Source organism: Crotalus tigris, unplaced genomic scaffold, assembly GCF_016545835.1.
Source record: "Crotalus tigris isolate CLP2741 ecotype Arizona unplaced genomic scaffold, ASM1654583v1 scf7180000018081.1164505, whole genome shotgun sequence".
Lineage (NCBI taxonomy): Eukaryota > Metazoa > Chordata > Lepidosauria > Squamata > Viperidae > Crotalus > Crotalus tigris.
The window spans coordinates 710,665-854,843 of NW_024096813.1; the positions used below are offsets into that span (position 1 = coordinate 710,665).

General features: G+C 38.2%; 2 protein-coding genes and 1 long non-coding RNA gene across 5 annotated transcripts in view; 2 read left to right on the forward strand and 1 right to left on the reverse strand.

Moving 5' to 3' along the window:
- Window positions 1-844: 844 nt before the first annotated feature.
- EPAS1 (endothelial PAS domain protein 1) lies at window positions 845-108,290 on the forward strand. Of its 3 annotated transcripts, XM_039347474.1 has the most exons (17): window positions 846-1,414; window positions 4,449-4,497; window positions 53,283-53,473; window positions 71,500-71,651; window positions 73,783-73,867; window positions 75,681-75,799; window positions 75,901-76,103; window positions 86,731-86,837; window positions 93,585-93,732; window positions 94,279-94,487; window positions 94,991-95,178; window positions 96,856-96,966; window positions 97,558-98,045; window positions 99,652-99,775; window positions 99,889-100,012; window positions 101,542-101,727; window positions 103,480-108,290. In XM_039347474.1, exons 3-17 carry the CDS (start codon window positions 53,425-53,427, stop codon window positions 103,629-103,631), a joined length of 2,445 nt encoding a protein of 814 aa, XP_039203408.1. In that variant the 5' UTR covers window positions 846-1,414; window positions 4,449-4,497; window positions 53,283-53,424; the 3' UTR covers window positions 103,632-108,290. The 3 variants fall into 3 exon arrangements, with proteins under 3 accessions (XP_039203407.1, XP_039203408.1, XP_039203406.1); XM_039347473.1 differs by lacking the exon at window positions 4,449-4,497 and having other exon boundaries at window positions 845-1,414; XM_039347472.1 differs by lacking the exons at window positions 846-1,414; window positions 4,449-4,497 and adding an exon at window positions 24,099-24,249.
- LOC120309859 lies at window positions 60,219-70,243 on the forward strand. Its single transcript, XR_005557212.1, has 2 exons — window positions 60,219-64,971; window positions 65,861-70,243. It is a non-coding gene; the product is annotated as an uncharacterized LOC120309859 (long non-coding RNA).
- A 35,242-nt stretch (window positions 108,291-143,532) lies between the features above and the next one.
- LOC120309862 (transmembrane protein 247-like) overlaps window positions 143,533-144,179 on the reverse strand; it is a 5,424-nt gene continuing 4,777 nt past the window's right edge. The window contains exon 4 of the mRNA XM_039347476.1: window positions 143,533-143,963. Coding sequence (XP_039203410.1) covers window positions 143,736-143,963 — 228 coding nt within the window. The 3' untranslated portion in view covers window positions 143,533-143,735. The remainder of the gene's footprint in view (window positions 143,964-144,179) is intronic.

Genomic DNA, 144,179 nt, shown 5'->3' on the forward strand with positions numbered 1-144,179 from the left:
CAAGCTTTTGGACTGGAGCAACATTATGCTGGGACATGCCTATTCGCCTTAATTTTTGGAAAAAGTATTTTGCCAACTTTAACATTAACCTTCATTAGGCCAGGCCTAGAGTGAATGGCAAGGAGAAGGAAGGGGGCAAGCCAGCCCCTCTACAGTCTGATTAAAGCGAGGCAACATGGCTTTGGATTTTCAGGTAGACATGCTAATGTGTAACAATAAAAGGGAAATATCCGAGCTTTCCGGACTCGTACTGGAGCCCATCTCCAGGGAACTTCTCTCTGGCTAGCCGGGCTCGAGAGAAGTTCCCCGAGAATGAGCCCGGCACGAATCCGAAAGCTCGGAAGACAAAACCTCTGGTCCCGGTCACCGACCCAGGTTGGATCCAGGTTGGATCGTGCAACATTATCCCAGGACGTGGTATATTCGCCTTAATTCAGAAAATATCCTTCCAGCATTAAAGGGGGGGGGGGAGGATACTGTCAGACACAAGCAGAACTGCTGGAGAGAAAACGGGATAATAAGAGTAATTCTTGCGTCTGGAATGCAAGAGGACGAATCGGTGACGAGGCTAAGCCGTGGGCTTTAATAAACGGAGCCACCTGTGGCTCTTCGCCTGCTCGGCGCGCGCGGGTTCGCTTATCCGCGGCCCCTCGCGCCGCCGCCGCCCCCAAGCCGCTCCGTTGACCTCCGCTCAACAAGTCCTGGAAAGTTGCAGGACAGGCGGAGAGGAGGGGAGAGGAGGCGGGCCTAGAGCCTAGCGCCTCGTTTGCCCATTGGAGGACACTCGGTCGGCCGCTCCAGCTGGAGCCGGAGTCCGGGCCTCAGGAGTCTGAGGCGGCCGCCCCCCCGGAGCACCCAGCCAAGGCTTGACGTTTTAAAGGGAGCCCTGAGCGCGTCGCTGCTTCCTCAGATTTACGGAGCCCGAGAAAGGGAGAAGCGCCCAAGAGTCGCGGCGGGCGCTCGCTGCCCTTTCTCTTCCCTGAGCGGACTGTACAATCCTCGGCAGTGTCCTGAGACTGTATGGTCAGCACAGGGACGGCTCGGTTCGGATAGCAGCCAACTTGGGCGACCTTCGTTCTTCTGCTCGCGTCTGAATCTGCGCGGAGAGAGCGCCTAGCCAGGGGCCCTGGGCGGCAGGGAGTCTAAGCCGCCTGAAGGAGCGCGGGGGAAGGCAGAAGCGGCGAAAAGGGCGAGCGAAGCAACCCAGCCCAGCGCCTATCAAAGGCCTTCAGGGACCTTCCCACCCACTGAAGCCAGGCTCCCGCCTGGATCTCTGGGCGCCCAGGTTGCTCTCGCCTAGCGGGACGCCCACGGGAGAGCCTTCGCCTTCCTTTCCTCGCGCTTGGGTTAAGCAGCAAGCCGGCAAAGAGCGAAGGGGAGCAGCCGGGATGACAGCTGAGAAGGAAAAGAAGAGGTAAGGGGAGGGGGCGGGGAGGAGACGGGGGCCAAGAGAGTCCGCCGAAGGATGGAGGCTTCTGGACAACTCAAGAGAAGTCTAGCTTCTCTCTCCCGCCCAGTAAAACGCTGAGAGGCCGTCGCTGCCGCACGAGATAAAAACAGCAGATGTAGTGCAGTAATAACAATAACAACAACAATTAAAAAAAAAGAGCCGTCTCTAGAGTGCCGTTGATTGGCAGGGCAAGGTCCCAGGGACGATCCTCTAGTAGTCTATACAGTGGCTGACATCTGTCTTCTGGAAGGCGGCCCCTTTAAAATAGTTTTGGCTAGTAGTTCCCTTGCGCGCGTGAGGTTTCGAAATTGAAAAGACTATCCCGATTGGAAAGACACGGGCTTCGCCAGTTAACCTTTTAAACGTTTCGGTAGGTCTCCAAGCAGTCGAAGCTCGGGAAGTGTTAGGAGCCTTTGCTTGAAGGCGAAGGCTAAGCGGCTGTTGAATGTAACACAACTGAACGGACCGAAAGCTGGGTCTAAACACCCGCGAATATGCAGGCTTCGTTTGGTTTGATTTAGAAAACAAACGAACAAACAAACAAGGCGGCTTCGGAAATCCCATCGATATCAAAGGGAACGGAGGCGAGGGGCCTGGTTAAGTCTTCCTTTGCGATCCATGGGGTTTCTAGGAGCTCCGCGCTGGGTGTGCCTGAATGCCGCTTCGCATTTCTTTTAATCGCCGAGTCCGAAGCATAAATGGCGTCGGAGGGGGGGGGAAGGGGTTGCCCCCTGCGAGGTGCGCGATCTCGACCTCCAGTTATTGGACTAGTTTGGCAGAGGCGGAGAAGATGCTTCCAGCCTTACCTGCCTGCCTGCCTGCCTGTCTGTCGCGAAAGTTAAGGGACGGCTCTGATCCACAGTTGGGGACCACGCGCTGAAAGTATTTGCATTTTCGGGGGCGGAGGGAGATTGCCAGGATGTGCGCCTTTGGAAACAAAACCGCTTTTAGGAAGGAGGCACGGTTATCTAACAGTCTCTCCGGAGATGAGGGAGAGAGAACAGCAAGCCCCCAGTTTTCTCAATAAGTGCTTTATTCTAACCTTGCAGGGTCTGGGCGAGGTCTCTAAAGAGCATCTGGTCCACCCCCTTCCCCTGAGTCTTAGGTGATTTAATTTGGCCCTTACTTGAAAAAGCAGAAATGATTTTTATTTTATTGCTGGAGGAGGAAAGGTTTATTCCTGGTGCAAAATTATTACAAGGAGTCACCGCTGCTCCAGAAATTGCTATCAATTTTTAAATGGTCCCCATCCTGGGAGAAGCTAGATATGCATCCAAAGGTCCTGAAATTAGGGTTTACTCCTTCATAAATCTATTACTCAACCCCCCCCCATTTCTTAATTTTGTGCCACCCAAAAGGAGGAAAAACATGATGCCTTTATGTGTTTCTTTGCTGTCTATTCAGCCATACTAAGCCTGCCATCAATGGTTATGACTTGCCCTAGAGTAAAAAAGGTGGTTCAAAAATTTTGTGAGGGTTTCTTGGCCAAAAAAGGTTTCTGGACTAGGTTCATTGGAAGAGCATTGCCCTTTCAAAGAGCAAAGATCGTTGTGAGTATCTCCAAATTGCACTCAGATAGTTCAGCGGGACAAGGAGAGTTCAAGGAAAGGTTGGTTGGGTAAAGGTCCAACCTGTCACCAGTTGCTTTGTATTTTATGTGGATTGGTGTTTGGATCAGCTGACCACCACTAGGGTCTGCATGGCAGCCAACAGGGTGTTTCATGCTCACTGAAGTCTGATGGCATTCACTGAAGGCAACTTTCTCTAACTTGGTATCTTCCATTCTATTGGATTGCAACTCTCAAGACTCTGAACTATGATCAACATCCTGGAGGTTACGGCTTGCAGAAGGCAGCCTCAGAATGCTACAGTTTGTTTTTTGGTGCAACAAATTAAGCCATTTCTGAAAATCTGATGGATTTGGGGTTTGGGGTAAAGGCATAATAGCCTCCAGAAAAATTACAGTTAAAGGGTTTGCAATTAGGATTACGCAACATTCCTCCTTCCCAAAGTCCATGTACATCAGATTACCTCCCATTCTTCCAAATTCCATTTATGTCCATCTTTATTGCAAGTTATTGACTGTGCAAAGGAGGAATTTCAACAGCTTGTCTTCTTTAAAAAGCATTGTCTGTAAAGGCACCCTTCCACACTACCATGGATTTTATTCCCAAACTCTCCAAAGCAGTTTTGAATTGGTTTAAACTTGCCCTTCCCTTGCTAATCTCAAAACATGGAGAATTAATTGATTAATAGGAGGTACTATAGTTCAACCAGTGTTCCTCTCCATTGGTGGTCTGGTTTGTCCTGTATAACATGTAAGCATTCAAAATCAGAAGCTGTAAAACCACCAAGGTACAAGCTACCATTCTTCTGTTTGTTTTACTAACAATGCAGAGAAATGAGAGCATGAAGCCACAGTGGCTTAATTTGTGTAAGGAGGAAGAATAGCTAAGAAACCAGGTGGCAGAGAAAGAACCTTTCCTTGTAGCTGTTTTGTGCCATCCATGTTTGTTGAGTTGGCTGAAAACTCTATTACCAGACAGTCCTGCCAGCATGAAATCTGCTACCCCATTGCTGATCTTTATCCTGCCTCTGTTCTGATTAACCATGAAATAAGACTGTCCTGATTTTGTGCAAGCAGTAGATAAGATGAGCTTCTGCATACAACTAGGTGGTAGGGAAAAGTCACTCTAGGAAAAATGGGCAGGGTTTGAGCAGAATAAAGTATAATTAGTTGAAGTTAGAAAAGGAACTGAATCACAAGCAGTGTGATAAATAAAGATTTAAATAAAACATTTAAGGTTTTTTTTTCTTTTGCGTTTTGCTCATAAAGTAATGGAAGACTATCCTATCATTTCAGTGTTATGCTGTATTAGCCTGTTATGTTATTTCTGTGCACTGTTGCACCATTTTGCTATTTCACTGCTGTTCTGTTTCAAAACCCAACAAGTAGTTTTGTTTACACTTCATGGCTGCTATATCTGACTCTTTTTAGAGATGGAGCAATAGAGGTCCAGCAGATAACCCTAATCAGGAACCAAAAGGTGAGGGACTGGCCTGCATGTTTCTGTATCTGCCTGCCCTTCTGATCCCATTGGCAACTGCTTACGACTTCATGTATGACATAATGGAGGGTGAAGTGGAGCAGATTCTGCACACATTGGAGCTATGACTGAATGTTTATGGAGCAAAACACTGTTTTTACATTGGCACACCTAAGTAAGATTTAAATCTGCCTCTTTTGTGAACTGGGAATGAGGTGAAAGCACTCATTACAGGAAAAAAAATGATGTTGCTTGACAGTTTTCTGCTTGGGTCGCTTTTAGGAAGGAGGCATGGTTATCTAACAGTCTCTCCGGAGATGAGGGGGAGAAGCCCTGAAAGGGGATTCTTGCCCAGCTAGAAATTAACTCACTCCACTATTTCTGGAAAACTGGACTCAATTTGTTTTGTACCGAGTTATAGTTGATTTAGACGTTAGCTGAGCTGAAACTATCCAAAATATCAGCAAATCATTTGTGTATGGAGCCAATCCTGGAGCATAGCTAAGCTACCATGCATACAGGTCAGTTGTCCAAACACAGTCCCAGTATCGGTTTCTTTTAAACATTCTATTTTCTGCCCCTTTGAAATATTGAATTTAAAAGGAATATATTTGTCTACCCACTTCATTTCCAAAGTCTGCATTGAAATATCTCTATATTAAATTTTCAGATTTTTTTTTTTTTTTTTTTTTTTTTTTTTTTGATACAGTTACTTACTCTTGGTGGTCCTTTCTATACTTCTGACTTGTTTTGGGTATTTTTGTCTAGATTTTACAGATGTGAACTTATGTTAATGGCAGAGATAATTATGAACCAGGCATGTCCTGGTTCACTGTTTAAGCTAGATCATCCACACTGAATGGAGCTGGATTTGATATATTTTAACTGAATACATACCTAACTCCACATCAACCACTGCGTCATGGATTTTTTATTTTATATAGTGGATTTTCATTTTTTTTTTTCATTTTATTTCAGGACATGATCTCTTGAAAGCTAAGCACTTTGTAAATCTGCTAAGACAGATTGTACTCTAATGGCAAAGTTAAGTTTGTGCAGGGCAGTCATAATTATCATTTAATTGGAAATAAATATTGCTGCTTTTAGTGGTACTTATTCCCATCTGTTGAAGAGGATGATAACACTATCTCCTGAGCCTGAAAACAGTTTTTTTTCTCTTTAGCTTTAGTAAAAGCTTGTTCTTTTTTAATTTTAATTTTATTCAGTCTGATGCTATTTCATTACCTTATACCAATATAGCAAGATGTATATTTTTCCATTCAGTCATGTCCCAATTCTCAGAGACTGCATTGACAAGTCCCTGCTGTTTTCTTGGCAAGTTTTTTTTTTTTTAGAAATGGTTTACCATTGCCTCCTTCCTAGGGTTGAGAGAAAATGACTGGCTCAAGGTCATCCAGCTGCTATGGCTTGGATTTGGATTAAATTACAGTTGATGTAAATTGATTGAAAGTAGCCCTTTATTTCGGTGTGCCTCTATCCAGTGATGGCGAACCTTTTAGAGACCAAGTGCCCAAACTGCAACCCAAAACCCACTTATTTATCACCAGGTGCCAGGTGGGTGTGGCCCACTGGGTGGGCGTGGCTGTGGTGGTCATGGAAGACTGGGTGGGTGTGGCCAAGGTGGGTGTGATCACCTCAATGTTGCTCGTGGGGATGGGTGCCTGTGGGGATCGGGCAAGGTCGGTTGAGATCTGGGGAGTCTCTTGCAGGTGAGGCAGTGGGCAAGAGGCTCGTCCTGAAGGGAGAGGTGAGTCAAGGCGAGGCAGGGCGGGGATGCCATTGTCACAGGGCAAGGTGAGGCAGGCCGGGGCGGCTACTGCCTGACACCATCAGCCCCTGCACACAGAGGCCAGCGAGCACATGGGTGCTGGGATGCATCCAGCCATGTGGGACCTTGGCAAGTTAGCGAGTGGCTGGTTGAAGAGGGATGGTTGCCATCTCTGGGGCATGGCGCACATGCCCACAGAGAGGGCTCTGAGTGCCGCCTCTGGCACGCGTGCCATAGGTTCGCCACCACTGCTCTATTCTATCATTATTTACTTATTTTTAAACATTTCCCTGAAACAAAATTTACTTAATTTTAGTATATTATTTTGAATACTTCTCTATTTATTTTAAATATTCTGTGAAACAGTGTATCATGGTAGCTTATGTTGCAACAATTTTAAGACAATAACATGTAAAAGAAAACATTGAAAATAAAAGCAATTAGAATGTAAAGTAAAAAATGTTTTAATTAATTTAACTTCTCTGTCAATTGTTTGCCTGTCATCTTTGATATTCTGAGAGACCCTGAGGTTCTCTGGCTCCCATTAAGTTCTAGTTGTTCTGATTATTATTCTTACAAGATTTGGGGTGGTAGAATGAACCAGCTTTAGTGTAGTTACTGATATACTATGTACCAGCACTTTACATCAAATAAAGTAAAAAAAAAAACATGTGGCTCCTTATTTGGAAAGGAAGTAGGCTAAATGAATATATCGTCATTGTATAATAAATATGTGATTAATACTTTTGAGAAGAGGGAGATTTCCCCCAGATAATTGCTAATGGATACAATAAGTCAAGACAAAGCACTTTTGAGTTATACAAATTCCAAAAAGAGACTTAAAATTGTCACATATTCATTCTTTTTGAAATTAAGATAGGTTAGATATGCTTGTGCTAGACTAGGAACAATCGTTTTAACAATAATTTCACATAAGCAAAAGTGAAATTGCAAATGATCTCTTCTTTGATGTCTTGTCTTTTTATATAATTTGATATAACTATTATTTAGTTATATTATAACTATATGACTATAAATATTATAACTGTAATAATAATAGTTTTTTATTATAATACAATGATTCCTTTTTAATATTGTATATATATTTAAATTAATGTATTCCTTTCCTTTTTTTGGCTTTTCAATAGACAGTATTAGATTTGCTTGCCATATTTTAAATAGACTATTACAATCAAGCTGTATGTATTTACTTAAATTATCTTAGATTTTATTTTTTTATTTGTCTACCTGATTCATGGTGACTCCAGGCAGCTTACAAAAATACACAAAGATCACAAATACAAAAAAAAACCCCAATGATTCAGTGAAGATTATTGCCACACAGATATAAAATTATAGTCATATATTGCAGTTCTATGTCTTTTTATTCAGAAAACAAACTTAGTTTATTCCTAGATACTTGTATTTTACCTTTATCTCAACAGACATGAGAAGTCCTTTGTTAAAAGAACACAATTAAATTTCTACAGAAAAATCTTTTAAAAATTCTTTTAGGAGTCAATGAGCTTCAGAACCTGGGTATAAATATTTTGCAGAAGTCTTGTTATATAAGATACACAAAAAAATCATATGTTGTATTACTTAATTCGCTTTCATTGACAATAGCTTTTAATTTAAAATGACATATTGGAAGCTGCCTTAATTATAAATAGAAAAACAGCTATAATGTTTTATTTTTATTATAAACATGTTTTTTTTTCATTGTTTTATTCTTTTTAACATTGTAAGCCACCCAGAGTCACTTCATAGTGAAATGGGCAGCATACAAATTTAACAAGTAAATAAAAATAAAAAATAAATATATGGAGAATTTTTGATCTGGCATTTTATGTATATGCATAAATTTAAATAGGCAACATCATTTTATTTTTTTCATTAGTATGGAATGTTCTATACATGGTAGAAAAAGAATGTTCATACAGTTTATACTATTCTTATGAATTTATGAATTACATATATATGTAGAATGTGGAAAAAAGTATTTTGATGTTGGTGCAGCACAAGTAAGGCCTCAAAATGAAGAAAGGGACCATTGCTAATCTAAAATACTTTATGCTAATGTAGAGCAACAAATGTCCCAGTTAGTATGTGCATGGCCTTATTATTTTGCTATCTGTCCATAAAAAATCATAAACCATAATTAACTGAAGTAACATTTCCTAGCTTTTCATGTGCCTAAAATCAGTTGCCTAATGCAATTGTCCAGTGCCCAATAATAGGGCCAATTCCATGCCAAGAAATACAAATATCTTCAGAGATACTGTTAGGAAATCAGCAAACCTGAAATCAAGGCTCTTCTACACTCTACAGGCCTGAGATTTTAACATTTATTGCTGCAGTACTATCATCTATTTTTAAGCTGATTGTTTCAAGTGGATAAGAGTGATCATTGTATAGAACATGTCTATACATGGTTCAGAGATATTTTACCCTCTTACTGAACAGTTAATTTTATTTATTTATTTATTTATGAGGCTTATATACCGCTTTAGGTGCAAGCACTCTCTAAGCGGTGTACACCAGTAAGCAATGTATATATATATATATTTACATTGCCCCCAACAATCTGGGTCCTCATTTTACCTACCCCGGAAGGATGGAAGGCTGAGTCAACCTTGAGCCGGTGAGATTTGAACCGCTGACCTGCTGAACACAGTCAGCTAAAGTGGCCTGCAGTACTGCACTCTAACTGCTGCGCCACCTCGGTTCATTTTATATCTTTGTGATGATAATTGAAAAATTATAAACATGTAAAATTATAAATTATGTAAAATGCTTTCAAATGATAGATGTGACAGATATCCCATGTATCAAAATGAGTGAATGTTTCTGGTGGTCTACCCTCATTGTGTGTGTGAGACAGAGTTCCATTTGTTTATTAGATAATTTAATACATATTAAAGAAAGGGAGCAGAAGGAATATTAATCATTGAATGCCCAAAACTGTAGGTATCATGTTGCCTTAATTTACTTAAACTCACTAGTTTAACAACAGTAAGCATATGGATTTGTTAATTTTGTAGTATTCCTTTTTTAAAAATCATACCTCCAGAGAGTTTCTTCTATTGACTTTGAGTTATTTGTAAGATCTGAATCAATACAAAGATCTTTATAATTGTCATAAAACTTCTGTATGTAGTCATATACCTAAAGCTAAACCATATTCCTCATTATATAATCCTTCCTTCCTTCCTTCCTTCCCATATTATATAAACAGTATATGTCTAGTGAAGGATATAGGATACAATTTTTAAAGATTTATTTACTTATTTATTTGTAATGTTTTAAAGAAAAGAATGAAAAAAGAAAAAGGTACATGTACATAGATAAGGTGACCAACCATCCTCCTTTTGGGAGGACAGTCCTCCTTTTGGGAGTTCTGTCCTCCCTCGAAAATGTCCTCCTAAATGTCCTGTTTTTCTATATTTGAAGACTTATCTGCAGGGCTTTTTTTTCGTCATAGAACGTCCAGAAGGCATTCCGGGACCTTTTTTTTTGATGGTTTTTTTCAACTTTTGCCTGAGCTGTGCTACTCCTCCTATTGGCTTTTGAAAGCCAATAGGAATTGCTGCTGAGCGCACCAAAATACCCAGGCAGCAAACTTTGCATGTGCAAGTTGCAGGAACTTTGCACCCCTCACTGCTATCCAACTACACCATCTCTTACTTAGTTTCGCAGATAGCTGGAGGAGACTGGAGCGGTAAGTTTCTCTTGATCTTCTCTGTTCGGTTCTACACGGGGATGCACAGGGTAGGCGGTGGTGCTGGGGGGTGGCTGCAGGGTCGGAGCCAGCGCGGCTGGTGCTTTGCGAGCCACGGGGCCAGCTCTATGGGGATGCGCAGGGTGGGCAGTGGTGCTGGGGGGCGGCTGGGGGGACAGCTGCAGGGCTGGAGCCGGAGCAGCTGGTGCTTTGCCTTTGCGAGTCATGGGGCCGGCTCTATGGGAATGCGCAGGGTGGCGGTGGTGCTGGGGGGCAGCTGGGGGGATGGCTGCAGGGCCGGAGCTGGCGCGGCTGGTGCTTTGCCTTTGCGAGCTGTGGGGCCAGCTCTATGGGGATGCGCTGGGTGAGCGGTGGTGCTGGGGGGCGGCTCAGGGCCGGAGCTGGCTCGGCTGGTGCTTTGCGAGCCGTGGGCCAGCTCTCCACGGCAGGGCAGTGGTGCTGGCGGGGCGGCTGTGGGCGGGGGCGTGGCGGGCAGTTGACCTTCCATAGGCCGCGCCAGCTGGTGGTCTATGCAGTGCTGACCTGCGCTGCCACCACCTCACCCTGCGCATCTACGTGGCCATCCTGAAGCGCCTGGCTCACAACACCTGCCTCCGCCGCCCACCCCCGCGCAGTCCAGCCATGTAGAGTTTTGGACAAGTGAGAAATCGAGATTGAATGTTGATACTCTAGCTGCAGCACTTGCCGTAAAATTCAATATGAAGGATATTTCTTGTTCAGATATTTCCAATATATTGTTAGAAGATGATACATTGACAAAAAATATTCATTCAATGGAAAAGTACTCATTTAAATAATTAATAGGCATGTAAGCATAATTACAATATAAAATGTTATTGTTACAAATATTTTTTATTATGCATTGATCATATTATAGTGTATTCTGTATTATTGTTGCAATAAATACAATGTTTCTTTTATTTACAATATTTTTTTCTTCAATTTATTCGTGTCCTCCTTTTTGTTGTAAAAAAGTTGGTCACTTTAACATAGAGATAGAAAATGAGAGAGGGATTTACACACACAAATCCACATTTCATACATTAATCAAGTGTCAAACAAATTTCTAAGTCTACATTAGGATAAAAATAATGATTGGCAGGGTACTGTGTGAATCAAAAAATAAATCAAGCATAATGCATTAGAGGTGGCAGTGCCCCAAAACTGTTGCACTGCCTAATCTAAATATGAAACCTTGCCTCTTGCAGGTTGTGGTGGTTGGAGTGCCTGATAAAAAAATTTCTTTAAAAAAAGTGAAAGGGTTGTAGTTGTGTCACTCTGTGGAAACTCTGGTCTTTCGCAATCTTCAGAGGGTTCTGAAAGAATGGCTTTTGTTTCTGATTAAGTTGTGTCATGGCAGAATAAAGAGTTTGCTATTCTACAAAGTTCTAGAAATGGAAGGCAAATTAAAACCATTAAAGCTGAAAACCCTATACAGGCTTACTCAGGAGTAAGTCCTATCCAGCACAATGGGGGTTAATTCCACTCACGCATGAGATTTGTAATATTCAGTGCTGTCTCTGTTGCTGTGCCTCAGATTAGAATGACCAGATGTCCACTTCTTGTTGGGTCAGATTTCCTGTTTTCTTTTTTAAACGCAATGTTCCAGTATTCTGAGAACATTTCAAGCTGAATTCTTGAAAGGTCTTGGTTTTTTTTCATTTAATCAGAGCCTCTTTATTCTCCTGAAAATGTAATTAAACATTTATTGTTGCTGTTGCCGAAGGCATTTACAAGGCCAAGTAGATCTTGTTGTTTTGTCTACAAGAAGCAAATGTTAATTTGGATTACCAAATGCAAAATGTAGCAAATGGTGGCTGGAGTGAAAAGTTGAATGACCTTCCATGTTATCACTTCTACTCATTTTTGTTGTTGTTTTTTACTAATTCATAGAGATTGACAGTGCTTCATCCATAAGACAAATATCAGATCCTAATTGTAGCATCACGTCACGATGATATTGGCAAAATTTACTTCTCTCCAAGATCCTAAATCTAGCAGTATGATCCAATAAATACTCAGATGTAAAAACAAAATTGTAACACTATCAGATAATTTGAAAAAGAACTATGAATTAAACTTATATGCAGTTTAGACAAAAGAATTTAGATGAATGTCTTGAACCTTTGTGAATAACATGGGAATGGAAACAACTAAAAACAATTCTCATTTGCTCCTCCCTCCAGTTTCTTTATTATAATAGCAAAAGAGAATAACCAGCTTCCATATCAAATACTGCAAAATAATCTGATGAGTACAAGTACTGCAGTATTTACCATTTGGTGAAATGGCTTAAGCAAAAGACTTGGATCTTTGTCTCAAGGCATTTATACATAGTCCAAATACTGGAAAAGTATGGGAAAGGTCAGGATGAAGTTATGACATATTCCCAAAATTTGGGAAGAAAATTATTTGTATGCCACTCATAGGATACTGCTGTGGACAGGAGGCTTGAAAATGAGGTATCTTGGTGATAGAACATGCTTTTTCATGCAGGTGATTTCAGATTCACTTATTGATATCTCCAGTCAGAAAAAATATTTGAAAGAATGTGTGAAAAAGATCATCATGAGATTTTGAACAATTATCACCAGTAGAGTAGCCATTTTAGATTAGATCAATTAATATTCTGACATGGTATAAAATAACTGAACCTCTGAATTTAACTTCCATAATGCTCAACTAATACAGCCAGTGATCTGAATGGGAATTCCAGGAGTTGTACTGTAGTCCCAATATACTTGGAAATCAATGTAACATAACTGCTTTATTTTATGAGAGTAAAAGCATGCAAATCATTATCCTGGGAAAATAATTCATTATACCTTGGTAAAGCAGAGGACCAAGGCTTTATTATTATACTTAAAGTATTGGGCTGTGCAGTTTCAATTTGTTTAAAGTTTACAGAAATTAGGCTAGTATAAAAATAGTTTCTGTTCTCTACTGCAACAAATTCATTATTGTATTCTGTTTAGATCATGATTTTTATATTTTATATTATATTATATTATATTATATTATATTATATTATATTATATTGTATATTTTAGGACATTATTTTTATATATATTTTTTTGACACAAAGCAAAATGTCAAAGGCTGTTTTTCCAGAACACTGGTCTTTTATTCTTTTCTCTGATCATGAATGTAATGCAATCAGTCACACTCTTTGACTAGGAAAATATGCTAGTTTATTACTTGGTTGCTAGACATTAAGAATCAAGTTGAGAAATAAATTGATGTGTATGCAGCCATGCTGGGCCTATTCACAAAAAGATATAACATGAACTGACCCTAAACATCATTAGGTGCCAGATTATTAGATGCCAATCAAAGAATTGCATAGTCTGAAGAAGTAACACATTGTAGGCATCTGTATGCATATGTACTTCTCAAATTCTTCTAGTTTTGACAATATGGTTTTTTAATTGGATATTTCTCAAAGAGAACAGATTGTGTTAATTATTTAACTACTTCTTCAGACCATGCATTTCTTTAATTGGCATCTAATAATTGGCACCTAATAATGTTTAGGGTCCATTCACAATATATCTTTTTCTGAGTAGGCCCAGCATGGCTGCATACACATCAATTTATTTCTTAACTCTTAACTCTTGATGGTTACCAACCAAATAGGTAACCTATATTACCAGGTTACATTAGTGAAACCAGCTTCCTATACAATGGTGGGATTCAAATATGTGAACAACCGGTTCTCTGTATGGATGCCACTTCCGGAAGTCCATTCTGGGCCTGGGCAACAAAACATTAGCTACCAGTTCTGCCGAAGTGGTGTGAACCGGCTGAATCCTATATCTTGTTAGAGGCTATAGTATATTAAGTGCCTTCTGGTAAAGTTTTTCATTAGAGGTTATGTTTAGTTAAGTTCTATTGTGGGACATTGCTTGTTCAAGACCCAGGTCACTTAGAACCAAAGAAGACTTATTCACTTCTCTACAGGACCTTAAGTTGGGGAAATCCACAAGAGAAAGCATGTGTCTGTTATTCCATCATTTACAAATGTTCTCATGTCACTAAAAGCTGTGATGTGGTTAATTTGTTTGGTTGTATGCCATAGTTTTTAAATATGGCAATACTATAACCCCTTAAAATATCACATGAATTTGTGTGAAATCCATCCACTACATTAAGTAAAACAAATAAAACAATAATTCACTTTGAATTGTTGAATTTTTATTTATCACAGGGCCCCTGAAGCTGGTACTAAGTGCTCATAGTGGTCTTGCATAGGCACAATGGGAAACAAAGCTTCAAGAGAGTTTTGAGAAACTGCCACTATGCTTGCAAAGCATGGACTTTTTTTTTAAAGTGGCATTCCCTAACTTGCCCACAATTCCTTGAGAGATCACTGTTCATGATTTGACAACCCTTGGTTTAATGAATTTTGTGAATTAAAGCTGGTGGTTTATGGCTTAATGCAGTGTGTGAACTCAGCTACTTTTGGCTTTTTCAGCAAACCAGGACTTAGGCCAAATAAATTCTCAGGGCTATGCCAATATTCTCTCTCTCCCCATTTTGACTGGGATTGTGTTAACATGTCATTGTTTATTTGGGGGCCATAGCAGATTATGCAAACATACTAACTGCATTCTTTTAAATGAATTAAGTCAGACAATGATTCTTTTTACCTGCTATAACGGTTACTATGGCTCTCCATTGTACAGTAATTGGATTTATATTGCTAATCTCTTCTTGGATTTTAAGGAATTAATGTGTATTGTTTAAACAAGAAGTTTGGATTCCAGAGGGTTTTTATTTGTTGTATATCATGAAACTTAGCCAGTGCATGACTCACCTGGGTGTGGTTTAAGGTATTCCAGACCTGGCATGCTGAAATGTGTGGTAATACTAAAGAAAAGTCTTTTAGACATTCCTGTAGCTAGTAAACTCTGAGCATTGACTGGAACACAGCATAACCCTAACAAGCTATTTCTAAGTTGAGAAAAGAACAGCCAGGTGATGTGATCTGCTATTCCACAACCATTTGCAGGATAGAGAGCCCTGAAATTTTAGCACAATGGTTTTCATCCACATTGTCCGATAGGGTAACATGGAAAGAAACCATGGTCAAGATGAGCATAGCTTACTAGTAAAGGGGAGAAAGCTAATGCTAATAGCTTTTAAAGCTACAGTCAGTGAAGTACAAAATGTTGCTAAAAGCTATTCCCAGCCACTTTGTGGGAAAAGACTGTAATAGAAGTGGACAGAATGTTTGTCTTGACTGAGCCACTTGGTCACTATTAATTCAAAATATCTTTGCTCTGCTCATTCCATCTCTTAGCTTGACCTAATTCACAGCATTTTTGGAGTGGGTAAAAAAGGAAAATTCTGGGTATGATGGCCAGAGTTGGTTGGCAAGGACACAGATTTTTAAAATAGAAGAGGAAGGAGACATAATTTTAGTTTGCTGAGGGTTGAAGGGGGGAACATTTGGCTCAGATCATTTTTGAATGTCTTTCATTGCTACTCTGTTCCATTTTATGATAGTTAGTGCTGGCCACTGGGCAAATGGATGGCAAAACTGAGTGCCTTAAAACTGAGTGGCTTAGAAACTTTCATAGATAGGACACCCAGGGCAAGAATATGGGCTTCATCTGTAAAACATGATTTAAAATTCTGAGTAGTTTTGGAGCCAGTTTTCATAATTTCCAAACTGGATAATTACTTCCATGCTTTATTTAGACATAATTAAAAGAAGGCAGTTTGTTGCAAATTAAGTAATGATCATTCAAAACCATACAAATCATACTTTGACCAAACTATATTTTAAGAAACATGAAACCTTATTCATATATCATATTAAACCATGTGTTTTCTTTGTGCACTGTGTAGCACAATAGAGTTTGACACTGTTTATGTGAACTCAATCAAATTGTGGATTACTTAATAAAGAATTAAGGATACAGTTGGTGAGTCTGGCATTGCTGTTGCTTTCTCTCTTTTTTTTCCTCTATAATGTATCAAGTTTCTCAGGTAGGACCTTAGCTACAGGACCACCTGAAGCTAAGATCCTTGGCTTACAACAGTTCATTTAGTGACTGTTCAAAGTTACAATGGCACTGAAAAAAGTGACTTATATCAATTTTTCACATTTATGAACTTGCAGCACCCCATGGTCACATGATCAAAATTCAGACTTTTGGCAACTGACTCATATTTATGATGGTTACAGTGTCCTGGAGTCATGTGATCACCTTTTGTCTGGGTCAATGGGGGAAGCCAGATTCGCTTAACTGTGGCAAGAAAGGTCATAAATTCAAAATTCACTTAACAACTGTCTTGCTTAGCAACATAAATTTTGGGCTGAATTGTGGTTGTATGTCAAGGACTACCTGCAGTTGGACCAAACCAGATGACCAATTACATTTATCACAGACTGCTGCTTGAAACTTTAAAACTATGGTTTCAGTCACTAAAGTGTGAACCCCAATCTACAGAAATCATGATTTGTGTGCATTTTGATGCACAAGCTCCTCATCACTTTTCGTGAATGTAGACATAAAAGACCACCCAGCTGAATATTTTTTTAGATTTAATAACACTTCATCCATTTTACATGTTCTAGAATTTTTAGTTTGGGCACTTGGAAGATTCAGCAAATACTTGTTACCAGGGACAATAGGAAGTCTGAAGGCTATATTTTGAAGCAGCTTCCAAAAATGTAATTTTGTGACCAGCTGAACAAGAAAAAGATTGCATTTGATTTTATCACTGATTATGTTAGCCGTGCATAATGACAACAAATGGTGTGCAATCATTATACTTTTAATTTTAGAATAACATACTTGTTATTCTCATTTTTGTCTTTTTATGGAAAGTTACAGCCTGATGCTTGAAAAATTCCAGATAATATCAAGAAATCTTCTGGACATTCACAATTAACTTACCCTCCATATAAACAAACACCTAATACCACTAATTAGTTTTTGCAGTGTTCTGAAGATATTGGGGATGGGGTATGTATTTTAAAAATTTACTTTTGTTTACACCCTCTTTAAAAATGATAAACAGCTCCTTTTTTAGTGAGAAAAATCACACATTTCTGTCTTTGATGCCATGAAAAATGCTGGAATACAGGTATTGTACAGAATGGGAACAAAAAAGAAGGGAGGTTTCCTGTTATAATATATACTCACAAAAAGGAATGGAAAACTAAGGAGTACATTATGGAAATAGTAACCCATGCCATAAAAGTTAAGACTTATATTTGTACAATCTGATTGATCAATGCTAAAATATTAGAAAACTCAGATAAAAACCTATTAAATCTATGTAACTAATTAGCACTTAGCAATAGCACTTAGACTTATATATTGCTTCACAGTGCTTTACAGCCCTCTCTAAGCAGTTTACAAAGTCAGCATATTGGCCCCAACAATCTGGGTCCTCATTTTACCGACCTCAGAAGGATGGAAGGGTGGGAATCAAACTGCCAAACTGCAGGCAGCCAGAAGTCAGCAGAAATAGCCTACTAATTAAATAGTTAAATACACATGCATGTTTAAAGATATGCACAAATTTATCTAATTAAAAGTATGATGTTTGGAAACAAGATCTAAATATTAGCAATAGACTAAATTTTAAGAGTTGAAGACTGGGCTTGGTATCTACATAGCCACAATGTAATATCCTTGGCTCTAGGTTGATCCTTTTCCCTGAGTAGCAAGCCAAGATCTATATTCCAGAAGTATAAGAGATTTGGTCCCTTTTGCAATATTCATATACAGGTAGCCCTTAATTTACGACCACAGTTGGGACTAGGACTTCCATCTCCAAGCAATGCAGTCTTTAAGTGAGTCATGCCTGATTTTTTTTTTTTAAGCAAATCTGGCTTTGCTTGTTGGAAGCTCCCTGGGAAGATTGTAAATGGTGAGCCCATGACCCCGGAATGTTGCAATTGTCATAAATACATACCAGTTATCAAGTGTCCAAAGGTTGATCACATGACCACAGGGACACAATGTTCATAAGTTCAAGTCATGGTCATAAGTCACTTTTTCAGCAAGAAAAGCAGAGAAATCAAAGTAGCGGGGAAGCTGTTTTGGAAGGATTGGGGAAGAAATAAAGGAAAATATGGGGATGGTACAATAATAGAGAAATCCGGAGGCATACAGGTATGCCTGTTGGACTTTTAGGTCTGCTTGGAATATGACAGTTATAATTGCATAATACCTACTTGTAGATTAAATGCCATTGGGAGGATTTGGCTCAAGGTTGACTCAGCCTTCCATCCTTCCGAGATCGGTAAAATGAAGACCCAGATTGTTGGGTGGGCAATATGCTGACCCTGTCAACTGCTTAGAGAGGGCTGTAAAGTACGGTGAAACGATATATAAGTCTAAGTGCTATTGCTATAGTATTTGGCTTGGTAAATAATGAGTATGATCTTGGACAGGAAAGATGTATTTTAGTGACTGTAGATGTTTGTAAACTGATACCATGTTGAATGTATAAAATCTATAGAATATGATGTACAGAATAGATAAAATTATATTGTATCTTACTTCATCAAAGCATTTTGTACTTAGAAGGACAGTATTTTTTTCTGATTTGATTTAACAGATACTGAATGCACTTGGACTCTTGAAAGTCACCTAGTCATGTTTGAAGGAGAAAGTACCATTTTGACAAGGAGTGCTAAAAGTCCAGTTATTTTTCAAGGTAGTTGAGGGCAAATTTTCACCATGCCATGGACTCATTGAAATGTACTCATGTCATTGTTTGCCTATAAGATTCCAATTTCTGTGACAAGAATAGTCATATTTTGCAAAATTTATGCTAGAAATTTGTGTGTATGTATGTGTATGTTTATGTAACATGGGAAGGGCAGTAGATATTTTTTAAATCTCCTTGTTGACTTTTTTCCAGGCTTCATAAGGAGAAGCGATTCCTTTCTTGTGCATTGTATTTTCAAAAATTGAAGGAAAACAGTACAAAAAAGGCTAAAAGTAAAGCTCCATAATTTCTAAAAATAGACTAATATAAGAGATACATTCTGTGCTTAAGTGCAGCAGTGTTACAGAATTGTATATCTTTATTTTTGTGCAGTTTGCCTACTTTGTGTTGATGAAATCACTTAATGAATGTGGTTTAGATAGGCTTTGTTGAATCTTAGAGAGGACAAAATACTTATTCCATTTCTTGTTTTGAAAGTGGAAAGAGTGAAACCCTGTATCATAATGATATCCAACAGTTGTTTGAACCTCAGGTGCTACATCCTATTCCTTAAAGGTCTTTAGGAAATTGGGGAAAAATCTTCTCTCCTGTAATCAAACATAAGTTAATAGTTTTTATGAATTTATGTACTTTCTTCAGCTTAAAGTAAAGCATATACAAATGTTTCATGAAGTATGCTTGTTTTTATAAGCAGCACCTGGGAGCCAGCTTATAATTTATGTGCAACCAGCCAAATTCTTTTAGAGTTTTCCCCTCTAGCAAACATTTTATTCTTACTAGAAGAATAAAAGGCCAAGATTTGGGTTGCATTCACATACATATCATATTAAGCCATATTTTGTTTTAACTATAGTTTGTTTAGAAACTTTACTATCTTGCTTTATTCTTTACACTATGCCAGAAATAAACAGCTCACACTGTATTTTACAATGCAGTGTATAATCCAGTTCTCACTTAATGCCAAACTGGGAATTTTTTTTTCTGTACTTGTTTCATTATATAGTTCTGAGGTGTGATATATGGGTTTAAACATGTAATAAATCAACATCTAGCAAATCATGTTATTGCCCAGATTCATGATTCTTAAAAGTTTATTTTAATCTATATCTAATGTTTACATTTGCTTAATAATCCCTGTTAAAAATACTTCTTGTCAGTAACATGAGTGTTGTACTCATATTAAACATAATAAATACATTTTATTAGAGAAAGCGTATCTATGTTCAATCCACATGAAAAGGCATAAACCATAGTGAAAACCAAATAATGATATGAGAACCAAATCAAAGCATATTTATTCACACTGTTAATTAGAGGAATTTTGATTCCGAAAAGAGGGCTCAGGTCCACCCTGCAACTTCTCACTGTCACTCTTTAGGCATCAGAGGCATATCTCTACTTTCCATAATCATCATAGTTTTATTCATAATCATCATACTGCTTTAGTTGTTTTCCCCCACAAGATGAGATACCCTTAGAAAGCATAGATGGAGATTCACTAGAAATGAAAATCATAGGTTCTTTTTTCTACAAGCAATGATATTAAGAAATATAGACAGGCACCAAAGCAGTTCTATGTGATGTAATTCCTATTAAGCTTGCATAGAACTTTATAGATTATTCTCTTTTGCATGAATCCAGAACCAATGCTTCTGTGTTAAGGTTACGTTGTTTTTCTGTCCTTCTCCTCTTAAAATATATTTGAAATAGCATGTGCATCTTTTCCCAACATAATCTCACATAATCAAGAGCAGCATCAAATCCAAGCTTCTTTTGAAGAGCAAATGCTAATTTCAGTGGCTGGTTCTCCTAATTTATAGAATCCAAAAATGTATTTTGTTTGGCTTTGGCTTAGCCTGACAGCTGACATCAGCCATTGTGGGTTATAAACACTAATCGATAATAAAGTGTTGTATATAAATCCTGTAACTGTGACTTACTCAACAATTCATGTTATTATAAACTATGGTGTAGCACAATGCTGTAAATCTAACTACAGAGTGTGTGGCTCTGTGCAACTAAGTTTGGGCAGCAGTCTTCTCAGTGTGGTTCTCTAAAGAAACCAGGTATTGACTTGTGGGTCTCTAGAAAATAATACACCTGTGCAAGCAATCCTGGTCTCAAAATATCCCAAATATTGCTGCAATAGCCAAGAAATTAAAAAGAAAGATATTTATAAAGTGGGTTTGCTTTAGCAGAGAATTTGGTAGAGCAGTGGAACAAAGGTTCAAGGAAGGTAAACATAGTCTGCCAAAAATGGCTTATTTATTTTCTGTTTTGTAAAATTATTAACCACCATTAAAGGGAGAAGTTTTAATTAGCCAATACATTATTAGTGCAATGAATGTGTAAAGATCCATGGGTCTGTCTTTACTCCTCATAATTACATAGATACATCCCTGCTGTTTTTTTGCTAACAAAAAAAAGGTGTTTTGCTATTTCCTTTTCTAGCTTGTAAATCTAGGATTTCCTGTTGGTCTCCCATCCAACCTCTAAAGAGGCCTAATGAGTCTTAATTTATTGAGGTTGATCTAATCTAGCTAAGTGCTGCTACCTAGTGGGATGCTAAATGAATTTGTCCATTCTTACAAAAACTAAATGAATCACTTGCACTTTCTTCCCCTCCTTCCCTCCCAGTTGGGAGTGAGGGAGATTGAAAAGAGAGACCTGAGTATATCTGATTTTTGTCAGGTACACAGCGTTCTGGAGCACAGCCCACTGGCAAAAACATGTGGTGTTTTATCCACAGTAGCATTAGAAATGTTCTTTCTTAGTTTGGCGCCAATGATCGAAGTCTGTTGTTAACAGGAGTTCACACAGAAGTCTTGCCAGGTCTGCCCAGAATACTGTCTCCTGTGACTTCCTGTGGTCTTGCATAATATTTCCTTGCTGTTTGTTATACTTTGTACATTTGCTGGAGCTGTCTGTGATGCTAACAGAGCACATTAGGGCTCAGGCTCTTAACCAAAAGATCTGATCCCTTGTGGAACTGCCGTGGGTCACTTCAGGTGACATAATTAAGTTGCACTGCTCATGTAGGTGACTGCTGTTTGAGGTTCTGAGGCTGATGAAGTCTTCCCCAACCTGGTACCCTTCTAGTATATCTGACTTTGGTCCCATAAATAACAATGAGCCTATCACCTTTTGAATTGGTAGATGGAGACCGTATCCTAAAGATACCATTTTAAGGAAAGTGGACGTAGGCCATAGAGGTAGCTATAGAACCACACTTCAATCCAGAGTTGAATCCATCAGCTGTCAGATGCTAACTAGAAAAGGCGTCAGATGTACATAATTTATGATAGAGCTAACCTCTCATGTATCTAAGATGAGATACTGACAGCTATTTCTAGGAAATACTACAGCACTATCAAACCAGAATCCATCCACATTGTCACGCTAACCAGAGTGGTAAAAAGTGTGGCTCTGGGGAAGATACCAGCACTCTTTTCTGTCTCTTAGGATGGATGGGGCCAATTGCTTTGACCTTTTTCTATTGAGAATATGTGGGATGGGTTGAAGGAGCAGAATGGTTGCCATAAGAACCCCAGATGGATTGCAGATATTTAAAACACTGATTTTATCACTTAAAACTCCTGACACTCCCTTAAAATGAGTTCAGCTAGGGAGTACAGCCACAACATGCCATGCAAAGCATAAAAGATTTTACAGGTAGTTCTCTACTTACAGCCACAATTGGGAACTGATTTTCCATTGTAATTTTCTGTGGCCATAATGTGACTCATCATGTGACTGGACACAATTTTAGGAACATTTTTACTGTGGTCATTAAGTTGATCGCCATGGTCATTACTTAAGTTGCATGGTTGTTAAGTGAATCACATGGTCATTAAGCAAATCCAGCTTTTTCAATGGAAGTCAGTTGAGAAGGTTGCAAACTACAACATGTGACTGTAACATGCTGCAGCTGTCATAAATACAAACTGGTTACCTTGTATCTGAATTGCACTCCTGTGACTACAGGAGTGATGATCTTGAGGACGGGTTGTAAATCTGAGGATTTTGTAATTTTAAACCATTATTAAGCAAACTGTTGTAAATCAAGGACTAACTGTAGGTACTGTGTCTGGGTTTATAGTTAATTGAATCATTTTTTATTAAATAAATTAGAGCAAATTGGGTTCACACATTAAAAAAAAAATGAACCCTGGTTTACAGGTATCAAAGGTTCAGCTCACATAATACTAGAAGCCAAAAGAACATAAAGAATGGTCCACCAAATCGAATCAATAACATAATGTTTAGAGATTTATACTATCATAATAAAAAGGAAAAAAGAAAAAATAGATATATTCTATGTACAAAATTCTGTTGAACTCAGCTGCATGGCGATGACGAATACCAAGCAACACATTAATACAGTAATATATCTCTCTACTTTGGTTTTCTGTTAGGTGATAGGAAGGCAGTCTCATCTCTTAAAAGTTGCTACACATTACAATAATTTGTAGTTATATTCCTTTGAAGTTTCCTTGAAGAATCTTGTCCATCAAGTCCTGTTTTATTGATTGATTCATTCATTTTTGAACCGCCCATCTCCCTCAAAGAGTTATATTTTATATATTTATATATTGAGTGTTCTTGGATAGTTACCTCTACAGCTATCATATTTGCACCACAAAATTCAGATGACCACTGGATGGCAGCAAGTAGGCCTTCTTTGTTGCCACCCAGTTATCATTTGAATTTTTAAAATTTCAATTCTGGTGGCATTTATTAATTTATTAATTAATGATTGACTCTAGGAGATGTACAATAAACCAAAAGCAGAAGATTCAATTCAATTAAATTAAAATTTAATCAAACTAACATCCATGCCATACTCTGGACAGGGATTCCAATATTCACAGCCCCCTACCCCAACACCTCCCTCCCCCAGTTATTGGCAGGCATGTCCCAATTCCAGAATTCAGGGTGCTATTTCATTTTGAATACATTTGTTTGAAACTTTGAGGTGCCAGCTTTCCTAGACTGAGAGCTTCCATGGTCTTGAATGGCCTTCTGCAAAGAACGGTAGCAACTGCTGTTCTGCCGGATTGTGCTGGCAAGGTGGAAGGGAAGGTGGGGTCACATTGATATTACAGAAATCACTAGGGTTGTTTCAGTGTGCTTAATTAGCTTCATGTTTCTGTGAGTGATACATAGTCTAAACATGCAATGGAGGGGTGGGGGTTATATTCATTTATTTATTTAGGTTGAGAGCTGGGGCTGCTTTTACTTCTCATCACTTTTGCCACTCAGCTGCTTTTGGGAGCAAATGGCAGAGATGAGAGGCTGCTGCTGGCCCATATCACCCTCTGAGTACCCGTGGACCAGAGCCAAGTTTCAGTCCAATCCCAGATAATGTCAAGAAGCAGAGGGGAGTGAGTTAGCAAGCAGGCATGGCTTCTGCAGATCTTCCTTAACATTGTTGAAGTTTCCTCATCAAGTCTGGCCAGAGGGAGAAAATGGCTGAGCAACTGGGCAGGAAGAAGAAAGGAAAACAATTGAGACTGGGGCACAGGTGAGATCCTCTAGCCTATTCTTTTCAAAATTCACCTCTTCCACAAGGCCTTTAATCCCCTCTTGTAATTCTCTTGTAAAGTAAATACTTATATAGCTGTAGTTGTGCATGTTCTTCCCATGTTTCTTCCTTTCCTCATTTTCCATTATGGTTTTCCCTGCTTGAAAGATTCATACTACAATTCTCAGTTTGCAAAGTAGCAAAGTTCACAATGCTGAATAAATGCTAACAGTGATAATAATGATTCTTTTTTTAAGAAAAAAAGAAAAACAAATGTTAAGAAAAATCAGGTGTATAAAAAAGAAACCCCAATAAAATATATCTAGTTTTGTTTTGTTTTTATTAAAGTTCACAGGGAGGGAAGGATGCATATTGCCTTTAAAGCACTGATTGATTAAAAGCAAACTACATAATCTATATGTCTGTCAGTTAAATATCAAGCGACATTCTAAAGCTTATGTGAAATTTGATGTATATGTGATGGCAAATTCAGCTTTTTTTCTTTACTTCCCCAAATTCTAAAATCATAACTGAATCTATTGCTTTAAGGCAGTAATTAGCAACATTATGATAGCCAGAGATGCCTTAGTGGTTGGGGAGGAATTCTGTAATGAATACAAGAGGTATTTTAAATTCTTTGGAATTGTTACGGTGTACTGCATTTGAACCAATGGTTAACTGGTTTAATAGGAAGAACAAATGACTATTTTTAAAGTTCTGACAAAATGCTCAGATTTGTACTATGAGAGAGGCTGTTTTTTAAATTTTAGTTCTATGTGATCTGTTTTTAGATTAATGCATAGCTAGTCAAAGTAATCAGCTCTCACGTATGGGGAAACACCCATTCTTCTTATGTAACAGTAGTACTGTATTGCACTTTATGCCAGTTCCAGTTAGTGCAAGTGTCAGGTCTCAGAAACAAGAGGCATTGGGAAGGATATCTTGATTGGAGCTTCATGTCTCCATCCCTCTGTTGCAGCCAGGTCACAAAGATAGTGCCTCCCACCAAAGACAGGCTGTAGCAGATAAGTCTGTCAGAACGTGTTTGAGCTTAAAGATAAAAGGGGTGGGTTGCTAAATGCTGGATGTTTTCTGCTTTGTGGACTGCTGTCTTCTCAGTGCTTAAATTCTTTATATCTTCAGTGTGGCTTTCAGAAGCAAAGCTTAAAACGACTAACAGGTTTTTGTTGGTATAACAGAGTTGAACTTTGATTGAAATCACCCTGGAGTTTAGCCACATTCTCCTCTATTTGGAGTCTAGGCATTGAATAACTGACATTATATTAATGGCAAGTAGACTTCTAAAGTTGAGCATAATACTGGCTAACTTTGACTACTTCTAAAGATCACAAGAAGGATTTTCAGGCAAAATGATATAGCATGACAGGCAGAACAGCTCTTGGTTTATGTATTTATTAGAATCACTTGTACTTTCTATATAATTCTCAGACTTGTCACTTAGGCAACTACCTGTGATATGATGTTCCTTTTATCACAAAGCTATTTTTGTTCAGATTTTGCATTGTTCAAAAGAAAAATAGCCTTCTTCTCACAAGTAAATATGTTTTCTGTTGATAGGATAAAAGATTTTTTCTAATTGCAGTAAGACAATTGCCACCATAATTTTTATAGCAGCTCTCTTTCATATAAAGGATTAGAGAGGTAAGATATCACCCAGGAAGACAATCACTCCATGATAAATAATGGGTGCTTTATGGATTGATGGATGGGACTACAAATTTAGAGGGGACAAAAACCCTGAAATTTGTTCTTTGCTTCATTTCTGTTTCATCAACCCCAATGATCACACATACAGGCATATGCCCATCATGCTATTCTCTTTTGGGGAAAGCAATGTCATTTAATACATAAAATACACCAGGGGTTTTCATAAAGAACTTCCAGCAGTGGCACCTATTCTATGAAATAACCTTATCAGACAAATGTGCCAGATCGCTTCACTGAATTCATTAGACTCTAGATACAAATCTGGGTTTTGTGGTAGCTTTTAGTTGTCTTGTCACATTCTTCTTAAGTAGGACCACTTAAGTAGTACTATTTGTACAGTACAGTACTTTTAAAATAATAATAATGAGGACCCTATAGACAGATAAAAATGCCAAATACAAACGAAACATCTGGCTGACTATGCTGCCAATCATAATAGTAATATTTTCCCCTCAATGGAGCACTACCTTGACGTGAATGTGAGGTTTGCATGTTCTGACAAAGAGCTATACCAGAGAGTCAACAACACTGGACAGATCTCATCAGAGGAACCAGACAGAGTGTCTCTCCCATAAACAATATGGTGAGACTTAACTTACAGAAATCTATACCAGAGTAGTTGTCACCTGGGTCAACGAGGGGTGTGTTAGGGTTTGGAGTTCCTGGATATCTAGTGGCAAGTGGACTCAGAACTGCTGGCTGAATAACCAGAGCCAACTGCTGTGGGATTATATAGTACTGGAATAAAAGTTGATTATCCATCTCAAAGGTACAAAGACTGAAAACAAAGAATGATTTGCTATTACAAATCAAGTCCAATACGAAGAGGATATATCTGAAAAGAATGCAACAGTTCTGGAAAGAACAACATCCAGAATCAGAAATAACAAAAACTAGCAGATCAATGTTGATTTATAATACAAAATAAAGTATTTACAACTGGTCACATACCTTTTATTTTAACAGTTTATTGAAGTGTCCTGACATTTTTTTCAAAAGTCCATGTATAACACATTTGCTCAGAAACATTGGGGATTCCTGGGCTAGCAAGCCTTTTGTGTTTCATACCAATTCTTTTTTTCAGTATTAGGTGTGCATGGTTTTTGTTTTTCTATTTAAAAATAACTATATTTTTTGTTACAGCTTTATATTAAGCTAGGGCTATTTCCCAAACAATTAGCAAGTACAGTAAACCTATATTTCTGTTGCTCTTAATTTTGTAGATTGTGAGGTATATCTTTAATATATGCAGTTTATTTGAGGAAATTTCAATTCTTTTCCAGAATTTTTTAAAAATTTTGTGAGGTTTTTTAGTTTCATAATGCCTTGTTTATAAAAAGAAAGATCAGTTTTCTAGATCTTGGAGTTTCTGATCTTGAATGTCTTTGTGTGGTACAAATATATTTCAGGATGACTTTATTAGTAGAGGTGATCATTAGTCACCATAAGGTATCTTCTATTAATTAACCAGTTACATCGTCTTCTGAAAGAATTCGTCCTTCTCAAATTCCACTCTAAATCATAATGTTCAATTAAGTATGTTATATAAAGATAAAGATAGGTCTCCCCTATCCAGTCATGTCTGACTGTAGGGGGCAGTGCTTATCTCCGTTTCTTAGCCGAAGGAGCCAGCATTGTTTCCGTGGCCATGTGGCTGGCATGACTATATGCTGAGGCACACAGAACACTATTACCTTCTCACCAAAGTGTACCTATTTATTTACTCACATTTACATGCTTTTGAACTTCTAAGTTGGCAGGAGCCGGAGAAGTTCACTCCATCACAGGGTGCTTGGATCTCAAACTGCCAGCCTTCTAGTTGGCAAGCCCAGCTTAACCGCTAGGCCACTGTGTCCCCTAAATACATTATATAATTCACCTTTAACAGAACTGTCCTCATCTTCTCTTTCTGGTGTTTTATTTTTTGTTACGTTATGTTTTTTTGTTATTTGCCACTCCTTTTTCTAATCTCTATATAGATCAGTGTTTCTCAACCTTGACAATTTTAAGGCATGTGGACTTCAACTCCCAGAATTCCACAGCCAGCAATGCTGGCTGTGGAATTCTGGGAGCTGAAGTCCACAGGCCTTAAAATTGTCGAGGTTGAAAAACACTGATATAGATCATAGCAGAAAAATTTCCCTTTGCTTTACAGCACAGGAAGGAGAGGCAGAAGTCTTCTAAAGTTATAGTCTTTTCAGTGGTATAGTGGTTCAACAGGATTCATTTAAAAAAAAAATGTTAAAGGCAAATGTTGCAGTCCAAATTCTTCTGTCTAGCTCAAAGAACTCTGCTTTAGCTAGTATGTGCTTAAATGCTAAATGAATAATGCATACAATATTCAACAGTGGAATTTAGAGGCATACATAGGATAATGCTGAAATATTTCCACCAAGTAGTTGGAATCTCAGTTATTGCATATGGCTTACATCCAAACTTTTGTTGAGAGGGCTTTGGTCTACCACTTTTCCCTCCTTTTTCTTGAAGTATCTGTCCTTCCTCTAGATTTGTTCTACAGCAAACCAAGAGTAATTTGGGTGTAGCCTGAGTATAATGGAGCAATTTGTAATAGTGCTTGTTTGTGAGTCAAGGATCAAGTTTGGGAGTGTAGTTGCTCAGTCGCTTGTGTAAAATAATAGAGCTAGTTATTTTGTTGGGGTAATGACATTATTTCAGACTGGTAAAAGGGATAGTTGAACCCTTTAGTTTGAAAATGACTTCTAGAGAGCACCACCTTAGTAGTGTAGTGACTATAGTTCCCATAATCCCTATTCCTGGCTAGAAACTCCAATAGTTATAATCCCAACACTTTGGAGGGTCTAAGTGATCCTGCATGGCTTAAACAATAATATCGTTGTTTGAAATTGCGTAATTGATCATCACCTTTTCACAATCTCGCAACTTATGCAACTGAGCGAACCGGTCTTGGAAAAGAATTTGCTGTTTTTTTTCCTTTGCTTTGAAGAATCCAAGACCTAGAGCTAAGGAATTAAAATAAAATTAGAGGTTTTATTTTCCTCACTCAATCCCCCAGTTATATTTATGAGCCTCACATATATTTATGGCTCCTGACATGATTTAATTGTCTATTACTAATAGAGCATTGTATTTTGACAAACCAGAAAATAGGCTAGGCAGCGCTTTTCATGCTGCTAATAACACAGCACCATTGGATTTTGTTTTCTACTAACTGAATGCTAAGGAAACTCTGATTAACTAATTCTTCCACCCGTCATTCAGCCACCAGTGTATGGATTATTAATTTGACAATTCCATCCAGCAAAATGGGGGGGGACCGAAAATAGGCACGCCTGGGATGTCTATCTGGCATGAACTGTGTACTTATCTTCCTCTTACAGACATTGGTAATGCCTGTACTTCAGCTGGATTATGCTGTACACATCCACAGCTAAATTGAAATAATGTTTTTAGATGTTTTGAGATTTGTTTAGTTCTCACATCCTACACCCAGGAAAAGAGGACCATATTGCTGAATTTTATAAAATATTATCTACCATTCTTTGTGGAAAATGTATGTCCCTCTCATGATACTGTAGAACAAAGTCTCTAACCATGGCAACTTTAACATCTGGGACTTCAACTCCTAGAATTCCTCAGCCAACATGAAGTTGCTAAGATTGAGACACTCTGCTGTGGAGGATGCAAATTACTGAGATATTTTAGTTCTGGGTTGACAAGCAATCTAATAAAGAAAAATGTATTACTGCCATTCCTAAAGCATGCTGAACAATCAGCCTAAAATGGATGGACAACTATGGCAACTTGGTGACCTGTGAACTTGAACTCCCAGAATTCTGTCATAAGGATGCCATAATTGTCTACCTCTGGTCAGAAAATGTCAGGTTCAATGGTTTGGGGTGAGGGGCATAAAATAAAAAGTGATACTGTGCAGACTTTTATGTATTCTGATTAATGCGTTTTTATTAATTAGAAAAACAACTAGAAAGTCTCTATCTGAAAGTTTTCCTAATGCTACATATATTTTTGCAATATACAATATGTAACCTATGAGGCATTACTGAAGTTTTCTACATGAAAAAACTGTTGGAAAATTTCACTGGGAAATTTTATGAAATCTCCCAAATTCATTGCCCTCATATATAATACTCTAATACTTTTGCAAATCCAGTTGTGCCTAGATCTACCCTTTGGGAAAGATGGTCCTCAGAGATCATGAAACCATCATCTCTGAACAGAAATGTTTTGTCTTTTTATCTAATCTGAAGAATTCTGAAGACCATAGTGCTTATATACTGCTTTGTAACTATTAAATTAGCCTAAATGAAAGTATTTTATTGCTATGGATTTTACATAATTTCTTATGGCTAGCTCAATAGAAAACAGCTTGGGTGATCTGAAGTTTTATTCCTATTTAACAAGTCAGGCAAAAACTAATATATTAAAGTCTTTGTTAAGAGAAATTCTAATTTTGGACATGGCTTGAATCCATTTGTATAGTTGATGAATGGCTTCCAAATTGAAATAAAATTCTATACCAAACTTAAAGTATTTTTTTAAACATTAGTGAAATCAGTAACATAGATGCATATTTCCAAAGTTCAGTTTGTTATTCTTTTAAAGAAGAAATTGTATTGATTTGTGATAAAAGGCATAAGTATGCTGACTGCTGGTATCATACACAGAGACAATTCTATGTGCTTATAGGAATATAATTTTTATTGATACTGAATAGAAAAATGCCTGGTAGAAGAGAGAATTTAGAAGGTGATTTTATGTGCTTAAATCCCAATACAGATGGGTTTAAGTTTTCTGAATGTTTTTTTTTTTCTAAGAGTTACTAAGATTTGATTTCTGAGATCTGTATATTCTTTCTAAAGACTTGATGAAGAACTCAGTTTTGGCTCCTATTGATAAAAATATATTTGTTCATCTAACAAACTGATCCATTTGTCTCTATTTCTATCAAGAATCTTGTGTGTCTTATCTGAAGATGGAGCAAAGTGTCAGCCATTCTTTGTTTCACCCCAACAGGCTTAAGAACAATTCTTGGTCCTGAAACTGTCTCCTGAAAGCAGATCATAAAATGGTGTAGGACTTGGTCAGAAGCATTTGAAAATCTATAGTCTCCTTCCACATTTCATCAGATTGGAACTTGAAGCAGAGTCCACAATTTCAGCTCCAGCACTCGTTTTCCTTCTCCATTTCTTCTTTATTTCCTTTCTTAATGAAGTATTGAGAACATGAAACTATATGGTATTCTATGATTATTTTAAATGGGACAAATCTTAAAAATATGTGCCTTAAGTAGGAGCTTTTGTTATAAAATAATAAAATCACAAGGGCAAAAATGTTTCAACATTTCAATGTGTTATTGACTTTTTGTGGTTTTGTATTGAATCAGTTTAATCCTAGGAAATTTAGGGAACAACTTCATAGATTCATAACTATATACTATAATTAATAGTATTAGGTTAAATGGTCGTTTTTTACTTTCTCTTTGCATTGTGAAGTGTATAGGGATATGTGTATTATGTTGGCCCTCTTGTTTTCATGATCAGGAAAGTAGTATCTCTGTTCCTTGGCGGGACAAAAAATTTAAAAAAATGCTCTCAGTGATGTTGCATTATTTGATGTAATGGGAAAAAATAACAGTCTTTCCTCTTTTCTGGATTTTACATCAGTTTTTATACTGTATCTTAATCTGAAATAAGAGGACTCTGCATTCTTTAAAACCAGTGAGACTTTTGTGATAGTGGGAGGTCATATAACAGTTTGGTTTTCTAGGCCCTCTACAGTGACAGTGAACTCAGAAGGACTTGCTCTCATGGGATTGTCAGAAAGGAAGAGAGTTTGTTCTCTTCTATACAGCTACATGTTGGGAGCTCTGAAGGGACAACATGTACGCCAGGCATCCTGACTCTTTGGGAAAGCTTTGACTTTTGATCTCAATGGATAATGAAAAGGATGGGGAGGAGAGGAACTTAATTTAGCTCCAACTACAGTATGCAATCCCAGCTATAAGCAGTGCAGTTTCTCTTTCTTCTTCAGCCAAGCTTTTTGAGTTGCGGTAATCATATTTTTAGTTACTTTTGCTGAATTTTAATTGTTTATAATTTATTTATTTTATTATGAGCTACCATCTGTACCCCATTGGTTAAATGGGTAAAATGGAGAGATATCCATTGAAACTATTTTTTTCTTAAACAGAGCTTTTTAATATTTTATTTATTTATTTTCCACCTTTATTATTTTTTACAAATAACTCAAGGTGACAATCATGTATAATACTCCTTCCCTCTCCTATGTTTCCCACAACAACAATACTATGAAGAAGATTGGTCTGAGAGAAAGGTGACTGGCCCAAGATCACCCAGCCTACTATAACTCATAGTCTCCTGCTTTCTAGACCAGTATCTTAAGTACTAGACCAAACTAGCTTTCTTAAAAGTACAAGGAGTAAGTCTGAATGCAACATACAAAACAAGATTTAGAGAGTGTGGATGCATATGGAATTGGAACACCTTAAAGCAGCTTCGTATTTTCCTGATAATGGGAAAGGAAAAACCAATACAACTGTCTGTCCTCTTTCAACTGCAAATGTGTGTGTATTTGTGTTCATTTTAATAGCTCTTCATGTATCAGATCGGGAGCAGAGTAGAACTGGATTAACAACAAGGATTAATGTAGCTCTTTTAAAACTTTATAATATTGAATATGGGTTCTTTGAAATAATTGGTTTGGAATTGAAGTGAGCAATAACGGAAGAGGAATGGTGTTAAAATGAAAGTAGGGCCATGTGAAATTCAGGTCCCTTTCCCCTGAAGTGGGCAATATGCATTGCCATTTGTTCCTAAATGCAATGATAGGAAAGTGGTGCAATGTGCATTGCAATGAAAGTTCCATACTTGTCTATTTTCATCCAAATGTCTCATGAAAGAATGTAACAAGTAGGATTTGTATCACAATGTCATAGAGCATGTTTGCATCCCTTCTTCCCATCTATATTGTTAAAAATATGTGTATCTTACATCACCCTGTTACTATGAAATAAATCTATTTAGAATATAATGGCACACATATATGTTCAGAAGTAAAAATCACATATCAATAAAATTTCTACTTATTGAAAATATTTCCACATTAGGCTTCTGCACCATTTTGAAAGCAGCTACAGTCCTCAGTGTTCACTATAATATCATCATGCTCAAGACATTGATTCCTGTCTTAGCATTGGTGCATTTGAAACTATAACAAAGCTAGCCATATTAAATTTATGGGCTATTTCCTCATTTTCAAGGACTTTTGTTTTACTCCAGCTCTTGAATTCTGATCCTAATAGATGTTCGAAGGGGAAAGAAGGCTTGATTTCATTTGTGCTTCCCTAATAGGTATTGGTCAGATATCTAGTTGTTGTTGTCCATCTGAACAAATTCACTGAACATAAAATAGGGACTGGGGGTACAGTAAAGTAAAATCTTTTGAGCACAGTGAGGCAAGGGAATTTTAAATTGATATGCTTTGCTCCTTGTTCTTGGTAGTATGATGTCAGCAGAAATTAACATGCCTATGAATCATCTTAAGACTGCTTTTGAGGGAATCTGAAGAAAAATAAATAACTGCAGCAATGGACTTGTTATACTTTAAGGAACTACATACATCTCACTGGTTTTATGTTTAATGTAACTTTTTTGCTCAAGAGCCAGATTCTCTGCCTTCATTCTCATATGCAGCTCTTTCTTATTCCTTTAATGTGTGTGATGTATTATAGATGCAAATTTTGTGTCCAACCTAGAGTGGACACAGAAGAATGTCAACATCTATACTAATAGTTTTTGCAAAACATTAAGGCTGAAGGACTTCTTACAACAGGTTGAAAAAGCATTTTAGTTAGTACAAAAATAGAGTAAAGTTCTTCATAGTTGGCAAGTTGTGTGTACATATACAGAGTATGATGTTTTGGCAATACATTTGCACATTAGCAGTCAGTAACATATTTATTCTGTGCTTTATTGTACTGCCAAGTTTGGGAAAATCAAAGAAAGTTTATTCTGCCCAGCATCCCCACTCTCCTAGTAGTCTATTATATATATATCTCAGGGAAACCTATCAGCAAAACTCAATTATCTTTAATTAGTTTGGATTTTTAAAATTAAATCTATAGGTCCATTTTTAAGTAACATTTATTGATTGTATTTATTTATTGTAAGAATAAATAAATAGAAGATGACTATTTTAGGAAAGTCTTGGACTGATGCAGCACTCTAAATTAAACTCACCTTCTTTTCTTCTTTAACTTTGCATTTTTAAGATGCTACGTGATATATAATATAGTAATAAATTTTAGTAAACTACCTAGAGTTAAATAACACTTGAATATTTATTAAGATGCATTCTTATAATATAGAAATCTGAATATGCATAAATCCCACACATTAAATCCCACTGCTTTCAAACCTGTTTTAATTAGGACCAATATAATACAGCCGGTGTTACTACTCAAAATATTTTGGTGGGAAGTATACCACATGTATTTAGCATATTGCAAATAAAACAAACCATACATCTCTCTGTGAGTATGACGGTGTTACTGATATTCTAGGTTTCTTCAGTGCCGGCAAGTTGTATGTATGGGTTTGTTAGACAATATTTTATCCAGTCACTGAAAGGTTTCTGGTCAGACATGAAAACTTTAATGACAGTTTGTTGAATTAGACACACAGTTGAATTAACTAACTAAACCATAATCTGTAGTGTGCATGACAAACTGATTGTGTTCATATAACACTGCAAGCTGAATCTCATCTAAATTTGTTTTGTTGTTTGGGGTGAGTCCACTAAATCTACTTAGCTTCCTCAAAGTTGCTGTATCTAACTTATTCACCTTGGACAATTTCCAGTGAAGCTGAGGAAATATTAAAAATCCAAGGGCAGTCTTCCCCATTTATTTGACAAGGCATCCTAATTCCATTCAAGTAGAGTCTTTGCAGATATGACATCTAGACTTTGAGATATTTTTCACGAAGAGGCTGTCCAAGCTGTTTTAAATTGCTGTAAACTGAGAAGTTATGTTCTGCTGATAGACTATTTTTTATTCAGGTGTATTAACTCTGACCTTTTGCACGTTTTTCTTATATGCCATTCCAATATTCTATGATTTGTGGATTCATTATTTGTATGAACAAGTTCTGTTTTGTTCAAGGATCATCTTTAAATACAAGATTAAATCAATTCATGAACTAATTATCCATCTTCCCTTGAGCAAAATTGGCTAGACTTTGTAGTCTTCTAACCGGAGCCTGTAATTTACAATCTAGAGTTATTTCCAGTATTTACTTTAGCCATTAATGAAAAGGTATAGTTTGTTGTCTTGATACTGGCATCATAGGGCTTGTATTTTACTACTCATCAGAAAAAATGCCTATCTCACAGAGAGTTTTTTTTTTTTCTCATAAGTTCCATGGAAACCTAAATACATTTGAATTTGCATCTGCAGGACCACAGCAGATGTATTAATTCCACTTTCTTATGAGTAGCCATAAAAGGTTTGTCTTGTAATGGGCTTTTAAAGCTATGGCATAACATTCATTCCAAGGGCTTTTCCCAGAGAATTTGTTAGGCTGTGGTGTATCTAACCCAACCTCCTTGCCTGCCTACAAGAAGTTCCTATAAATCAGTTCTGTGGCTTAAAACTCCATTGCCTAAGGAGGTGATTCATACTTAAGGTATATTGTATGAAAACAGAGGAAATTGGCACTGTAAGCAGTGGTGTCAAATCTTAATTTGTCTTCAATAAAAACACATACAGCTATTATAGACAATGGGGTAAGAATTAAAAAAAACATGAACGTGTTTTGAAAGTTATAATAAAATGTTTTTCTGCAATACCCACAATTTTTTGTGGCCAATTTATCTTACAGCAAAAGTGAGTAAGCGTTATGAAAGGTGAACATATATCTGGAGAATACCAGATTGGAGATAACTCACATAGATCAGAAAACAATCTCTCTTTCTCCTCTCCCTCTCTCCCTCTCTCCCTCTCTCCCTCTCCCTCTCCCTCTCCCTCTCCCTCTCTCTCTCTCTCTTTCTCTCTCTCTCTCTCTCTCTCTCTCTCTCTCTCTCTCTCTCACACACACACACACACACACACACACACAAGCTAAGATTTTGTTGCTATAGTTTCTATAGCAACCTTACTGCACCATTCTGGGTTCAATGGTGTTGTTGAGAAGTCATATATCTGTGTCATAATAATCAGTCTCAAAAGTTCCAGGGTATGGTTTACAACAAACATCTTTCTGTCCAGAAGATTATTTATGTTTGCAGTTTTCAGAAGAGTTAACTTTAAAGCAATATGCTTTATATTGTCCATCTGAATATTTTCCACATATAAAAGGCACATAAAACATAACTGCATTAATTATATTATTACAAAAACACATAAAAACAATAATTCGTCTGGTATATCATCATCATCATCTTAATATAAAAAGAAAAATGACCTCCTGAAAACCAACAAGCAGAAGAAGGGGAAAGCACCCACCAACTCACCTACTTGATGACCTTCCCACTATAGTCACCAAGCTCTCCCAAAATAGTAAAGAGGACAAAGCTGCAGTCACTAGAAAGCTGTCCACTCAAGGTGTACAGTGCTGCAAAAATACATAAACTTCCCCAAACCTGAGAAGATGCACAAGACTTTAGCAACTTTGACAGCACTGTATGCTGCTCAGAAAACACTCCAAAACAAATATATTTTGAAAATGTGACAAAAGCTTTAATTGGCTTTGAGTTGTCTGTGTTAATGGACAGCACAAGTGCTGTAGCCCGTGTAAAACAAATTTGTTGTTTCTTTTGTCTGCTGTGTTAGATAATGAAATAAAAAGCTAAATTATTTCCAATTAAATATAATTGGCAAATGAGCAATGATAAAATACAACAGAACCTACCATTAGCAACTAAAATTGATCATCCTTTCTGTGTATGTAGTTAACGCTTATCCTCTGCCTTTTTTTTCTTTGTTTTACTCTTTTTTTTCCAGCATAGGTTTGATACAGTAAAGCATTGTTGTTTTCTCTCTTTTTAAAGCTTGAACAAACTTCCTGTGTTTCTCGTCTATTCTTAGCCTTTTGTTATCTTTTTCCATCAGTTTGTATTGAGTTTGCCTTATCAAGGGGTGTGATCAGTCTGAGGTAATGAAATATGTTCATAATTAGTCATAAGACATAATTAAGCCTAATATGTAATATGTATGTAAATGATGCAAATATTACTTATTGGGGAGGGAAAAGACGGGTTTATGGGGAAAAGAATTATTTATTTTTTTCCAGGGCTTTGTTGCTTCTTCTCTCATTTTTACTAACAGATAATGCTTTCATTAACAAACGTTAAAAAAAAATAACAGCTTCATTGAAATATAAACATTGTGTATTTTAATTTACAGCTATAAAAGTTAAGCTTGAAGATTTCTTTTGTATTCCCTGGTTTGCTTTGAGCTGGGATAGCCTGCCAACTAACATCCTGTGCTTGCCAGTTTCCAAATGTCAAGGGCAGTTTGTGTTGCATTTTATTGAGGTCTGCAGAGGAAGAATCATTGTGCTTTGCTACTTTCCCAGCTCCTGTTTGCCTCCCCCACTCCAGTACAATTTCATAATATACTTATATGCAGATACCAGGATATCCAATCACAATCACTGGTAGTGTCAGTGTAAATCCAGTTGCTTTCTTTTATTGGAGTAAAAGGCTGCGCTTCACTTTGGTAGGTAACACGAATGAATAAAATACAGCTACTCTGTTGCAGATTGCCAACATTTAAAGATCGCACTAGCTTCCTGGCAGACTGAGGCACATAGCTCTACCTCCTTTGAGGTCTAAATGTATTCATTTTTAAAAAGATCCTTTGATGTTTTTAAAATGTGGGAAGGTAAAATGCTGTAGTAGAAATAATCTATTTAGTTTAGTTTTATTCCCCCCCCCAAATATGTCCCCACCCATCTTTAGTTTTTCTACTAAAGTTAAAATAGTAATTAGTTATAGTTGACATTTGAAAAAAAAACCTCTATTGTAGTCCTCTCCATTCAGTTTGCCTTTGGTTTCCCCAGCTCACATGTCTTTGAAAATCTGATGTTCAGCATAGCTGGAGGACACCAAAGTGGAGAAGGCTGTCATAATGTACTGTACCCCTAGAGATAAAGAAAGCCTATCAAACAGCCTACAAAGAGGGTGTGAGAAATCTAGTTGTCAACATACAATACTCCAGCTTCTAATAATAAACAGGGTGAAATTGTTTGTAAGCTGATTGTGAAAGGACAAATACAAACGTGCCCTTATGAACAACAGCAAATCTTTTGGTTCCAAACATGAAGAATTGGGCTCAGGACTTTCCTTTTTATTTTATTTTATTTTTGTCAAAATGTAAAAAAATGTGTGTGGGGAGGAAGGGAATCTTTTTAAACTTTAAAAAATATGAAAAAATATGCATAGCTATTTATATGTCTAAATATAAATGGGGTTATATATGTCTTAAATAGTGAAATAGGATAGGGAGCAATATATTAAGTAGAAAATCTGAATTGATATCTTAAAGTAAAAAAACAGCCAAGAACAAAATTGTGTTGTTAAATAATAAAAAAGTTAGGAGTGACTCAATAAGTAAGACTCAGACTTATTGTCTTTGTAAGGGTATGAAGCAAGATAAAAAAAACACCCCAAAATTAGAGAATGGGATGCTTCCAGGAGGTGTGAATTAGTTAAAGATTCAATACTCATTGGAACACAAAACAGAACCAATCTATTTAACAAAGGCTTGTGTGCTTGAGGGCCAGGTCTCAGTGGGTTTGCATATCCCTGAATCTGTGCATGGACTGTCAAACCAGATTAATATTATGAAATTATTTTGGATTATTCTTTTGGTTTTTATTGCTGCAATGAGATAGTATGCAGATATAAAAAGGGTCTTGTAATCAAAATCTAGGGAAACAAATCCAGTGCCAGGCCCAATTGCCCTCTGATAGCTCTGGTTACATTGATGGTCCTCTCAGTCCACTTGGCAGTAATGGCAACAGCCGCATTCCCTTGGACTTTGAAAGGCTTCTATTTAAATTTTTCAATTTCTTGCAATGTCTTGAAATGCCTGAGTTACTGTCACTCCAGTCTTTCCACCTAAATCAGACATGTCAAACACAAGGCCTAGGGGCCAGATGCGGCCTGCGAAGTGGTTTCATGTGGCCCGCGAAGCCATCCTGGAAACAGTGAGGCCAGCCGGGAGCAATGTACAATTTTGTGGTGGCCATCTATGCTGAAACGCATTCAGTCTTAACTCCATAAGCCCCCCCCCCCTGCATGGCCTGAGAGGAACAGTGAGGCTCCTCCAGTGAACCATGCCTTGGCACTTGCCCTGGTTCCACTCTACTTCTGCCAGAGACCTTCAGATCTGTCCCACTCCTGCCCAGGCCCCCACAGGCACCCTTGACATGAAAAATGTAGAGTTGGCCATGCCCACCCAGTAGGCCACACCCACTCCATCCACGCCCACCTAGTAGGCTGCAGCCACCCTGGCCACACCCACCCAGCTCCCTGAGGGCAACCAAAATGGTGATGCAGCTCTCAATGAAATTGAGTTTGACATCCCTGACCTAAACTGATAAATCTGATAGTTTCTCATTCTCTCACACAGTTACATTTCATATTAGCCATGTGGTATGTATGGACAATGATTATAATAATCATTTGTGGATTTGTCAACAGAGTCATTAAAGTTGAACTCAGGTCGACATCCGGTTCTGGATCGCGGCACTTGCAGCTGTGCGAGGAGACTGCTCTCTTCGCCAGCTGATTCTCCGCTGCCGGTAGAGCCTTAATCGGGTCGAAAAGCCGCCTTGGAGGGGTGGCTACTGATGAGGAGGTCCTCGTCATCCTTGGGAGAGCAGCAGCTTCTTCCAAGGACCGAGATTGCTCCTTTGGGCCGACAGTGGAAAAAACCGCCAGTAAAATGGCCGTTCACCTTGCTGCTGTAACCAGAAGTCAGAAGAACATCTAAGCGCAGGAACCACCATGGCTGAGCCGGGTGAGACTTTTTCCCTTTCCTCTCTTGGTTCTCCTTTTTTTGTGCCTGTAAAAAGCAATTTTGAAATCATTTCCCTGCTCTGAGAAGGCGGCGTTGGCAAGTGTGGGAAAAAGAAGCTTATGGATTGAATTAATTTAAAGTGACTTTTTTTCTCTATATTTTTTTTCTTCACTTTGGGGTCTTGGAAAACTTTTTAATAGTGAATCTGCTATTGGACTTGAATTCTCCTTTTTTTCCCCTATGTTTCCTGATCTTGTTTATGAGATTCCTGGTCTATGGGAGAAGATTTTACATTGTACTGAGGACACCTTGTGGAAAAAGTCAAAATTGCAACTTTCTCTTTTTTTCTGATGATCAGACTGACCTTGACTTTCAGATTACCATAAAAGGGAAAATAAAAAGAAAATTAACAGCTGTACTGGTGGGGGTGGACATTGATTAAATGTTTTCTGAACATAGCCTCTATTAAATGATACAGACTGTTTCTAATTATTTTTGAAATGGAGCAACTCTTGGTTCAACTTGACTATAAACTTATACTGGAAAAACTTTACGAAGCTACTGATGAAATATGTTCGCAAATAAAAGAATTTACTATGGAAATAAAAAACAGAAATTCTGCTTTGAATCTACAAACTGACTCCCAGATCTTATCTGAGCACTCTATAGACCAAAAAACAACAGAAGCGGGGTTAACTAAAGGTAAAGATCTCTGAGGAACTAGAAAGGATTGCAATCAAACCACTTACAACCTTAAAACCAACAGAAATGGACAGACAAGCCCAACAAACTGAGAACTATGGTAGCTTGGATAAACAACTATCATCTACAAAGTTGGTCATAATTGAGCCGGCTATTCAACAGTTTCAAATGTGGAGATTTGACTTTTCAAAACAACAAGGGATTACTTACAAAGGAGCTAGGTCTCTAAAACAGAAAAGAGGACGTCTTTGTTTGATTCAAAGGATACTGCAAGGCATAAAGAGTGACTTGTTCATTGATATAGAGGCCTTGTTATGGAAACCGGTTTGGCATAAAAGGAAAGCTAGAATAAGATTTAAGAATGTGACTTAAGGTTTTATGTAATGGGTTTAAAAGGCTTATTAGATATGGATTGATTTATGGCTTAAGAAAGTTAAATAAGAGGTTAGATTGAATAAAAATTAATTAAAGGTTTGAACTTAATAACAAGTTGTTTTGTCTATGTATTAATATGTTTTGGATACAGTAACTTTGGGAGGATGTTAAAGAAACTTGATACAGATATTGAGGGATTGATTGTTAGATTATAAAGAATAATAGAAATAGAAAGGTATTTTTTCTCTTTTCTTTTCTTTTTTTTTTTGCTTTGTTTCTGTTTTTTCTTCTTTGTTCTTTTTTTTCCTTTCTGATTTGAACTAATATTTTCTTTTCTTATTAGAACTGATAGTCATTTTGTAATGGAAGAGGAATAGGAAAAAAGAAGAAATGATATTAATAAATGTTTATTGATTATGTTAAGGAAAAAGGTTATGGGGAGACTCCCGAAGTGTTAACTAGGTATTTAGATTAGAAATATGGAACATAGCAAGTGAAATAGTCAAATTTAACACAGGATCTGGATTTGTGGATTTATTTAGATGAAAGATTATTGAGGATTGTTATGATTGATTTAGTTGTATTGAAATATATCAATTTGAATATAATATGTCATTAGAGAGAAAAGAGAGGAGGTTTTTAATTACTTAATCTGAACTTTATGAGTATGACTTTGTTTTGTGGACAATTGATTGTCCAGCCACCACGTTGTTTCTTAAGCACTTGTTTGTAAAATGAAAAAACCAACAAAACTTGTTTTGTTTTGTTTTTTTAAAAAAGTTGAACTCAGATCATGTAATTTATGAAAGAAAGTGCAGATCTCCTACATCTATATTCCTACCAATTCTTGCAGGACAAATATAAGTGCTGGGGGTTGCATCAAAGCATACTGGCATCCAGCCTGCAGGCAGTTCCTCCTTGGAACTGTAAAAAAAAAAAAACAGGCAGGGTGAGATCTGCCAAGATGGTACCCAATCAGGTTGCTTTTTTTGATTACCAACAACATTTTCTTTATTTTGTATAATCAGGTGATATTGCCTCCCTCCATCCCTCCCTCCCTTTCTTCCTTCCTTCCATAATTTTTATTAAGGATTTTGATTACAGTAATAAAAACCAGTGTTTTTTGTAAAAAAAAAAAAAGGTGCCAGAACTCACACATGTCATACAACCCGCCTTGCCTACCCTACAAGGTTCTATCCAAAAAAGGAACTCCGTTCTGGGCATTCTGTGACAAAAAAAGCTCTGATAAAAACTAATACAACTCAAAGAAAAAGTATAGAAAGAAAGAATAAAAGAGAAAGAGAAAATAAAGAATATAATAAAGAAAAAATATATAAATAAATGACTTCCAACCTTCAAATATAATTTAGTAACTCTTCACCAGATTAAACATATCTTTTCATCCCACATTCCATCATTTATCTATAAGTAGAACCATAAAATATCATCTTTTCAATTTTCGTGTTAGCAAAAAGTCCATTAAGGGTTGCCACAACTTTACAAACAAAAATTCTGTTTAATCTTGGTTGGATAAACCAAGTTATATTCTTTCCTTTTACTTCTAACAATCCAAATCTTTAATTCATTCAAATATTATCATCAGATTTGAGTTTTCTTCAGTTCTTCTTTATTTCAGCCCTCTGATTTCTTCAAGGTTTTAACAAGACTCTTTTGTATATTCAATAAGAAAACATTTTTCAAGTCATTCTCTTGATTTGTCATTTGTATTTTCCCTTTAGTTTTTAAAAGTTCACCCATCTTCTTTTGTATCTCCCCCAAAAATATTTTTCCAAATCATTCTCAGCCTGTCATTTGTAGTTCCATCTTATCTTTGTCCTGTCATTCCTTCATTAACATCTTTTAGACATAGTCCAGTGGTGGTGAACCTATGGCACGCGTGCCAGAGGCGGCACTCAGAGCCTTCTCTGTGGGCACGCATGCCATGCCCTGGAGATGGCAATTGTCCCTCTTCAACCAGCCACCCGCTAACTCGCCAAGGTCCCACATGGCCGGATACATCCCAGCATGGCTGGTTTCCCTCCCCTTGTCCCATCCCTCCTGGCCTCGCATGCTCTCCTTTTCCTGGGCATGACCTACTGCATCTATGCTTCTCTGAACTGCTGGCAGCAGCTGCGGAGCCCCAGAGTGCGCTGGTCGAGGGGCCGGCAGGCTGTGGCTGCTGACGAACACCATCAGCCCCCATGAGCTCATGGCCTCTGTGTGCAGGGGCTGATGGTGTCAGGCAGCAGCCGCCCCGGCCCCTGCCCCACCTTGCCCTGCAGCAATGGCACCCCTGCCCTGCCTTGCCTTGCCTTGCCTCACCCTGCAGGATGAGCCTCCTGCCCACTGCCCCACCTGCCAGAGACCCCCTGGATCTCCCCCAACCCTGCCCGGCCCCCACAGGCATCCCTCCCCATGAGCAACATCGAGGTGACCACACCCACCTTGGTCACACCCACCCAGTCTGCCATGACCACCGCAGCCACACCCATCCAGTGGGCCATGCCCACCTGGCACCCGGCAATAAATAAGTGGGTTTTGGGTTGCAGTTTGGGCATTCGGTCTCTAAAAGGTTCGCCATCACTGACATAGTCTATCCGTAGAGTCAGGCATCATTACTGGCCCTGTTGATATTTTAGGTAATAATTTCTGTCTCCATTCTTCAAAACTCTTCTTTAATATTTCCACTATTAGGACATTTTTGTGTCCCAGTATTAACTGACATCAAGAACACACTGGTATTTTCTTTTCCTTCTGCTTAGAATCTTTCTATTCCCCTCACGATGCAGTTTCTAAAATCATAAAGTCACTTATTTTTATGAAATTAAGATAGCTAAAAATAAATTTAGTTTCGATGAGAAGCTAGTTATATAGTTGACTGGACCTTGTTGAAACCTTGTTTAGCTTTTTTCTGTTTGTTTTTAAGTTTATAATTAATTTTCATTTTGTTCAGTGTAAGCTAAACTCATCGGGGACTTTTCAAACTTGCTGTTCTGAAGTTCTCTAATTATTGCCTAAATTAATAGACACGACTTCGCAATTAACAACAACAAAAGTGATAAGAAAGTGAGTCTTAGAAATTTAGTGTACTTTAAAAGTTTCTGCTGGGATTGCAAACAAGATGGATAATCCCTTTGTCTCCTGGTGCTCAAACCCATGGACAATTGCTATCCTGAAGCCTCTTTAGTTAACAGCTACTCTGGAGTAGCTATCCAGAGCACATGTGGGTAATCTCCTATCCTGTCCTTATCTAGAAATGTTCCAGAGCACTGGTCTGCTCACCAGTTCTTTGGTCTTTGCCATGGTCATTGCCTTTGATTTCATGGAGAGGTCTTCAGTTCACCATGCCTCCACCAGAGGTCAAGGTCATATGTTTCAAAAACTCTGGGTAGTTCTGGGGACAATTGTAGTTTTATATTAATAATCCTAGCTTTTGACATTGCAATTTATAGAGCCAGGAAAAACTGCTGTTGGATTGATAGAATTGATAGAAAAGGGATGGGAATTTCTATGATAAAAGGTGTTTATATTCTCTCTTTCAGTCTAGAAACTAATGCAAAATATCTTAGTGTCTCAGAGAAATCAATTAGTTGTTACCACTGTGACCATTCTGCCAAAATTAAGTTTTCAGTGTGTGTGAATTTGAATTGGAGTTAAGTAACAAGGGACTAATAGGGTTTAACAGATTGCTGCCTGTTTTTCAAAGCCCATTCCCAGCCACACTTTCTGGGAATTCTGAGATATTGATAGCTTGGGGAAGGCTGCCATAATATGTGTGCAAACTTGCAGTGATGAGATATGTTGTGTCCTGAGCCTGCTAGAGCAGAAAGCAGGCTAAGAATTGTTGTAAACAGTCCCGGGCAAATCAAAAGCTGCCTGGGACCAGACAGAGTGGTGCCAGAATTGTGTGCATACACAAGGCGCGAAAATGGTCAGTTCCTATTGGTTCACACTGTCTGGGTCTCAGGCCCTATAAAAGGCCTGCGTGCCTTTTGCTTTTGCTTGGTTGTAGCAGAAGAGTAATAAAGAGCTTGTTGTTTCACCATGTGTCTTCATCAATTGCCAACGAACGGAAAACACAAGATATAAGGTCTATTATTCCAACCAAAATTTGCTAATTTTGGTGGGGATGACATTACCTAGCTACTTCTGCTTGAAAAGTAAAGAGAGTTGCCAAAAACTTGAGAAGGAAAATGTCGTGCTATAGAAAATAAATGTGATAGTATTTTGAAAATCTTGAAAAGACTTTGAAATTATTTATCAGAAAATGAATGAACAGTTTTCTTTGGCATTACTTAATTCACTTCTGCTTGGAAAGTAAAGAGGTTCATCAACAACTTAAGAAGGAAAATGTTGTGTTAGTGTCTTTGAAGGTATTTACCACAAAATGAATGAAATTGTGAACAGGCCCTCCTAAATGTAATCTTAGCTTCCTGAAGGCCAACATTGTTAGGTTCATAATACTGTACAAATGTCTTCCACCATTTTATCTATCTCAATATTGCAAGATTCAGTCATTCTGACACTGCTATAATAGATTCTATAATAGGATGCAGTTAACGTTACCAGATAGGCAAAGGAAGATACAGACAATTGGAAAGAAGGACAAATGAGGGGAAGGGAGACATATTTTTAACTTTCTTTCTTGCAGTGAAAAACTGAAAAATAATTTAGATAAACATGTATATGAAATTAGCTTTTCCAAATGGATGGAATAGTTAGGAGGCAAAAGCCTTTGATATGTAACTGATTAAGGTCTTTTCCATTTCAAGCAGCAGCAAAAACCCTGGGAGGTTACTTGTAAGCCCCCCCCCCCCAGAGTTACCTTGAGGTAAGATGGGAGGCCTATAAATTTTATAAATTAAAAAAAATGAAATCACAGAGCTGAGCTTTTAACTTGTCATTGGTACTTACTAGGGAATTGCTACACTGCCTAGAAAAACTGTTTAGGAAGGGATACCCAAAAAGCCTGACAATATTTGATTTTAAGGTTATGCAAGCCAGAAGTAGTAGGATTTGAGGACAAAAAGATGACATTTTACCGAGGGTCTGATAACCCTACGTGGAATAGATTGGGAGGAAGAGTGTGGTTGTAATGCATGAGAAGAGGAAGGGTAAACCTAGCAATGAGAATAAGGGGAAGTTCATTGGGGCGGTAAGGTCTGATTAAGCCTTTAATACTTTGATCTTTTTATGAGTCCCAGAGTAGATGACCTGTTTGATATTTCCTGTTTCTTATAAGTACTTCACATTCAAACAGCTATTTTGGTTTCTAGTAACCATCTGTACCATACACTTGCGTATTATTGTCTAATAACATCCTAACCTTAATCCAGCCTCAGAAAAAAAAATTAAAACCTGTATTTACAGTTATGACCATTGCAAATTGCACCACCCCATGGTCGCATGACTGCAGTTCCAGTGCTTGGCAATAGGCTCACATTTACAATCAGTTTGCAGCATCCTGCAGTCACGTGATCATGATTAGCAATTTTTTGCTAGTTTGCAGCAAAAAATGGCAAAAGATGTCCATTGAAAAGCTGGATTTGCTTAATGATCACATGATTCGCTTAACAACTGTAGTGACTTGCTTTGTGACCATTGTAAAATGATTATAAAATCAGATCTGGTCATATGGTAACTCACTTAAACACCACCCTAACTTACTATTAAAATTCCAATCTCAGTTGTGGTTGTAAATTGAGGACTAGCTTGTATAGGGAGTTAAAAAAGTAGGGAGTCCTTTCACCCTTAGCATACAGTGTTCCTTTTCACATCAGTCTTCTTGTCATGGTTCTTGCAATGATGTTTAAGATGAGATACCAATTTATACTAAATAGCTATTTGAAAGCATAGATTTGTCATTTCTGATTCAGAATATGTACAGCAATTATAAGAGCTCATTGAAATGGTCATTTTCAAGAGGCATATTAATGGAAAATGAACCTGATCTATAGTTATATTTCTTTTTCTTTTTTTTGAAAAAAAAATTTATTTTCATTTTTCAATACATTTAATACTTTCAATACATTATATAAAAAGAATAAAAAAGAAAAATACCTTTAAAATAAGACCTTAGGTGTCGCTCGTCTATCTCTCCCCAACTGCGTCCGCCTTCTCAACCTTCCTTCCTTACTTCCCTACTCCCTCTCTCCTCTCATCTCCTCTCTCCCCTCATCCCTTCCTCCCATCCTACTTCCTTCCATCCCTTCCTATTTCAAAGTGAAACGTTATCAGTTACAAATGGGAAAACTCAAGCTGTAAGTAAGGAGTATTTTTGAGTAAATGTATGCAGGTTCATATTGATATCTTTCTGATAGTGATTGAGGGAGATGCAAGTTAAAACTTCAGCTTAAGAGACCTTTGTACTGCACATTGGCTACCGTTATGTTATTTTTTGCAGAAAAGACAAAACTTAGCTTTTGGTATGCAGTTTTTACATTATGTAAATAGTTGACTTATCTATAGGCAGATCTCAGCAATGCAGGTTTAGCTTCTGGGTAATCATGTTTTTGCAAACCTGTAGATAGCCTGTCAAAAATAAATGATTGATGGATACAGTGAAAGACTAGTCTAAGATTAAAATCTTGAGGCTTTCCATACACAAATGAATGATAAAGATCCTCTGTACTCTATATTATTTGTACCTCTCCAGCGTCATTGTGACTCACATTTTAATTCTATAAATACATTAATATAAATGCAGAAGAAGTAAAGGGGAGAGGTAGGGAGACAGTGATTATATGGAAGGAAGTGTGCAAGTATGCTTTCTGATAACTAAATTGATAATATAGTTGAGGAGGGATTCATTCCTTCAAGGGTAACATGACAGCAGTGATTAATAGACATTACAATCTACTTCAGAATAGATAGTTATAAGAAAAAAATGATATTTGTTTATTTGTTTATTCATTTGTACATTGCCATTCAGGAGTTTCTTTTTCTTTTAAGTGTGTTTGTGGGTGTGTGGGTGTGTATGGTGTGTGTGGGTGTGTGCAACATGTTATATTTTCTCAAAATGTTAAAATGTAAATGTTGCACATGTCAAACAGTTGCATTGTGATTAATTGAATGTTGATTAATTATTGATTGTTTCTGTGGCATCAAGTTGGTGTCAACTCTTAGCAAGCTCTTAGATTTTCTCCAGGAGATGAGCTGTATTCTGTCCGATGAGCAAATTAGCATATATTTTCTTGAATGTACACTTGGTGGCAAATATGAAATAAGCCTGAGTTAAATTTGTGAAAAACTAATTACATAATGAAGTATACCCTAGAAGAAAAAAATGTGTTACACAAAAAGAGGATAAATTCAGAATTTGGTTTCTATAAAATTTGCATTTGTCAATGTAACAATATTGGACGTCATTTAGCAATATTGACTACATTTAAATTAAAAAAATAAGCAACTCTCTTCCTTGGTAGATGAAATTGTGACCAGATAACTTAAGTACCACCTCGGTTTAGAGTCCAGCATTAAATACTGATGAGTCATTAGAAGTTTTCAGAAATTCAGAGTTCTCTCTCTAGCTCTCTTAAATATTTTGCAATAGACAAAAGAAAATGGATTTCAACATAATGTTGAAAATACCTTTAAGTGTTCAGTTTCTCAACTTGTCCACTCAGTTCGGTCAGCAGTTTTCATGTGTACTGTACATAAAGCTAAACATACTTACCTTTATCTTTTGGTAGCATTAAAACATGCTATTCTTGTTCTGCAAGTTAACATTTGAAGCTGGACTAGCAGCATTTGTATTTGACAGCTTAATTAACTGTGGATTCTTGACCTTTGAGATGTAGGAATCCAGTAGTGAATTTATACATGAAGGGTGAAGAAATACATTACATATATAGGAAACTATAAAAGCTAAGGAACATTGCCTTGAAATAATACAAAAGGATCTCTATATTAAATGATGGAAGAGTCTGTATAGGAAAAAGGAGATGTTCCTTCTTGTAAAACATTGGTAAATACTGTAATCAAATAAAACAAAATATGGCAATGGTCACCATTATCCTTTAAAATGGTGTTCAACAGATCCACATGTTTACCATATTCAACTGAAGTTAATTTTCTTGTAACTTTAACCCATCTGATCTAATCTTGCCCTCTAGGGAAGAGGTTTTTAACTGGTCCTTTAGGTATTTGAGGAGCGCTTTTATGTCTCTGCTCAATCTTTTCTTCTCCAGGCTAAATATGTACCATAATTCACCTGGGATTTGCATTTACAAACTGCTCCCAGGGGTAAAATCTCAGGGAGCAACAGCGGTGATCACAGGTGCTTTCTCAGAGATTGAAGCAGTTCGCGCACACATTGTATCACTAGTACAGCTACCAAATATTGGCTTTAAAAATATAAATGACTGCTAAATAACAGTAAAGCATTATTTTGTGTGTGACAGAAAATCTCTTTGCCTCTATGTAATGATTAACCAAACCACTACACATTGAGACTGATTGTTACATCCGATTGCCACTCCATATCTATCCATCTTGCTGCCCTAAACAAATGTTTCTGCACTTGCCGGCCCTGCAGAAGGTTACAACCTGGTTTAAATTTCTGAAGACCTAACCAGACATCTCTATGCTTGTAGAGCCTCCAAGATGACTGCTGCTCGATTTTTACAATATTCATGCCACAAGCTAGAAACTGTAGTTTAGCAACATTTCAAAAGCTGCAGATTCTTCCCCACTAGTTCATTTATTTACTGATTAACAGTTAACTAAAGCAGAACTATAGAACTTGAGGCATCCATATGTCTGTGCCTAAAATTTCCTTTACCAATAGTTAGCACAATGTGTGCTCACAGATTTTGAGAGTTAATATTCCAGAAACATTTGGAAGGCCACTAATTGTTTAGTTCTAAACTAAGCTTATACATAAATCATGTCCTTTACATTTCATTTTCTTAATTCAAGGTGCTTTTCTTTTCCGTTTCATTAAATTACTTAGTAATTGAGATGTTTTATATAGAGTTATATCCTGTACATGTTATGTGTGGCTGAATTAAGGTTAAACTTTTGTGGTGTACATGGCTCTGGAACTAAATAAAAATAAGCCATTGTTTGTCATTGACTTTTAACAGCATTCTTCTGTAAGCTTATAATATCATTGAAGATGCTTCCTTTGATTAAAATAACCCCATAAAGCTGATACATAGGAAAGGTGCATGTAGATGGAAATGGAAAACTTATATCCCACAAGTTACATCCAACTTTCACTATACACAATTTATAGTTCCATCATCTTAAAAAGCTTGGTGCTAAAATTGGTTGACAAAATGCTCAGATTGTGGTGATACAATTTTTCATAGTTTTTTAATTGCTATCTATAAAATATGGAAAAGACCAAATGTTGGCCCTATCTCCTCTGCCAATGTCAAAATAGAGTATCAGAAAAACCACATTCACATAAAAGTTTGGGAGACTTTCAAAGGTTGCTCATCTCATTTTCGAAGATGTGTTTTTGTGCATCATAGATTTCTGTGTCACAATAAGGATTAGTAGAACAAAGATAAGGAATACTCTAATTTTTATGCTGTTGTCCAGCTCAAGCTGTTATATGAAGAGTCTTCTGGGTGTGCATGGAGCCATATCACTTTCCCTTTGTAATGGGATCAAGTAAATTTCTATTTCATCCTAATGAGAAAGCTTTGTTTACAAGTTTCCAATAAGAATATTAAAAAGTTTCAAATCATGAGTATATAACCTAATTTGAATGGGAAATTATAATTAAAAAGGTTTTAAATGAAATTTTTCATCTTGAAAGAGGAAGAAAAAGTACTATATGCTCATATACTGTTCATATGAAGCTAAGGTACAATAGTTTAAATACAATCTGTCTAATATGAAGGTCATTATTTCTATTATTTAGAAATAGAAAATGTTTATGTGTCCTAGAAATTTCTTATATTTCTTATGCCTTATGCAAGGCATAATAATACATTTGGGCTTCTGATTTCCAATAGCTTAACAGTTGTAAGCAAATGTAAATGCTGTGTGTGTTTGTGTAATTAGAATTCTCAAGAAACTTGCTGCTTCCAAGTATATGCCAGTATGGGTATGTTTTATATATATAAATTGTATTCATCTTGAGCATAACTAATTTAACTTGGAAAAGTGGGGCTTTCAAAATATACCTTTGCACTGGGAAACAGTTGTATTATCTGAGATGATGAAAGTTGCATTTCTGGTATTTCAGGTTTGTTTGTTTTTTTGAATGCTCAAATTTAAAAGCAGTTTTAGGTGTGTGTCCACTGAGCCGTATGCTTTTCTTCCTAGGTCAGCATGGCAGATTCCAGCCTACTACTGTACTCACAAGTTTATAATTTTCTGCACAAACACCTTCAGCAGGTGCATATCATGGACCACTAGCCACATGTCCATGGTGAGACAGTGGTTAGAATGCAGTATTGCAGGCAAATTCTGCTGACTGCCAGCAGTTCAATTCTCACTGGCTCAGGGTTGACTCACCTTTCCATCCTTCTGAGGTCGGTAAAATGAGGACCCAGATTGTTGGGGGCAATATGTTGACTCTGTAAACCACTTAGAGAGAGCTGTAAAGCATTGTGAAGTGGTATATAAGTCTGCTATTGCTATTGCCATTTGAAATTTTAAATATTGGATAGTGATATTTATTTTGGAGGTCTTATCAAGTTCTGTTGCACAAGTGCATGGAACTACAGGCAAATGTTCAGTAACTGTTGCAGCAAAACTGGTGAATACTAGTGCACAATACTGCTATTTCTGGTTTACATGGCCAATTAAATCTTTTCATTGTTTGCAAAGTTTTAATTCCCTAGAAGCATTTTAACTGTAATATAGTTATGATGCCTTTTTTGAGCAAAGAAAGATTGAATGACTTTGCTGTAAGTCATTGGATTTGTGGGCCAGTGAAAAATTTAAACACAAATAATGATAATAAACAGAGTGATTTGCAGTGATGAAATGTGGCCTTTATAATTAAGCAAAAATAGCTGAGATAAGAACTGGTTTAGCTACAAAATAGTATTGCTTAATGTATCCTTTTAGCAGCCAATGTTTTCCCTGTGTTGTTATCTTTCATGTTTGTAAGTTCAAACATACATTCATATCTTAAGCCTGCTTCGAATCATTGAAAAGAACAGACTTTTTTAAAAAAAATAGTTATTTCTGAATAAAGACAGAATGTTAATGTACCACTTACTTAGTTGCATTGAGAGTTGTATAGCTTGATGACATAGAACATGTTTTGTTCAGAAAACTCCCCATAAGGTTCTTAGTATTATCAGTTCTCAGGGGTAGACATTCAGCTGTTTATTTCAACCCCCATCCAACTGAGTGATGCTGCCAAAGTTTTGTTCCTGCCTTTGGAAGCCATTTAGGTTTGGATGGGGAAGAACAGACTTAATCTCATCCCTAGCAAGACCAAGTGGCTATGAGTACATGGACTTTCCAGATTAAGGAACTTTAATTTCTAGTTCTACATAGGATGGCAGTTCCCCAGGTAGAACTGATATACAAGACTGGACTGTCAACCTGTGTTTCAAGACTGGGTGGGAGCTGTGACGAGGAAGGCATTTGCACAGATTTACCAGTTACGTCCAGTCCTTGAAAGGAAAACCCTTCTCACAGTGACTGATGTTAGTGTTGTGTCATATGTAGATCATTGCAATATGCTCTGTTTGACAACAACAATGGTGACTCACTTAATAACCATTGTAAAAATGGTTTAAAATTGAATCCAATCACAGGCTGACTTGACTTTCAACTGCAATGACTTACCACCAAAATTCTGGATTCAACTGTGGTTGTAATAGCAGTATTCCAGTATTTGAGGAGCTGCCACAAAGAAGAGAGGGTCAATTTATTTCCCAAAGCACCAGAAGGCAAGACAAGAAACAATGGATGGAAACTAATCAAGGAGAGAAGCAACCTGGAATTAAGGAGAAACTTCCTAACAGCGAGGGCAGCCAATGGAATAGCTTGCCTTCAGAAGTTGTAGGTGCTTCATTACTGTAGGTTTTTAAGTAAACACTGGACGGTCTGAAATGGTATAGGGTCTCCTGATTGTGCAGTGGGTTTGACTAGAAGACCTCCAAGGTTCCTTCCAGCTTTATTTTGATTGATTGATTGATTGATTCAAGGACTACCTATATATAAATGTGAATATAACCTGCTTCTCTTTTTTCCTTTCTTGTCATAGGAGCAGTTCTGAAAGAAGGAAAGAGAAATCAAGGGATGCAGCAAGGTGTAGAAGAAGCAAAGAAACTGAAGTATTCTATGAGTTGGCCCATGAGCTACCATTGCCACACAACATTAGCTCACATCTGGACAAAGCATCTATTATGAGGCTTGCAATCAGTTTCCTACGGACACACAAGCTGTTATCTTCAGGTAAGAAAAAAAAATCTTTCAACCATGATCAATTCCATTGTATTATCTGATGACCCAGCAGCTCATCTTGTTTTCCATTTAAAGAGGATAGCCTGATCCTAGGAAATTCCAATTTAATAAACTTAACTCATTTTCTCCTGCATGAGCTACAAGCTCATCAAAGAGTTTTCTGAAGTCATTATTTCCCATTGCAATCATTTTCACAGAAGCTTCAGATAGGTAGCTTTACTTTTTACTCTCCTAAGAAATATAAAATGTTACTTTCTATTGTGAATAACAGAAGATGTCCCATAACATGATTGCTGAGGTACTTTTTGTGATGGAAACATTTTGCTCAATTGAGTTTTTCCTCCTAAAAGCCCTTTGTCTGTGCCTCTGCTTTGTAGAACATTGTAGGAAGAAAGCTGTGCTGGTTTACAGTAGCCAAAAATAAGGGATCTGGTGGCAGCTTTTCAGACTAAAAGGCTTAATAAAAAAAAATTAGTATGAAAAGGTACCAGCAGATTTCTGCTGATTTTTGTCATGCGCAAGTGAAATTAGATTTCCTCAATCCAGTTTTCCAGATGTTTTACACCAAAATTTTAATCAAGCAGGAGCAATATAAGCAATCTGTGCAGCATGTAAATTTGGTCTTTAATTCAAATCTTCATTTAGCCAATTTGGCTGGATAGATTTTGACAAATATTCCTATTCAGATCAATTTAGATACCATTTTAAATATATCTTTGAATCCACTCTTTTCTTCCTTTCATCAAACAAGCTGGGGAATTAAGAAGGGATGTGTCTAGTAATTTGTTCCTTGCTATTTTTTTGCTTAAACACCATCTTCTCTGTGCTACTTATATCGAAACTAGCTATAGTGTGGGTAGCTATGGATCCACCATAATGTGGATGGCTTGTCAATAGAAAACAGTAGAGGAAAAGGATTAATTTGATATTTTCATTATTGTCTGATGTTCAAATTGGGAAATCTTTAGACTAGGGTTTAAGATTCATTTAAAACAACTGCCCTTCTTGTTTCCCTAAGGAAAACTGAAGTATTGTCAGTGAATTACTGTCTACATAAGTCCCAAGCTCTTTGGAAGAAAAAAAAGGGGGTCATAAATGTGATAAATAAAATAAGCATATTGTCTAAGTTGGGTAAGCAAATCAATTCATTATTTTACCACACAAGTAAGGAGTAAATATGTAAAATGAAACCTGAAAATTTTAAATTAAAATGATTTTGAGCCTTCAGAGTTTCTAATCCTAATTAAAACACTAGAGATTATATATTACAACAGTTCAGTAAAGGAATAAAGATACTTCAATTGGATGTGGAAAAATTATTCTACATAATTATATTTATAAGCAGCTATAGTAATTCAAATGCTTCATTTAAATGGGATACATATATACAATAATATAATGATACAATAATACAACAATAAACATTCTGTCTCTCATGGACTATTTTAATAACTATTGGTCATTATAACTCTGGTCTGGACAAAATGTATGACTGCTTGCGTGAGAGGATTTTTTTATCTTTCCCTTCACTAGCTGGAATGCTAAATAGGGAAAAAAACTGTTTTCAGTTCAACAAAGTTCTGTGAACTGAAATATATATTTTCATAGAAAGAATACAGTAGTGTATCCATTTTTCTTTTAACAATTCAATTTTGAAATTTAATGTTCACATTATGTTTGAATGATGCTTTTATATGTGTACCATAAATGCCGGCGTAGAAGGCGACCCAGCGTATAAGACGACCCCCGTCTTTATAGCCGGGCCGCATTCCTAGAATGTCATCTTATACACCGGAAACTACCAGTATTTCCGGCGTATAAGACGACTCGGCGTATAAGACGACCCCCGTCTTTGGCGCCGATTTCAGAGCTCGCGGAAGTCGCCTTATACGCCGGCATTTACGGTATTTATAATATTTATATATTTATCGTATTTATTTTTTTATTTGCTTGTCTCAAACTATATCACTCAATATGGCCTCAATGCTCTGTGCCATAACATCTGGCCTAACTGTGTTATATATAATGGATTTAAGATGAAAAAAATAAAATAAACGGGGACCAGTTACAGGGAGAGATAGTGAGCTTCCATTCACTGGATATATTTAGCAAAGCTAGTCACAATCTGTTCAGAATGGTTTCATTTGAATTTTTGCTCTGAATAGACATTGGACTTGATGGTGTGAATAACTCTTTCCAACTCTCTGATTATATGAAAATACTTGAAACAGAAAAGTGGACCTTAATAAATCAGATTGTTTGATTATGTAAGCAAATAACAGTATTGTTCTAAGTAGCATCCTTTCACTGGAACAATTTGCTGTATCTCACAACTATCCATGTGTAATAAAAATCTGGTTGTGTGCTTGCTTTTCCCCAGGGGTTTGAATCGTTCCTTAAAGGTAGAGCCCTTACTTTTGTGTAGAAGATCCTGGGAAATTCATCAGGGACTGACATCTGTAATAGGAAAAGGCCCTTGTTTAAAGACTTGGTGAGCTATTCCAAGTTAGGGAAGATAACATTTTAAGCTAAAGTATAGAGGCCAAGAGCCATTATAAAACAAATTTCTTTTTCTTCCTGGCTATCTAGGAAGGAAATGGAGCCCAATACCATTATTTTGTTTTTGAACTGTTGCTTTGATAATGCTGGTCAGAAGAGGAAAGCACACTGGAACTTAGTAAGGCTACTGAACTTCCTCAGCCTGGATGGCTCTAGCTCTGTTGGGTTTCAGCTCCCAAAATTCTTAGCTATTGCCCATGCTGGCTGAGAATTCTAGGGCTTGAAATTTAGTATTTCTGAAGGGCACTAGCTTGGAGAAGGTGGTTTTAGACTGCAAATGTAAAAGACTCCATACTGGAGTTGCCCCAGATAAAACTCAAAAATCAAAATTCATGAGCTAGCCATTATGCATAAGGTATTTTATGGAACAGAAAGTAAAAAAATAGTCTACTGATTAAATCTTCGTGAGTTCCTCCTTGCTGCTAGTGTGGTCTGCAGAGATAGCTGTGTTGCATATCTGGAGTTAAAAATCTGTGATTTCTATTGAATGTCAGCATTTAACAAACAAGGTTGAATTCTATATTTTTCATTTCCTCCATTCTTGAAAGAATCATTTATGCCAGGTACTTAAAAGGAAAACTCCTAATTGTCGGAAGTAGTGTTCTTTGCCTTGAATTTAAATGGGTTAACATTTTGAATCAAAGGATTGTATCATTGTTTTGGCAAAGTGCTCTCATGTATCAAGTAGAGGGGGGAGGGGAAGTTAAACAGTTTGGATTACAACAATAACGAGGAGGGGAAGTTAAACAGTTTGGATTACAACAATAACGAAATGAGTGCTGCATACTTTCCTTTTCTTCTGGGGCATGTTCTTTTTCAAAGTTTGTCCTTTGCTCATTCTCAGTTAAGCGTCTCAGTTATATTTTCCAGCACAAACTGTGTTTACAACTTGGATAATAACACTTCAGAATTTGTAATCTTATTTTTAACAAAAAAATAAAAAAGATAGTTCTCCTATCAGTAGAACATAACGTTTCTATCAGTGCAACATAATATTTTATTCATTAAAGAGGTGAAGGCCATTACTATGTCCAGAGTTTAATTTCTCTTTAAGTGTCACATATTATGACCACTTATCTAAATCAGAGATTGGTAACATAGGATCCTCTATATACTTAATATTCTAAGAAATAAATAGACCTAAACACGTATCACTTGATACAATGTTTTTATGGACATAAAGATGTATTCATTAACTAATGAAGAATATCAACTGTTAATGGGAAAAATGGCTGTCTAAATGCTATTATGAAAGAATATCATTAAATGTTAATAGAAGGTACTGGAAATTACTGAACCAATTAAAATAAATGAGAGACGTCAGTCTTTTCTTAGACTTGGTGTTTTCATTAGTAAGTAAATCTTTCATTAAAAAAAAATCCCAAAGTTTAAGAAACAGAAACTTTAAAAAAAAAAGGCTTTAGGCTAAAGAAGTGAATAAAATGATTTTAACAGACTAACAGAGTTGGAAGGGACCTTGGAGGTCTTCTAGTCCAAAGGAAACCCTACCATTTCAAACACATGGCTGTCCAATCTCTTCTTAAAAACTTCCAGTGTTGGAATATTCACAATTTCCGGAGGCAGGTTCCGCTGATTAATTGTTCTAACTGTCAGAAAATTTCTACTTATTTCAAGGTTGCTTCTCTTTTTGATTAGTTTCCATCCATTGCTTTTTGTCCTCAGGTGCTTTGGAGAATAGGTTGACTCCCTCATCTTTGTGGCAGTCCCTCAGATACTGGAACACTGATATCATGTCACCCCCTAGTCCTTCTCTTCATTAGACTAGACATTCCCAATTCCAGCAACCGTTTTTTATATGTTTTAGCCTCCAGTTCCCTAATAACCTTTGTTGCTCTCCTCTCCATTCTTTCTTAAATGATTAAATAATATCAGGACATTCTTTTAGTGTTTATAAAGGATATGGTTAGAATACTTGTGTTTGGGTGTGAATGGAGAGTTAGCCACATAGCGCAATAAAGGTGATTTGGCATTTATAATTGTTGGGGGGGGTATGATCCACCATGCTAGCAATCTGCTACAAATTAACTTGAAGAAATAATGCTTTCTTTCAAAATGAAAGAATTGCAAAACTGTCTCTGGTTTCCCTTCTCTTCAATAAGATTAGTGGATAATAACATACCCCTCCTCCCCAATTGCTCTTAAATTGGTCAGGATGATTCTTTGAGACTGTAATTAAAAATACTGTGAAATCCAGAAGGATTGCAGTTGGTACGGAGCTGGATTGCTATTATTCCATTCATCCCATTATCTAGCATTTTTGATGCCAGAGAGCTTGTTGAGTTTGAGTTCTTACATGTTAAAATGCTCTTTCTGCTTCATTTTTTTTCTCCTGGTAACTTTCAGTACTATTTATTTAGTAACACCATGAGTTTGTCATTTGAAGAATATGAGGAAAGGCAGAGTTTGAATCAAAGCGTGTATAAACCAAAATGAATGGTTAATGTTTCCTTCTTTCCTCCCTCCCTCCCTCCCTATGAGCAAAAAATACAAAACCATAGAATTTGCAGAAATTGTAGGAATTTAGAAATAGATTAAATTAATTTTCGTAATGGATCGAATCAAGGGGAATTCGTTTCTCAGACTTTTTGAATGTGAATCCCAGCATGTGAAATGTGAATATGATGGTAGCAATCTCTGACTCCACTTTGCTCTGGGTAAACTTAACAAAAATCTGGCTGTCAAATTATGAAGAGACTGATTGCTAAGCTGTAAACCCTAACCCTTGAAATTATGGAAACAGTGATTTAAATACATATTGGCCTTTTGTACAAAGGCCTCTATCCTAATAATAGTAAAAAAAAAAAAAAACACCTCATTCACTAAGTAATTAAAATGGCATCATCCCTATTCAATAGCAGGCAGGGGAGAAGAGGAAATTTAAATGCATCATCCTGTAAAAGATCTTTGCTCACTAGAATGTGGAACATAATGTCCCTTCACAATCTTTTACATGAAATAAGGAAGAGTTTTCAAGCTTAAACTTTAGCTTGTAATAAAGATTTGGAGGTTTAGAAGTATAACTATATTATACATAGAACTTTATTTCAGGAAAAAAATAAATGTAATTACAGTATTATTGGAAAATCTGCTATATCAGATATTAATTCCTTAGAAATAATTATATTAAAAAAGATAGTTTGCTTCTTCTCTGATCAAAATGAACATCAGGAAATCATTTCATATATATTGCTAACAACAACAACAATGATTAATTCTGAAATCCTCACGTTGTTTTTTTTTATTGAAAATTTTTTTAAAAGTTTTACAAATCAACCCTCACCCAATCCCTCCCAAACCCACCCCCCTCCCCCCTCCCCAAACTTCCCAGAACTGAATATAGGCTTATTTAAAATTTTAAAAAACCTTTTACAACTTATGAGATAATTAATAATAAGATATACATAACATAAACATTAAGAAAAAAAGTACTTAAAAAGAAATAAAAAAGAAAGGAAAGAGAGAAAGAAAAAGAAAAAGAAAGAAAGATAAAAAAATAAAAGAAAGAAAGAAAAAAAAGAAAAAAGAAAACAAAAGACGGAAAAAGAAAAGAGAAAACAATCTATACAAACTATGAAAAAGCTAAATGATATTTTTCCATATCCAAATTATGTTGTATAAAATTTGTCCATTTTTCCCATATAACAAAAAATTTCTCTTGAGATTGCTCCTTTAAGACAGCCGAAATCTTTGCCATTTCCGCCAAGTAAGAAACTTTATAGAACCACTCTTGTAAAGTAGGCAAAGATTCCTTCTTCCAATATTGTCCTACTAACAGCCTTGCGGCTGTAATCAAATTTAACATCAATATAACTTCCTTAGCATCACAATCAGTAACAATATCTAATAAAAATAATTGTGGGGTAAATTTAACCCTCCTTCTAAAGATTCTTTGGATATTCCACCATATCTTAATCCAAAAAGCTTTTATATTTTTACACGACCACCAAATATGGTAATAAGTAGCATCCAGACAACCACATCTCCAACATTTAGGCTGTAGATCAGGGTACATAATAGACATTTTTTGTGGATCAAGGTGCCATCTATAAAATATTTTGTAAAAATTCTCTCTTAAATTCTGCGCTTGTGTAAATTTAACATTCCTCACCCAGATAAGTTCCCAGGTATCCAATGGGATTGGTTCACCAATATTTTGTGCCCATTTAATCATACAATCTTTGATTAATTCAGATTCTGAATCCATTTCAACTAAAACCCCATAAACCCTCTTAATATGAGTTGGTCTTTGATCCCTTCGAAATCCTCACGTTTTTAAGAATACTAAAATGTATGCTTCACTAAAGCCACCTAAAGGTCTGAGTATGATCTTTTGTATCATTTCATAATAGGAAATGTTATTCCCATGTCTTAGAGTTCAAAAGAGTGCAGTATACCAAACCTTGCTTTATTCTGGTTCCTTCTTTACTTAGTAACCCATTTCCCTTTGATTTTTCACAGTAGGCAGCTGAACAAGAATGCTGGGAAGGAAACCTTCAGACTGGGGGTCTGGTGCCCCGGCTGAGATTACTATTGCAGGAAGCTAACTAAACAATAGCTGTAGAATATTGTTCCTATTTTCTTCTTGGTGTTCTTGGCTTGACTGGTATTCCTCCCTGAAATTCTTTATAGAGGTATCGCTCATTTAATCATGCAGTAACTGCCAGAAATCCAATAGATGCAGGCATTGAATTAGGCTACATGATTTACTTTATAGGACAATCCTTTCTTTGAAGATATCTTCTGTTCATCCAGCTACCTAATTCAAGTCTGGTTTAAACATAAATAATAAAGTGTAATTTGTGCATGAAGAAATTGCCAGTTCTTTAAATTTCATCACCAACACTTAGCATCTCAATGGAAGATTTAAGCAGAGAGGGAATATTATAGTGTGATGTACCATATTTTTGCTTATATTGTAATTATATCTACTTTTAAACAATCATGCCTTTTAATCTATTGTTTTAGTTATCAATTTGCTCTATTATGGGTGGTTAATTGGTAGCCATCTAAAGTAGCATGAACCTCTGGAGTTGTGGGCAAGGGTTTGTTCTTTAATGTATGAAGACCGAAAGTCCCAGTTGTAGAAAGACTAACTTGCAATTTTAATCTGAATAGCTTTGTTCAGATGTTCTTTTGGGACATGAACCAGTGGAGGTAGTGTGCATCTCTGAAGTCTGATCTCCTGCAACTCTAACAAAAAGTTAAGCTTCTAGAACTTGGTCAACCAAACAAATATATAAAATAAAATGAAATTCAAGTGACTTCTGACATTTTAGCCTTGGATAATGCAAATCAGCGTAGATAAGGCCTATGTTCATATGGCTTTGAGTTTACAAACCCTGGCCTGCAAGAGGCAATAGTAGACCTGAAAAGTCATATGGAGACTTCTTCAAGTTGAGCTGAACTCCTGTTGATTTAATGGAAATATTCATGAAGCTTTATTGGTATGCTATAGAAGTGGTTTACTAGTACTCTCTTTCAGGATGATTTTCCAGTTTGCCTGTCTAAAACGATAGCATTGGTTTTCTGAAGTGTTCTTCCATTTAAGAAATAATCAACTCTACTCAGCATTTTAGATTGTCCCAAATCAGCCAGACGATTAATTTGAGATAGTCTAGGAGAGAAGAAAGTGCTCTTTTTGGTTACTGACTACAGTTTTGACAATATGTTATAGAACAACAATAGAAAAGCAAGGAAACTTTGCTATTGATAAAATAGCTGCCCTGGTGAGTCACAAAACACCTTTTAATTAGAAAGCAAATTAGTGAGATTGCTCCCTGCTATTCCACATTAACTCCCCAGGATAGTGTCTACATTTTTTTTCTGGGCAGGTGTGCGTATCTCTTGTGGCTGACTCTCCCGTTTTTATTTTCTAAGAATGTATGTTGTCCCATGTGAAGCCTTGAGACATTCTTAAATAAATATGGTATTTTGTTTTGCAGCATATTTCCTTCCTTTTATATTTTTAACTTAAAAGCATCAAAGGAAATAAGTGAAGTCATGTTGCCTCAAGGGAGGTATCCACTGGCTCATTAGGGGCAGTGGGCACCACATTGCCTGTCTCTAATAGACAGCCCCAGAGAATGTTTCTCTTTACGGTTTAGGCTAAGCAAGCAAAGGTTATATTGATCATTTTTCTGAAGGATAATTTTTTATTTATTTATCAAACTTCTATGCCACCCATTTTGCCAAATGTTTAGCAACAAAGACTTGGGCTCTACTAACATTCATTTCTTTTTCCTTCTTTTGCTTTCCCCCCCTCCCCCTCTCTCTCTTCCTCCCTCCCTCCTTCCCTCTCTCAGCAGCTGGAGGAAACTCCCTCTGCCCTGTGGCTATTTATGGTAAAAGTAATGGGAAAAAATAGGAAACAGATAGGAAGCTGTTCCAGAAAAGTGAGTTGGGAGAGAAGATGTCTGAATTTAGCAGAGCCAAAGAGCTAGCATGGGCTACAGCTGATCCTGTTTATAATCAATATTAATTCTTGTCAGATATTGGATCAACTGGCATATAGTATTTCTAAGAAAATGCACAGGATTTTATAAATTATATGAATGAACAATTTAACTTGACCACTGCAAGGCTAAAAGCACATATTTGGCAATAAATCCACAGATGAACTGTGGGTTAATTCTGAGTAAAGATAACTGAGCTTAGAGGACAATTGAGGCTATATGTCAATGAATGAGAATGTGGATCAAAAAAATGAGAGGCCAGGTTTGTATATTCTCTTCTCATTCTTTTTCTTTTCAGTGTTTCATGCATCTAATATCAGGGTATAAAAACTCCACAAACTAATACTTGTAAGCTTAATTTCAGGTGCTATATAAGGTAAGTATTGTCTAATTTCCCAGCAAATCATAAAAAGGAAAACCATCTTGGAAAATCCATAATGTTCATCATACAGATTTTATTTTTACTTATTTATTAGATTTATTTGCTATCCATCTTGCCTGGGGTAGCTTAAAACATTAAAAGCTATAAAACTATAAACCATAAATATTTCTAAAACAATAAAATAGAATTACAATCAAAAGTAAAATTGCAGTTAAAAAATGGGGGGAGGGAGCAGGATGTACAAGGGTGAGGTGGGGTTTTCTCTTAATCCATCAACCACCTCCAGCATGATACTCCCCTGTTGGGGCCCTAAGCCAGCTGGCAAAGCCAGGTCTTCAGATTCTTATGGCGATCAGGAAGGTTCGGAGCAGATGTCACCTGGTGGAGGGGGGAGTTGTTCCAAAGGGCAGGAGCAGCCTCTTCTCCTGGACCCCACCAGCCAGAATTCTTTGACAGATGGGGCTCATAGCATGCCAGCATGGATGGAGCGGCTACTCCTATTCGGTGAGACTGTAACCTCCAGTAACCTGGACCCATGCCCTGTAGGGCTTTAAAGGAAATAAACAACACCTTGAATTGTATCTGGAAGCAAACTGGCAGTCAGTGGAACTCACAAAACAATGGTGTAACATGACCATTTTAGGGGCCCCAAGAACTGCCCACACCACTGCACGGTGCACCAGTTTCAACTTCCGAATGCTCTTCAAGGGCAGCCTCATGCGGAGTACATTACAGCAGTCCAAACATGAGATGACTAGGGCTTGAGTGCCTGACTGCAGGGATGTCTGATCCAGGAAAGGGTTCAACTGGCGCATAACACAGCTCTCCTATCTGCCACCTGCTCTTTGAGCAGATTTTATTAATTTTCCACAATTTACATACTTTTCTAAACAATTTGTGTAACAAGTTTAGTACTCTTTTAATGCATTTACTAGCATATCATTTTCCTACACCAATTAATGATTTATTCCCTACTTGAACTCTTTTATTTATTTCTTTTAAACACAGATATTTTGCCAATATTTCTATTTGTCAGTCTTACGGTTTAAAGCTTGGCCACAATTATTTTCATCATGAATAACATTGATCCACTCAGCATTCATAAGGCAATCTGTTCTTCCTCATTTTCCAATAGGAGAAAATAAAGAAATGTTTTATATCACACTGCATCCCTAACATGATTTTATTCAGCTTATGTGCAGTTGTTTAATAAAGATTTTTGTTTCAATAAAGAAGAGTTGTTTTCAGGAAGAGATGCAAGACTGCCATTTTCTGTGATTCATTTATAAAAAATCAAGGATAGAATAAACTTCTTTGAAGAGATGGGAAAGGTTGAGAGCAGAATCTGGAAGATGAGACAGGTAAATTCCCACCTAGGAAAATGGCTCACCTAAAAGCTTTGCAGAGCTTCACCTCTATAAATATAAGGATTGTCCTTTGAGCAAATCAAGGAATACCATAGCTGATCCCACAATAAATTGGCTTTAACAACTGATTGAGGGTTACTCTCTCACATCCACAATGCTTGTTTCTGTTATCCAGCAGTTTTGTGTCCTTGCACAAATGTCTCACTATTGCTCCTGGAGATGAGGAAGATGAAGTACCTTGGGAGGATCCAGGTACAGAACAAACTCAACATCATGGCAGCCCTTGTATCTGAACAAGACTATGGATCATAGGTTAATGGCCCATAGGAATGGAATTACTTTTGGAGCCTTTGAGGAAATGTCTTTAATCTTAACACACATTTTTTCTTGTAATTTTTGTGATGATTTTTACATTACTTCTCCATCTTTCCAGTATTTTAAAGAACTTTTCAGTCAAGAAGTATACCATCCATAATACAGCTTTATATTAGGATGGTGTCATTTAAATAAACTAAAATGCACACAAATAAATGTAGACACTTTTTCTAAAGTTGAGTTTCAGATTTGGATCTCATTTGAATCATTTACTTTTGGACAGAGAATCTGATTATTAACTCTTAGCTACATTCCAAGAAGTTGGCGTACAGGAAATGAACAAGCATCTGTGGAAACATGTTCTTCTCCTTTAGAACCATGTACATCCTGACAGTAAGAATCAATCAAAACTTGTTTACAAAGGTTATTTTTAGCATGAAGGAATATCTTCTCTGAATATTTCAGTAGACATTTTCCCCTAAGAAGACAAGACCTTGTTTATATATTGATTATTAGCACTCTCCATAACTGATAATTTTCCTTGTGAACAAGGCTTTAATTTTCAAATATAGCACAACTTTCCAGTATTAAGTCAAGTGATTTGTGTATTCCTACCCAAATATTATCATCAACACTGTAGCTGTGCTATGCCACACAGACATACACTGCAAGTTTTTTTTGTTCACTGTGTGATGGAAATAAAAAATTGTATCCATTCCAGTAGGTCCATGGATTTATTTATTCTTATTTTATTGTATGCTTTAATGTACTGTAAAAAAATTAAAATGAACAGTTAACACAGTGCAAAAAAGCTTATTATATTTAATTTAGAATATGAATGTCACTCAGCCCAGTTTTTTAATAGATAGTTAAATTTTGACTATGAAAAATAATATTGATATGACTTCCATTGCACCGAGACCCAGTTTGTAGATACGGTAGAAGCAGAATATATATCATTAATCTAAAATTTAAATCTGGGGTCTTAAAGTGTCAGTGTCTTTCTACTATTGAAAAGCAACTTTTTTGCTTTGCTTTCTCTACTTTTTTAATTTTTTCTTTCTTTTCTGTATTCTCTTTTTTATTTCTTATTTAGTTATCACTTGTCTTTTTATCTTTATGTTTGAATTGTTTTTATCTATAAAAATCTCTTTAAATATAATTAATAGTAATAAAAATAAATTAATATCACATCACAAACCAATGGATATTACACAAGAATGAGATACTAATAGGATACCACCCTAACATATATGTTCCCTTGTGTATTTTCTACTTCCAGGAGAACAAAGTTGCCACTGAAAAAGAAACTCTGATTTACTCGCACTTAAGATCATAAGAAGCATACTTTACCATTATTTCAAGCCCAACTTTGTTAAAGTGGGTGTTCCAACACTTTGTCCATGAGCATTTGCAAATAATTAATTATAAATAATTTTTGTAATAGTTTATTTAAAAATACTTTAGGCTTAAAATCTTCCAGAACATATACCAATATTGACATTAATTCAGATGTTTTAATGATAATGCATCTGGACAAAATCATGAATTCAGATCTTTTAATGGAATATATTACCATTTTGAGCAATGCATATTCCCCTTGTAATAAATTAGAATGATTTATAAGCTGATCTAAAGTATTAATGTCCCTGCTTGCCCATGACTACCAAATAAGGCTTATGCCCTGAGGCTTTCTAATTGTGGCCATAGTAGTTTTTTTTTACTTGATTGCTTATATGCCATAAAACATTTAGCCATAATATATGTCCAGTAAATAAAGCTGAAAATCAAGAAAGTTATAACGATAAACTTAATTTAGGTAATCTAGGATGGGATTGTCCAACCTTGGCAACTTCAGCTATGGATTTCAACTCCAGAATTCTTGGAGGATTCCATGGCTGGCTGGGAAACTCTTGAGAGTTGAAGTCCACAAGTCTTAAAGTTGCCAAGTTGGTCATCCCTGATCTAGCAGTTTGTCCTTTTCCTCAACCTTGAAATTATATTATGTTTTGCAACATTGATCTTTCCCTATGTAGGTAGGTATAATTTTTATACTTGCATTTATATTGATTTTGATCTGAGATAAGGATTTTTATTTATATATTAACAAATTTCCTTGAAATAATTATTTCTGATACAAGAATCCCAGCAAAGAGTAACATCCTAATTTTTTTTCACATTTTCATGGAAATATTAGAATTTATAAAAGATATATTAAACTTGCTGTAATTTAATTGGGTAGACTCATAAACTGTTGAATAATATCAAACACAAATATATTATCAGAATACCATAGACGTTTATTCTCGCTCCTAGCCTCTGTTATTCCTAAAATGTCCTGTTTGTCTGATAAGACAGGCTGAGATTTCTAACATTAAATTAAATGTAATAGGAGATAAAGGATATTCTTGGCTATCTCCATAGATATTCTTGACTTCCACAGAGTATCTTGAATAAAATAATGCAGATTCATGAATAAGCAAGTGCATAATTTGTAGGCAGAAAAGATCCCATGCCTGTTCTATGAATAGGTGTGCTTTTGTTTATTTTTATGCCCTCAAGTCATTGTTGATTCATAGCAACTGCTTGAGGGCTTTCCTGGCAAAATTTTGGAAGTGGTTTACCTTTGTTTCCTAGGGCTGAAAGAGTGACTGCCCAAGGTCACTCAGCTGGCTTTGTGCCTAAGGTGGGACTAAAACTCACAGTCTCCTGATTTCTTGCCTGATACCTTAATCACTACACCAAACTGGATCTCTCTATGGATAGTACACTGCCCCAAAGGTCCTTATGGCCCTAAGCCTGTTGTCCTTGTGGGAAGAGTTTAAGATGTGGCTGTTCTAGCAGTCCCTGAGTTAGTTTTCTGACTGTTCCCACAAAGTACCAGCTGTGGTATAATAATATATCTGATTTGTTCTTCCTAGCATGTTTGTTTTGCTTTTTTATAGTTTTAACTGTCTGCAAGCCTTTCAGTGACTAATGAATGGGCAGTCTTAAAAGTGGATTGACTGGCAATTTTGAAAAGGATTTCTGCCTGAATCAATGGCCTGACTTAGTTTAAAGTAAACTCCTGTGGTTCCCATTCACAGCTCTGTTTTATAAGAACTTCTATAGGCATGGCTTGGAGTTTCTCTGCAACTTCCATTTTCTATTATTCTGAACACATATATTCTTATGGCTACATCTCTAATACCAGACTGCAAACAGCAAACAAAAGAGCTTAATTTAGAAAATACCTTTCTCAGAAAAGGAGCCTATATTTGGCACTTGTTACAAAATGTCATTAGGAAATTATTTAAATACAACATAAGACAATATTCATTTTGCAGCCACAGTAAAATGGGTGGGTGAGCTAAAGTGTTTCCTTCTCTGCTCAAGTGTATTGAGGTTCAAGACAATGGTTCCAGTAGCTGCTTGAAATTCTCAGTCTATTTCATCATTTTTCCTGCTTCTCAAAGTCTTCCTTTTTGTTCTCGTAGGGCTGGCTGTAATAGAAGTAGAGGGAAGTAGCTGCCATATATGGGAGGTACAAATGAGAATCAGATTCACTTTTTTAACTTCTGCTCTCTGAAGCTAGATTCCAAAAGATGCTTCCATCCTGCTGCCTTGAGCAGGTTGGTTTGCATCCCTAATTACTTTTCACAATACATCACAGGTAGTCTTGCTGGGAAAGGTCTCTCTGCGAAAAGAAGAGTGAAGGCCAAAGAAAAGAGTGAAAAGGGCAGCTGTCCAGGATTATGCTGTGTATATGTGACACATGCTTATGCAGCCATTATCTATGGTTTGATATATTGAAACAGAGAATAAGCACAAGCCAGGGGCACAATGAGTCAGTGGCAGCAAACTGCTGCCATTAACCCTAACTGAATTTGCTGCCCTGGACTAGTGTTGAATTCAGAAAATATTATTGTCCTGTATTTGTGAAAGCACCACTATGTTCCTCCATCACATACATACAATCTTGGACCAGCCTTTAATATCTCTGAAATAATCTATTTATTTTATAAGGGGGTCTCCAGAGTGCTTCTGCATTTATTTACAAAAGGCACCAGCAATGTATATGTAGATGGTTTGCCATTATATGCAGGAACATATAAACTGCCCAGATGATTTTGGGGACCCAAAGTTCTGATATTGGTATGTTTGTCATTGAATATGTATCTCCCAGTCTCATGTGAGGAGTAAGAAGGGTACTAACATCTACCACACTCTCTCTCTAAGGCAGTTGTGCCACATACGGCAAGGTAAAAATACTATAGAGTCAAGTTCCATATCCTTATAACTTCATATTTGTGTCAATTTTGTGACATGGGTAGTTATATAAATTTGATAAATAAATAATTGGCAACAGAATGAACTAAATGGAAATTACAACAATTGGAGTGATCATATCCAGTGAGAGCATTTTTCTAGGAAAAAGAAAAAACAAGACAAAAGTAAGAAATGGAACAAAGAGTAGAGGAACATGGCAACTAGCTAAGGGTGAGAGATAATGTATGGAATAGGGATGACATTTACTCTGTACCCATATTTCTTTTCATAGCCAGATCTCTTCACTTACTTATCTACAAATAGGATGGATGGATCAATGAATACTATAGTATCTGTTTTTGCCCTCTAACATCCAAATCCTCCCTACATACACATACACCCATGGCATGTTATGCTTTGTTCCCCATATCATATAATTAACCTTAGCTATGGAAGTTTTGCACAGCAATGTTAGAGGTAACATGGACTGATGGCTCCCTCCTCCATGGATTCTGTCCACTAAATTCTTTTTTAAACCATGTGGGACATTGCATGTTGTGCTTTCTCTGTCTGAACTAACTAAATGAGAAGAAAGCCTCACATACTGCAACATTCATTCCATGTCAGTGAACTAATGCAATCCATTGAGGAAATTAATTTGTCTTCCCTTCATTCCCTGCACAAAAGTCTAACACATATAAAGGACAACTTTATTTGATTTTATCTTTGTGACAATGTTTTGAATTAAGTCAAATGAGACAGTGAGACTAAATGGCAAAAGATGACCAAATGAGCTTCAAGCACTGTAGAGGCAAGAATCTTACTCTCTATTAACTAGTTGAATGTTGGCACCTTCACCAACCAAATCGTATATTGATTCTTTTCTTTTTATTCTATTTTAAAAATACCCAAACATGCTGTTTTGAACACCCCATCTCCTTAACTTCAGCACATTTTGAGCTTTTTTTCTTGATGCCATTACTACAGCTATAAGGTACCTTCAGAACCATACTTTAGAATTTCCTTGATGATCTGAAAATGTACAAAATATTTATTTGTAAAATATTATATAAGTTAGTAGTTGTGTAAAAATACAATTCTCAATAACTCTTATATCTACCTTGCTGTTATGCCAATGTTGGTATCCCAATGTTGCAAAATAAGAGAGTAGAATTAAGGAACAAAAACAGTGGTGACCTTTAAGCCCCCTATTAAATTTGTCAGTGGTGATTCTTTGGAACAAAGTCTTCCTAGCTCATAATACTTGTTCCTCTGCATTTCTAGAATGCACTAAAAGAGAATCAGTTTGTTTGCTGCTGTAGCTAGAAAGTGTGTGAGAGAAGAAGGCAAGAAAAGGCAAAGTTAAGAAAAATAGAGACAAATATAAAAGAAAAGAAAGAAATAATAGCTGGCAAGATGAAAAAAGAGGAATGAAAATAACAATTAAAAATGGCAAGCTAAAAATGGAAAGTCGTGGTTGGCAAGGTGCAAAATCTCCTATTTTTCTTTTCTGTAATGATTCTGTATTGGGGTTACTATGGCTTAATATCTGGTTTACATGTATGGTACTGAAACATGGTACTATTATGTTTATTTAGTCCTGGTAAAATAGTAAGTAACTGCATCAACTTTGGGGAGGATTACATAGGGAGACTAGCATTATCCCAATTTTTTCCAATGGATAATGTTATTGATAATGTTCTTAATATGTATGTATTTTCCCAGCAACTATATCAGGCAAGATGTTTGCTTGAAGAAGGAGATTTCAATGCTGCTAACATCAAATGTTCTTGCTTTGACAACAGATGGAAATGCAGCCATTTTTCTCTATTAGAGTTAGTTGATGCTGGAAGGGGGAATGTGGATGAGAGTCCAGCTAGTCATAACAATAATAACTCAGCAGTGGGAACTCAAGGTCATTGGGCCCAGAATTGATAGAGTTTTGGTGGGCTTGAGAGCTGGGGAGAAAGCCTGCGCTTCAAGCTAACTGGGGAATGTGATTTATGACTATTTATTGGAGGAGGGAATTGTGCTTTGTTACTTTGTATCTAGGGGAGGGGAATTTAGTTTTTGGTTTTGACTATGTAGTGCCGATACTTTGTTTCTCGAATAAAAGATTCTTTAAGGTAAACAATGCCTCGAAGTTCTTTTGAAGAGTTTCATCTGTCAGAACTATGACAGGAGATCAAAGAGTTAGTTCCTTGACATTAACAGTTAGCATCTTAACAAAGTCCATCTGTTAAAAATCTGAAATTTACATTATATTGAGATTTAATTATCAAGGAATTTATAGGAATTACTTCCAAAATCATCTCCTTCTATAGTATATTAATTATCACATGTAATTTCTATAGAAATCCATTTAAATGCTATTTTGGTGATGTTCCTACACAATAGGTAGACAATTTCCTGTTTCTAGTGCTATCTTATATGTATTTAATAGAATATTTAATAGAATATACAATACATTCCACTGTCTTCTGTAGGATTTAAGGTTAACTAGGCATAAGATTCTAATTTACCATAACTTTAAATGACTGTGTTATTTTCTGATTAAATTATATATATATTTATTACATATAGGGATTTTCAGTAAAATTTGGTTGTTAATTGCTTACTATTTTTCCCATTTTACTTCCTTTCAACTCTGTTTCCCACACCCCATGCCTGCAGTCTGCAGCCACAATGAGAGAGAAATTGAAACAGATCAACAGCTGGATAACTTGTACCTGAAAGCTTTAGAGGGTTTTATCACTGTCATCACACAGGATGGAGACATGATCTTTTTGTCTGAAAACATCAGCAAATATATGGGTTTGACACAGGTAAGAGTATTGTCTATTCACTTCTCATAGCAAGCTGGATATGATTCTCTGCTCCTCACATTCTGTTCATGGTAAAGAATTTTTTTAAAAAAAATAAGATTGAAAAGATATTTTCTATATATCTCAGAGAGATATTGATTCTGGTGTCCCTGCAGTATTGCACCATGAAGAGACCAATGCATTTGCTGTAGGATTAGAGACATAGGGAGATGTTCTGAAGCCGTAAAAGTTCTATGTATACAACTGTGTAGTGGGGAAGAATAGGGATACGTATGCATATATCTGTCCAATAAATCGTACCATCAGTTTGGACAAAGGATGTGAGATATTTTGTGCAGGTGGGATTCAGCCATGCATCCTCCTTCTGGCTTGTATCTTTTCATTTCACATTGATGGTTTATTTTGATTTCCATTATTGTCTACAGTTCAACTAAAGACTTGGGTGAGTTTGAAACTATAATTAAGGACAGGTCTGTACAACACAGTTCACAGGATGATCAACCCTGGTCTACAGATGGTGCTGTTAAAAGCCAAGTTGTAGCAGTGCTCCTCATTCATGACTTTATCATGGGTGAAGCAGTCAGTGCGGCATATGTAAATGAGACAAGGGTGGGCTTGAAGAGAAGTGTCTTTTTCTCTGAGGTATGCCAAATGGGTTTCAAGTTTAGAACTAGCTGTGATCCATGAGTAGAGAGGATGGTGTGGCAGTTGTCATTCAGGAAGCCCTAGTGTTTTTCAGAGGCTTTGCATTGCAGATAACTGGATATTAATCCCCATCATAGAAGTTGAGATCTAGGGAACAGTTGGATCTGTTGCTCCTTTCTGGATTTTCTGGTATGCAACAGCTTCATTGTTTGAGGTGCTCAACTCTGATGTTGAGATGTCCATGGAGTCTTCAAGTTTGATAACTTGATAAATTTCCTTAATGTGGCATTAACAGAGGAATTCACATAATTACTATGACTACCATAGACTGACCCAAGTTACTGAAAGCCCAATGCACAGAGGTAATAATATGCTAGATCTGCTTTTTATATCAGGACAGTTACAACATAATTTGAAGGTGGAGAACATTAGCATCAGTCCTTTGTCAGAATCAGATGACCCTCTGGTTGTTTGTTAGCTAACTGGGGCTGTCCCTTCCTCTAGCAGGAAGGAAGGCACTATTTGATCAGACTGTCCCAGGTAACTAATGGACCAGATTCATGTTTTACTTGGAGTTCAGTTGAGGCATTGAGCTCCATATGGAATGGGAGTACCATGGAAGTTGGGACCAGATTACTTCTATGTGGGCTTTCCCTGTTTGCCGATCTCATAGAGCTCCTTGATTTTCTAAGGAGTTTTGAAAGAGCATCATTGAAGAAAGATGATGAGTAGACAAGTTCCCAATAAGAAGCTTGCTGCTGACGGTTGCTGTTAAATAGCACAGTGGTGATATAATTCAGTTATGGATACTTGTGCCTTTGCTTCTAGAAGAAACCCTATGCTCAATGCTCCAAAGCTTCTGATGCATCCTCAAACTTTAAAATTCTGCCAGGATTTGGTCCCATATCATCTGTTTTCTCTCACATCTGCTCCTGCTGAATCAGCCTCAAGTGGTTGATTATTTAACTTGCTGGATCAGAATTCTCAGCATTGATGTTTTCAAGTTAGAGGAAACAGTAACAGTTACCTGGGCAATTTTTGACTGCCTTCAAAGGAAATTTCTAAGGAAATTGGTAGGATCCTCATAACTGTTAGTCTGTTTACCTGGTTGATTAAGGCCTGCCGAGAAACGATATGAGGTTGGACCATGCAGTGGTACATGTTTCCTGTCCTAAGAATCCCTTCTCATGGTCATCTATACTTTTTTCATTGCACATGTGGATCACTGCAATGTGTTCTACATGGGGCTACATCTTTATCATATGGCTTTTATGGCATTCTCTTATGTGGTTTTCATGTGTGTGTTTGAGAATAGATGAAATTTTTGTATGTCTGCCTGTCTGACTGTCTATCTATCTCACACATTGCACAGGTAAATTCATTTTGTAATTTTTTATTTCTTCCCTTTTTCTCAGTTGATTTTATTCTATCTTTTCTGCCAACAAGATGGAAATACCATTCTTGGTTTTTCCCCCCATTTTTCTAGGTGGAATTGACTGGCCACAGCATTTTTGATTTCACTCACCCATGTGATCATGAAGAAATTCGGGAAAATCTAAGTTTGAAAAATGGTAAATAATTTTTAAAACTGTACTTGGAGCATTTATTTTAACCTGAAGTTTGAGTTTTCAGAATTGCATTACATGTACACATCATTTATGAGCAAATAATCCCTGGACCAAGGTTGGTGGTGCAGTCAGGGACTTCTATTTTTTACTTTGTGTTAGTGTGGGCATATCCTCATCCTTTTACTCCTCTAGTTCTTTCTTCTAGGTCAATACAGGATTTTAAGGATAATCCAGCCTTTTTAAACTGGGATGTCTCCCCTGTACCTACCAGGTTTCTGGGCTGATCTCTGGCATGGGGACCTGGCTTGGAAAGATGGACCAACTGAAATAGTAGGCGACTGTATTCAAAAGAATCCTGAATTATGGCAGTTAAATTGTGTAGAGATGTATCTGTGCCATGAAGCATCTTGGTGATGGTATACCAGCCCCATTACCAGTCAGCTATTATTCAGGATTCTTCTGTTTTCCTTGTTACCTTCTGGGAGGAGGCTTCGTGGTATCCGTAGCAGAACATCCAGATTCAGCCATAGTTTCATTCCATACAGCATTAACCTTGTGAACTCTCAAGCTTCCTCCTTCCGTTATATATTCAAGATGGACAGTATTTAATATTTATTTGCTACGTATATGTAGGGGTGTGGGTCTATACATATGTTGTTCATAGTATGTTTAGGTGTGTGTCATGTATATGTTTCACTTGAGAGCGGGCAACTAAATTTCATTTTTGATGTGTGCCATTGTGCCCACAGTAAAAAAATGACAATATCCAGCCGTGAGGGTCTGGATGGGGGTTAACAGACTCAGGCTCAATCCTGACAAGACCGAGTGGCTTTGGATGTTGCCTCCCAAGGACCATGTCAACTGTTCAGTGTTGACTTTTGCGGGGGGAAATATACCCCCTTTGGAGTGGGTTCGCAACTTGGGTGTCCTCCTTGATCCACAGCTGAATTTGGAATATCATTTGACGGCTATGGCTGGGAAGACCTTTGCACAAGTTCGTCTGTTGCACCAGTTGCGACCCTACCTGGACCGGGAGGCTCTCCTTACAGTCACTCATGCCCTTGTCCCCTCACGTCTGGACTACTGCAACGCTCTCTACATGGGCTACCCTTGAAAAGTATTCGGAGACTACAGTTGGTCCAGAATGCAGCGGCACGAGTGATAGTGGGTGCTCCTCGGTACACCCATGTTACACCTATCCTCCGTGATCTGCACTGGTTGCCTATTGGTCTCCAGGTCCAATTCAAGGTGTTGGTTATTACCTTTAAAGCCCTATATGGCTCAGGGCCAGGCTATTTGCGAGACCGCCTACTACCTCATAGTTCCCTTCGTCTGGTTAGATCCCACAGGCTGGGCCTCCTTCAGATCCCGTTGGCCAAGCAGTGCCATTTGGCGGGGCCGCGGAGGAGGGCTTTCTCTGTGATGGCGCCCACCTCTTGGAACCAGCTCCCCCCGGAGATTAGGACCGCTCCCACCCTGTTGGTTTTCTGTAAGCTGCTTAAGACCTGGCTTTTCCGGCAGGCCTGGGGTTTATAAAATCTGACCCCTGGATGACTGTTCTTGTACTGTTTGTTTTGTTATGTTTTATGTCTTTTTATTGTTAGCCGCCCAGAGTCCTCGGGAGTGGGGCGGCTTATAAATTTAAAAAATAATAATAATAATAATAAAATAAAGGTTATCTTATCTTATCTTATCTTCTGAACCTGAGCTTAGCATTTTAAAGGCCATGTGTTTAGTGCTCCTCCTATATTGAATAGGATATCCAGTAACAGTTGTACTGAAAAGGAGCTAAAATAATTATTTTTCTTTTTCTTAGGTCCAGGTTGTGGGAAAAAAAATAAAGAGATGTCCCTGGAACGTGACTTCTTCATGAGAATGAAATGCACTGTTACCAACAGAGGCAGAACTGTAAATCTCAAATCTGCCACGTGGAAGGTAACTTTAGTGACAATGGTTGAAAAATTCAATCCTATTTTTCCCCCTCCACTGTTCTATGTTATAATAATATAATTATACAAACAATTTTTACTTTTCAGGTTTTGCACTGCACAGGACAAATTAAGGTCTATAATACCTGTCCTCCTCATGCTCTGTGTGGTTTTAAGGAGCCACTCTTATCCTGCCTTATACTGATGTGTGAGCCCATTCAGCATCCTTCCAATACTGATATTCCATTGGACAGCAAGACTTTCCTGAGCCGTCATAGCATGGACATGAAATTTACTTACTGTGATGACAGGTGAAATGATAATCTCTTTTTTGTTGGGAAACATAAGCAGCCTAGTCTATTTCTAATATGACTGATTCATTTTTAAAATCCTTAAAATAGGCAAAGAGAAGAGAACATGGTGGCAGAGTTCTAGTATATTACACTGGATCATCCACATCCTTTTGGTGGGAGAATTATATTCTCGCAATTTGAAAATAGTACTGGGGAGGTTGATCTGTACTAAAATTTTTCTTCTTGTCATGTTTTTTTTTTAATTTGAATATATCCAAAGGGAAAACATTCAAAATTGTTATCTCCCTCCTGTAGTCTGAACTGGTACAGTCAAGTCTATATTTTCATTCTGTTTCTGGAGGCCTGAAGTTTGATATATTCATATAGGAGGAATGGATCATACCTCTTCATTTTACAGAGAAGGATGTTCAAAATGCTAAAATCAAAAACAAAAATTTGTTTTCTAATAAAGAAGATTGTTTTTAATGGAAAGATCTCATCAACAGTATATTTTCATATAGAATCTTAAATAGAAAAATGCATTTTATTATAACTCATTTGGCCTAATATGCAGATTAGGACCATATAAATTTGTTTGTTTATTTATAAAATTTGACACCGATCTCATGACCACTTGTCATTCGAAGAGATATAGGAGTTGTATCCCATCAGTGTTTTGATTGTCTCAGAACATCAGCTGCAGGCTGGCTGTCCTCAGCTACTTTTACTCAAAAAAATTGAGCAATTGCTTTATGATGATTCTTCAAGTAATTATGGTTTCCACATAAAGCATAGTGCCAAATGTCACAAAACCTTAGTACAAAATTTTGCAGAGTCTCCTTTTGCAGTGTGGATTATTTTGGAGAATGTAAACACTACTGATATATGCAAGTAAAATTAAGCCAGAGAGTTTTATAAGCATCAAGGAACTGCATGCCTGCTTATGATATCCATTTGTAAAATATATTGGTGAGGGGGAAGCTTGCCAAGGAAAAGAAGAGAAAGTGGGATGTCCACTTTCTCTAAGAGATTGTGGTCAGGGAATGATTGATTACCTTTGATCAAATGCAAAATCACAAACGAACAAGAAAAATGAACCGAACTTATACACATTGAAAGCCAGATAGCTGGACTAATCCTCACTGCACCCAAAATATAGTGGAAGCCTCTAGGTTCTGTGCCTGTGGCAATTATTAATTGCCAAAACCTGATGTCCTTTAGTTATCTAGTGCCTTTCTGTTATACGGGGTGTTTTATATTCCTACTGAACAGAAACTGTATTTTGGAAACAACTACTCATGTATTTCCCAGCTTTTTAGTATTAGAGGGCATTTGACGATAGCTGTATATTTTCTGTTTTCAAAACATTACATATTGTTCTTTTTATACCATCAACACCTTGTCCCCATAGACAATTCTCACATATAGGCTACATAAGAAATTGAAGGGCATGACAAAGGAAGTGAACTGCTCTGAAAAGAAAAACATTTACCACCAAAACTGGAGAAAGAATAACCTTGATAAATGAGGCTGTTAAGAAAATGGTGCTGATATATAAGAAGTTAAATATATCCTGTATATAAAATGATGATAGTTCTAAGTATAGTAAATTGGCTGTTGGGAATTAGACATACTTTCCCAGCCATGGATTCTACAGCCCAAATATGGTACCATTTTCCCTCTTTGAGATTTCAATTTTTCTACATAGAGCACTTTTAGGACATTTCAGGCTGGTTGATATTCATTCATTCATTCATTCTGCGCCTTTTTTATTCTTACAAATAAGACAGTGAACATATCCTCCTCCTATTTCCCTACAACAACAAACTTGAGGGGAGGAATTGGGCTGAGAGAAGGTGACTGGTCCAAAGTCACCCAGTTGCCTTTCGTGGCTAAGGCATTTTCAAGAGTCTGCCTTTCCTTTGTTAAGGAGTTTTCATATTTTTTAAAAAAAATAGATGAACTGATCTCCGGGCAACCCTTCAAACAGAAGTTACTGTGAAGTAAAAAGCTATTTTCTGATTTTCCTTCAAGTAGAGAAATATCTTGTGACATAAATTTCCATGAACTTGCCCTTAAAATGTATCATGTCCTGTGATTTTGCTGCATGCCTAAGACTATGCAGATACAATCCACATTTTATAGATATTACCTAAACCTGGCATTGGCATAAAATTAATCTGGATCTAATGTTAAATCTGCATATAATTTTTATTTGTTTTTCTTATCAATGTTTGCAGTTATAAAATGGATTTTGCACTCACCTATCCTTAATTATAAAGCTAAAATGGTTGAAGTCAACAAAAACAGAAGGACTGTGAGTTCAGTTTTATTCTGATATCAACCAAATTTCTAGACTTTATAACTCTAAGCAAATGCTGTTTACCGTGGATTTTAGTTGATAGTTTGGGGAGTCAAGGGGGGAAAAAGCAGGCCTTCAAGCCTGAAGTTTAAAAACAAAAAAACAATTCTTGAGTAATGTTTCTTCTTGGATTTTATTTTGTTTTATATCATTTAGCATTCCAGTATAAGAATAAGCTTTTCTGTTCTTTCTGTGATGTTGTTTACTTATTTTATATTGGTTTGCAATAGCTGATAGTAAGATAACAATGCTCCCTGTTGCTCAGGACTGTTTGTGAGATCAAGATTGAGAAATCTTGCAAGCAGGGCTTATGAAAAGCTTTCTTACCTCTTGAAGCTAGTAGTCACACTAAGCATCTTCATTTTCTTAAGGGTAATAAAGAAATGTGTGTTTTCCTACTTTCCTCTTGTGTTCTCTTGATATATATTTTCTGTGTGCCTGTCTGCAATGGGAAGCACAGGAGAAGTTACCTATGCTAAGGTGCCATCACCTCTCTAACTCATTTACTCTGCCGCCAGCTCTACTAAATCTGTATTGGTTGCAACCAGCAAGAATTAAATAACAGCAAACCTACAAAAAAGAAGGCAGTGATCTAAAACTATCTTTTACTATATAGTGTCAACAAGATTTGCCAGTCTAGGGCTTCAGACAGGACTTTCTCAGTCCTAATGCTTTTTCCACCCAGTCACTTGGGGTCAGATAGCATATAAATTTTAATTTTAATATATTATTATTATTATTATGGTTGGTTGCATAGTCAGCCAGATGTTTAGACTGGATTGGGTTTTTTGGTCCACTTAATGAGTCCTTCCCAAGGACCTGGGATAAGCAGATACTGATTTTTAATAATATATCTGGCTGCTTCCATGCTGCTGTTCCTTCTTCCTATTGATTCCCTCTTATTAAGAATCCCAGGTCTTGTTTGCCACAATGGAAGGAAAATGGCTTAGAAAAAGGGAATTTCAGCAGAAACCTTGGTTTTTAGTTACTGACTTTAAAAACATAGCTTGTCATCCGTGGGCTGGAATCCTTCTAGATCAGTCTTTCTCAACCTCAGCAACATTCATGCTGACTGGGAAATTCTAGGAATTGAAGTCCACACATCTTAAAAAGTCTGGCCCTCCTATTGATCTGTATTTTGTGGGCAGTTTGAGCCTTTCCATTTTTGAACATGTAATAGTCTGTCTACAGTTATCATACATAAAAACAAAGTTCCATGATTTTTTTCTATTGTCTGTCCATTAGTTCTCCCCACCCACCAAAAAAGTTTTTGATTTTAATTGTACTTTAATTAGGGGGACTATTTGTAAATCCTTTTATTCAGCAACATCATCACTTGGAACAAGTGATTGTAAGTACCCAGTGCCTTGCCATTTTTTATAGTTTCTGCTAGTGGTCTAGTTAAACTCTGACAACTGCTTGCCCATTACCATAAAATGCAAGGATAAAGACTTCCACATAAACCAAAGCCAGAATAAATACAAAGTAGGGGTTTCATTTCTTTTTATTAATCAGGCCTGTTACAGAAAGCAACAACTCTTTGCAGCATTGCCTCCTCTCTATTTCTACTGACATCACACTGTTTCAACTCTAAACTCTTAATGCCAATGAATGATATTGGAGCGGGGGGGGGGTAAGAAATATATAAACTATACATGAGAGGTCAGTGTAAATTTGACTACATCTTCTGGAGATAGAGGGGATAAATCTGATACTGAACTGTCATTTTGCACAATACAGAGAGACTCCTAGACATGGACCCTCACACGCAGCAGCATAGGAGTCTGAACACTGTAGTTTCTTTCACGTCTGTTGCTGCATCTCTTATCTGTTCATGAACCATGTGCCACTTGAAAGGGATGAAGTAAATGATACGAGATTGACAGGCCATTTATCATCACATCTGGTCCTTGGTGCCACATGGACCAAACTAATGTGATTTCCATGCCTGCAGTCTGTATGCATTAAGGCTTTAAAAAGCATTGATTCTGAATGTTCTGTAGGTTTCAGAAATAGGCAAACCTCCACTAGGACCTCTCTGTTAGGCTACTTCAGCAGAGTATTCCAAGTGGGTCAAAAGGCTGAAAAAGAAATACTTTGGGTACATCATGTTTTATGGGGAATAGAATAAAATTAACCAATTACAATATTTACTTTTAAAAATTAGCCAAGGCCATATCTGTAATTAAAGGAGTAATGCCCCAAGGTTAATGCTGCTTAAAGATGAGCTGAATATTAACAAAAGCATATGGATAGTTTATCCAATTATCAGAAGTCATAATCCTTGGATAATATTTCAGTATAATATAAGTCGGGGTAGAATTTTCCTGTTTTCCACTTTGCCTGCTCTTTGAGAACATACCCATTGTCCTCTGACATTTAGGATCTAAACTGCTATTTGCCATCCTGCAGAAATGGTCTTAGTGAGAATGGGTGAAAAGGTAATGAAATAACACCTCCTTTGTCCAACAGATCTTCTAATCCAATAATACATATGATCCCATTGACATGACATTTTCACAGGATATATGTACTATAAGAAGTGCTTTAAAGGTGTGTGTATTTCAGAGGTTAATGCCACATGAAGGAAGTTAGATCCAGATTGAAAAGATGATAGAAGATTAAAATAAAGTGGTATATAAGAAGACTAAAGTGCATAAGGTTGTCTTTCAGCACTAGAGAAAAGTTTGAAGTTTCCCAGTTCAAACGTTTCTGCATGGTATTTATTTTAAAATTTTAAAAGACAGTCACATTAAATGCTAATGTCCCAGCTATCCTGTAATAGGCTGATTTGGAAAATACACACCCTGTTAAATGTATGTCATAGCCCTGATAGTTGTTCATATAAAAGTGCATGTTTGGGAAATCAATAATTACCTTCATTCTGCATTGATGTGACTAGGCATTTCCCAACTTGACATTTGCCAAAAAGGAAGTTAGGATGACCAATGTCGGAGTTGGGCAAAGACAGAAGATACTAACAGCACCGTATAAAAATGAAATAGGCTTATAGCAGCAAAACTGCAATCTTAAGCAGCATTTCTTAGAAGTTCTGCATTTACTGAATTGAAATGAGAAATTTACATGTTTCAAAACTATTATTATTATTATTATTATTACTACTACTATTATTATTATTTATCATTGCACAGTCAGCCAGATGTTCAGACTGGATTTGGCATTTTTGTCTACCTATTGAGTCCTTACCAAGAACTAGGATAGGCAGATATGCATGTTTGAATTGATGGTATTACAGATATCGTTGCAGGATGGAAACTATTCCTAGTAAGGCCACCTTTTGCAATTGACTGATGGCGAATTTGTCAAAATCAAGGGTGTAAAAGTGGTGCGCCAGTTGTTTTGGGATTGCACCCAAGGTCCTATTACTATTGGTACTACCCTTGCTTGCCTTTGCCACAGTCATTCTATTTCTATTTGTAGGTCTTTGTATTTTGTTATCTTCTCCATTTCTTTCTCTTCTATTCTGCTGTCTCCAGGCACTGCCACATCCAGACCTTTTTGTCTTTCTTATTGACAACTGTTAAGTCCGGGATATTATATGGATGGTGCTTGTCTGTTTGAATTTTAAAGTCCCAGAGCAATTTAACATTTTCATTTTCTATGACTTTCTCTATTTTATGGTTCCACCAGTTCTTGCTTGCAGGCAAATGATATTTCTTGCAGATCTTCCAATGCACCATTGTTGCTACTTTGTCATGCTGCTGCTTGTAGTCAGTCTGTGCGATCTTCTTGCAGCAGCTTACCAGGTGGTCCACTGTTCCTTTAGCTTCTTTGCATAGGCGACACTATCTGTTGCTGTCTTCTCAATTTTGACTTTATATGCATTTGTCCTTAAGGCTTGGTCTTGTGCAGCCAGAATTAGTCCCTCGGTCTCTTTCTTCAACTTTCCTGCTCTTAGCCATTGCCAAGTCTTGTTATTATCTGCTTATTCTATTTCAGATAATGTTTTTCCATACAGCCTCAGATCATCCATGTAAAGGAGGTGGGATAGTCTGGGAGATGTTTTTGGCATTTGATAGCCATGGTCTGAGTTAGTCAGTATTGTTGACAGAGGAAACAGTGCAATGACAAATAGTAGTGGTGATAGTGAATCTCCTTGAAATATTCCTCTCTTTATATTAACCTCTCCCAGTCTTTTACCATTGATCTGCAGCTGTGTCTTCCATTATGCCATCAATCTTTGCACAAACTTTCTGATGTTTCTACTGACTCCTGTTATTTCTAGGCACTTGATTATCCGGTCATGTGGTAGAGAGTCGAATGCCTTTTTGTAGTCAATCCATGCCGCATTCAGGTTGGTCTTCCTTCTCTTGCAGTTTTCCAAGATCATTTTGTCTATTAGGAGTTGATCTTTTGTACTGACTGATTCATTCAGTTTCTCCACTGATGGATTGGTAGAAACGTTTCTGATTGGATTGAAATTGGAGGTTCTGCCTATAAGTTGCAATTCGAGCTTCGTATCTGCTGATATTCCTGGCTATAGCTGTTATTTGCTGCTTTATTATTTCCAGTGCTTCCTTTATCTTCCTTGTTTCTAAGTGGTATTTCTTGATTAGGTATTCTTTGGTCTTCTTGTTCTTCAGCTTCTTTTCTTTCATCTGTTCTAGCTTGCTTGTATCTGATCTTAACTTGCTGGTCTTATTTTCCAGTCTAACCTTCCATTTTTGTGGTGTATTGTTTGATTTTTTTTCTTCTTAATTGATTTTGCATCCCAGGTATTCAGTTATAATTGCAGCTGTGCTATACATTAGTTGGTTTGTTTGTTGCAATGAATTGGTGCTTATGCTTGATATTGCAGTATTTGCATCTTTTAATGCTTGTCTAGCTGTTTCTTTGTAACAAGCTTCAATGCAGGCAGCCTTATTCTGTTGTTTTTGTGCTGTTCTAGATGTTCAGTTATTCTTTGTTTCAATTCTTTTATTTCTTTAGTTAGAGGGTTTTGTTCTTCCTGAGGAAGAGGTGCCTGGTTTCTAAATGAAAATAGCTGTATATCTCTGCTGGATTCCTCTACTGCCCACCCACCTCCCCTTGGTTTGCCTCTACATTTTGAGTTATTTCTGGGAAGGCTTTGATTTCTTTGCCCTGGGTAAACCTTTGCAGTTCATCCAATTCTGTTCCTGTGAATACTTTATTTTGTATTACAAATCGACATTGATCTGCTAGTCTCTGTTCTGTTATTTCTGATTCTGGATGTTGTTCTTTCCAGAACTGGGGCATTCGTTTCAGATATCCTCTTCTTGTTGGATTTGATCTGTAATAACAGATTATTATTTCTTTGTTTTTGATCACTGTGTATTTGCGATGGGTAAAACAGTAGTTCTGCAGCTGCTGGCCCTAGATGCTCAGTCAACAGCCCTGTAGCCCATTTTTCACCAGATATTCAGGAACTCCAACATCTAGCGTGGATCTTGTTAAGCCAGGCAACATCCGAGCCGGTGCTTTCTGAAATTTATGTCTCACCATATTTTTTATGGGAGAGACACTCTTTGTCTGACTCCTCTGATGAGATCTGTTGAACCTCTGGCATAGCTCTCGTCCTCCTCAGAGTACACAAGCCCCACAACCATGTCAAGGTAGTGCCTCACTGGGGGTTATTATTACTATTGTTGTTGTTGTTTGTTTGTTATTTGGTCACCAAGATGTTCAGATTGGATTTGGCATTTTTAATATCTAGTCCTTCCCAAAGACCTGGGATAGGGAGATGTTGATGTTTGATGGTATTAAAGGTATCATCACAGGATATAAACTGTTCTGAATAAAGCTTCTTTTGCAATTGACTGATGGTGACCTTGTCAATGCCGATGGTATTCAAATGGTGCTCCAGTTATTTTGGGATTGCACCCAAGGCCCTATTACTATTGGTATTACCTTTGCTTTCTTCAGCCACAGTCATTCTATTTCTATTTGCAGGTCTTTTGTTATCTTCCCCAGTTCTTTCTATTCTATTCTGCTGTCTCCAGATACTGTGACACCCACTATTTATTATATATATATTATTATTATTGCAGTTCAAGTCATTTCACACATTATGCCATGGCAATTTATTCATTATTACATGGAAAAATCAGGCTGCTCTAGTGTAACCACCAAATGAACCCTTAACAATGAAATGTAACCCATCTTTGTTCTTCAACATGTTCTTGCCATCTTGTATTTGTCATTGATCAAAACCCAATATCTCTCTGTTCCAGTGACTGTTGGAGATAATTACCATGAGTGTTTCAACCATACCTTAGAAAATAAAACAATCAAATGATATCCTTATAGTGAATTCTTATGCTGACTTTGCAGTTTCCTGTGGAGCTGTAGGTTTCATAATTGACTAGTGGTTCCTTGCTCTTGAACCCCAGCCTTGAATCTTCCCTGCTTTCTGTTGAAGCAAGCATTATAACATCTGCCACCATTCCCCATGCTTTAATTACAGTAGGGAAGACAGTTATCATCTCTGCACAGTCCCTGATATATTTTTCTCATTCTGAAAAGCAAATGTAGTGAGCAAATGCTTGGGGAAAACTATGACTCTCCTGTGGGTCAGCTGAATGGATTTTCTATTTTCTTCCTTCCTCTGTTACCAACCACAGTTCACAAGTTTAGCAGTAAAACATTCGTACAGGTGCAAAACTGCTATGCGGAATAGGAGGGCAAAGCTAGTGGCTGAATGAAAGTGCCCTTTAATTGCATGAAAAGAGGGAAAAGAGGAAGAAAAAGAAAAGCCAGGCTCCTTCAAGGCAGCACAAAAATCACAGTCCTTGTGAGAATAATGATAGTGTTACCGTCATTAGGGATAATGGCAACTACGTGCTTACAGGGAGAGGAGACGCCGTATTTGTTCTACGGTTTTATTTCCTGGCTTTGTAAGTTTAACGTCAACTAGGAGTGATGCAGTTCAAAGGGGAGAGAGTAACCTTATTGTAGTCTTTTCATTTCACAGTTTTTTTAAAAAGAGTTTATCCAATTATACTTTACAGATAATAGGATTCATGTGCCTGACTTAGATATGATCAAAACTGTACACAATGTTAACAAGGTTATCCTGATATGTAGAGGAGAAGGAGAAAAAGGCTTTGTTTTTAATGACAGCAATTATTTTAATATAGGTTACATGTTATATTTAATAAAAGATAATCCTATGCATGTGATTTTTGAATCAATCTTCACAGCACCACTGACTCATTTCTACACTGATGATGCAAGGACCAGAGTCACTGTGTGAACATTTGTATGGAATTTATGTTAGGAAGCATTATTGCATAAAGTACAGCAGATTACTCTCATGGAGTTCTGGGCCAATCACAGTGTTAGAAGGTTGCCTAGCATTTGTTTGTTTAATGTTTTGCTTTAGTAAAGGAAATACCAAAAACAATGAGCTAATTCCTAGTTATAAATTCCAACTGAAAAAGTCAACACTATGTAAATTACGGAACCTCAAAGAGGAACAAAAGTCAAAAGTTCAATTTTTAATTCAGTATTTTATTAAATTCCACTCCCCCTCATGGCTTTCTTCCAGTCTGTTGTTTCAAGAATAATCAAAGATATAGCAGTTATCCCAAGACATGAATGTTTCTTCATTTCTTACCTAGGGCTAAGAGATTATCAAACTATACATCAAATATGATCCTCCTTTTTTTGCAAATTTCTCTATTCCATATCTCTTGGAAGTTCTCCATAGAGTTCCATCATGTAGGTTTTATTGATAATATTATATAATTGACTTACAATAGTTTGGAAACTTTGGTTAAAGCTAAGCATAGATAACTGTAATGTAGGTGCAATATTTGCATCAAGGCCAAGTAAAAAATGATATTATGTGAGAAGGAAAGAGAAATATAACCATTGCCAAAAGTTATGAGTAATGAGTCTGATGGTAGCTTGGAGCCGGGATTTGAATTCCTAATCATAAATTCTCTGGAGACTTACACCTTTTGTCACCTAGAAGTCCTTAGAATGGAAGATAGGAGATGCAATACAAATCTACAAAACATTATCTAACCCAGTCACAGGAATTATTCACCTCATTCACAAGAACCATCACTAATGCTAGGCTAAGACTACAGATCTGACAGACATGTACATGTGCATTAAACAGCTCTTGTTTTAAATGAAATGTGAGTTACATGCAGTTACCTGGATTATTCAGCAATTGATTACCACTTCTATAGATTTGGCAAGAACAGACTACAGGTATAATGTATTCAATCAGTTTTCCTGTAGGGTTTTTCTTTTAAATTCCTTTTATAATTAATATATGTGTATTTTATAAAGGATAACTGAATTAGTTGGATATCACCCTGAGGAACTGCTGGGCCGTTCTGCGTATGAATTCTATCATGCACTGGATTCTGAGAATATGACCAAAAGTCATCAAAACTGTAAGTCACCCTCAAAAATTATAATTATTAGGTGAAGTGTGAGTTAAACATGACTCCAGTCAGCCAGAACAACAACAATGATGATGATGATGATGATGACGATAATGATGATGATGAAGAAGAAGAAGAATAACACTTAGACATGTGTTTCACAGAAGCTTGCATGTCAGGGACCTCAGTTAGAAGTGTATTTTTACAGACATCTGTATAGAAGACTACCTGTATATCTCCAATTCCCTGTAAATGGTGTGATTTGGAAAATAATGTTGAGAACCAGTCCTTTCCTAAAGTGACCATATTATTTAAGAAAATAGAAAGCTGGAAGGGCCATTTTTTTAATAATTTGTGCATTACCGTTGTCATTAAAATCAGGTGATAATACAAAGAGACTCCTTGCATATGGGCAGGATTAAACAAATGCCTGTTTCCTTTTTATTTGAGGGGGAGAAGTTTTAGATGTTAAACACCTATTTTATCTATAAGCAAAAAATTATCAGTGCAATCAGAGGGAACCCCTGGTGAGGGATATGTTTAAATTGATAGGGGAGCTTCATGTGACTCTGAGGCCACATTATCCATTTCTGAATTCAACTGTTTTGTCATTGCAAATAACAGTAAATACATGTATCCCTGGATAATATTGCAAGATCCAATCTGGGCAATCACTGAGACCAAAGGTTTATCCTTCAAAGCTTTCTTACCAATGACCTGAACTAGTGATAGCCTCACATTGCAATGAACAAGGACATTGCATTCAATTTTGCAGCTACTGTGATTGTTGGCTGAGTAGGGACAAAAACAGCCAGAGAAATTATTGAAGCCGGGGAAACAGCCCCTTGTCAGTCAATAGGAGTGCTGTTTTACCTCCTGCCTATCAGGTACTTAGGAGTTGATGCAGTGGTACAAGGCAAAACATAGCCAGCCATCAATACACTAATGAACAACTAAAAGCTGCACACAACAGGAAACATATAAATATAACACAGAATAATCCAGTGAACATATTCTGGAGAGAAAGAAGTTCCCTGATGATGGGCTCCAACATGAGCCAAAAGCTTGGAAGAATAAATCTTTGGTCCCAGTGAGTGACCCAGACTAGATCCTGTTTCATCATTCATCATAGACAGACTTATCTATACATATGCAGATATGCCACCATTCATGGCATAGGGCCAGATTATTTCTGCCTACTCTATTAAATTGGGCAGTGGTGCATTTCAGGTCCTTGGCTCAAACAATATCATCTAACAGGGCCAAGTAGCGTGCTTTCTCAGTAATTGTGCTGCCCTTTGGAATGAGATACTGTATCCCTAGACATCCATTGGCTGACACCCTGATAATGTTCAGGGAGTCCTTAAAAATTTGTTGTTCCAAGTATCCAATAGGATACTTGTGGAGACCCTGTTGGTTATGTTTTAAGTTACAGGGAATATGTTTGTCTGGATATGTAGGATTTCTATTGTTAGCCCCTAAGCATCATTTTGTACTCAGGTTTCCTCAAAATATCATAAATAAATAGATAGATAAATGCTCTTGCTAACTGAGACGAACACTACAATATGCCTGTGAGTCTTTAAAGTATCACAAGAGTTATTGCTGGTTTTCGTTTGTAACTGGAAAGTTAGTTTTTCTCAAGCAGAAAATAAATAAACAAAAGCCTACCTTGATGTCATTAAAGTAAGAATGGCATTTGATAATTGTTATAAATGCTAACAGGAAATGGGTAAACGGATTTACCCATATTAGGTTATTGGGATTTGGGAGTGGGTTTTGGGGAAGCAATTTATAATGAAGGGAAAGGAAAAAGTGGAGGATTTTATGAAACTACAAATAAACAAATAGCTATGTGAAAATGTTGCAGGAAAAGCAATCTGAAGAATTCACATATGGGTACCAGTCTGATGATCAATACATTTGTCAGAAACAAAAATAAAGGGGTTACTTATGTCACTGAATCCAGTCCCCTGCTCAGTGTTTTGGTAGAGGCATGATGGCTCAGTGACTTAAATGAGGTTTGAGTCCTAGCACTGTGTGGTGGGTGAGCTCCCATCACTCGTCTTAGCTTCTATTCACCTAACAGTTCAAAAGCATGTTCTGTGCAAGTAGATAAATTAGGCACCACTTCAATGGGGAGACGAATTGATGCCTCATGCAGTCAGTCAGATTCCTGCTGGCTCTGAATCTTTCCGGTTGTAGCACCCATTTGCAAGACAGGTCTGGAGAAAGGTGTGGGCCTTCGATGACGCTGCAGGAGAGCTGCTCATCTGTTTCTCTGGTGCAAAGCCAGCTTGGTCTCCTGTAGTGCACCTTGGGAAGCGCATGAGCGTATTCTACAATGGTGCTGGTAAATTGGCAGCCAAACTACTACATTGTGGTTTCCTGGCTAGTGCAATAACACCATATGATGATGATGATGATGATGATGATGATGATGATGATGATGATGATAATAATAATAATAATAATAATAATAATAATAATAATAATAGTAATAATAATAATAATAGTGCTTTAGTGGGAAATATTGGAGACCCTTTGAAAGATGTCTGTCTGCCAAGGTTCAGAGAGCTGCACAAGGCACCAGAAGGCCAACTATGGATGGCCATGTTTTAGAGGTCTATAGTGACTTGTGCAACCACACTGCATAAACTCTTACAGCTTTCCTTTCTTAATGCTTGTATATTTAGAACAACAAAAAATTAACCGCACTTTCCTATGTATGATTCAGGAGTTTATTAACCCTCAGATAAATGAAAGCAGAATTGCAACTTGTTCTATTTTTATTGCTGTCCATCCTCTTGTCTCTTAGTTCCTTTCACATTGTTTCTCACTGTAGCTTGTTACATAATATCTAAAAATGGATGCTAATTATAGTTACCTATACATTGTTACTGCAAAATGGACTCTCAGTTTTCCTATGGCTTTATGCTAAGCAAAGAACAAGCATTAAGCTAAGTAGAGGAAAAGATTATGTACTGAAAATGAGATATGAACATACAGTACATTCATGGGGGGGGGGTCTTACTGGTTTTCTTAAATAAGAGTTTTGTGACTGGTCATACACTTCATGGCAGCCTTTTTAGGAGAATACCCATGATACTTCATAAATTTTCTAAGGGTTGGAGACTCCTGTTGTAGGCAAACATAAAAAAGTAAGTGCCAATTCTAGTTTCAAAAGTGCTTGTACAATGTGCTGGCATTGCTATTTTTACTGGAGAATAAGACACATTTTGTTTGATTGTTTTAAAAAAAGAGATACAGCTGTTTTAATGACCAAGAATAATAAAATAAGTGAGTAAAGACCCCATTTCAAATTTTCAAAAAATTATTTGGAGTTATCAAGTGCAAGTCTAAAATAGTATTAGATATGTTCACTGCCTTGAGCTATTAATAGAAATAATAAAGATGGGATAAAAAATAATTAATTAATTAATTTAATTTGGCACCAAACTAGGAGACAATGAATTCTAATCCCACTTTAGGCATGTGGCTTTGACTAGTCCCTCTCTCTCAGCCCAACCCACCTCACAGGAGTTTTGTTGTGGGGAAAATAGGAAGGTGGAATAGTATGTGTGTTTGCCACCTTGAATTATTTATAAACATAATCAAGGTGGGGAGAAAATAAATTAATAATAAATAAATTTACATTTTATTGAATATGTGATATGGGGAAAGAGAAAGGGAATCTTTTCTTTTATATGTACTCATTCTATAGAATCATCCAAACAGTATTAATACCAATACTAATTTTAATTTCAATTTTTAGTCTGTCGTAATCCCACTGAATTTTATCATTCATTTTGGTTGCCAGTCTTTTTAAAACAAAAAACAAAAAACCTAGCCTATATGTATTCATGTCATTTGGAACAACTGTAATCTTTTAAGTTAGGAAATTCAACTTTATGCAGATGGAAAATATCTGCTTTTTTAATTATAAAAATCACATTCTTTAATATGAAGTAAAAGATGGGGGGAAATGTTCTAAAACAATAGAGTAGGAAATTGTTATGACAATAGTCTTGGAAAATTTGGAATATTGAAAGAGAAAGAGCATCAGGAATATTGGTTTTGTAATACATCATGTTGTTGTTGTTGTTGTTAATTGCAAAGTCGTGTCCAACCCATCGCGACCCCATGGACAATGTTCCTCCAGGTCTTCCTGTCCTCTAACATCTTCTGGAGTCTATTTAAGTTCACACTTACTGCTTCAGTGACTCCATCCAGCCATCTCATTCTCTGTCGTCCCCTTCTTCTATTGCCCTCAATCTTTCCCAGCATTAGGCCCTTTTCCAGTGAGTCCTTCCTTAGGTGGCCAAAGTATTTGAGTTTCAACTTCAGGATCTGGCCTTCTAAAGAGCAGTCGGGGTTGATCTCTTCTAGGACTGACCGGTTTGAACGCCTTGCAGTCCAAGGGACTCGCAGGAGTCTTCTCCAGCACCATAGTTCAAAGGCCTGGTACATCATGTGCCATGCAAATAGTCCAAATCATAGACAAGGGACAAAGTGGTAATGTAGTATGCTCTGAATTGTTATGAAGCTGCTAGATAATTCAGATTTAAAGGAGCCCTGCTTTGACTTGGTATTGTATCATTCCAATTAGCTTGATTTAGGACATGGCTTAATATAAAGCATGTTCCTGCTTCCTGGTTTATGGTAACCACTTCTGAATTTAACAATAGCATCACAGACTAGACTTCTTCCAGAAATTCAGCTATTTATAACTACAGTTCATTGTGAAAACTTGAATCAGAGGAGGGGTGGGAAATAACATTCTAAATTCAGTATGTTAGGGCAGTATCCTTAATAAGCCAACTCATAGTGTACAAGATTTCCAGTTATCAAAACTCCAGACAAGACTGTAAACTAGTCAAAAGGCATTGGGGAGGGAAAAAGAGCTTGTATTAAAAACATGAAGTCTGCATTTAACTATAATCTAAAATGAATTATTGAAGGGAACTGCAAACTTTTCAGTCCTTTTAATAAAATCAAGTTAGTTGAAAAGATGCTCTCAGACCCCATTTCACAGTTCACTCCTAACTGCAAATTAATAGGATTATTTTTTTAGCTTGTTTATAATTTACCAGAAATTGCAAGTGAGCAATGAAAGAGCAAATTTGCTGCCAAAACCAATTTATTAAAGGTGGCTAGTAGCATGTGCAGATTGTATGGAAAACTGTCCAGTGATGTGTTTTCTTTTTTGTAGTGATCAGCTAGCAGTCACTCTTCAGTTGGCCCAAAATGAAAGAATTATTTATCCACCATTAGATATCATTCTCCCCTAACACATCTGTAACAGCAACTTGTTGTATCAGAACATGGTGTGACTTGTTTTCTTTTAAAGATGAAAGCACTAAACCTCTTCTGAATAATGTAACAGGCACATCACATGATCATGCCTTAATGAGATCTCTATTAAGAATCCCATGTAATAATGTTTCACAGACATACAGAAGCCATTTGCTTAAATGGTTTTTAGACAAAATCTTTGACTTTTTTTGTTTATGCACCTCACTAATCTAATAATCAAAATATAATCTCTTTAAGAGCAAGATTACTCTGAATGCAGAACTTCACCAATAAAGGGATGCAATAAAATCATTAGAGGTGTGCTTTGTAGATTATACATAAACAAAGGATTTAGTATGGCTATTTGTTCACCTTGTTCACCTTATTCTTCCATTTTTACCACAACAATAACATTGTAAGTAGGCTGAGCTGAGAGACAGATTGGCCCATAAACATCCAATCAGTTTCCTGAGCTAAGGGCAGGCCCAAATCTGGGTTTTCCCCTTTCTAGTTCTAGAATTTCCATCACAACACCACATTGGTATGAATTATAATAATAAAATGTGATGAATATCTACTCAGAAGCAAATCCCAAAATTAGAATCTCTCAGACTTTCCATTTGCAAAATTGTGCAAAGTATTTTGGAAGCTGGTTTTTAAATCAGGCAAGAATTTTGCAGTCTTTATAATGTCAAGGTGGGAGGGAGGGATATCTAATTACTAATGGGGGGGCAGGACTCTGGTCCTTCTTCAAAGCAAAGTTTGCTTGCTTGGCTATTTTATATATCAGGTTTCTGTTGTAATACTTCCCAATATGATTTGGAATGAAGACAAATTAAAACTATTCATGATAAAAATAATAAATCAAATCAATATTATTTACAATATTTACAAACCCATCTAGCAACCATCATTGTTTTTCTTGCCTTTGTTGTTCTTTTGAGGTTTGTTTAGCCTATCATTAGTTGTAACTATGGGAAATAGAGTATTCTATTGGTCCAATAAGTGCCTAAATTCTCATCTAAATCAGAATTAAGCCAGTTTCAAGGCTAGGGAAAGTGACAACCCAGGAAATCCATTGCTGGAAACTGCCTCTGATCTCAAGAAGGGAATCAGATGAATTCTGTGATCCCTGGGAAACTGCCACAGAGATCACACTGAAGTACACAAATCCAAAAAGACTTGGCTTCTGCCAGATAGAAATAGAAATGCCAATGGGAGTAATGGAGATGGCTGATTTCTCTCATCAGTTTTCTCCTCTCTTAAAAGATGCACCAATGGAAAAGGAAGGTCAATAAGAAGCTTGCAAGGGTTGAGAACTGAAGTGGGCCCTTACATTGTCTTGAATTAATACTTTAATAGGTCTGTGATGCCACACATTTCTGATATTTTTAAAGGTGCCATAATACTGAAAAATGATATTGCCATGTATCATGTTTCTCTTTCCTTCTCTATCTCCAGTGTGTGGGAAAGGTCAAGTGGTTACAGGGCAGTATCGCATGCTTGCCAAGCATGGTGGCTACGTGTGGCTTGAGACCCAAGGAACAGTCATCTACAATACTCGGAACTTGCAGCCTCAGTGCATAATTTGCATTAATTATGTTCTAAGGTAAGATAGCTGAAACCCTGAAGAATGCTAGCTAAATGAGAATTGTTGGAGAAGCAATACAATCTGGGCATTTTTTCTTGTTTCTGTAGGAGATCTCAAAGATGCTATTTCAAAAGGCAACTGGACTTTGTTTTTCTTTGAGGAAGACGTTTCACTTCTCATCCAAAAAGCATCTTCACTTCTGGCTGAATGATGGAAACTGAACTGAACTGAAAGAAGTTTCTTGGTGAGAAGTGTAATTTCTTCCTCAAGGAAAAAACGAAGTCTAGTTGCCTGGATGACTGAGAATCTCCATAGACACTTTTTATGAAGCTGTGGAATGCAAATCCCTCAAATAACAGGGCAAGTATAGAGTGGGGAAACTGGCCCTGCAGATTCTCTTGGAGCATTCATTCCTATTAATCCCAGTTAGCACCAAAGATAGCTGTAAGCCAACAATATCTAGTTGTCCACAGATCTTTGGTTAACACTCTTATTGTTATCCTTTGTATTTACATGAATACTGTCTTCCATAATAATAAGATATCTAATACTTTATCTTGTTAGTGAAATAGAGAACAATGAAATTGTATTCTCCATGGATCAGACAGAATCACTTTTTAAGCCTCATATGATGTCCATGAACTCTATATATGACCATGGAATTCCAGTGGCTGATAAGAGTGACTTCTTATTTACCAAGCTGAAGGAAGAACCAGAAGAACTTGCCCAGTTGGCACCCACACCAGGCGATGCAATTATTTCTCTTGACTTTGGTTAGTAATATTTTGGGAAGAGTAAGTGGTGAACATCATGTTGTATTTGTACAGTAGTTAACCACAAGAGAGCTAGTAGATTGTAGCATCTCCCACAAAATATCATATAAACACAGTGATAGATGATGAATGGATGGATGGATAGATAATTATTATGTTTCATATTGTTTATTACTCTAACTGTGAATGTTTTAATTCTTGATTAGATAGAGTACAAGCAGCCAAGAATGGAAGTATGATTAATTGATTGATCAGTATTGGTTGATTAAAGAAAACCATTTATTGACATAACAGTGATTTCAAACATATAAAAGAAGCATTAGTGACTATTGAATGAGGCTTAATATCTCCCACTAAATTAAAATTTAGCTATTTGCTATTTGGGGAGTAAAGTAAGCTCCCTCATCTGAACATATTTCCCAACTTGTTTTCTTTTCCTTAAAAAAAAAAAAGTCCTGGGATTGCTAGTACCAATGAACTGACCTTGCTTGCCTCAATTTCAGGAACGCAAAAGTTTGAGGAAATCCCTACCTACAACAAAGCTGCAATGACTCCAAACACTCAGTGGGTTACAGAAGGGAAGAACCAGGGATCACAGACTGAAAAGCTGAGTGTACCATCATTTACCTTGCCTCAAGTTGTACCTGGCAGCAGTACCCCCAGTGCAAGCAGCAACAGCAGCTGTTCCACCGTAAGAAAGAACTTTTCACTGACATCTAGCAGCATTGCCAGCTTTGAAGTGTGGGTGTGGGGGGGGGGGTTACCAGCACTAACTGGATTATGGTAGAAACATTAAAAAAAAAAAAAGGAATTGCTTCCAGCTGCCTTTATCCACTGAAACCAAAACCAATATCAGAGGCTAATGGTGACTGAGATTAGTTTGGTATAATCCTACTTCATTTAAAACATGAAAATGAGAGAAAAGAAATGACATTCTCAGAGAATGCATCAACGTTTCGACGAAGTCCCATTCGTCATCTTCAGGCTGGTGTTTTCAGCTTCGTGCTTTGAGCAGCAATCTGTGGTCTTAGCTGTTTCTTCCTTTTAACTGCCAGTGGGGGTATGAACTGATTGGGTGGGAGCTTGGCTGTGTTCTGATTGGGTGGAGGTGTGTTCTGAATGGTTAGGGGCTTGGCTGTTCTCTGATTGGCTGGGGGAGTGTTCTGTTTGGTTGTGCTCGGGTTAGTCTGAGTTGCAGAGGGGTTTGAGATTTTGGGCTGCCTTGCTATTTTTGGCTTCGCGTTCGTGGTCGTGCTTCCTCTTCATGGAGGGTGTCAGTTTGCTTCATGTATGGATTGGAGGGGTTTAAAGTGGCTAATGATGCAGCTGTGGTCTGGCTTCTGGTTTGTGGTCGTGCCTCGTCATCGGTGTGGCTTTGGGTTTGTTTTTTGCATGGATGTGTGGTGGTGACCTTCTGTGTGGTTTTTGTGAGTGTGGGTCTGGTATCATTTTTTTTCCCTAACACAAAATATATATATATATTGGAAAATTGGCATAAAAATACGACTCCTGGGCATGTCTATGGCAGCTTTTAGTAAAGTATATTTTTATATTTATACTCTCCTGGTGTTCGTATTTTATTTGTACCATATATATATATATATATATATATATATATATATATATATATATATATATATATATATATATATATAATATTGAGTTCAGTGCTAGAAGAATGAGGAACCATTGTCAGAATTGTGGGGAAACAAATCTACAAGTAATCCTTGACTTACAACTACAGTTGGGACAGGAATTTCCATTGTTAAGTGATGTGGTTGTTAAGTGACTTAATATTTTAATGTTTTGTTTTAATCGTTGCTCTGCATGTCAGGACTATACTGTAGCCCTAAACAAACTTACCTAGCAATAAGTTCCTTTGAAGCAAGAGAAAGCCTGGACCTACTCTTGGTTAAAAAGATACTGTGGTTTAATACTTCTCCCAGATTTATGACATGTAAATACATCTGTAACCACACTGTATTTCACAAATGTTGGCCAGCAGGAAAACAAATATAGTCATCATTTCCTGAATTTTTTTTCAACTTCTTTAATATAGACCTGACTTCTTGGATTATGACCCAGTGCTCATCCTTTTTCCAGCAATAGGCTGCTACTGCTGAAAGAGGTTTTTTTTTTCCTAATCCTGCATCTCCTATGTCTCCTAAATACGGCCCTGACTATTGGGACACTACTTGAAATATTTTTAGATGAGAGGCATGCAGCAATGCCAAGAAAAGGAATCAGTTTCAGGAAATTATCCATGTTGGCCCTGTCTTTTCTTCCCAATGTTTCATTCTATGCAGCTAACTGCTTTATGGCCATTTTTGTACTTGTTGATAGTCTGTTTTCTCATTTCATCCTAAAGCCAAGTAGCCCAGGAGATTATTACACTTCTTTAGATGAAGACCTGAAGATAGAGATGATTGAGAAACTTTTTGCCATGGACACAGATGCCAAGAATCAATGCAGTTCACAGGTAAGAGAAGCCATGAATAAAGCATCAAGCCAAAACTCAGAAGAGCATGTTGTTTCAGTTCTTTATATGCAGACTTAAGAGTCAGTAGCTACTGCTCATATTCATAAGAATGGGAAGCTTATATAGTGCACGGGTTCTGCATTAATGTGAGAGATATAATGGAAAAATCATTTCCATTTCCCTGGACTGGGCTTTTCAATCTGGCAATGTCAGGCTAGGGGCACTTTATATAACATATTTGACAGATGCTAAGTAAGCAATGGTTGCTTAAGATGTGCTGGACTACAACTTCCATCATTCTCAGTCATTGTTCTATAGTATTGTACTCTAAAATATGCCTGGCTGAGGAATTCTGGGAGTTGAAGTCCACAAGTCATAAAAGGGCCAGGTTTGAAGACCCCTGATTTAGATGGCTGAGGAATTTGGTTTAAAAGGAAAATTACAAAGCCATATGCTACATGGATTAAGGCATACTCTGCCTTAGATATTGTTCTGGGACAGGAGAGAAGAGAGGGACTCTAGCTTTCTAGTTTTAAATTGGAAATTTGTTTTTCTTCACTGCCCCACCCCTTTAATCTTTTCATTGGACAGAGTGACTTTAATGAACTGGATCTTGAAACTTTGGCTCCTTATATTCCCATGGATGGAGAAGATTTCCAGCTGAGCCCTATCTGTCAAGAGGAGCGTCCTCTGTGTGAAAGTGTCCAGCTTCCTCAGCCCAGCTTAAGCAACATGAACAGTCTTTTCCAACCACTTTCTCCTTCTTCCCAAAGCGAGTTCCTCCTAGAGAAATATTGCCAGCCAGTATCTGACAAAAACATGCCAGCAGGCCAAGGGACTCTGCCACTGGCATTCTTCAATCATGGAAGTCAATCATCCTCATTCTTGCTGCCCTACTATGCACAAGCCAACACTCCACTGTCTTCAATGGGTGGGAGACCAAATACACAGTGGCCACCTGACCCACCATTACAGTATGTGCCAACAAAATGGAGAGGAATCAGCAATAAGTCGTTAATAAACTCTGCATCAGACCCTCCATCACTGCATTTGCCCAACATAAGCACAGATAAGAAAAGGTAATTCAACACAGAAAATTATTTTAAAAATAATAAACAAAAGCAGTTTAAAAATAATGGCTAGATTTTTCATTTTCCACATGTGTGCATGGTTGTGGAGGCAAGTGGTTGAATGAAAAAGAAGAAATAGAAAATGCAATATGTGTGAACTTCCAAACAGGAACATCATCAAAGCTTGTTATCATATAAAAATAGAAAGTTGCCAGCAAAAGCATTTGTCAAAGGTGGCAAAAAGGTCATGGTTTTGTATGCCTATTTTTAAAGAAGTTATCAGAGCTACAAATAAAAAGATTGTGTGCTAGGAGGTGAAAATGACTTCATGGCACATAATCATATCTCTTCATTTTAAAAAAATACATTTAAAAATGTTCACATACTGTGAGAGTATTTGCACAGAATATGTGTAAAATGCTTTTTCTAATCACTGCAGCTAAGCAAGGATTCTGCTTCTTTCATTAGAGCCATCTCCAAAGTGTTTATCCACCCATCCACCTGAAGTCCTCTCTTGGCTTCAGAGGAGCTTAGTATACATTTCTATCTTCAAACCATCTGAAATGTTAAGTCCTTCCCTCCAGCATACCAAAATGTGGGGGAGGAGTACAAAAAATGTATTTCATGTTCCCACCATCCCTTTTGTGGCTTCCAGGAACCTTACAGACTAAATACTGTTTAGGAAATCTGCTCCAGTTGCACCTGAGAAACTTAAGGGGCAAGAATTCCAAACCCACCTGTGTCTTGTCAACTTATGGAATGAGGCACTCAAGACACAAGGAAACTGAGTATCCTTAATAGTGGTTAAGGAATTGGAGAAGGACTGAGGAGACTTAGGTTATCAATAGTAGTGGGTTACTTTGGGCTAGTCACTTTTTCTTAGTTTAACCAGCCTCCACAATATTGTTGTAGAAAAAAAATGGAAAGAAATTTTATATATGTTACCTGGAGTTTCTGACCAAGAACAATATATAAATCTGACAAATAAAATTATAATTAAAATAATAAATGGTTAGTACAACCAATAGGGAAGGGATCCATATGATTGGCTTTGTCCATGAGGGGGTGGTTTTCAAGCAACTCCCAGACCACCATTTATCTTTGCACAATTTATTAACTTTAGAGATAAACAAACTGCTAATGTTGACTTCAGGTATCAATGAGTGAATGTCTGTGGCGCAAGCTAGTGATTTGCCCACAGCAGAGAGTAAACAGTACTTAGGCAATAGAAACTAACTGCAAAAACAATTGTTGAGCAATAGTTAAATAAAGTGCTATTATCAATTTGCACAGCTCACTCTGTTCTTTCCATTTCAGCTTTCTGATAAGAGATTTTACAGAAATAATGTTTCAATTTTTATTAACATTGACACATCTTCTTAATGTTTAGTATTTATTAATGTTTATCATTGTACCAGTGATGTGTCTCATAGCTGTTCTCAACTACTAGCCACTTTTGTCTTAGTAAAAATATTCTGCAAGCTTCTGTTGCAACCATTGGTCTAGGAACAGATCTGAAAAAGGAAAGATTTCTGCACACCAACATGACACATTTCTCTGCATTAAAATAAAGCTTGTTTCAATTTAATAAAAAAATAATGGTTTGTTTTGATAGATCACTGGAAAGTTTTGGACAGCGTGGCATAGATATAAATCCAGCCCGAATAGCTCTTGCCAACAGTCTGAAGTTGAAGCGGCAGTTAAATTATGAGGACCAAACATTTCAACATCTGAATGGGGTAAATTTATTATGTCAGATCACTATACTTTTCCTTTCATGGTTTTAAACAGAAGACTCATTATTTAAATACAAGTTTCATTATGTCTTAATGTTTTGCCTTACCTACCATAGACACAAGATGACATATCTGGCCTTAATCCAACCCACTTAATGTTGAAAAGAATGAAAATTCTCACAAGTGAAAACTTTGCATTGCTTTCAGAAAAGAAGTCACTCAGCACAAGTGTCCTTAATGGTAAGAATTTTCATAAATTGGTAATATAGCAATAGCACTTAGACTTATATACCACCCCATAATACTTTACAGCAATCTCTTATCAGTTTACAAATGCCAGCATATTGCCTCCAACAATCTGGGTCCTCATTTTACCAATCTCAGAAGGATGGAAGGCTGAGTCAACCTTGAACTGGTCAGGATCGAATTCCTGGCTATGGGCAGAGTTAGCCTGCAATACTACATTCTAACCACTCTGCCACCAGGGTTTATATATGACCAAAAGGAAACACACATGGCGGGATAGGTCACTCTTTGGTGGCTGTGAGCAGAATATCAAAAAATATGCAAAAGAGCTATCTACATATCTTTCATATTTACCCAATTCTGTGCTACCTTGTCTATGCTCTGCTTTATCATTTTTAAAAGTAACGGTTCTGCTGCATAAGCGTAGTGGACAATCTTATCTAGTGTCATTTCACACAGTGGCCATTCAGATACTTCTAAGAACTCTACAGGCAAGTCAAATGACAATATCCAACAGTGGTTTCTGTAATTCAGAACCAATCAGCAGAACCAACCAGCCATCCAGGAGTCATCCAGCAAATCTAAGTGGTATGAAATTCTGGATGGACAGGGGAAAAAAATCTTTTTCACACAACTCATGATTAAAATATATTGTTGATCACCATGAGATATGAGGTTGATTCATAATTTAAATGTCTTAAAAAGAAGCTTAGACAAATGCATAACGGCCACTAGCTATACATCAGCTATTTACCTCCTCTAGATCAGAAGAGACACGTCAGTCATAATAATACCATATATGCCGCCGTATTAGGCGACCCGGCGTATAAGACGACCCCCGTCTTTATAGCCGGGCCGCATTCCTAGAACGTCGTCTTATACGCCGGAAACTACCAGTATTTCCGGTGTATAAGACGACTCGGCGTATAAGACGACCCCCGTCTTTGGCGCCGATTTCAGCGCTTGCGGAAGTCATCTTATACGCCGGCATTTATGGTAATAATAAATCCAAAGCCCTTACATCCTACCTACTTTTCACTATCATATATTCACTGTCAAAATACCTGTAGGTTTTTCAGCTATCTTTCAGTGACTTTTGGCAAGAGTAAGAGTATCTCTATATTATATATGAATGAAAACTGAGTGCATAAATTAATTTTTAATATCTAATCTGTTCATGTTTATACATAGCTTCATCTTCCATTATTGCCTATTATATGTATGCACAAACTAGTTCTAACCTTGAAAAATCTTTGTAACTTAACATATGAACTGATGTTCACCATTAAATTGACTCTAGCGGCTGCTTAATTTCTTTCTGCAGATGTTTGCAATCTGGAAAGTATCCATAGAAAATAATTCATCATTTCTGAAATTGCCTTAGAAAAACATGGTACTTTTATCTGCCACCACCACCATCACCACACACAAATACTTTTCCAGGCAAAATATAAATTTGGCTATGTGAAGCATTCTGTTTCCAATAGCATTTTTAAAGCCAGTTTTTAACTTTGTAATTATAGATAAGTTCCTTTGTAACCTACAAAGATGCCCAGGCCAGCCAGTGCATGTGATGCAGCAACAACAGCAGCAAGATCTACCACTGTCCTCTGGCAACTCTGCAAATAATCCCAAAGCTGTGTATTCTCCGCCTTTTTACAAAACCCCTTATCAGGACTTCAGTGTATCACAAGCTCATAGGATGTCAGGTAAGTGTCATGTCAAATTTAGAAAGGTTATATTCAATAATGAAATTTTTACTTTTAATAAAGATAAGAGTGCTTTAAATCAGCTCCTTTAGTGGGTGGGGTAGGCTCTTACTGTGAGATGTTGAAAGTGATCTAACCTCTAAAGAAGACATGTCAAATTGCCGGCCCGCAGGCTGAAAGCATCACACCGAAACCGCGCCCACCCCATCGCCAGCAATGGGGAAAAAGTCCCGTATGTCACGTGATGTCATTTGACATCGTGAGTTTGACATACCTGCTCTAAAGTGAGGAGGTACTGTGATCAATCTGCTCAACAAATGAGTTGAAGTTTTTTCCATAAAGTCTCATATAAGTAAAGCTCATTTGCTAAGATCCTCATGGACCTGGTACTTTTTTTGGCAGAAATATGGAAGTGGTTTGCCATTACTACCTTCTGGAATATTTTTTTCTTCCCACTTCCCATAAATATTCTATTCTATTTATTGTATTATTATTTTTATTTATATCCCACCTTATTATTTTTACAAATAACTCAAGGCGACAAACTCATCTAATCCTCCACCCTCCTCCTATTATTCCTCACAACAGTCTTGTGAGGTGAGTTGGGCTGAGAATGATTGGCCCAAGATCACTCAGCTGGTTCTCATGGCTAAGGTGAGACTTGAGCTCATAGTCTCTTGCTTTCTAGCCTGGTGGCCCAGTGGTTAGAATGCATTACCTCAGGCTAATTCTGCTGCCAGCAGTTCAGCAGGTTGACTCAGTCTTCCATCCTTCCGAGGTTGGTAAAATGAGGACCCAGATTGTTGGGGGCAATATGCTGACTCTGTAAACCCCTTAGAGAGGGCTGTTAAGCACTATGAAGCAGTAAATAAGTCTAAGTGCTAACTACTAGACCAGGCTGTCTCTTTTAATTTTAATTAATCTCTCTTACTTAATAAACTGGCTGTAGGAAAGTCTATATAATGGTTGATATAAGCCAAAAACAGCATTGTTTTGTAAATAAACAGAGGTGCTAGAGAACTGGAGAAGAATAAATAAATCTTTAAGAAATTGGAAAAGGGGGATAATAATTGTTTTTTTCAAAAGGCAGCTGGAGTTTTTATTTTCACTTCTCATCCAAGAAGCTTCTTCAGTTCTGACTGAATGGTGGGAATGGAAAGATTTATATTCCTTGCATAGAACAGAATAGAGATGAAAGATACCTTGGAGGTCTTCTAGTCCAGCCACCTGCTCAAGCATAGATAGTTTATATTCCTGAATGCCCACCATTCAGTCAAATCCTTCCATTTCCAGCATTCAGCTGCCTTTTGAAAAAGCAACTTTGGGGAAACATGACCTGGATGAATGAGAATCTCCATAGACAATGAGCCTACAGTAATGTTAACTAGAGAAATATTAAAATAGGTAGTAAACCATTCACCTAACATTTGAATCTAAAAGCAGTTTCCAGACTCTTAATAGTTCTAACTTTTACAATAATTTTAACTTTGTGCCTCTGACTTCTTTGCTCATTTATTATGTCCTTTAATTCCTATTTAATTAGCTATAAGAATATCACTTCACCTTTGGAGGTGTAAATGTGTTTTTGTTTCTTGCTTGGGTTTTAAATTTTTATAGTTTTTATAGCCTTTTTTGTATACTTCTATTGTACTAGTGTGACTTTTTTAAAGTTCAACACTGCTGCTAAGACTCTTTGGGGATGGAATATATTTTCTGTATTTTTTTATTTTTATTTTATTTTTTGCCCCTCAGGAATTGCAAGTCGTCTGCTCGGGCCCTCTTTTGAACCTTATTTGTTGCCAGAATTGACCCGATATGACTGTGAGGTTAACGTCCCGGTGATGGGCAGTTCGACGCTTCTGCAGGGAGGTGACTTGCTTCAAGCTCTTGACCAAGCCACTTGAGCAAATCTGGGTGCCCTCCCACCCCCGGGGCTGATTCTGTTCCAAGCAGTTGCAGTTTTAAAATATATTTTTGCAAGTAGACAATTTCTAATACCAATTTACATTTTACAAGATTTTACTTACTTGTTGAACGTGTCCACTTTACCAAATAGTGGCCTTTCTGAAAAGTTAACTCACTTTCTTATTTGCTTTAAAAGAAGTATGCATCTACTGTATTTTTTCCTTTTATTCCAATAAAGTGTTCCTTAGAAAATTTATATTATATTATTCCCCTTTGCCCTGTGTAATTTATATGTTCTGAAATTTCCTCAATATTCATGCTAATTAAAAAAAAAGAAGGCTTTGCGTGTGTTATTGCCTGTATGTAATACTTTGGCTCAATTTATTGCAACTGTGTCATTTTTTTTGCCAAAGATGAAGTGAAATATTTTTTTCCCTGACGGTAGTCAGCACTACCTTATTCAAACTGAGGACCTATATGGCCATTGCCAACCTATTTCTTAAATTTTGTACTGTGGAAAAGAATGCACACTTCAATCTTTTTACAAATCCAAAAAGAAGACATAAATTTGCGTTAATTCTAGGAGTTAGCTGCTGTGTTGCCTAATTTCTGTGAAAATAACAAATTGTAGTCTAATTTAACATTTGGGTCAGCGTACTCATTTAAAACTGAATGTTCTGGTAATGCAAACAATGGTTTGCAATAGTATGCAAAGGCTATGCATATCAAGAACAGAAAATGAAGTAAATGTGAAAATGGATCGTTTTGTTCCTGCTTCCTCTGTAAACAGCAAATTATCTTAAAGTGCACTCATAGATCATGCAGCGTGGAGGCTTGGCTTCAGAGCTTATCCTGACTTAGCTTTAAAGATGGATGCTTTTTCCTGTTGTGTATTGAAGAGCCAAAGCTATCTGGCCAATCCCTGCCATGGATTTAAACACTATGAAAGTGCCTTCCTCACCTGATCTTAAGAGAACTCCTACAATTCAATGTTTTCCTAAATTAAAATAGATGGGAAAGTTGGTGACATTTTAGGATTTAAGCATGTATTTTGGAAAAGAATCCAAAACAATGGAACTATTGCATTCTATCTCATTTAGATCAAAATTAACTCTGCGAAATCTGTCTAATTAAGTCAAGAATTTAAAAGAGAATTGGGGATAATCATAAAAAATACCAATCACCTATATTATTGAATATGTTTCAATTCCCTAATGTATTAACCCAACCACTATGCTGATTTGATACTTTTGTCTGGGTTAAATATTTATCACATACCGGAATTTTGTACTATCTTTTAAGATAGAGGCACAATTATGAATGCTTCTTTGGAATCCTTTTCTCCAGTTCCATCATTTTGTTATGCCATGACAGGAATTGTCTAAAGATTATCATTAACACTGCTAACTGCCAGTTAAATTGGATGTTGCTGTTTAGGCTTTTGTTTTTTTCTTCTCGGTTAACTAGCCACATCCTTCACACTACCAATTTGTATTGAGAAATAAATACATTTGCTTGCTTACTTACTATGCTATAGAAAGAGTTCTAGACTCTGGTGTAATTGAGATTTTTGTCACTTTTTTTAGTATACCTTAATGTTGATAGCCTTTCCACACAAATAATATTTTAGTAGGTTTTGAAAAGACCATTCTGAACTTTCAGAAACACTATAAGAAAACATGTTGGTGCTCAGGAATTTATTTAAATAGAAAGAGTCCATTTCATTCCATGGAGTCCTGTTTGCCTTTACTGGGTAAACAGGAACAGCTGTATATTCAATTCAGTAATAATATAAGCTCAAGGAATTCAGCTGATTTAAAAGTATTTATTAAAACCATAGAACAGATGTGCACAACCTGAGACCCTAAGGTCTTATCTGGCCCCAAAAGCTTTGGACCAACCCTTAGAGACCTCCAAAAGTTAATACCAAACTGCAATATTTAATGAGACAAAGTAAAGTTATTAAATGTGCAAAAGGAGATCAGTTGTGTTTATTATTTTAATTTGAATTCGGTTTAGATGTAAATGAAATGACATCATATTGGAGAGCTGCCGCCAGCTTGCCCAAGGTTCAGTGTGATGCTTGGCACAGAAAAAATTGCACACCCTTACCTTTGAATTTTAGAATAAGCTTTAGAAGGCCAAGGTAGAGTCAGAGAATCAGGAAATGTAGTAATGTTACCTGATGCTGAAGTCTCACCTGCTTAGATGATTATCTGGTGTAAATTAACACCAATTGAAATTTTAAAAAACAGAGACTTCTCTTAGAGTGAAACTGGTTTCATTGGAGAATGCGTTATGGGGGAACACTCCAGAGCAAATTGTTGGAAAGGGTGAGTACTAAGGAGTACCTAGGGGAAAAAATCAGAGAAAAAAAACCCTGTTGTATAGGTGGAAGTGTACTTAGATGGTATTAATTTCCACTCTTAGAAATTAAAACAGTGTTACTATATTCCTCCTCATGTTCATTGCCCTCATCAGACAAGTGTGTTAGTGTTTAAGGCTCATTAAAGATAGTAGGATTCAAGATGTAACCAAGCTTTCCTCAGTCCTATTTATTATCTTGACTACCTTTTGAAGGGGGAAAGGAGAGTTTCAGGCCTATATTTATTTGTGGTTTATACTGCTGAAGTGCCTTAAATCACTTAGTCCATAGTTGCTACAAATATGGCTCCTATTCTTCCATACATGAGAAATATAAAACTCTGCTAGAACTTTGCATGTTCTTCATTGAAGATATTAATGGAGTCCTTGTAAACCCAAGCAGTTGTCTGTCTGCCTTACATTGCAGTTTTGACAAAAATCAATGTTCCATCTAGCCAAAGCTAAGTTAATAGAAAAAGGAAAAACAGATTAAATGTGATGTAAATAGAGTTTGCTTGCATTTTTGGAAAAGAGTTTTTCAAACTAGATAAACTCATGAAGGAAGTTGTTTGCAGAAAGATTTTAGAGTGAAAGTATTTAGGAATGAGATCTGCTCAGGGATCTTTGTTTTTTAAAAAAAATGATTACAATTTTGTTTATTGATTCAACATCTCCACAATGAATGGAAAAAAAGGCTCAGAAATGCTATAAATTTGCCCTGGTTCTTTTTGTTCCATGGCATAATCTCTCTAGAAATACTCATATTCAGGAGGTAATTCTGGTCCCCAAGTTAGGATTTTCATTATTTTTCAGCAGCTCACTACATTGTACCAAGGGCAAGTACTTATGAAAAAGAGAAAGATCTGGAAGACGTCTTCCACTCAAGATGTTAGCCTTAACATTCTGCCTCTTGATGATTAGTATCTTCAGGTGAGGTTATATAAGGCAGAGGGAAAATTGGGGCCAGTCGAAGCAATCTTTACAGCAAAGGATAAAGAGGTATAGAACTCTCCCAATTCCAGAAATTGTTCAGACTGAGAATTGAATCTTCTTCAGAACTGATAACATGAATGTCCTCTATCTCATCTAAAAGTAGCAACCTAAATTAGAAATTATTAAGCAGACTGTCCAAAGACAAAATATGGCACATGCCCCTAAAAAAAATGCATACTCTAGGTCAGGGGTGTCAAACTGCCGGCCCACATTCCGGAGACGTCATCGCAAAAACGCACCCACCCCATTGCCAGCAATGGCAAAAAAGTTCCGATACGTAGCGCGACGTCACGTAACGTCGCAAGTTTAACATGTCTGCTCTAGGTTCACATGAAGTACAAACCCAGCCATCAAATATAATTCTATACCTAAATGATAGTAAGCCCTGCTGAAAGAAAAGGCATAATTTTGGAAAGACATGTATAAATTTGCATTTCCAAGTATTTGCCTAAAAACCATGTAAATTTCAGGAAGAATCTCTCAAAGGGTAGCCATCATAATATACCCTTTTTCAACTTGGTGCTTTCTGGTGTTGATTGCAATGTTAAAAATACAGAACCCACTGTACTTTATATCAGGAGGATATCATGTGGAGGAAGACTGTGATGATACTTTCACAACTAATTAAAATATGGCATAATTTCAGATCTGCAGGAAGAGTGTTTTATCAGAATATTGTATTTAAAAATTAGGACTTATGAAGCATTAAAGCATTGTGTGTGTGTGTGTGTGTGTGTGTGTGTGTGTGTGTGTGTGTGTGTGTGTGTGTAATATGCGCAATGGATTACAGCTTCAAATAAAATACATTTAGCGGCAAATTTGATTTGCTTAATGTGACTCTCATATATGAGTTTTGATTGGCTCCGATTGTCAGTTATCATAATAAAGTTTTAATTTTGGAAGAAACACATTAAAAATATCCATATTAAGCTGCTAATCTCAAATAGTTCACTTTAAATGATCCACTGATTTGCAGTGACATCTCTGGAGCTAAAGTGGCTTGAAGCCTGTGGTTGCAGCAAAACAGATCTCTTTGTGATAATGAGCTATGTGCCTGAATGGCACTCATATATTGCTATTTCATTTTTATTTGTAGTTTCAACATTCAAGTGTTTACTCTAACCCTTTACCAAAAATATACTGAGAGAGAGGGAGACCATGCTTATAATATTAACCCTAACTATTGTCATAATTATTTCATGTTCTCTCTATTGTTGATAATCTTGTAACTGTATGGCAACTTTTAACAATAAAGAAATGTATTTTCACACTGATATCTTATTAAAAATTACTGATCCTTCCATGTCTTGTGACTGTTGATTCTGGCAAAACAAACATCAATGGAAAATATCTTTGTGAAGTGCAAATATTTATTAAATTGTTTATAGGAATTAAGGTTTGCAATTATCTTTAAATGCATATACAAAAAAATGCCATCTTGCTAGCTAATCAAAAAAAGTACACTCAGAGAACTTTAAAATAAATCTTGTTTCATGTCTTATTTATTTATTCTTTATAAAATTTATAAATTTTATGTTAGGATAGAATAATGCTTTTTTAAGTGGCTTGAAATTTTCCATTAAACAACATCCATACAAATAACATATAACTGTTTACATTCCTTGATCTGCTCTTCCACGTTAAAAATATATTCCCCAGCAAATTCCTCCTGCTGCTCCTCCTGATCTCTTCCTCCTTCCCCCTGTTCACTGATAAGGACATTGTTATAATGTTCAGACAGAATTTCAAGTACATGTTTTACAGATAACTGAACGAAATTATTAACATTCCACAGTATTAGAAATTCATTTCAAATTCATTTCAATTTTCTTTTTATTTAATAAGACATTCTAATTTTTTTTAAGAAACGGGTATGGCACCAACAATCACATATATTGTCTACTTATATTATTGGATATTTGCAACTGATCCTGCCATTTGTACCAGATTCAGTGTTAAGTGCAGTTGGTTATTTCTCTACCACATTTCTATGCTGCTCTTCCTCAACGAAGCCCAAGGTCTGCCTGTGCAGGCATGTAAGGACAAGTGTCTTGTATGGCTGAAAAGTTTTTCATAATAACTCCAAATAGTAACATACCAAGTAAGTTACCTGGACTTGCATGATATTAACCATAATGGAAGATTTGGCACTTTTTTGACAGTTATTAATGTACTAAATCATATTTCATTTCCACTGTTTTTCATTTTTGTTTTTAATTATATAGAGAGAGGGTTTGACTTTTTCTAATAGGTATTCCATTAAAGCATAGATCAGCCACCATGCCCAGTCATGAATGCTAATGGGAGTTGGAAGAGGCACTCATTATCCAGTTCAGATACAAACTGCTGGACCACAGGGTTTTGATTCTATGGACATAAACTAGAAAATTTATTGTGAGAGGAAAAAAACTTGTGCAAGAGGAAAATCCACAATTTCTGTTGACTCTTCTCCAAATTACCCCCCCCCGATGCAAATGCAGGTTTCCTCCAAATTGAATAGATTTTAAAATAACATAAGAAGCTATGATAGGATAAAAGAGATAAACAATAAATCTGATTTCCACTTTTCTGAATAAAAACTATGAATGTAAAGAATAGAATCTTTTTAAAATATTTCTTAAATCGGTAGATAGAATGTTCTGCTTCTCAAAAGCTTATGCATATTTTCTATGGTAGCTCCCTGGATATCTTCCTCTTTAAAAGCTAAATAGCTTCTGTTGAGTCCTTCGCGGAAATGTAAGACACGAGAAGCAGTTGTAGTTCTCAGTTTTCTTTATTCTGCGTTCAGCTTACAAGTAGATGGCTTCTGCAGCTCCCAAAACCTCTCAGCTTCTTATATAGACATTTCCCGGGTCAATGCGATACTTTTCCCGTGCCAGCACCCGTGCATGCGCACGGCGCTGGCGACAGCCTGTCTGGTCCCGGGCAGCTTTGCACCTGCCCGGGACCGCCTGCAAACGCCCCGAGCCGTTTGCAAGGCTCGGGACATAACACCCCTTTCCCCCGAGCTAAAACTACTACCAACATATAATCATTATTTTATACAGTGTTCTGCTTCTCAGTGCTCCTACCGTTACCTGGCTTTTGTTTAGCCAGCAATGTTATGTAATCCTCTAAGTATTTATGAGACTTCCTTGCTCTCTGTGACCTTCTCAGCTCTGGGTTTCTGACAGGTGTTCCCTGACTGAGGGGTGACAAGAGCCTGTTCCCCTTATCATGCCTTGGTGCCTTCCAAGGACTTTGCCCCAATGCCTGGCCTGCTTGCTCGCCCACCGGGCTCGTCAGGCCAGGGCTTCTGTCACTTTGTGACCTGGTTGACCTGCCTAACTGTAGGCCCTCGGGCCCCTTGAAGTGATAGCCACTGCTGGGCGTCTCTATAGAACCTCCTAGGTCCGTCCAAGACCTGTCAGGAGGCTGTCCATTCCCTAAACCCCGTTCTGTGTCCGGGCTCGTGTGGGTTTCTGTACCTTCCCAAAACGCAGTTACTCCCTGATTTGGGCTAGAGGTGTTGCGGTCGGGACTTGGTTCCTCGACCACCTCCCTGTAAGTTTGACCCCCTGTAGGATTAGGGGTAAGGTCAGGCCAACTCTGGGGATTGTGTGCCAGCTCTCTTGCGGGGAATGATTTGTTGGGATGCTCCTGGGTATCCTCCGTGACTGGAGTGTTGTGTGATGTGTGTGGAAAGTGAGTATGCCCCCGGGGTGACTCCCTGGCTGGAGTGGGCGTGAGTGCCTGTTGTGTGGGTAAGCTCCATGAATTCCTTTTCGGAGCACTTGCGGAAGCTTGAAATGGGCCGTCAGTGGCTCCATCAGTGGAGATGGGCAGCAACTCGTGCCCTTCCCTTTGCTCCAAAGGGTCCCCCTCCCCCTGGAAAAGACCCAGGAGTCTCATCTGAAAGGTCCCGCCTAGGGCGAAGTTGGTCGATGTGCCGACGCAGGACACGACCGTTGTCCAGGGCTACCTCGTAGGAGAGAGGACCTGTGACCTTGGAACTAGAAGCGGGGACCCATGTATGACCAGGCCCGTAATTGCGAGCCCAAACCGGGGCACCCACAAGTAGTTGTCTAGGCGCCCTAGGATGTGAGGTAGATGAAGGCAGTCTGTCCGGATGCAACCGGTCAAGTTTAGTAGTAAGTTGACGCCCCCAACGAAGGTCAGCTGGGCTTCTCCCTGTAGAAGTAGACGGTGTGGTGCGATAAGAAAGGAGAAAGTCAGCCAACCTGTGATGCCAGTCCCCATAGGTGAGTCTTTTCAATGCGTCCTTCGTGATGCGCACCATACGTTCAGCCATACCGTTGGTGGACGGGTGGAAGGGTGCAGACGTGGCATGACGAATCATGTTAGCCTGTAAGAAAGCTTGGAATTCTGAGGAAGTAAATTGAGGGCCGTTGTCAGACACGATGACATCTGGGAGCCCGTGTGCAGCAAAAATCCCCCTCAGTACCTGAATAGTCTTTGCAGTGGTGGTGGATGAGACAGGCACAACCTCAAGCCATTTTGAATGGCTGTCAACAAGGACCAAGAAGAACTGGCCCTGAAAGGGCCCAGCGTAGTCAATGTGAACCCTAGACCATGGGGACTGTGTTTCCTCCCATCTATGCACGGGAGCTTGGGGCATCTCTGGGCGAGATCGTTGGCACAGGTGGCATGCATGCACCTTAGCCTCAATATCTTTATCTAAACCAGGCCACCACAAGTGGCTGCGCGCAAGAGCCTTCATACGAACAATGCCAGGATGACCCTCGTGGAGGGATTCTAAGACCCTAGTCCTCATTGAGGTGGGAATGACAACTCTGTTTCCTCAAAGCAGACAACCCTGAGAAAGGGACAGCTCGTTCCTTTTGGACCAGAAACTCTGAAACTCAGGACTAGGGTAGTGCTCAGGCCAACCAGACAAAACCCAGGAACGGACACGTGAAAGTGTGTGATCTGTACCTGTTTCAGCGGCAACATCCCTGGCACTAAGAGGGAGCTCGGGCAAGGCTTGGATTGATAGAATGTTGACAGCTGGCGCAGGGTCAGCTTCTACTACTGGCAGAGGCAATCTACTGAGCATGGCCCATTTCTTTCCCAGGCTTGTGGAGTAAAGAAAAATCATATGCAGACAAAAAAATAGACCACCTAAGCATTCTGGGGGAAATGATCTGGGGAGTCTGCTTACATGTGGTAAACAGTCCCAGCAGAGGCTTATGGTCAGTGAAGACCGTGAAATGCCTGCCATATAGAAAATCGTGGAATTTTTTAATTCCAGCAACAACATCCAGAGCCTCCCTGTCTATCTGAGCGTAGTTGCGCTCGGCAGAAGACAGTGTTCTGGAGTAGTATGCAATAGGAACCTGAGTTCCATCAGACCTGAGGTGACTCAGGACAGCTCCTACCCCGTAAGGGGATGCATCACAAGCAATGCACACAGGAAGGGACTCGTTGAAATGTGCAAGTACACTGTTAGAAGTGAGCAAGGCCTTGACTTTGTTAAAACAAGCCTCATGTGTTTGTGACCAGTGCCACACTGCTTGCTTTTCTAGTAGCCTGTGAAGAGGCTCAGCCACACTGGCTTTATGTGGAAGGAAGGAATTGTAGAAATTCAGGAGGCCCAGGAAGGCCTGAGGTTCGGCCTTAGACTTTGGCCTAGGTGCTTCTAAAATAGCAGTTAGTTTGGATTCAGCAGGGTGAATTCCAGCAGCGTCAATTTTGAACCCCAGAAATTCAGTAGAAGGCACCCCAATCTTGCATTTGTCTTTGTTGAGCTTGAGGCCTGTTTTCCTGAATCTTAACAGAACAGCCCTTAGCCTTTCAGCTAGAATGTGTGTGGAGTCTCCTGCAATTAAGACATCATCAAATTAGGGGCAAACCCCCGGTATGCCCCGTAGTGTGTTTTCCATTACGCTTTGGAAAATCCCAGGAGCGACATTCACTCCAAACTGTAGCCTTTTTACCTTAAAGGCTCCCCTGTGGGTCACAATAGTCTGAGCTATAGCAGCAGCAGCATCAACAGGCAGCTGTTGATACGCTTGAGCTAGGTCAAGCTTTGCAAAAACGCCCCCCCCCTTGGGGGAGGCCAGAATATGACTGACCACAGGAACAGGATAGGCATGTTGCTGCAATGCCTTATTAAGAGTGCATTTGTAATCAGCACAAATGCGAATGTCCCCATTTGCCTTTAGAGGCGTGACAATGGGGTCTCCCAAGGACTGGAATCAACAGGTTCTAGAATTCCCTGTTGGATCAGTTTGTCTAACTCAGTGTCAATTTTACTCTTTAAAGCAAAAGGGACCCTTCTTGCTTTAATTCTAATGGGAGTGACAGTGGGGTCTAGCTTTAACGACACAGGGGTCCTTTGAATGTGCCCAGCTGGGGGCTGAAAACATCTGCAAATTCTTTGCAGACTTCCTGTAGGTCGAGTGTTTGTAAGCTGTTGAGTCCTGTGACGTGTATCCCCAGGGACTCAAACCAATCGAGTCCTATGAGACTCGTTCGTTCACCCCCTACTACTAATAAGTCTAGTGGACCTTCAAAATTCTTGTATTGCACGTTAAGGGTGGCCTCCCCCTTAATACACACTCTTGAATTTTGAAAATCTGTTAACACAATGTCAGAAGGCCTTAACTTGGCCTGAGTTCCACTTCCGGAACAAATCTTCCTAAATGTATGCAAGGAGATGATTGAAAGGGCAGACCCTGTGTCTAGTTCCATAGTTAATGGAACCCCTTGTAGCTTCACCTTAAGTGACAGCTTTTTCTTAATGGCTTGTGTGTGCCTGTCCTGAAGATGCTTCTTCGCGAAGCGCAAAAACCTACCCTATTCTGGCTGGGGACCCCGGTACCTTTCAGGCGCAGTTCTTCCTGAGGTTGTACCTTTTGTCGGCCCAGACACACAGCTGCAATGTGTCCTTGTTTGCCGCATGCCCGGCAGGTAGCGGAGCGGAACTTGCAGTCGGTTCTCCTGTGGCGACCTCCACAGCCGATGCACTTGAGTGGAGCTGAAGAGCTTCCCTTCTGATTTCCTTCCTTTGTGGGGTGGAGACAGTCGACTTCCTCGTCCGGATCCTCCTCGGAGTTCCTCTGGACGTCTTCCTGGTGCACGGATGCAACCTCTGGACTGTTTCTGATCGGCCGCATGTTCTTGACGGCGCCGCCTGCTGCTTCTTCTGCGGTGACTTCTCTTAAGGCATCTTGGAAGGACAATTCTTCTTTAGCGAAAAGTCTCTGTTGTAGATCTCGATGCCTTAACCCGCACACGAATCGGTCCCTCAGTCGTTCTTCGAGGTCCTTGAACTCGCAGTGCTTGGCCACTTTCCTTAATGCGGCGATGTATTCTTTGGCCGACTCACCGGATCGTTGATCCCTCTGCTCGAAGGTGTGGCACCATGCGATGACGGACATCTTGGGCTGGAAGTGCTCCTTCAGTAGCTTCTTCAGATCTGCGTAGCTGACAGACTCTACTGGAACAGGTGCTGCAAGGTTTTCTGCGATGTCGAAGGCGTCTTGACCGCAAACACAAAGCAGGGTGGCAGCCTTCAAGCTCTCTTCCCTCACTTGGTTTGCCTTGAAGTAGTTCTCCACCCTGGCTACATAGGACTCCCACCACTCTGGATGTGAGACGTCGAACTCCGAAAGCCTTCCAACCTTTGCCATCTTCAGGAGACGGGTCTATCAGCCAGCCTACCCCGAATGCGCACTGGATTGGCGAGTAGCTGCCGAGTCGACACCGTTCCGCCGCTCAGGACTCACTTGGGTAAGCTTACACTTCTTCCTTTCCAGGTGATGTAAGGCATCCCACCTTCATCGCCAGTGTTGAGTCCTTCGCGGAAATGTAAGACACGAGAAGCAGTTGTAGTTCTCAGTTTTCTTTATTCTGCGTTCAGCTTACAAGTAGATGGCTTCTGCAGCTCCCAAAACCTCTCAGCTTCTTATATAGACATTTCCCGGGTCAATGCGATACTTTTCCCGCGCCAGCACCCGCGCATGCGCACGGCGCTGGTGACAGCCTGTCTGGTCCCGGGCAGCTTTGCACCTGCCCGGGACCGCCTGCAAACGCCCCGAGCCGTTTGCAAGGCTCGGGACATAACAGCTTCAATAATTAAAAAAAGATGTAGAGCCACATGGTGATCTAATGATGAAGACATCACCTCCCATTTGAAAGATTGAGAGTTCAGCACATATTTATCAGGGAGTAAAGAGAAAATATCTGCTGTGAACTCCATGTAGGCATCAGGAAGGGCATCTGGCCAGTAAATTCTCAACTCCATTCAGTGGCCTGAATCTACCCTGAATTAAGGGGTTTACAGGGTTGTAAAAAAGAAATAAAAATAAAAAAGAGATGGAATGATTGTTATATTTAGATGAAACTTAGGGCCATTGACTATAATTTTTTTAAAAATTACAGGAAAACTTCAATTAACCGGTCATATGGGAGAAATCTACATAATTTGTCCCACTTTACATAGTTTGAATAGTTACATAATTGTTTTTGTTGTTATTTGCAGTAAAACTTTGATTTAAGTCTATTAAATGAAGGTTCTATTAAATTCAGTCTATTAAATGGGAGGGTAATCCAAGCAAAACATGGGTCCACTATAGCCAAAATTAGCTAAGCCAAGAATCATTAAATTTACCGCACATGTCAGCATAGCACAGAAAGCTTTATCTCAGGCTTTATCACATGCTGCTGATGGGTACTTTTTGGATCAATTGTGGTCCAAAAGGTGCTCATCAGCAGGGTAAGATAAAGCCTGAAATATCTTTATATCATGTATCTTTACACCAGACTGAACCCGAAGCTTCTTTTCAGCTGAGGATTATCTTCTGATGACTCTTAAAATTGAGGATTCTTTTAATGGAGGATTATCTGCTATAAAACTGGGGACCTTATGCTTTCTCCAATGAGCATCTTTGGAAGCAAAAAGCAAGAGGAAGGGGGTGAGGACTTTTTTTTTCAGTGGGAAACCAAAAGGAGAAAGACAGCATATTGTTTGGGGTTTGGTTGTTGCTTTTTAATTGTATTACACTCAAGATACCATGCAAATACAACCAAATAGGTAAAATGTTTAGCTAGGAATCCGGGCTAGGTTTAATTTGTTTTCTGTGTGGGTACAAAGTCAATTCTCTTTGGCCCATATTTCTATTTTTTTGTACAGCTAGTGAATTATGAGTGATTTCAACCCTTACCTTTCTTCAAGTTGAGCACAATATTATCAATTCTGTTACAGTTTTCTTGTGTAAATTGAATTCTATTCCAGTTCCTTTATAAAGTCTATTCCAATCTCTTTTTTAAAAAAATGCAGCAGACTAGTACCATCTTCTGGTCAATCTAGAGCTTTATATTATCTTTTGGGATTCATTTGGGGAAAAAAACTCTTTTAGCATGAGCCAGGGAATGCTGTATTTTTCTATAGCAGCGAAAATTTGTATTTTCATCTTTAAAGTTACTGTCAGCTTGGCAAGGTAGTCCAGACAGGATGCACACCCAGATGAACTAATTACTTCATTATATGACAACATTAACAAAATCTTGCAATTCCAAAAGTAGAACTTTCCCCAAAGAAATTAGGGAGGGTTCCCTCTGAAATGTTTCTCATGCCCACTTTTCTTTCAGAGTCTAAGCTGCCTGTTATCTGACTGTTTCCTGGCTATGGCTCTTCCTCTTGTCTCCCAAGGTCATTCCCACATACAATTACTCATAAAAATAGTTCTGACACTTTATCTTTATAACAAAAAGGTTTATGTTGGCTCTCTTATGATATTGGGGGATGGATCCTCTGCTCACATATCTCTGTACGGCAAGGCCAGGAGGTTGCATTAAAGGAATTACTTCAATTACTTCAACTCCCCAAGGGAACATTCTGACTGGAAATTCTGAGAGTTAAACTGCAATATAACTGCTGGGAAAAGCTATTTTATGGGGGTTTTATGGGGATTTTATAAAATTGTTAAGCAACTAAGGGTACTACTTCAAACACTGACCAGGATTGCACTCCCAGAAGGCTTCATTATAAGAGTCACAAAAATTTCTTGGCTGATTTCTATAGCTTCGGGAAAGAAGAACTCTGACAAATCAGCCATCAATAGACACATAGACATTAAAAACATCTATAGACTATGCAAAAGAGACAATCAACCATCCCCAAAGAGAAAAAGACTCCAGCACCTCCCCATCAGAAATCAGCCCTCAGATCAGCATAGATTAACTCCAAGGTCACCTTCAGACCAACAAACAAGTAAGCAATACCACAATCAAGAAACTGTCACAGAGCCATTAATAAACAGCCCAACCAAAGAATCCCTAAGACCACCCACACCCACACAGACAAGCAAAACACCAGAATATAAACTGACAGCAAACGGCACTCCTTACTAGCACTGATGATGATACCTAGCTAGGGTAATAAAACGTCTGCAAGAAAACAAGCAAGCTCAGAGAGCACCAAGGACCTCTGACTTCTCTCAGTTTGATACCCCAGATGTGTTCTAGACAGCTGACTGGTAAGTGATAGGAGAGCACCAGTTTAGGCATGTGTGAAATAACAATAGGAAATTGTACCTCTTATTAATACATTCAATTTTCTAGAAATTAGGGTCCCAGTATTGATCATTTTCAGCTTGCAAAATACAGCAGAGACTGCAGTTGATTCCTGGAGGACTAATAAGAATGCTATTACTGGATAGGAAAGCTTGGAGTTAAGTGATGGCTCAGCCACTTCAATGTCATGTTGCATCTTTCACGCTTCACTTTACTAACAATTTCCTAGATTAATGAGATCTGAAGTGAAACAATCCCTTTGTTTTCTGATAAAATAGTCACACATTCTTAATTTCTAACCCTATTCATTCATGCTATTAGACAAATATAGATGTCCAAAAACATAACACCCTGCTCTATATTTCCTTTCCATACTGGATTGTATTTGCAAATGAGCTGTATATACCAGAGCAACAAGTTGATGCACTAATCCTTTGTTATGAGTAACATTTTCAAAAGCAACAAATGGAAGCATCAAGTACAAACAGGAAAAAAAGGCAAACAAGTAAACTGAATTATTATAAGACAGCCTATTTTAAACAAAGATTTCCAGTCAATGAAATGGGGTTTGGATATGTGCCAGCCAGTGTTTCTAACCTTCATCAATTTCCACAGAAGAACATCAAGCATGTGCTGTTGAATTATATGAGAACTAGGAATTACATTTGAAAGATTGTTCTGATCTACTTTAAGTTAGGCCCAACTAAAACTGAGTGGGAATTTAAAACATTTTGACGTTGCAATATTTAGTATTTTTTTAACATGGTGGGAACCCTCTCTTTCACAGTTGCTAATGCTAGCTCTTTGTGCATGTACTGCAGCTTTCCCCAATAGGTCAGGAGGAGAATGAATTTAAAATTTTATTGGAAGATCCTCTTCTCCCTAGGGTGCTCACTGCCATTGTGATTTACAATTTTGGACTCAGTTCCAAAGCAGCCAATTGTGACTTCACCATCAGGCCTTGCTGCCAGCCAATTGAGTACAAGGACCAAATGGGGTGTGTGTGACTCCAGAGATATACTTCAGAACATGGATGCTGCTAGACTACACCTCCCATCATCTTTTAACACTGGTTACAAAGCTTGAATTCAGTAATATCTGGAAAGCTACATTTTGCCCATCTCAGTTCTATACTGTATGAGATGACTTGACATATACTTTCTGACACAGAAGCTATAAATCCTCATTTACTTCTTTATTCCTTGTTAATTTCACATATTTTTTGCCTGCTTTTAAGATGAAAACTCAGGTCAGTTTACATATAGTAAAGGGGTGGACATTAATAAAAGGAAAGATTAAAATCAACAAGCATTAAAGACCTCCTACAAATTGCAAAAATCAATCTCTCTTCCAAGACAAATTCCAGATAGAGCAATAAAACAAATGGAGATAAGCTTCAGTAAATAAAGCAAAAAAAAAAAAGGTTGAGACAGAACAGGGGCAGCCTCCTGTTTTTTCCTTCTGAGAAGGTTGGTCCCTAGCCCAGCCCTGCCTGGAGAATGGATTCTTCTGAGCTGAGTGGGAAGCCCCTTTCTTCCCCAACCTCCCAATCAAGCAGAGGACGGCTGCTGTCCAAGTGCCCGAAAGATGGAGAGGACAATCAGTGAAGTTCTGTGAGAAATGAAGTTCTATGAGAAATGAAGTTTTATGTCTTACATGTAAAATGTACCTTATATGTAAAAGCCTGTCTGTGTGTGTGTGTGTATGTGCATGTGTGCGTAAATGTGTGTTGAAAAGCTCTACCCTCCTAGTCCTAGTGCAAGTCCTGAGTGATACCCTCAATTGGGATTACTGTAGAGGATTATAGATTCACTTCCAGATCTATGAATCCGTACACTTGCAGTTATCAATCTATCACCACTGTTCAGCTATGTTCTTCATCTTTATCTCCTTTTCCATTGCCAGTAACTCATATGGCAGTTTCTTTCTTTCTTTTCTAAGGGAGGCATAAATCTTCTTTAAAAGATTTTTTTAAAAAAATAGGCAGATTTGTTAAATTGTTTATAAGAATGTTTGTTCCAACTTTTTTTTTTAAAAAAAGGCTAACTTTCTTTTTCTTTATATATCTTTATGAGGACTCTAGCTGACATCGTCCTAGGTATGGGATTTTGATTAAATTGGATATTTTTTTTCTTATTGTGATCTTGAGAAATGTGCATTTTCTTTTCTTGTTTTACTGCAGTATTTATTTTTGATTAGTCCTGTTTAGTGAATCTATAAGTGAGGTTGTATGTGTGTATATATGAATGTGTGATCTAATCTAGATGCACACACACACACACATTTATCATTTTCAGAAGATGGAAAAAACTACTCTGGAGAATGGTTGTGTGATAGAAAAAACAGGCACTTACCTCTGGGCATAACTGGGAAGGGGGTCATATTGCCTCATGGCTGCCCATCTCTAGTTTCAGCCAGCACCATGCACACCAGATATTCTGCTCAAAAACCAGAAGAACAGGCTACCCCTGATCTTGGTCCAAATAAGATTTCTCAGAAATATTTGAGCACATCTCTATAGGAAGACCCTCACTGAAAATATATGTATTGGCACGTCATTTTAATCTTTGTCCTAAATTCCACTAAAACATCTGAGAGGTCCTACCATCTCTTTCTGCATAATCCAGAACCCCTATTGAGAAAACACCAATTCTGGTCTTCGCCAAATCATTATTCTAAAGAATCATTTCAGAGGCTTTAAGAACTACAGTGGGATAGTAAATATGGTAATGTATAAAGCATACAAATCAACAGAATTTCTGACAGTGTTCAACAAATTCCATCATATGGAGGAGGATAGTCAATTTGTTTAAGAAAAACCAGAGCTTTGAATTCTATCCATAAGCCTGATAAAACTAGGGCATTTATTTACACAAACCCATTGGTGTTGTGGTGGTTTCCAGAGTCTTGAAGGATAGATTTCTGTTTCAAAAAGCTTTGACACATGGCAGACCACAAGGGAAGGGAATGGACCATGAACAATTCTGGAGTAACTAGCTTGGAGGAGGATCAAAAGGGTGGCAGAGACTGTTCTTAAAGAATCTTGCTAGACAATAAATATGATAATTTTTGTTGACTATTAATGAAGCAAAATGCATCACACTTATTGCTCAGACACAAGTCAAAGCTGTCCTCAATGTTCTTTAAATCAAGAGACTCAAAGATTTATTTTTCCATACTCATAATGTGCAACTCTGTTAATCAGTCATTTCTTATACCACCCAGCACTCTCTGAGTTGTTTGTAAAGAAAAGATCAGTGTTTTTACACTCAGGTAATTCTAACATTCTTGGGAATCTTTCAGACCTAATTGTTTTATTAACGAGATAACACTAGGCCTGCAACTCTCTTCTTCTCCTTTACCTCCTCTTCTCCTATAAATCTTAACCTTCCAGCTTGCAACACATTCTCTTACTGATTTTTCCAACTAACAGAATGTTAGAGAGTGTGTTGGTTGGAATTCTGTGGTATTTGCTTTTCTTCCTACCCTTTTCTTTTATAAAAAGCCCTTTAAACTACTAGTGATTGCTTGTTTCATAGTTTTTATTATTCAGAAAGGGAACAAAATCTTGGTATCTACCAGATGACTGCAAACAAGTTGTGTTGAAGGAGAGGGGAGACTATACTTTTTAAAAAGAAATTGATCAATATTGCCTAGGCAAAGCAGGACCCTGTCAAAATGCATCCTGGGCTTTATCCCTCATTTTGCCTTGGCAAAACCCCAGTGCACTGTTGCTCTACCACAGTATTTGAAAACCTCTATGGCAATGGTTCTCAACCCGTGGCCCACAGACACCTGGAGGGCCATAATGTCATCACAGGGGGTCCCTGAAGGCCTGTCGAAATGTTATTTTAAATCTTGAGTTAAATCTTGGTGGTTCATGGCCATGGTCCGTGGCCACAAAAATGTTTTAAAGAGGGTCCGTGGTGAAGAAAAGATTTGGAACCATTGGTCTATGGTAAGTAGCTTACAATTCAACTATTCAAAGTGGCGTGTTTATTTCTTGACAATCTCAACAGAAAAATGGCTATTAGTTTTATTCATAGGGAGAATACAAATTTGTATTCATTTCAATTCATTTATTATTTTAGAGGATCATGATATCACAAAGTGTGGGAACCAAATGGGTTAGGCAAATACTTCTGTCTCTTCCTGCCCAAGCCCACATGAGGGGTAGAGTCAAAACAGTCAAGATGGCAGACACAGTCGTGCAATCCACTATGCAATCAAAGCCCCATTCCTTTATGACCAGCCCTAGAGTACTGTCATCTGATCTGTGTGTTTCAAGTGTCTCCTTGCTGCTCTTCCTTTAACCGTGTTTACCAATTTTGACCATCTGGCAGCAGAAGAACATGCATGAACATAACATAACATAAACATGCACTGACAACCCATTTTTTCACATGACATTGCCTTTGTTTGACCCCTATCCCATCCTGAGATAACCTTTAGTTATAGTCCCGTATTAAAGTAGTGCTTTCCTAAACCAACACATTGTTTGTCATAATGGGATAGACTTCACCATCCACTCTTTCAGTGGCAGCATCAAATTATTCTTATGAGTGGGGTTGGCCCAGTTCTTATTGATTGGTTAAGGCTGGTATAGTCTATTCCCTGGAAGATCTAATCCAGGATTCTTCTGCGCTGTCCTTGGTGCTCTATGAACTTGGTTGTTTTTTTGCAGACATTTTCATAACTCAGTTAGGTAACATCATCAGTACACTGGGTAATGAAACATCTAAAAGAAAACAACTAAGTTCAAAGAGCACTGAGGACTCCAGAGTTCAACCCTAAGCTACAAATTTTCTCTTCTCTAGGTCTTCTCTGCTTTGGATAATGAGAGAGTCCTTTCAAACCACATTTCTCCCCTGACCTGTAAGTTTCAGCTGACCTGGCCAAGCTGCTTGATTCCCACCAAGCCAATGACTGCAGGGGAAACTCCTAACATAGCTCACAATGGGCAGGAAAATAGTCAATACACAGGAAGTTTTCTAGCTTAGTTAGAAGGTTCTGTTACTATCATTATTACAACCAAAGCTACACTGAACTACATGGTTTATTTCTCTGGTCTACTTTGTAAGGTTGGCCTCAATCTTTGAAGTCTGAATTTGTTTGTCCCTCCCCTCCCCTGTATTTCCATGTGATTTAGGGAGGGGCTTATCCAAGACCTCTTCTCAAATTATTTTCCTCACGCTGGTCCAGGCCCTTTTTATGTGACCATTGCCTGGTTAGCAGCTCTTCCTCCTGTCCTTCAAGGATGTTCCCTCTGCCCTCTGTATAAGGCAGGTGTCCTCAACCTTGGCAGCTTTAAGACTTGTGGACTTCAACTCCCAGAATTCAAATCCCAGCTTTGCTGGCTGAGGATTCTGGGAGTTGAAGTCCACAAGTCTTAAAGTTGCCAAGGTTGAGGACCCTTGGTATAAGGGATTCAAGCCCAAAGAGGGATCATTTTTCATATTGAATGCAGCCTGCATCTGCACACTGTCAGGAAAGATCAGCTAGAGTAGAGGAGCTGCCTTTCAGCAAAGTTTCTCTGCTATTACTCATCATGGGGACTAATCTCACCATCAGATATCAGCCAAACTCTGAGATCAGTCCTAGCATGTACTTAGCAAAGTGGAAAGTTCATAAAGGTCAGGGGCAGAATATGACTCCAAAGCTAAAGTATTCAAAAAAGCAAGTTGCCAAGATATAGAAGAATGCATGTCCACACACATGCAAACACCCCCCCCCACACACACACACAGGACTTCCTGTTTCTTCCCTTCTTCTAAATTTAAATGTTTGTGCAAAAATGAAGACTTAAGTTAGATATGGTGATTTTTTTGTCTCTCTCTTGGCCTTTCAGATCAACTGACCATTCACGCTGTCCAACTGGATGACTGCCTTCAGGCTGGAACTGTATATAATCTATATTAAAATAGGCAGGCATGTGGAAAGGTACCTTGTATTTGAAGGGGTAATCTATTTGGTTTAAAAACAAAGAACCTTACACAAGTAAATTCCAGAGTACCATGAGTTAGCTAACAACAATTAGCATCTGGCCCCAGACTAAGGAAACACACAGGTCACTTTTCACTCAAACACACTATTAGTTACAGTAGTGGCCAAAATTGTGGAAACCTTTTGGGAAAAGTGTATTTTTTAAGTTTTCATGGCTAATAACATCACTTTTTTTAGTAGTACCATATAATTATACATAAATGGAAAGATAATTTAATCAAGAATGAAATGCAACAAAGTTTGTTCAATTATCTGTATTCTGTGAAAAGTTATAGCCAAATAACCAAGAAAAGGAAGCACAACTTGCTTAGGTTGATATCAAGTAGCTTTCCTTCATCTGATTGTAGCCAATGAGAGTGAGTGTTTAGAGAGCCAATCGGGTATCATCTTGTTTTGGCCATGAGCCAATCAGATCACAGTAGGATTCAGTTATTGATGTCATGTATTGAAGCTGGGAGGAGGACATTTATCAATGTGTTATGTGATTGCTATCAAGTTGGTTGAGTTTTTTTGTGTTCCTTCATTTAGTGAGCTTGTAAAATGTAATAAAATTAAAGTAATGATGCAAAGAGTTGACTGGTCGCCCAGAAAGCAATGTAAAATAGTATTATTAAATGAACAAGGCTACAGTTATAAAGAAATTAGAAGAAAAATTGGTGGAAACTTAACCAAAGGTGGCATTTTTACTGTACACTTTTCCCAAAAGGTTTCCACAATTTTGGCCACTGCTGTATATCAGAAATGCACCATCTGAAGTTACACATGGCATCCAAAGGTTGCTACTAAGCTATCATTTTTAGTATAGCAGATAGGGGAGGTTTTTAAATACATTATTGAAGCCTAATCGTTTTAACTTATTTGATTTAAATATTAAATTACATTAAATCTAATTCGGGATGGCATAAAGCCTTTTTTTTTTTTGAAGTGCAACCTTTGGGCTGCCACTCAAAGACCACCTGCAGACCTCAACCCATGAAAAATCATGCCAAACAACTGATATTATAACAGGTTTTGTTGCTCATTTGCTTGCAAGCATTTTCCCTCCTGTGAGTTGATAGAGCCATAATAACGCTCAATTTTTCCCAAATAAACACATGCATATTTTATAAAAATCCATCCCTTTTTTGCTCTCCTTTGATAGCCTCCTTTTTGACAATATTTAGCCAGCTGTTTTAAGGCAGACTTGAACTGCAAACCAAAGGGAATGACTCAACTACACAGTCACATCTGCCTGGGTTGCCATGGAGTCAGAGTGAAGACTGTTAGTTTGAAACATCTTTCCCCCCCATTGGTATCTTACATTGACAAGGGAAGGTACTATATTTTTCTGCTTCTGAAATCTATAGATGTTTTTTCATGATAATTCCTTACCACAACCAAGGCCAGGACTGATGGGTTGCTAAAGCTGTTTATGGGGCCTTGAGCTGAGTTGCAACTTGTGTTTAGATGAATTGTATTTTCTGTTCTGTGTAACCCAAAGATGTCCGGCCTATTTGAGTTACTTTGGTTTCAAGAGCTTTTCTTACAACAGGTAGATCTCTTGAACCTCTTCAAGTTCAGGAGAAGCTTGCTGCTCAAATTATACCTTTCCATTTTCTCAAGGACCAACAATCTTGTAAATGAAATTTTTTTTTCTCAATAATTCTGCCACTTTGCTTCCAGATCCAGGAAAATGACAATAACTACCAAAGCAGTGTTGCCCTTTATTCTACAGTTAATAAAAAGTAAGAAGTAGTGATTACCCCATTTTACATGTTACTGGAAAGCATGCTTTATGTAAAATCCTCTGTTTCAAGCCTGTTCCATATCTGGTTTAAAGGAAGAAAAGCAATGGACAGTAACTTGCTACTAAACATTATCCGAGACAGCAAATGTAACAAATACACAGGTCTTTGGTGATAGTTTCCCTCAATTTAGTTAGAACAATTGCTTTGTGTTTAATTTAAAGACATTATTTCTAAATTTAAATCTATACACATAGGTTGGCAAATATAGATTTTATTCAAATCTATATCTGCCTTTGTTCTTTTTGCTTAATGATAAGTAAATGCTTACCACAGGGCAGATCAAATTAATGCTTTAAATTTAAAGAACAAAATCTTGTCATCTATCATACCATTCTTCCTCATGAACATCCTAAAAATCAATATAAATCCAATTTTTTTTTCAACCCACAATGCACAGGTGCAGATTGCTTATTTAAAAGTGGGACTTCACCAAAATTTCCCTGCAGATGGAAATAGCATGTTGCAGGGCTTGTAACTACAATCTTATTTCATTTTTTAAAATTTATTTAGCTAATTCTGTCACTGACTACCAAGATCTCCTGCCATTTACAATAAACTATGAAATCAAAATTAAAATTAGTTACATTAAAACATTTAAAATCAGTAGTTAATCCACTGTTTTAAAAATATTTTAGAACTTTTTTGTCTCTATGGAGAGAGAGTATTCTAAAGATTTGGGACAACTACAGAAACCACTCAATCTGGCATTCTCCCCAAGAAAAGCCAAACCCAGCAACAGAATTGTGAATGAAATTTTTTGGATGGTGCTACTGAAATGGGAGAGGGAATCTTACAGAAAGACTAATTCATTCAAATAATTTGGGATTGACTCACACAGGAGTTTGAAGATACACATATCCATGTTGTATTTCAGTCAGAAGTAAATTGACAGTCTTTTCCATGCTTTTAGCACAAGGATTATGTGGTCTTTTTCAACTCTTCTAGAGTCAAACCTGCATGCTGAGATCAGTGCCATATAAAGTTTTCAGTTGAGATATAAAGATTATCACATGTGTAAAGTGATAGTTACATTATTCAGTAATTCTCCTCAAGCAAAAGATGCACCTGGTATATTAACCCCAAATGATAAAATCCTTGATGATCATTATTTCCCAAGTTGTGTATACATTGATTCAGTGATCTTGTTTAGAACAGATACATCTACCATCTCCCTGGATGTGTGGTTTCTCACAGTTATTGCTATTTATTGTGTTCATCTAATCAATTACAAGCATTCAGGGGAATCATATTATTTGACAATGATACCAAGATATAGGTTTTGGCATCACTGGTATACTGGGAGCACACAGTTGCAAATCTTCTAACAGTCTGCTCAGTATCTTCATATAGATATTGAAAAGTATTAGAGATATAATGGAACTCTGAAAGGCAACATGTAAATTACATGTTCCATTATGAGTAGTAAGAGAATCCTTGCTTTTGCATTTAGTATCAGGAAAGAAATGTTTTTTAAAAAAGAAAATGATAGGAAGTAAAAGGCAAGTTCAGATTCAACATCAATTAACAAAACTGCATGTGAAATTCCCTTCTTTAGATCACTATAGAAACCTAGAAAAACGATAGAAGTGAGTTCTTACTAGCAGCTTACGAACCTGGTCCAGTTTGCATATGAGTTCTTATTTGATAACTTTGGAAAAGTATAACAATATGATTCATGGTTCATTATGTCATATGAATTACAAAAATTGGGTTAGGAAGCCCTAGTTCAATTAATCAGGAGTATGGATATTGGACTACAACCAATAAAAAGCAATATTGACATTATTAAGCTTGCCTCTGAAAGTGAAAGGAGTTCCGTTCAAAGATTTTTTCTAACTCTCCTCCACCACCTTTTTGATATCACATGTAGCTAGATATCTAAAATACAGCAGACACCACTGTCTGTATCACCTATCTAAAATCTGAATAAAACAGTTTGCAAGGGTTTCCCATTGGGCATCACAGGATGTTCTAAAGTTCCCACAAAAGAAAAACCACTACTTCATCTTAATTATTAAGTCAACTTCCTCAAGCAACCGCAAAGTGAGATGTTCTCATGGGAAAAAAGAAACCAACAATGGCTTTGGTTTTTATTTTTGATGATGCTAACAACATTTTTAAGTGTGTAATGCCAGAAGTGAACAAACAGTGAAAGCCAGAGAAGAGGGGAAGGAAAACCTTTATCAGAAATATGCTAGTCTCGGTTGTCTTTCCTTGGCTACTTTTCACTCTAGTTCTATTATATCCAGCTAATGTGAATGGGGATAGTAGGAACTATAGTCCGAAAAATGGGACTACCCAAATGGGGAAGGATAGACTACCTCTTTTGAAATATACGTTAAGAAGCATCCATATCCTTGATTTTCATACCTGTCACTGAAATTTCAAAAATGAAAGTAGATTGTGCCTAGTGATCAATGGAGTGACAGATACTATGGCCAGATCACATTAAATATCCAAATATTGGTATTCTCTGGGAAATGCTTTAAGATCTCCGTCAGACTCTGCTAGTATAATCATGTAAGAGAGTTTCTGGTAAAAATCCAAAAGGCATCTATTGCAATTGCTAAATTTGCAGGTCAGTTTAGCAACAATTACCGTACTTTCCGGCGTATAAGACGACTTTCACAAGCATTAAAATTGGCGCCGAAGACGGGGGTCGTCTTATATGCTGGGTTGCCTTATACGCCAGAATATACAGTATATCTGAGGAGCTATTAAAGTATTAAAGACAATGTTCTGGGTTTAATGCTATATATTATATTTATATTATATTTAAGAAGACTCCTAGTTTAGAAGCAATTCAATTAAAAATCTTGAAAATCATACTGGGATTTCCTCATTTAACTTCCAATGCCCCAACACCACTAGAATTAGGCAGAATTTCCCTAGAGTCTGATTAAGACTTCATTGTCTTACTTTCTGGCTGAAGCAAGTCTACCTGGGCACTTCCTTAGTTCATCTGACCTTTCTGGATAGGTTCTCTTTCAACCTACTGTAAGAAGACAAATTAATGATGATTTGCTATATTTCAATCTTACTGTTATGTCCCGAGCCTTGCAAACGGCTCGGGCGTTTGCAGGCAGTCCCGGGCAGGTGCAAAGCTGCCCGGGACCAGACAGGCTGTCGCCAGCGCCGTGCGCATGCGCGGGTGCTGGCGCGGGAAAAGTAACCCATTTACCCGGGAGTTGCCTATATAAGAGGCTGCGAGGCGTTTGGGCGAGGCTGAAGCCATCTTCCTGTAAGCTGAACGCTGAATAAAAGAAACTGAGAACTCCAGCTGCTTCTCGTGTCTATTTTCCCGCCACGGACTCAACACTGGCGACGAAGGTGGGATGCCTTGCACTACCTGGAAAGGAAAAAGTGTAAGCTTACCCAAGGAGTCCTGAGCGGCGGAAGAGGAACGGCGTCGACTCGGCAGCTGCCCGCCAATCCGGTGCGCATTCGGGGGTAGGTTGGCTGATAGACCCGTCTCCTGAAGATCCGAAGATGGCGAAAATCGGAAGGCTTTCGGAATTCGACGTCTCACATCCAGAGCGGTGGGAGTCCTCCGTATCCAGAATGGAGAACTACTTCAAGGCAAACCAAGTGACGGAAGATAGCTTGAAGGCTGCCACCCTGCTTTGCGTTTGCGGCCAAGATGCCTTCGAAATCGCAGAAAACCTTGCAGTACCTGTCCCAGTAGAGTCTGTAAGCTACGCAGACCTGAAGAAGCTGCTGAAGGAGCACTTCCACCCCAAGGTGTCCGTTATCTCATGGCGCCACACCTTCGAACAGAGGGATCAACGGTCCGGTGAGTCAGCCAAGGAATACATCGCCGCGTTACGGAAGGCCGCCAAGCCCTGCGAGTTCAAGGACCTCGAGGAACGACTGAGGGACCGATTCGTGTGCGGGTTAAGGCATCGAGAGCTACAACAGAGACTTTTCGCTAAGGAAGAATTATCCTTCCAAGACGCCTTAAGGGAAGTCACCGCAGAAGAAGCAGCAAGCGGCGCCGTCAAGAACATGCGGCCGATCAGAAGCAGTGCAGAGGGTGCGTCCGTGCACCAGGAAGACGTCCGACGAAACTCCGAGGAGGATCCGGACGAGGAAGTCGACCGTCTACACCCCGCGAAGGAAGAAACCAGAAGGGAAGCTCTTCGGCTCCGCTCAAGTGCATCGGCTGTGGAGGTCGCCACAGGAGAACCGACTGCAAGTTCCGCTCCGCTACCTGCCGGGCATGCGGCAAACTAGGGCACATTGCAGCTGTGTGTCTGGGCCGACGAAAGGCACAACCCCAAGAAGAACGCCTGAAGGGTACCAGACTCCCCAGCCAGAATAGGGTAGGTTTTTGCGCTTCGCGAAGAAGCATCTGTAGGACAGGCACACACAAGCCCATGAAGAAAAAGCTGTCACTCAACGTGAAGCTACAAGGGGTTCCATTATCTATGGAACTAGACACAGGGTCTGCCCTTTCCATCATTTCATTGCATACATTTAGGAAGATTTGTTCCAGTAGTGGGACTAAGGCCAAGTTAAGGCCTTCTGATATTGTATTAACAGATTTTCAGAACTCAAGAGTGTGTGTTAAGGGGGAGGCCACCCTTAACGTGCAATACAAGAGTTTTGAAGGTCCACTAGACTTATTAGTAGTAGGGGGTGAACGAACGAGTCTCATAGGACTCGATTGGTTTGAGGCCCTGGGGATACACGTCACAGGACTCAACAGCTTACAAACACTCGACCTACAGGAAGTCTGCAAAGAATTTGCAGATGTTTTCAGCCCCCAGCTGGGCACATTCAAAGGACCACCTGTGTCCTTAAAGCTAGACCCCACTGTCACTCCCATTAGGATTAAAGCAAGAAGGGTCCCTTTTGCTTTAAAAAGTAAGATTGACACTGAATTAGACAAACTAATCCAACAGGGAATCCTAGAACCTGTTGATTCCAGCCCGTGGGAGACCCCCATTGTCACGCCTCTAAAGGCAAATGGGGACATTCGCATTTGTGCTGATTACAAATGCACACTCAATAAGGCATTGCAGCAACATGCCTATCCTGTTCCTGTGGTCAGTCACATCCTGGCCTCTCTCAAGGGGGGGGGCGTGTTTTTGCAAAGCTTGACCTAGCTCAAGCATATCAACAGCTGCCTGTTGATGATGATGCTGCTATAGCTCAGACCATTGTGACCCACAGGGGAGCCTTTAAGGTAAAAAGGCTACAGTTTGGAGTGAATGTCGCTCCTGGGATTTTCCAAAGCGTAATGGAAAACACACTACGAGGTATACCAGGGGTCTGCCCCTACTTTGACGATGTCTTGATTGCAGGAGACTCCACACACATTCTAGCTGAAAGGCTTAGGGCTGTCCTGTTAAGATTCAGGAAAACAGGCCTCAAGCTCAAAAAAGACAAATGCAAGATTGGGGTGCCTTCTACTGAATTTCTGGGATTCAAAATTGATGCTGCTGGGATTCATCCTGCTGAATCCAAACTAACTGCTATTTTAGAAGCACCCAGGCCAAAGTCTAAGGCCGAACTTCAGGCCTTCTTAGGCCTCCTGAATTTCTACAATTCTTTTCTTCCACATAAAGCTAGTGTAGCTGAGCCTCTTCACAGGCTACTAGACAAACAAGCTGTGTGGCTGTGGTCACAAGCACATGAGGCTTGCTTTAAAGAAGTCAAGGCCTTGCTCACTTCTAACAGTGTTCTTGCACATTTCAACGAGTCTCTTCCTGTGTGCATCGCTTGTGATGCATCCCCCTACGGGGTTGGAGCTGTCCTGAGTCACCTCAGGTCTGATGGAACTCAGGTTCCTATTGCATACTACTCCAGAACACTGTCTTCTGCCGAGCGCAACTACGCTCAGATAGACAGGGAGGCTCTGGCTGTTGTTGCTGGAATTAAAAAATTCCACGATTTTCTATATGGCAGGCATTTCACGGTCTTCACTGACCATAAGCCTCTGCTGGGACTGTTTACCACACGTAAGCAGACTCCCCACATCATTTCCCCTAGAATGCTTAGGTGGTCTATTTTTTTGTCTGCATATGATTTTTCATTACTCCACAAGCCTGGGAAAGAAATGGGCCATGCTGATGGCCTCAGTAGGTTGCCTCTGCCAGTAGTAGAAGCTGACCCCGCGCCAGCTGTCAACATTCTATCAATCCAAGCCTTGCCCGAGCTCCCTCTTAGTGCCAGGGATGTTACCGCTGAAACAGGTACAGATCACACACTTTCACGTGTCCGCTCCTGGGTCCTGTCCGGGTGGCCTGAGCACTGCCCTAGTCCTGAGTTTCAGAGTTTCTGGTCCAAAAGGAACGAACTGTCCCTTTCTCAGGGTTGTCTGCTTTGGGGAAACAGAGTTGTCATTCCCACCTCAATGAGGACTAGGGTCTTAGAATCCCTCCACGAGGGTCATCCTGGCATTGTTCGTATGAAGGCTCTTGCACGAAGCCACTTGTGGTGGCCTGGTTTAGATAAAGGTATTGAGGCTAAGGTACACGCATGCCACCTGTGCCAACGATCTCGCCCAGAGATGCCCCAAGCTCCTGTGCATAGATGGGAGGAAACACAGTCCCCATGGTCTAGGGTGCACATTGACTACGCTGGGCCCTTTCAGGGCCAGTTCTTCTTGGTCCTTGTTGACAGCCATTCAAAATGGCTTGAGGTTGTGCCTGTCTCATCCACCACCACTGCAAAGACTATTCAGGTACTGAGGGGGATTTTTGCTGCACACGGGCTGCCAGATGTCATTGTGTCCGACAACGGCCCTCAATTCACCTCCTCCGAATTCCAAGCTTTCTTACAGGCAAACCTGATTCGTCATGCCACGTCTGCGCCTTTTCACCCGTCCACCAACGGTATGGCTGAACGCATGGTGCGCATCGCAAAGGACGCCTTGAAGAGACTCACCTACGGGGACTGGCATCACAGGTTGGCTGACTTTCTCCTTTCTTATCGCACCACACCGTCCACTTCTACAGGGAGAAGTCCAGCTGAACTTCGTTGGGGGCGCCAACTTACTACTAGACTTGACCGGTTGCATCCGGACAGACTGCCTTCATCTACCTCACATCCTAGGGCACCTAGACAACTACTTGTGGGTGCCCCGGTTTGGGCTCGCAATTACGGGCCTGGTCATACATGGGTCCCCGCTTCTGTGTCCAGGATCACAGGTCCTCTCTCCTACGAGGTTGCCCTGGACAACGGTCGTGTCCTGCGTCGGCACATCGACCAACTTCGCTCTAGGCGAGACTTTTCTGCTGAGACTCCTGGGTCTTTTCCAGGGGGGGAGGGGGACCCTTTGGAGCAAAGGGAAGGGCAAGAGCTACTGCCCATCTCCACTGAGGGAGCCACAAACGGCCCATCCCAGGGTTCCGCAATTGCTCCGAAAAGAAAGTCATGGAGCTTACCCACACAACAGGCACTCACGCCTACTCCAGCCAGGGAGTCACCCCGGGGGCATACTCACTTTCCACACACATCACACAGCACTCCAGCAACGGAGGATACCCGGGGGCATCCCAACAAATCATTCCCCGCAAGAGAGCTGGCACACAATTCCCAAGGTTGGCCTGACCTTACCCCAAATCCTACAGGGGGTCAAACATACACAGAGCTAGTCGAGGAGCCAAGTCCCGACTACAACACCCCTAGCACAAATCAGGGAACACCTGAGTTTTGGGAAAGTACAGAAACCCACACGAGCCCGAGCACAGAATGGGGTTCAGGGAATGGACAGCCTCCTGACAGGTCTTGGACTGACCTAGGAGGTTCTACAGAGACGCCCAGCAGTGGCTATCACTTCAAGGGGCCTGAGGGTCTACAGCTAGGTAGGACAACCAGGTCACAAAGCAACAGAAGCCCTGGCCTGACGAGCCCGGTGGGTAAGCAAGCAGGCCAGGCATCGGGGCACAGTCCTTGGAAGACACCAGGGCACAATAGAGAGAACAGGCTCACGCCTCCCTCCAGTCAGGGAACTTATGCCAGTAACCCAGAGCTAAGAAGGTCACAGAGAGCAAAGAAATCTCCTAAGTACCTAGAAGATTACATAACATTGCTGGCAAGGCAAAAGCCAGTAAACAGTGGGAGCACTGGGGAGCAAATTGTCGTGTAAAATAAATGTTGTATGTTGATAGTAGTTTTAGCCCGGGGGAAAGGGGTGTTATGTCCCGAGCCTTTGCAAACGGCTCGGGCGTTTGCAGGCAGTCCCGGGCAGGTGCAAAGCTGCCCGGGACCAGACAGGCTGTCGCCAGCGCCGTGCGCATGCGCGGGTGCTGGCGCGGGAAAAGTAACCCATTTACCCGGGAGTTGCCTATATAAGAGGCTGCGAGGCGTTTGGGCGAGGCTGAAGCCGTCTTCCTGTAAGCTGAACGCTGAATAAAAGAAACTGAGAACTCCAGCTGCTTCTCGTGTCTATTTTCCCGCCACGGACTCAACACTTACCTTGTCAGCACTTCCTACTTTGGGACTTGATAAAACCCTGGCTGAAATACAGCACAGGAATTTGAACCTAGATATACAAAATGATACATGCAAAATCTCCCATCCCTTTCATAGCATGATTGATCCACCTCCCTGGTCTGTCCCTAGATATTTATTAACATGTATATGCTTCACATAACAAACTATTTACTTTGGACTGAGTTGGGACACTACTTATTAGGACAACAACCAATATATACAGAAACCTCCAATGTGAAAGCTTAAATATTATTTAAATATGAGCCAGCAGTGTGCTACAGCTGCCAAAAAAGCCAATGCATTAATAGTAGGATAGAATCAAGGTCACATGAAGTGTTAATACCACTCTATAATGCCTTGGTAAGACCACACTTGGAATACTGCATCATTTTGATTGCCACAATATAAAAAAAATTATTGAGGATCTAAAATGGGAGTCCCCAATCTCAGGTCTATGGCCCACTACCCAGCCACAGCCTGTTCAAAACTGGGTTGCAGGGCAAATGGGCAAGTGTGGTGTGTGAAGCTCCATTTGTGTGAGCAGAGGACATTTACTCTCACACGTGAAGCTCCATTCACATGAATGGAGCTTTGTGTGCAAGCCCCTTCTGTTCGCACAAGTGGAGCTTTGTGTGTGAGTACAAGTGCCTGCCACTCATATGAGTGGAGCTTCACACACAAGCGCAAGCACCCTCTGCTCACACACAAAGCTCAATTCACATGAGTGGAAAGCATGTGCACTTGCTTCTAACTAAAATGGAGCTGTGTGCACACTCGTGCACCTGCCATTCACAGCTCCCCCCAGCCAGGCTGCCAAGCTGGAAAGATTGGGGACCACTGCTTTAGAAATAGTGCAGAGAAAAGCAACAAAGATGATTAAAGGACTGGAGGCTAAAATGTATGAAGGACGGTTGCAGGAATTGGGCATGTCTGCTTTAATGAAAAGGAGGGCTAGGAGTGGCATGATAGCAGTGTTCCAATATCTAAGGAGCTGCTACAAAGAAGAGGGAGTCAAGCTATTCTCCAAAGCACCTGAAGACAAGACAAGAAGCAATGGATGGAAACTAATCAAAGAGAGAAGCAACCTAGAACTAAGGAGAAATTTTCTGACAGTTAGAACAATTAATCAGTGGAACAACCTGCCTCCAGAAGTTGTGAATACTCCAACAAGAAGAGACTGGACAACTATTTGTCCAGTTATTGTAGGATTTGCTGCCTGAGCAGAGGGTTATACTAGAAGACCTCCAAGGTCCCTTCCAGATATGTTATTCTGTTATTCTGAACTTGTTTCTGTTCAGATCCAGAATCTGTCTCCTGTGTGCTACGAGGGCAATTCGGAAATAAACTTCCCTTTGGTTATCAATGACAAACACTCACAGATACAGAACTTGTATTATACGCATTAGAAAAGTACAAATTACATTAGTTTTTGACATAATCACCATTCAAATTGAGGCATTTGTCATAACGTCTTTGTTGTTGTTGTTAATTACGAAGTCGTGTCTGACCCATCGCGACCCCATGGACAACGTTCCTCCAGGTCTTCCTGTCCTCTACCATCTTCTGGAGTCCATTTAAATTCACACCTACTGCTTCAGTGACTCCATCCAGCCATCTCATTCTCTGTCGTCCCCTTCTTCTATTGCCCTCAATCTTTCCCAGCATTAGGCTCTTCTCCAGTGAATCCTTCCTTCTCATTAGGTGGCCAAAGTACTTGAGTTTCAACTTCAGGATCTGGCCTTCTAAAGAGCAGTCGGGGTTGATCTCTTCTAGGACTGACCGGTTTGAACGCCTTGCAGTCCAAGGGACTCGCAGGAGTCTTCTCCAGCACCATAGCTCAAAGGCCTCAATTCTTTTGCACTCACCCTTTCTTATGGTCCAACTTTCACAGCCATACATTGCAGCTGGGAAAACCATGGCCTGGACTATATGCACTTTTGTTGGCAGGGTGATGTCTCTGCTTTTTAGAATGCTGTCTAGATTTGCCACAGCTTTCCTCCCCAGGAGCAAGCGTCTTTTAATTTCTTGGCTGCAGTCCCCATAACGTCTTACAAGGTTTGAAATTCCTTCTGAAAAAAAAAAATCTCCCACCTGGGAATGAAGCCATCCTGTAACAGCATCGTGAAGAGCATTGTCATCATCGAAGCGGTGAGATGCAAGCCACTGTTTCATTTTAAAAAATGGTTCATTTTCAATTGATCTAGCGGACAAGTCAACTGCAACACAACCTTCTCCTTCCATTCCTCATTGCCTACTGACCTACTGCACACAGCGCCATAGGACAGGTGTCACTATCCCCACCTATTTCTCACACATGCTCAAATGGAAGTTTATTTCCGAACTGCCCTTGTATTAAAATGTGCATTGAACACCCAATGATGATCAGGTTTAATACTTCCCATTGTTAATAACTCTAATTGTCATTATGACTGGTAATCTTTTCCTGGGTGATCAGAAATCTCTAAAAAGATGGCAGAATTCTTATCTGTAACTATTGCAAATCGTCTGTTTCCTCCCTCATACTATTAATACTTAACCGCTATTTTTTTTAGGATTTTCTCACAGTTTTAAGTTTTCTTTTTACAGTTATCATATTTGCATGCTAGTCTTTTATTGAGCTTGGTCTTTGACCGTAAATAAATTTGATTGATTGATTAATATATTCAGAGATTTATAGGTTGCCCCTATCTACAGATCAAGCCCATATTTACAAAAACATCTGGTGCTTGTTATACAAGAGAAAATTATGGGAGATAGAAAACATGCAACAGACACAGTATTATCTTTCTTTCAGATCAAACTACATTTTTTTCTTATGAAATTTTGAGTCTGTAATTTTTGCAGGAGCTGAAAGAAAACAGTTTCTAGTTAAAGCTAATTATTCAGATAACTGATAGAAAATTGAAAAGGAAGTAGAAATGTTCCCATGGTTTTACTATGTGATGTTGTTCTAAACAAGCCTGTTTAATCCAGGCAGCAGAGTCTGAGAGTCCCTGAGCCACGAGATGGGCAGCAAAATGGATAGATGGATGGATGGATGGATGGATGGATGGATGGATGAATGAATGAATGAGTGAACTGGAGGTCAGAGCAAGTAACCAGAACCTTTTGGAAGCCCATCAGCAGGATCTTCTCAAAACTAGAATAGGGAGGCCTGTTTTTTTTCTAATGCTGAAAAGGAGCAGGTAGAACTCAATATCTTCAAATAGATTCCTGGTCTGAAATTGTGTCAGGCCACCCTTGAATTTGATTGGGAATCTAAGCATTGGAATCCAAACTCAGAGAAATACTGTGTGGCCTAAAAGTACGTTGTCATTCTGTCAGCAAGTGAAATTGTCTTTCATATCACTCATGGTGTGAAAAGATGGAGGTTTAATTTTAATTTAATTTACTTCATCCAGACCAGGGGTGGGGAACTGTGGCCCTTTTATGACTTGTGGATTTCAATTCCCAGAATTCCTGAGCCAGCATGAATGGCTGGCTCAGGAATTTTGGGAGTTGAAGTCCACAAATCATAAAAGGCCCATGGTTCCCCACCGCTGATCTAGACCAATGTTTTTCAAACTGGGCAATTTTAAATTGTGTACAACTCCCAGAATTGTAGTATTTCTGGCTGGGGAATTCTGGGAATTTAAATCCACATGGCTTAAATTTGCCAAGTTTCAAAAGCACTGATTTAAAATTAAAATACAGTATATAACCTGGGTATAGAATGGTTTTGAAATATCTCAGGGGCTAATTAAATCTTTGGGGGGGGGGTAAGTATAAAATGTTTTGAAATATGTTCTGACATTCAATGTTATAATTAAAATATAAATATTAAGCTGTAGTTTCCAGCCATACAAAGATGTGTCTCCATTTTAAATTCATTTTAATAGTTATTTCTTTTCCTGAGTGAAGACTAATTTTTATTATCTGTCTTCTTGTATGTGACAATGTGGTCGGTATATCCAACAACAGCAGCCAAATAACTAAGTTAAATGTCAGATTATCCAAGAAACTGTTTTATGCCAGAATAAATTATTTGTTCATCTAGTCCAGTATTATACATGTACTGACCATTGTCCCAGGGATTGTAGATAGGAACTTTTCCCAGAAGTCACTGGAGATGCTGAGGATTAAATCTAGGATCTTGCAGGCATGCACTGTTCTACCATTAAGCAGGATTTTTATAGTGATTACACTGGATGGTCAGATTGAATGTACGCCCATCTTGTGAGGACAGATTTCTGGTTTTGCTCAAAAAGATCAATAACAATAACACTAATCATTGTCATCAATACCATCAAAATCTGGCTCAAAGTTATCTGATCCATTTTGGATCAAAGACCTTGCATTTATTTTTAATAAGCTAGGGAAGGCACGCATAGTATAGGTTCTAGGATTCTTGCCAACTGTTTCACATATACATAGGAAGCAGCTGTGTTTTCTTGTGTGTGATGAAGCCATGTGTGAGAGAGGGACTAATTGGAATGGATGCATGTGTGTTTCCTATATATGTTTTGTGGATGAGCATGCATTAGGGAACCTAGTATGAGAGTAATTAAAGCTTTTGCAACTAAAGCTATTATGAATGTGCTTTATTTGTATAAAATAGTGTCCCCTTGTGGTGAACTGGTTATCTACTAGTTTTCCTCAAAGGTCCTGCATTCAAACTGTTGACTTCCATTACTTGAATAGAAGTCCAATATAGAGTCAGTTTGGAAGCCATTTATTTGGATGGTTGGTTCACACACGCCACTTGACTGCTTGCATGCAAAACAACTTCTTAGACTTAGACAGACCCTAAACTTGGAGAAAGAAAAATGTTTCATTTTCCAAACTTATAGTCAACCTTGTGGTTGTTGGTCTTGGATTTGATTTGGAGGGTCATTGAAGCATGCACATCAACTCCTTATTCTTTGTATTAATTATTTGATAACTAAGAAGTGATATATATCCAATATTTCATTTAATATATTTCAATAATATCCAGTAATATCTTGAAACAGCTGACCTGTCACTAACCAATCAATTGATCGGCTAATCAACTGCCAGATTTCTTGTCTTAACATTTCCTGAAATACATACTCTTTTTTTCCCCATCTGGTGTACTCCAATGTTCTGACACTTTAGTTCCCAAAATTCCCACTCCACATGGTTGTTGGATATGTTGGCTGGGGCTTTAAGGAGTTGTAGATTTGATGTATCTAAAGGGCACTACATTTCTAGTACTGTATTTTATTTAAGGAGAGTAAGGAACCATTACAGAAAAGAAAGAAAGGATGGTCATACTCAGTGATGAAGAACATGGTTTGTGGGCTTAGAATCCCAAATTCAGTCTTGGATCCCTAGACAGAACCGGTGAACCTTCTTTCTGACAAGGTTGACAGTTCTGAACTAAATTTATTAACTCTCTGATTCTGAGTAAGGCAACTCCTAATAATTCCTCTTAACCTGCTCAGATTTCCATGCTATTTGTGGTATGGTACAATTGCCACATATTCACTCAAGATTGTCCAGTATATCCAGTGCTACTCTCTCCTTAATACACCTGTTTAGAATATTGCCTGATTGACTTAATTAATAATACACTAGCCATTTGTTATCAAAGTTTGATTCAAAGCTAACCTTGGCAGTATATAACCACCCAAGTAAAATCAGTTAGCAAAATGTGTTTTTCAATTATTGAACTAACAGCAATAGTCAATCATAACAAGTTATGCTGCTTATGTAGCTCCAAATATTCCAATTTCAAGAAAAACAATTAAGGCAAGTTTTTTTACTATTTAAATACCAAACACTTTTTAAAAATGATTTACTACAACGGAGGCCAATATTTTATAACACACATGGTTATTAAAGGAAGAGGCAAAAAAGATGGGATCTTCTCACACTTTTCTGACTTAACTCCATATCATTTGTTCATAGGTTTATGAAAGTATAATCCAAACCAGGCATGGGCAACTATGGTGCTTTTATGATCTCTGGACTTTCAACTCCCAGAATTCCTGATCCAATTGCCCAGCCCTGATCTAAGTAGACTATCTATATGTCAAAATGGAAATAATCCTGGCATCCTCCAGATGTTTTAGGATTAAAATGACCATGCTGATATGGCTGCATTGTGGGAGGTTCACTCTCTTTACACCCAGAGAATGATAAGTTTGAGAGGCTGACATAGCTAATTGCCTCGGGCATAGTGGGGGTCCATATAAATATATATATTGCCTTGGAAGCATTGAAGACAGGTATAGGACAAACAAACATCACTTGTAGCAGCTTTTTGCACTTTATTCACATGTTCATTTGCACATTCAAAGACTTCCCCAATGTCTACGTGCTGCTATTGTAGTAAACTTTCAGTACCAGAAGAGGTCACACAAAGACAATTCTGGAGCAAAAAGCACTATTTATCAGATAACCAGATTTTTGAGGACAAAAGTGCTCTACTTTTACTATATGGAAGATCAATAGGTGAAGTTTTCCCTATTATTCTATCTCCCTCTTAAGAAAAATCCTTCCTTTGTTCACAGTTTGACTCTTGTTCTACTGTGATGGCCTATTGTTCTTACTACAAAACAAGGAGAAACACTGCTTCCATTAATCAAATAACAGAGTGAGAAATCTAGATTATATATTCTTAGTATTAATAATAGTGACAAAAAATAGTTCATGAAAAAAGAAGACTTCTTTAACAACTGCTTTCAAAGTGACTTCATATCTAATGTATCATAACTATTATATTTATTAGAACAACTATTACAGCTGTCGTTGCTGTTATACTCTTTCTAATCACAACTGTCCTGTAAGCTGCTGTAAGTGCCATATTGCAGATCGGTATGCTCAGAAAATAGTGCCTCATCAAAGGCAGCTGAAGAATTCATGAGACATGCAAGATTTGAATTCAGCTCATCTCTCAGCAAAAACACTGCACTCATTCTAAATTTTAATAAGGATGACCAAGATAACTTTTCAAGAATGCTGCCCTCTTACCTTTGCATTTTTCATCCTGAAGGTCCCTCTGGAGACTGCAATAAGTTTCCGGCAATGGTTTTACTTGTTTGAATGGCAGCTTCTATTCATCTCATTGGGCAATGCAACTCAGCCAACAGCCTGTCTTTCTCCTCTTCTTATTCTTTCAACTTGCTGCTGTTCTGCAGCCTCTGACTTGAAAGGGGTGGGGTTCCTTGAAAAATATGTGAAGCTCCTATCCAATAACACTTTGGCAGGCAAACTTCCTGTAATTGTGATCTTTAAGTTTGTGTCTGTGTGTGCATACACATATATTGAACACCTTTATGTATAGAAGCATACCTGATCTTGTTTTACCAGAGTTATCAAGGTCAGTGAGGCATTTGTCAAGAGGCTAATTTTACAGTTACTTTATTAGTCCAATTTTCTTTGTTGATATAACACACTGCATCATCCAGCCATATTGGCTGGCTTCACTGAACCCCCTGAGCCACGAATGAACCAACTACATTTCAGTCTAGCATGTTATCCAAACCGGCTGAAGTTTGTGAAGCTTGTTCTATAGAATCGGATTAAATTGCCAAAGAAGCTGACAATCCAAAAACCTTCTGCCTATTATTTTTTAATCCAGCAAGGTTCATATTATGTTTCTCTAGAGAAAAATGAACTATCATTGGCCTAAGTCAGAAAGAAGATTCTTAAAAAAAAAAAAAAAAAAAACACTGAAGAACAACCAGATATATTATCATAGTCATAGAAGCCTAGTGGTAAAAAAAACCTGCCATTATAATACCTAAGTCCAATTATATAACATTGTTCCTTAATGTGTATTTCATTGATTGTTGTTTTTGGGGGGGAGGGTCCAGTATTATAACTCCCTTTTGCAAGAGTGATGACTATTCAGAATCTAGAAAAATTAAGGTTTTGCATAGATACAGTGATATTTTCTGTTCCATGTTAGACATAAATATGGGACACCCACTAGGGCAATATCTTTAAAAGATCAGCTGCAGTTACGTAAAATACATGCAACCTTTAAGTTCTGTTAATTTGCCAAACACAATAAACAGACAGTAGCTAAGCACATTTTAGACTCATGTTATTATGCACACCCAGTTACTTTATTTTGTATGTTGCATAAATGCATACAATGGGCTTCATTGCATAAACCAACTGGTGGTCCACAAGAGGACTGCAAGTGATCCTTGGTGCAAGATGCATTTTTAAGATTCAGACAGCAGCGTGGCTAGCTGGGGAATTCTAGAAGTTGAAGTCTGCATATCTTAAAGTTGCCAAATTTGAGAAACACTGGTCTATAGAAAGGAAAAATTAGAAGTATTAACATAATTTTTAATGTAATCATAGAAGGGCATATCATGAAAACAAAGGCAAGATGGTAAAATGATAGGTAAGATGGCTAAATGAGGTGGGGAAATGTGGCTGATCTTTAAGCCTCTATCAGGATATATTCTTCGGTGGAATATGAAGATGCTTCACTATTTGTAGGGAATATATTTTCATGATGTGACCTCCATTGACACAAAAGTGGTATTTTCCCTTGGAGTCCTGAATCCCCTAAAGGATGGGTTGAGCTCTTTCATCTCTTCCCCAAGATTCATCCATAGTCAATTAAGTGCAAGTGTGTTTACATGTTGAATCTTGTCAAGAGGGCAGAGTTTTGCTATGAGTCAGAAGCAATGTGAAAGCTAATATAATAATAATGAGGAGGAGGAGGAGGAGGGGGAGAATGGAAGGGACCTTGGAGGTCATCTAGTCCAAGCCCCTGCTCAGACAGGAAACCCTATACTATTTCAGACAAATGGCTGCCCAGTCTCAAAGACTTCCAGTGTTGGAGCATTCACAGCTTCTGGAGGCAGGTTGTTCCATTGATTAATTGTTCTAACTGTCAGGAATATGTGAAGAGGAAAATAATGATGAGAGTGAAAGTGAGGAAGACCAGCTCAAGGTTTTGGCTTTCCATTAGCCAAAGAAGAAACTGTATCAACCACAGATTTGAGGAGCCATGATGCACTTGTAAGTTATTTTTTTTTTACTATGTCCCAAAAATATTTTCACTGATTGGCCTAGGGCTAACTTTTTAGAGACCGAGTGCCCAAACTGCAACCCAAAACCCAGTTATGCATCATTGGGTGCCGGGTGGGTGTGGCTCATTGGGTGGGTGTGGCTGTGGTGGTAACAGCAGACTAGATAGGACTAAAAAGTTCAATCAATCAATTCCAACTTTGCAAGATCTTTTGAAATTAACTGATTGATTGAACCTTTTTTTTTTTGTACATGGCGGCGGAGGCCTAAAGCGAAAAGGTTTTATAAAATCCAGCTGAAGGCCTAGGACTGGAGCACTGGTGCATGTGCCCACAGAGAGGGCTCTGAGTGCCACCTCTGGCACCCGTGCCATAGGTTCACCACCACTGCCTAGGGGTATTATGTACTTGTGGTATGGTGCAGGGGCACCAATTGCTACCCTGCAACAGGTAGCAAAATGTTTTGTGATATTTATTCTAAAGAGTACATCCCTATTCCTTTCAAATATTTTGGACTGCGGTGTCTTGGATTGGTGGGAGCAACATTTCAAACATCTGGAGGACCTTTTAGATGGCCTTTTCTAATTTAGTTTTTCTTCAATTCTATTCTACTAATGCAAGTGCATTTTGTATGGTTGAACTTCATTTGAAATTTAATATTTAATATCAGATCACCTTGAGCAGTCTACTTTAAAAATAGTTCTGCTTGCAATACTTTTTTCTCAAAGCATCAATGTGCACACACATTTTTTTTAATTCCATGTCAATTTATTAATATTAGAGACTGACTGCTCGGATGGAGGACAAGTCTTAAAAATCCTTAAAGGGGGGGGGGGAGAGAGAGCAGGATATAACATTCAACAAAGAGGATACCATCAGATCTTTCAACAGCCAAACCAAAGTCTGCATTCATTGTGCACACTAAAAAACTTTAAAGAGTAGGGGCAAAGAGATGAGATACATAAACTTCAGGGAACCATATTTCTCTTGTTTCTGTTGCTTAGAGTCTGCTGCTGTTCCAAGGTTGTTTTTTTCTCTGTTTGTAATCCATGAGAATCTTCAAGAAACCAAGATACAGCAAAATGGCATAGCAGAATAAGTGATGCTTTGTAATAAAATAAAAAACAAGCTCCCTTACTGTGTAAATAACATGGATAAAGATGAAGCAGAAAAAAAATAGGGCATACTGGTTCTGGGGCTGGAATAATTCATGGAGCTGTTGTCCAATCTGCAAGTGAAAGGAACACAAAAGAAACAAAGGAACACGGTGAAGTTGTTAACAGGCCCATGCGTCTGAGACAAAATTCAAAAAACTGAGCAATACAATTTGTAAATATCTGTATTTCCCTAATGTGTAGCACACTATACCTGGAAGTTAAACTACACCTGATATTTATCATGTGTACATGCAAGCATTGTCTAGTCTGGCCACTGCTAGGTTCTT

Excerpts from the sequence above, each read along its gene's own strand:
- EPAS1 (XM_039347472.1), top strand. The coding sequence starts at position 24,194 with ATGGCTGAGCAACTGGGCAGGAAGAAGAAAGGAAAACAATTGAGACTG. Across the intron at positions 86,838-93,584 it reads GACCAAAAGTCATCAAAACT|TGTGTGGGAAAGGTCAAGTG; the intron begins GTAAGTCACCCT and ends CTCTATCTCCAG. Across the intron at positions 95,179-96,855 it reads GCAACAGCAGCTGTTCCACC|CCAAGTAGCCCAGGAGATTA; the intron begins GTAAGAAAGAAC and ends TTCATCCTAAAG.